The sequence below is a fragment of the Centroberyx gerrardi genome, chromosome 20 (assembly GCF_048128805.1).
Source record: "Centroberyx gerrardi isolate f3 chromosome 20, fCenGer3.hap1.cur.20231027, whole genome shotgun sequence".
Classification (NCBI taxonomy): Eukaryota; Metazoa; Chordata; class Actinopteri; order Beryciformes; family Berycidae; genus Centroberyx; species Centroberyx gerrardi.
The window spans coordinates 3007977-3129872 of record NC_136016.1 but is presented as its reverse complement, the minus strand read 5'-3'; the positions used below and the strand labels follow the sequence as shown (position 1 = coordinate 3129872).

The following is a 121896-nucleotide window of genomic DNA, read 5'->3' as shown; positions in this document are numbered from 1 at the left end:
TTGTAGGCGCCGGAGCACCAAGGAGTTCTAACTCCACATTAAAAACGTATTGGAACTTGGCCAAAAAGTCACAGGCATGGCAGATAATATCAGAAAGGATGGGGATACCAGGTTAGAAAAATTATATTGTGTTATTTACATATTCAAAAGAAGAATCATGATTATCAATCATGACAATAGTGATAGATTAATACACAATAAATTAAACAATATACCATCTGAATAAAGCCTGGATAAAATGAAGTAAATATAACAGCTCTTCATCTGCCAATGCTGTTTGACGTGTTTTTTCATGCATTTTTCATGCAACACCACTATGCAAAAACATTGTATTTAATCTTTAATCTTAAAGCAATATTCCACTTAGTTTTAACATGGGGGTTGTTCGGCCACCATGAAAACCAGAATATAAACTACTCACCAAGATCAGATGCAGCTGGACGAGTTTGTAGCATTAGGATTTTTACTTCCAATTCATTTGAATGGGCCATGAAAATAGCAGACCACCAAAATAACAGATCCTGCTGCTGTGATTTTCAGTCAGGCAAAATCGGTTGAGAAACGAGGAAGTGGAGGAACCTGATGTCGATGGACAATGACAATGATAACAACAGCTGAGTGTCCCTGGCCGCTCAGCTCTGTAAGAAGTGAATGGACTTGTGCTGATTGTGTTGCAATGTGAATGTAAGTCAGAAAGGTCACAACAGTCTGAGGCGAGGATGATCGTCTGCAGCCTGGATGCTCTTTTCTGCTCAGTCACAAGGGTTCAAATGGGCTGTAACTACACCTCCTGCTGCTGAGGAGTGAGCGTGTGTGTGTGTGTGTATATATGAGGGGGAGGACGGGGGCGGAGAGAGGTGCCGACGGGATAATAGCTTCACATTTATATTGACTCTGTAAACAACGCATTAACACTAGAAAGGCCAAGCCACTGTCAATTGGCTGCCGTTTTAAATTGCAGAACTGAAATAATCTCCGTTTTCAAAATAAAAATGTCCCTGCATGACTTTTTCTACACAAAGTTTCTGCAGCAACCAGCGTTGGTAGATTTTCAAAAGCATGCAAGGAAATAGTGGTTAGGAATATATTTATATGGAGGGACATGTACCTTCAACTCAATTTCAAACTCATGACAACTAGTTTTCCTTGGGGAGTGAAGTTTGTATTTTCAGTGAAGGTTTTTCTTATTTAGGCATGACCAAAACCTTAACCCTAACCTTAACCTTAACCTTAAAGGGGAATGCCACCCATCTGAAGAATTCACAGGACCGTTTCAGTCAGAATTTGTGATGTCACTATGATGTAAAATCTTTTCCATAGACAAGGAATGGGGCACAGACTGTGTTGACCCATAGGATTTTTGCATGAGTTCTTGCACCCAAATGAGGTTTAAATTTTGGTTCATACCTGTTAGCAATGCTAGAATACATAAATTTAATTTTGGTGTGACAACTCAACTTCTAGCTTTAGGAAAGAGCAGTGGAAAGTTCACAAACATTGACTGAACTGTCCTGGTGCACAGAAATAAAGTGTGAATTCTTAAAATGGGTGGCACCCCCCTTTAACCAAATTGTTTTACTTGCCTGAACTTAAGCGTTAGCTGACATTTTCATGTGACGAATAGGTGGAAATGGTGTGTCCAATTTGTAGTGGAGCGTAATTTTCACATTATTTGTGTCCACAATATCTAATATATAGTATGGATCTAGCTGTGTTAACCGGGTCCTACTTACTCTGATTATGACCTTATTCCAAGGGACTCAAGTCACATGACTTGGACTCAGGTCAGACTCGAGTCACAGTTGTAACTGCCTGAGACTTGACTTTGATGACTTGAAAAGGTTTCTAAAGTCTTGACTTGAGATCTTGTGTTTGTGTAAATGACTTAGATTGAAAGCGATGAGATTTGTTCCAGCAGACTGAATTTAAATTCTGTTTTCTGAATTTGTATGGAATGATTGAATTAATTGAAGTTGAAACTGATTATAGAAATCAAACTCATGATGCTCTTACCAAGTTTTTATCCTATTAAAACCATATTGCATTGAAAAGTCCTAGATATTTAGTTTTCTTTAAGATATTAAATTGATACTGGACTCTTGATTTGTTCTGACTTGACTTGCTGTTCTACATTTAGACTTGGGACTTGACTTGAGCCTTGTGCCTCAAGACTTGAGACTGACTTGGGACTCGAGCGAAGTTGACTTGGTCACAATCTGCCTTATTCTGATTTAAGTAATCAGATAAATGCATTTACATGACAATTGAAGTAGTCAGAGTTTTGCTTTGATCTGGTTAAGACTGAATTATTAGTGTTTATGTACTCCTACTCTGTGCTACTGTGAATGACCCTCACATATCTCTACCAGGCAGTTGGTCAGTCCCTCTCTCTCTCTCTCACACACACACACACACACACACACACAGACAGCCTGGTATGACAGCAGAGGCGAAGAGAGGAGCCTAACAGTGGGATACGAGGCTGCCGGACTCCTAATGCCTCTAACAGATTAAAGCAACATTTCAGCATGAACTCCCGGTCCTGACAGCTACAGACTGCCGGCCTACCGCGGGACACCGCTCTAATTTCATGCTTTGCCTCACAAAGACAGGATAAACGATACTGGGGCGGGGGGGGGAGAAAAAATGGGATTCACCAAAAAACAGAAAAGGGAAGAGAGAGCCAGTCCAGACCTGGCTCACCTATGATGGACACGTCTCCGTTGCTGTAATTCAAGTCTGTTAGAGGCTAATGACATTTAAATGCCAAGTATTATTGGGCACTGAGGGAAGATTACCATTAAAGCTCCTTAACAACGGGATATTGAATGGGGAAGACTCTGGGAGCTTGACTGACATTAAAAATTCATTGCATGATCTCTCGCTAGAAAAGACTCTCCGCTCTGCTGCCATTTATTCATCTTAAACATTGTGACATTACATTACAGTCAGAAAAATGAGTCAATGCATTTAAAGTAATAAGACACTGAGATGAGATAATGGTGTAACAACATGAGTCAGGTCATCATCTTTATTGTGAAGCTAGAATTAGACTTGTTGTAGGCTCAATTTCTATTGGGGTGGCATTTAGAGACTGCTTGACATAGTCTATTCAATTAGCTCAAGCACCTCAATTAACAGTAGCGCCATTATTAGAGACTCAATGGCATTTCATTGTACAGGGTGACACATTCACAAATGTGCCAAGGGTGAACACTGACACAACAAAACAGCAGAAAGGAGAGAATTAAAGCTTTCATTCCAGAATGAATGGAAGAAATAAATGCAACCTGAAATGTTTTTGTTAATATTTCAAAAAACGGTTATATCCTAACTATTATGAAATGGAACTAGTTGGTAATCAAGAGTTTGAAGATGACTCAACTTTAATTAGTGTTATTCCGGCAGCCTAATTATTTTGTCAAAGCCGCTGTTAATTTCATGGAATAGGGGATTTCTCATTTTTGAAATGAAACCCTCCAAGTTACTATTAAGAAAGAAGCAGCAAAGCAAAAGGAAAAAAGGGGGGAAAGTCATCACAGAGAAAAACATTTAATTGTGACATGAAATCAAATGCATTGTTATTATGTGGGTGTAGATTTATACATTTATTTATTGATTGATTTATTCTTAAAACTGAAAAAATCTGCCATTAAGGAGAGATAACTCCACTTATTCTGCCTTGTTTCTGACACCAGAACAAGTGAAACGTCATTGGAAATGAATGAAATTAGGCTCTATACCAGAATTTTCCACTGTAGAATATGACTTTAGGGCCCAATACTAGATCCAGTTGCTTCAGATGGGTATTTTTGCATGCTGATGTGTCTCTGGGTGCTGATCTGATTCACTGGTGACATTTCATTCCACAAGTTCCCTCCTCCCTCTTTTAATAAGCTACATTTGTGTCACTCTGCCAAACCCAGCTAAACTAAAAATGCTGAGTTTACCACCTTTTAGGCTGATAGAAATCTTTATTTCATAGTATACATCATAGGAAGAAGTGTTAAACTGGTGTGTGTTATTTGAAATTAGTGTCTTTTTATGAAAAATGAATGATGTGAAGTTTTAGTGAATATATAATAGATTTTTCTTTCTATTGGTGGTTGTTTATCTTCAGATCATGGTCAACCCACCTTTTTATTTACAGCTACATCACTGGTTTCATAAGGGAGTGCGTTCGGCAATGACTCCACCTTTTGCATGCCACTGTGTGTGTGTGTGTGTGTGTGTGTGTGTGTGTGTGTGTGTGTGTGTGTGTGTGTGTGTGAATCGGAGGAAGGACAGCTCGGATACAGCAGCGCCTTGAGGTGCGAGAAAGGGGAAAACCATTGACTGGGCGCGCTGAACTGTGCGCCACCCGCAACTCCGCTTGCGCGCAACACGCTGACAGCGACTTTACTAAAAAACAATCTCTGTAATATTCTGGACTACATTCGACATCCACATTTCACCCCGGACGCTGTCTAAATGTGGCTTGGATCCCCTCCGTCGCCGCGGAGCAGCCTGGTCGGAGCGCATCGCCGCGGTCCCACCTGCGCGCCTCCGGTTTGGCCACTTCTCACCGCACACGCGATGTGACGGGCAGCGGGAGATGAATCTGACACATTTTTACGCACAATTCGGACATTTATTCGCCTCGAATTACTCGCTTTGGGAGCCTCACCGCGATGACTACCGCAACTGGAGTTTGTTCAGCACCAACCCGTTTGCGGTGGACGTTCTGTTTTCGGGACACGAACCGGGCACCATCGTGCTCGTGGTGATGTACACCCTCTCCTTCATCGCGGGGCTCGGCGGCAACATCACGGCGCTGCTGGTGCTCACGCGCAAAAGGAACCGGCTGTCCGGGGCGTCCGCGACTCGCCGGCTGCTGGTCAACCTGGCGGTGTGCGACATGATGGTGGTGTGCGTGTGCATGCCCGTCAACCTGGGCCACCAGGTCTACAACGCCTGGGTGTTCGGGGACTTCCTGTGCCGCACCGTGCCGTTCGTCCAGGCGGTCTCGGTGTCCGCCAGCGTCCTGAGCCTGGCCGTGATCAGCCTGAACCGGTACTACAGCGTGCACAACCCGCTCCACGCGCGCTCCTTCTTCACCGGGCGGCGGATACTAGGCATGATCTGCCTGGTGTGGGCCGTCTCGTCGGGACTGTGCCTCCCGCTCTTGTTCATGAACACCACCCGCACTCTGTCGCTGCTGGACGGGGCGCACACCGTCACCGTGTGCGTGGAGGGCTGGAGCAAGGTCAAACTGCGGCAGGGCTACAACTTCTTGCTCTTCTGCTCGCTGTATTGCTTCCCCGTGTTGTTCAACCTGATCATCTGTCTGCTCACCGGGTGGAAATTGTGGGGGACGGATGACAAACTAAGGGAGTCGAACAAATTCGGCATTGCGCAGGTTGTGTCTCGGGTGCGAGTGCGCAAAAGGATAGCCAAGATGGTGCTGGCGCTGGTCCTGCTTTTCACCTTATCCTGGCTGCCTCTGTACGTCGTGGACATCTGGATAGACTTCAACATGCCGGACTCGCTGGACAGAGAGGACGAGAACGAGGCGGACCACGTCCAGCACGAGTGGATTCTCCAAGGCAGACCGTTCGCACAGTGGCTCGGTCTGACCAACTCCGCGCTCAACCCGCTGTGCTACTGCTTCGTGGGGAACCTCTACCGGTCCGCGAAGCGGTTCAGGAAAAGCTACCGGGAGAAGCTGTCGTCCGTGTTCAGCCTGTCCCTGCAGCAGCCTTCCGTGAGCGGCTCCGTGTCCAAGCGGGCGTCGTGCGGCCGCGCGCAATCGGAGAAGCAGGTCGCCGGCGGCACCAGGCTGACCAAGAGCAAGAGCCTGTCAGCCGTGACTGTGTGCGAGACTGTGTTCGACTGAGCGGGATGAATGAAGCCAGCAGAGACCAAAACGCACCGTGGCGCACAAAAATTCCGATATAGGCAACATGACATGTTTAGATAATCATGGTGGAACAAATCCCGTTTATTCTTCCTGAATGTAAGTAATCTATTTGTATCTCTTAAGTGCAAACCAAATGTAAAATATCGTGAGCATGTGGCCTATATTGAGTTGAATATTGTGCTACCATTTTTGTTACCAGTTTCATACCAGGCTGCTATTTGATGTTGAAATGTTATGGAAAAATGCACTGAGGGTGAGGGGTATTTTTGTGCATTAATTTGTAAGAATGAATCTGTCTGAACAATAATCTCATGGCATTAAAATTATTACTTCAATATAAAATGATTGAACACGCTCTAAAATTGTTTTATTTCATCTTAAATTCTTTTGAAGTCCTGGGGAAAATTCATTTAGTTGAAAACTTGAAAAACAGTCGATTTAAAAAAAAAAAAAAAAAAAAAAAAAAAAGAAATTCAAGGCTTTCGCTCATAAATAGGCTACGATCCTGGCATGTAATCCTGTTTGACAGCCAGTCTCCCAGGAGCGGCGGCGCGCGCTTGGCTGCGATATGGAGAGATTTAGCAGCGATGAATACTGTTCAGGAAAGGTGGATTGAAGGATGACAACACAGACAGAAGGATGGCAGGAGAGGCTGACACCGGGGTTAACAGCACTGCTGAGATGTACTTTATCCGCTTCCACTCCCCGCGCACCAATTTCATCCTGGCACTGAAACCGAGAAAACTTCGGCATCTGAATCAATCTCTGACCATCTGCAGTAGGGGAGATAATTTATGCGCGCGCACACACACACACACACACACATACACACACACACACACACACACACACACACACACACACACACACACACACACTGACTGGAGAGACAAGTTTACCTCCTCGGATGAGTTGGAGTGCGCGGCCACCTTGGACCTCCTCGCATGTGCAGAATCTGAAATAATTCTCACCCTTGGAGCAGTTAAGTGAGCCCGGACTCTGCACATCATTTATGGATGATGCTCCGCCATTGGCTGGAGTCTGGATTACAAACAGATTGCCTGCTTCAAACCCCCTCCCGCCTGAACCCCTTTACCATTCTCCACTTCTCTCCAGATAAACTCGAGAAGGGAAGCAGACTGGAAAACAAATAGTCCGCGTTGTGATAATGGGCGGCTGTGTCATTGTGTGTTTGGGTAAAAATGTGCTAGGGGCTCATCGGCGTCTTCTTCTTCTTCTCCTGCACAGCCTCAGTGTAGATAATTAAGGCGCTAATTGGTTTGGATGGCAACATGAGGGCAGAGGCCCAACTTAATGAGGCCTTCAAGGAGCCTCACACAGCGTCTAGTGCCGCACTCGCAGTGTGGTGCGTCTAATAGCTGGTGCGTCTTCAGATATGGCATAAAGTGGGGTTCGACTGATACGGGTAGTTTTTAGGCTGAATTCACTGATAGCTGCTTACCAAAAAAGTCACATGTGAAAACCCACGTGTGAATTCAAGCACATGTGCTTTTTGGACACATGTTCAAAACCATTTTCATATCTTTTTTTCCAAGTTGTATTCTCTGTCATCACATGACAGTTTTTACTTCACATGTGAACATTTCAATTCATAGGTGAAGTGTTTTTGTAAAGAGATAATTAACATGGGAAATGGGAAAATCCACATTAACATACGAAAACCAACATGTGTCCAAAACCCACATGTGCTTTGAATTCACATGTGGGTTTTCACGTGACTTTTTTGTGTGCCAGTATTCTTATTCATTCAATCTTTAAATCAGACCATTTTCATACCAAAAAACAAGGACACTAAAACTCTCCACTGAAACCCAGACTAATTAAATTCTTTTAGGGTTAGCAGCTCTTTAAGGCAGAGTGACCCACCACACCTATTCAATGGTAGGGAAACTCTGGAATACATTAGGCCTTTAAATAAAAAGTGAATTTCCAATAAAATGTGAAAAGAAAATGTTATCGCAGGTTTTACAGACTTTTTACAGACTCCATCACACGACCGGCCGATATCTGAGATCTAATAAAAGGCTAATATCAGCCTGATGTATTGATCCACCTACACAGTTCACAGTTAGCCTCTACTCAGCACAAACCTCTCCAAAGAAAGTGTCTCAGGGCGGAGTCAAGGTTAGAGATGTATGGATCTGTAATTTGTTAGACAGCAGCTGAGGTTGGTTTCTTGGAGTCATTAGGCCTCTGGTCTGTCCATGTCATTAAGCCTATTGCCCAGGAGAGAGCAGTTTGTCAATACGACTGCTGGATGAAAGAAAAGCCCCAGTCAGAGAGCTGCTGCACTGGTTTAGAGCCTCTGTGAGACTGGGAGCAGCTCACTGGTCTGTCAGAGGATCAGGACAGACAAGGACCATCTCTCCTGTTCTGACACATTAAACATGAATATCAGACAGAATGTACTGCTACTATTACTGTTACTACTACTACTACTGCTACTACTACTACTACTGTTACTATTGTTACTACTAATACTACTTCTGCTACTACTACTACTACTACTACTATGACCACTGCTACTACTACTGCTACTACTGTTACTACTGCTACTATGACTACTGATACTACTACTGCTACTACTTCTACTACTAGGTACTACTGCTATTACTACTGCTACTGTTACTTCTACTACTACTACTTTGACTACTGTTACTACTACTACAACTACCACTCCTGCTGTTATTCCTCCTCCTCCTCCTACTACTACTGTTCCTACTACTACTACTAAAAAGAAAAAGGAGGTGGAGGAGAATATGAGAAGAGCTATACGTACTCATTTTCATGGAGGTGGATGCACATCTCATCCCTCTGGCTGTACCATGAAAACGAAAAAAAAAATCCTTGACTCCTGTCTGCTGGTACATGAGAGAAGTCAAGGTCTCGACTTCATCTGCATTCCAGAAATCGGCCCCTCATGTCTGTGTAAAAGTGCCTTATGATTGCAGTTTACAAAATCGTATAATTGCAGTGCTACCAATACAACCAGACCACAGAATTATGCAACCTGAATGTGGTTTTCTGACATGGAAAACACTTAATGGGCCCGGCTTACCGTAGTACCATTTTAAGTGGATGAAAAAAAATGGAGCTAGATTAAAAAATACTCCAAAAGAGAGCCACATAATATGATCCCATCATCATCTACATTCCATTTTCTGTCAACGTTTACCTCTTTCGGTATGGAGCTCCATCTACTTTCACACAAAATCAGAACCAGATTTCTCGGAGATCGTCTTCATCCGCTGGCTTACGATTGAACAAAGACAACTCAGCACCAAGATACTTATCAAGAACTTCTCTTGCCTTGCGTGTAACAAGTGTCTGATACACCAGAGGCAGGAATAGCTCATTAGTACTTATGTCTGCCAGCTATCAGAGGCTTTCTAACACTTCTACACCCATTCATTTGACTTGTAGTGACAATCTAAAACATCCCTTCTATCTCCTTAACTTTTTTAGGCCAGGCAGCCTATAGGCCAGGCAGACCTACTTTTTCTTTCTTTCTTTGACTTGACTTTATTAATTCACGCTTGCAGTAAGGTGTACTGAAAACAGCGCAGAATTTTACATAAACACAAAAATCGTAAATCATAAACATAAAAAGAGCACATTTGTACATGTGAAGTACAAAAATATAAAGATTAAAAAGAAATTAAAAGGAAATTTTCTTTCTTTCGTTCTTTCTTCTGATGAACTTTGCAGGCAGCACTATAGTAACCGACCAAAGTTTAAAACTTCAAAAATTCATTCAACAGTCAGCCGTAAGTGCTACAGGTGTGCAATTTTCTAAGGATGTAGACCCATATTCTTTTGTTTGCTAGTGGAAATTATCAATGTGTTGTTTTCATAAACTGTAAAACTAATGAAGTTTTTTTGATCAAAGTGGCCCAAAACTGCAATACTTGACTGTCAGATATTGACAAGCAATGCTATTATACATTTTTTAATTTCATCAAAGATTGAGCGTTCATCGACTGTAAATGCTACTCTACACACTCACTATACATTGCCGTTTATAAGTGTATAAACACTTAAAAAGAGACATATCCTACAGGTTAACAAGATTTTTTGTGTCTTGTAAACAATTGTGATCAGTGGGAACTAGGGGATATTTCACCAGCATCTTGCTTGTATTGTAACCAAACATTCACGTTGTCCAGATGAACAACATTAATTATCAGAATTTTATTTTAAGATTAAGATATAAACAATCCATTTAAAAGTCTGCCCTTATTGGTGGTCAAAGTCCTCATGTTCTGCCCCTGGTGGTTAGTTTCCAAACTCTTGTTCATGATGCTAAACAACCTCAAGGGTAACCTACTTTTCAAATGGTTTATTCAGTTCATGGCCTGCTTACGGTCCTATATCCAGCTATATCCAGCTTATTTAATGCTCAATTTTAATGGACTTCTTCTTCCTCCTCCTCCGCATCTTCGTCTTCTTCCTCCTTTCATCTTCCTCCTTTTTAATTGTTTCCCTTTTTTTTCTGCTCCCAGCTGCCATTGCTGCTAGTTTCTGTTTATTTTCCTAGCACCTCTCTCTTACATGATCATTCTGTGGTCACAGTAATGCTGTAAAGGCCCTGACCCTTGACCTCCTTACTACTGGTTGCTTGGAATGTTGATGACCTAGGACATGAGGCTTACCACGTGTTCAGACTGCTAGCAACACGATCAATAAATCACCACAAGTCCATCCATTTGCTATGGAGCTGAGTGACCAGGGAAGCTGAGCTGATGTGTGAACACTCAACAAGCTTCCCAGCTGAGAAAACTTGTACTTAGATTCAGCCAATCAGATTTCCATGCTTGCTTGTTTTCCTATGATGTGTTTTTGTTTCATGAACAGTAGTTCCACCTAGCTAGTGCTAAATGGAGAAGTTGATTCCAGCCATTCAAAGCGTCCCAGTCCTCTACTTTTATTTGAAAGACTACAGGAATAAACATCTCAAACACACGATGCTTGGAGAACGGCTGCATCCATCGTTGGGGTCGATGGTGAGAGCTGAAGTCATATTATTGAGTTTTTTCTGTTTATGTTTTATTAATGCTACCTCATTAGTGCTTGCCAGGCAGCTACGTTAACTCATCAAAATGATTTAACAGTATAAAAGTCAATACCAGAGCAGTGAAAATACATGCATACATACATACATACATTTGCCTGTTCAAAACTATGTAGCTGCAGGACCACTACCAGAGACAGTATTATATACAGAGACAGTGCACTCTATCAGTTTTGAATGGGAAAATCCGTAACGCTAAAGATGGCAGCTTCGACAACGTAAAACGTGTCGTCAATGAATACTTTCAGGTTTACGCAGCGGCAGAACTTTGTTATTTACAACAACTCACCCAAGTTGGAGACAATATCAAACGTCTCTGCCAGCAACCGTTTTATTAATACATTTGAAATAATTTAATAAGATGATATTCTCAGATATATAACCGTCAGCTCCCTACTGTGGGCTACATGCATTACATCACTTGACAGGTGATGCAGTGACAAATGTATTTGACTGCTGTAAACCAGATTTGTCTTGAAAGTCGTAATCTCACTGTTCGTAAAGCACTGGATGGCGCTGTGTATAAGCATCAGTAAGCGGAAAAAAGACGTTTGAAACAAATTTTAACACCTTGTTGCCTTAGAAGAATATGCGGCATCTTCTGGACTGAAAAGATCACCAACCTAGAACTCTACAGGACGACCAAAAGCCAGAATATCACCAATGAAATAAAACAAAGGCTACTGCGATGGCTGGGCCGTGTCCTTCGACCGCAGCAAGAGCGCATCCCGAAAATTGCTTTGAGATGGACTCCACCTGGCAAAAGAAAACCTGGACGGCCTAAAATGACCTGCCGCTGAGCTGTGACGGACAAGCTTTCCAAAATTAACCTCTCTTGGGGCGAGGCACAACATGATGCCGAGGACAGGAATTTTAGATTTAGACGACTCCCCATTCAAAGAGATAGGAGTCTCGTCTCGTTGGTCACGAACGTACTGCCCAGGGGGGCGTTATCAAGACGGTGCCCGAGTGGAAACCACTTTCCTTAAAGGGACTTGGACTCGTTCCCATTCCACCCGACAGCTAAATGCCTACAATGTGACACGTTAATCACTTGGGGTCATTATCCAGCGGTAACGGTCCTGTAAACACCGAACAGGACCAGCGGTACATCAAGGGCCTAAATTCTAGAGGGGTGGTCATCCATCAACCAATGGCGATCAGTTCTCCATCTAGCTGCAAACAACAGGCAGGAGCACACGTCAGCCCAAACACATTTACAAGCAGCTTCTCTCATCAGGGTTATTACAGGGGTTGAAGCGATCGATGGCGGACCCGTGACAGGGACTTGTTACCTCGTGTTCGCTGTCGGTGCCAGTCATTGTGAGCACGAGAAGCTGGCACGCTGTTATTGGAAAGGCTCATTAGTATCCTCTATGGTCCTCTCCTCAAATAGACACACACACACACACACACACACACACACACACACGGAGGAAACGGTTCCTACAGTGTGTACACTTTGCTGAGGGACTCTCCTTAAGTACATTCTTGAGGTGCTTTAAGTGAATATTTCCATTTTGAGCGGCTTCGTACTCGAAAAATAATCTTTACTCCACTGCGTTTATGGAACACCTTATTACTTTGAGGACAATGGTTTTATATACAGAACATGAGTGAAGGGATGAAAAATGAGAATGTTTTGTACTTTCTTGTCTTTCTCACAGGCCTGAGTCATTGTCAACTAGTCTTACTATTACTATTCTCACCATTAAACTGTCCTGATACACATAAATTGTTTTATCCAGAGAACACCTACATCTTACTACTCTCTGGTGTTAGCCGATGAGTCAAATACCTGCTCCTACTCATATCTGTATCCTGATTTAGCGAATAACGGGCTGTACAAATGTAGAGCTGTTTACCTCTGCTGTTTATGACTCTAAGGCAGTCAGCATTAGTCAGACCCACTCTAAATTCCAGGCAGAACCACTGCAGATTGTCTTTCACTTGGGAGATGCACACAAATGTGGTAGGTTAATTAAACTCCCCAATAAACCCCCTGTCATTGACCTGCTGTCTGCCCCTCTGCCTTATGTTTGACTGCAGTCGGCTGTTTCTAGTCTGCTCAAGGCTTTCAGGGTCTGATTGAGTTCCAAACTTTGGAGCTAATTTATGCCTCTACAGTTCATGAGAATGTTTGCTAACATGCAGATTGGAGTTATATTGTGCTGGTAGGAATGTCTGACATCCGAGACTTCCAAGTCGGCTGCTAAACAGCGCTGCGTACACGTGCTATTTTGCCGGAAAATCAACTCAATGGTAGTCAGGCTATCTACAAACGCGCAATCAAGTTGCATGTGTAGATGTGTTTTCTTACCATTGACTGACACAAAACTTTTCTGCCATGTTGATAATGTTAAAGGTGATCATAGCGTCACAACTCGGAAACTCAGAGAGCAACATTTTCGACTTTGCAACTTCGTCATCCGACTATGTATGCCGTTCATGTGAATGATTTTTTCCGATATATCCAAGCATGTTAATGCATAATTCTCAAACATTTCTCAGAGACAGAGGCAGAAATCGTCTCATTGGTTGAGTTAAACGTCAGTGGGAGGAAAAGAACCAGAGTGCTAACTGGCAAACTTTAATGGCAAAGAAGGAACATGACAATGACAATAACTTCTTTTTTCATTCATAACCATGATATTCATGATCTTGGAAGGTCAGCAGGCTAGCTAACTAGCTTACCTATGTAAGTATAGGCTATGGCTAGGTTGAACTTGGAAGGTCAGCTAGGCTAACTAGCTAATCTAAATAGCTATACTATGGCTAGATTGCATTTTTTCTGTTAGAAACAAGAGCGCTAGGCTTCATAATATTAGCTTCCTCCTCTCTTACCTCTTCCCTTTTTCACTGGGCTTCAGTCTAATGTTCCTTAACCAGAAAACAGTGGTTCTTTGGCTGAAACTCCAATCTGTGTTTTCTATTTGACTTCCATCAAATGATAGCACAGGGCACATAATTGCCTCTGGCACCTATTCTCGCCTGCTTAATGCTTTTGTTTCTTTTGTTTTCCTTTCAGTTGACATTTCTAATACTCCAAGTACAAATAAAGAAATGAAACAAACAAGGTTGATTGATGCTCATTCAAAGTTTGAGCCAGTCAACATTAAGAGAAACCAATCAGAGTTAGTTTAAGTGGACCATCAGCCACCTTCTGAGGTTACTGCATCCAAGATTGAACACTGCTAAGCACTGTAGCACAAGAACAGAGATTGGGTTTGTTCTTGTTGAACTATTGATATGTCAGTTCATTAGAATATTCAAAGCAGGAATTTCACTTAATATGGGCAATTCTACTTTCATTTATGCAAAGCAGTGGTATACTTCAAACACTGCAAACACACACACTCACTGACAGAAGACGTGTGAGGATGAAATGCAACCATACAGCCTGAATCTGTTATTACACTGCTCTCACTGAGACTCGTCTTCTCTTTCCCTTCTTTCTATTCCACTCATTCCCTCTAGAAGCAAATAGCTGTCTGCTTCTGTCTTCTGGCATAAACACTGCCAGTTCCTTATTTCTCCTCTGGAATGTTTTATTGCCCATCCGTCGTTTCCCCCAGATCTCCCCTGTCCAGCCGCTCCACTGCTGTGTACTAGTGAAGCAGAACTTCACTAGTACACTTACACTATTTCTGAGTTTCTAAAGCTAACTCTAGTCGAAGTATGAACGGCTTCTCCCAGGGAGTATTTTGTGTTCCAAGTGGCTTAATTGTTCTTTGATAATAATCACCCACTGCTGATGAGTAAACAGACAAATCCCACATTCATATCGAGTGCGTTGGGAGAAGCCCGCCAGATTAAAAGCACAGAATGCAGCGCAGGGCTAGTTCTCATAACGCTTTATTATCAAGGCAATTTAAAACAGGTTCATTTGATGCTGTCATGAAATAAACAGATTCTCCTCTCCGATTCAGGCAACTCAGTGAAGTAGCCTTTCAAACCGCCTTCATATATCTTTTCCCTAAAGGGAAATCACTTGGTTGGAATGAAGATATATGACGATTGATTGGTGATGGATGTTTATTCAAATCACTCCAGTGTATTGTAGCGTAAACAGCGCTGCCAACAGAGTGTCAAACATCAAATTGAAAAGATTTTTTTTTTTAACCCCGTGAGCCCAAAATCTGTATTTAATATTCTGCATTCTGTAACTATAGCCTCCTTGAAAAACATGACATGCAAGACGTGAAACCCTTTATTAACTAAGAGAGGGCGCTATCTATGGCTGATTGCCTTGGAGTAGAAAATAATGGAGATTTACTGGAGGAAAATAAACAATACAGACTGTACATTTAAGCTGTCTACATGACAGCACGTCATCAGAGCGTCAATTCTGGAGGATGAGAAGGCCCGGGCCGTCCGCTGTAAGAAACAACAAATTATTCCTTCAAAATGAATCAACCACAAGATTAGCATCACTAAAGGAAAATTAAATCACTGAACACCATCGGAGCCTTTCATCTAGAGGATTCAATGCCCTTGACATTACCATAAACATCAAACCCTCTGAGGAAAAAACTACTGTGGTTGTTATTTAGGGATTGCAGGGTCGGCTCTTCCGGAAAAGTATTCGCAGAGAAATCAATGCATTTCACTCCTTGGAGATCGGAAATATAAAGCAGCGATTCAAAGTCGTCTGCAGGCAAGTGGTTTTGTGTCAAGGCCTATAATTGTCCCTTGGATGCCTAAATACTTCATTTTTGCTCCAGTCTGACGGCAAAAATGAAGGAATAGTCCAATGCAACCTCATTGATTGATGACATCCTTTTCAGTCTTTTGTACGGAGCCTCATTGAGCATAAATACAAATACATTACTTTGACCTTCACAACTGTCGTTAACCCTCACAAAACTAAATTTGTTTTATATTCAAGTCACTTTCACCATATCTATTAGAACGCACTAATCTTTGCATGTTGAGCAACGGTGACAGAATGAGATCGGACAAATGAAGTAAATATTAATTTCCCCTGTGACAAATATTAGAATCCCAAATTTCCCTTGCTGAACCATTAAAATGATTCTCATTCATGTCCTCACCAAAGACCAACACAAATTATCATAACAAGCAGACGGATCAGCAACCCAAAAACCATAAACATGAAATTTTCTTTTCCAACCATGGCAACTTGATAACAAAAACTTGGACTGCTCTCCTTTGAACATGGTGCTTTTGTTCACTGTTAAACCCAAATTGATATTCAAAGAGATATGAATGAATTGGTTGCTATCGCTGTCCTGGATAACAATAGGGGAGCATGCCGGCATTATGCACTTTGCTGATTGAAAAGTCCTGACTAGGGTTTTCATATTTTATTCTAAAATCAGACTCTCTGGACATCGCCTAAGAGAAAGGCTGTCGCCAAGAGAAGGACAGCATGATGGGAAGGGGGAGAGAGACAATAAGAGCTGGGAAAAGAGAGAGAGAAAGAAGGAATAGTGCATTTTTAATAAAACAGCACTGTGAAGTACCTGAGCGCTCCACACATAGACACGCAGAAACATGCAGTCTCCTCTACAGCTAAACACACTCAGGTCTTCAGTGAATCAAGTGACTGCACAGCTACCAATGTCAATACAACTCCTAACAGTGGTGACGCCTTGGGTTTCCTTTTTTTTTTTCCAGGGGCAGGTGTGTGTATGTGTGTGTGTGTGTGTGTGTGTGTGTGTGTGTGTGTGTGTGTGGGGGGGGGGGGTTTAGAGAATGACCCTCCACAACAAGTGGGGCAGTGGGTGGCGGCGAAGGGGGCGGTTTTGTCCTCTTTTCAACTGGCTGATGAACAGAAGTGGTCGCTTCTTGGATGGGAGCGTTCACATGTTGGTGCTCATTCTTGACTGGCTGTTGGCAGAGTTGAGATCCCCTTGACTGCCCTCCCTTGGGGGAGACTGGAAAGGAGAAGAGGGAGGGGGGGGGGGGGGGAGAAAAAAAAAAGGTTAAAGGAACAGTGCACCCCCAAAATGAAAATCCTGTCACCATCTACTAGGGATGGGACGATATATATCGAAATTCAATATATCGCGATACAAAAATGTGACGATACGTATTGTGGGGCAGAAAAATGAATTGTGATATTAGCTCCATTTTACTCTGCTGTAGTAATCACAAATGAGACGCTTGACCATCACAGTTTCACAAGCTCTCCATCCAAATTATATTGTTTGCACTTTGTAATGACATTTTAAAATTGTTGTTTACATTCTAGCAGCCAATAACATCGCTAGTAAGATTTGTGAATATTTAATTTGAAAATATTCCATGTACCATTGGCATAACTCGTACTATAAAAACTGCTTTATCTGTATTTACTGATGCTCAATAGCTGCAGTGAGGCAGCTCCCAATCAGTTTTGCATAAACACAAAGGGCCGCATTTAAATCTCACGGATGGGAGATCACAGTTGTGATGGAGATAGGAAATTAAACAAATGTACTAATGTACTACTTGTTTGTCTGACTCATAAAGCCTTGTTAATTTGACAACTGAAACTGGGTGTGTCATGTGTGTGTAAATGCGTCGCGCGCGTGTGTGTGTGGGCTCGGAGAACGGACAGACTGGTCAGAGTAGTCGAAAATCGAGTGAGAGCGAGCGAAAATAGGAACAGAAGGAAGGGGGGAGGGAGATAAGACGACCACACCGCTAGGGAGGCCAGGGACCGCAAAGGACTGAAGAAATAAAAGAGAGAGATGAGTTGTTGGAGATATGCCAAATACCATAGGGGGGGAAAATAAATAATAAAGAACTAGAGTTTGTAGATAGATGAAATGGGGGGGATGAGAGAGAAAAAATAAAAATCACATCACATAATTACAGTCTGGTATAGCGATATCCCCAGAGTCCCTTGTGGGTCCAGATTTGCAGCCCAAGCAGAGGGTGCCAACAGAGGAGAACACCCTAGATTTATCTTGTAATGATCTGGCTTAGACTAATTAGACTTCTACTAATCAGGGCTGGTTAAAAAAAAAAAAAACAATTAGCCCTGAGGTTATTATTTCCCCATTCTAAGTCATTAGATAAAGATGACATTAGGGTTCAATTTTAAAGGAAATGATGCCCAAAGACGGGCTCTAGGTCCTGTAATCCCTCCAGTGTTAATACCCGGGAGTCCCCAAACAGCAGCAAGAGCTTATGGGTTAAACATGCGGCATGTGCAGGTTTCAGAGAGCCACATTCAATACTTTAAGACCTTTTTAAATCCAAAATAAAGAAACAAATCTGCCAAAACCAGCCTATTTCTGATTGAATATAGCTAATGAAAGTTTGAAAGCATTTACCTATACACAGGATTTGATGTTGCAATCCTTTATGCCATAATCCAAAATGAGCATTTATACAGAAGCCCGATTCAGATGTCAAAAGAATGATGTACTAACCTACAAATGTGACTATAGAGGATATCAGGCTATGCTGTCATAAATATACAGGACCATCAGACAGGCAGCACCATTCACTAAGCACCTCATCTAAATATTCACCATTCACTAACCATGTAATCTAAATGTTACAGGGTTGAGTGTGTGATTGCGGATGTGTCACTGAAACTATCGCTGGTTCCCAGTATTCCTCATTAATTTCTAAACTTGCTATTGATCACTGAACAGGCTAATGGGACTGCGAGAGTCATTCCATCTGAAATCACACAGGAGTTTTACAAGCTTAGGTCTCAAACTGTCATACTGTTTTCAAAACCATTTTTATGTAGTTTTAGTTTTTAAGACATAGAGGTCCAAGTGGACTCCAAAATGGCCACTTGGCCTTGGTGTATTTGAGGCAATAAAGGAAGAAAAAAATCTGATTTTTATTGTGGTAATTACACATAACAAAAAAATAAATAAATAAATAAATACAAAATAATTGTTCTATCATAACTCAAATTTTAATGCATATTTTGATGCAATATGCATGTTGGATACCAGGTCCATTGCACTTTATAGGTGTTTCCACAGACCACAAGACTGGATAGTGCAAACACACTATTGGACAACAAGTCCAACTGTGTTTAGTAAATCAGATAGGATGCATATTCTACTACTATCCTGTTCTGGATTAATCTAAGAGTGGAAAAGCACCACAAAGAAACCATTACATTGTGAAAAAAGAAGACCTCTAATAACTGGATTGAAGACATTTTAATACTTTAGCAAGGCACTTAAAGTGGCAATCTGCAAGATCCTCAGTGGTTCAGTGTTTTTAGTCTCCATCTTTGGCACCAAGCGCTCACTGCTGTGGTGTTTCTGCACTGCACTTCCCAGAGATCACCTGTCAATCAAACAATGTGGGCGGAGCTTGGATTTTCTGTTGATGCAGTTTGAGTTTCTGTAGGTGGCGCTCTTTTCTTTGTCTGTTCAGCCATGGTGGCTATCACCGCTCATGCTAACTACCCAGTTCTTCTTCTATCTATTCCAAACAAACCAGAAACCACATCACTTCATGTGAGCCAAATGAAAGAGCTACCAGACACCGGGTGTTTACAACAGGAAATGTAAAAGCTTTCATTAACTTGGCTATAGGTTGAATTACTATTGTGTTGTATCAATCAGCAAAACAGACATTTATTTATATTCATATTTATTTATATGAAAAGTGGCTGTTCAATGGCCGGGAACTGTGATTGTAATGGTCAGCTCCCAGTGTGTGGAAGTGTATGAAAGTGTGTGTGCAGTCAAATTTCCCTGGATAAACAGCGGCTAAAACCTACACAGCGCAGAGTTTTTGGTACCTTGACGTGGATCTGGTTGCGCAGCACAGCGGCCCGGAGGATCATGGCTTTGGCTCGTCTCTGGAACTCCTTTCCCATGTGGAGAGACTTCTCGAACGTGGTGCTCCTCTGGTCTACGTCCCTCGCGTACAGAATCTGCGGAGGAACAAACCCGGTTTACCTACTGTAGGCGGACAAGGCAGACAAGGCAGACAAGCAGGCTTATGACTGGAAGATTGCTGGTTCAAAATCCTGGACTGGCTGGGAAAATCTGCGTGGGGTAATAAATCTCCAGGTGATTCTCCATGTTTATAGGGCGTCTTTCCACTCTGAGTTGAACTTTTTTCAACTTGGTACATCCAAGGCACACTTCCAAAAATGTGAGGCGCCTAGCGTGGAAAAATGCAAGGTGCCCAGCAGCGAAAAGCAGCAAAACGCTTCACTCAAATTGAAAAGAACTAGAAAAATCCACTGCTAAAAACATGTCCTATGTTATTGGGACATGTCCAGTGTGAATGTGTGAAACTGTATGAATGTGAAGTAGGGCAACACTTTAAAAAAAGAAAAAACATGGAGCTCTGACAACTTGCCCTGGGTAAATAAAAGTAAAAAAAAGAAAAGAAAAGAGGACCGAATAGAAGGGATGATTATTACAATTTGCTGGTGGAGCACAAAACCATGACAATACACATCGTGGAGCTGGAAAACGGTTTCTGAAATTAAGTGCACCCCATTTCCTTGATTGATGCCAGAAAGTGCTTCAGAATGGCCTACCATCCAAATGCACCGTCTTTGTTTTCATTTACAAAGACTGAATGTCAGAGGGTGAAATTGGCGTTCAAGCCTATCATTAGCCAGGTTTTACGCGACTGGCTCAAGAGGTCACTCTCCCCAGTTCGCCCGGCTTGAATGTGTGCGGCGAAGGAGAGAACGTCCTGCCGAGACAAAGACAACAGTGACGGTGTCGCCGATGACACAGAGAACTTTACGCGCTTTGCAAGTACACCATGTTCGACACCTCCGATATGATTCAGTCCGCGGTGCCGCCGACAAAGGAAAGTTCCAGTCATTGTCCCGTCTGTCGACAAATTAGCCACGGCAAATATCACATGACTCTTAAGTGCTCCTTTTGCAGCTCGGCTTCCAGACGGCGGGCCAGAGAGATCACAGAAATACATTAGCATATTAAACACACAAAGGATGTGAGGCCGTGTTCGGTCACTGACAACTTGTCAAGCTCGCCGGAGCCTCACTTAGTGGTTCAGAAAATTCCTTGTAAGAGACATGACAAGTGCATGAACACTCTTTGGCATTATCATAATTGGCTATTTTGGGAAGAAAATGCGTCGTTTTGTGCAAATCACAGAATCGGTTGTAATAACCTAAAATATGTGACAGTCGCAGCTCTAAAAGCAGATGTCCACTTTCAGAATACAGTGAAAGAACAAAACATTAGGGACACATGAAGTCCACTGATGAGGTGAATCCAGGTAAAAGCCATTATCCCTTATTGATTTCCCTTATTAAATATATAACAATCAGAAAGGAGGAGATGTAGATGAAGAGAAGCAGATGAGTTGGAGAAGGATTTTTAAGCTTGGAGACAAAAAAGGGCACAATATCAGGAAGATGTTACTTAATATTTTGTACATTCAGTGTAGGTTTATATTTTTATCATTCCACTAAATGCTTTTCAATGAAATGTGCAAAGACAAATGTCTAAATAAGATGCAAATATGCCAATATACCAATAAAACCCTTGTTAGAATACAGTGGAAATCTTAATAAGATTCTAAAGAGAAATTGTTGAAACACTTTTTGCACATTTTCTGCCTTAATAATGATTTTTTTTCTTTTCAAATGTTGTGACTATATCAAAGCCTTAACCCTGTAACCTGTCTCAAAACAAACTGTGGCCTTAATGTGTCATCCCACCCATGGTTTATTATTACTACAATAGAGGAGAGGGAACTGCAAAATGATGACATGTATGTGTGTGTGTGTGTGTGACTGCGAGTGAGTGTATCCACTATCTTGCTGCGTGAGTCAATATGTGTGCTGATCGGGGGCTCCAGCTGTGTGTGGGTGTGTAGGTATGAATGTGTGCACTACCTTGCTGTGAGGGTTGATTAAGTTAAGCTTCCAGTGCGCTCTGTGTGTGTGTGTGTGTGCATGTATGTGTGTGTGCATTACCTTGCTGTGTGAGTCGATGCGTGCATTGATGAGGCCTTCTAGTATGAGCTGTGTGAGCTCGTCCTCCAGCGCAGCCACTGTGGTGTTGAAGGCCTGGGCCATCTTAGTCATGTCTGCTGACACGTACGGGCTGAAATACTGCAAACACACACACACACACACACCACTGACACTTTACTACACACAGTAACAGTAATTCTGATGGCTAGGGATGGACGATATATCAAAATTCAATATATAGCGATACAAAAATGTGACAATACGTATCGTGAGGCAGAAAAATGAATCGTGATATTAGCTCCATTTTATTCTGCTGTAGTAATCACAAATGAGACGCTTGACCATCACAGTTTCACAAGCTCTCCATCCAAATTATATTATTGTCACTTTGTAATGACATTTTTTTTCTACATTCTAGCAGCCAATGCCATTGCTAGAAAGATTTGTGGCTCAGAAATAAACATAATTCTGCACATACTTTGTTGTCATTTAACATTTATTGTATCGAATCGTGAACTCCATATCATGTATCGAATCATATTGTGACATAAGCGTATCTTCCCATCCCTACTGCTGGCTTTAAGATGCAGCTTGTAAAGATCTAGGGCATTCAGGTAGCTCTAAAATGTTATATAAAGAAGAATCAATAAATAAAGCTTCTCTATGAAAAGCCCTTCATCGTAGAACACTAGTGCTTTAAAAATATGGATTCTAGGTTGGACACTAGAAAAAAAAAAAAAAAAACTCAGCATGAGGCTCTTAAAATCTCTCTCCCACAGGGATGTGACTGATTGGAGTTGGAAGCTCCACTGTTTCCAGGTTGTTTGGCTGGAAGATAATCAGTAGGTAGCGAGCAACAATGTGGGACACAAAATGACAAACAAGCCAACAAAATTGTCCACTGCAGACTGTACTTTCAGAAAAATGTACGCTGCGTCTGACCAGGGGAACTCGGCCGATGTGTGGACGGTCAACAAGCTGAACGTTTTGTGGTCAGGTCCCTGGCCTTCAACGGCCAATCAGATTTCCATGCTTCCTTGTTTCCCTACTGATGCGATTTCAGTTCATGAACAGTAGCTCCGTCTGGTACGTGTAAAATGGTTGAGAAGTTGATTCCTGCCATTCAAAAGCTTCCCGGTTCTCTACAAGTTTTTTTTGACAGACTACAGGAATAAACGTCTCAAACGCGATGCTTGGAGAACAGTTGCATCCATCGTTGGGGTTGATGGTAAGCTCTGATTTCATTTAATTGAGTTTTTCTGTTTATTTTTGATTACTGCTACCTCATTAGCTATGTGAACTCCTCAAAACAATGTGATTAAAGCCAATACCAATAAAGCATGACTTTGTAGCTGCACCAGACCACATAGTCAGCCAGCATAGAGCCACCCATCAACCAAGTTGATCGCAGTACCAATGATTACACCATAATATTGAACAGAGAGTATTTCTGGGCTTCAAGTAAATGTCAGTCAAGTTAAATTAAGGAAAGGTCAAAAGGGGGTCGACGGGACAGGCATCTGGCTCCTTGAGACCTTCGGATTGAATAACAGCCTCAGAATGGCTCTTTAACGCGCCAATACATCACCTCCCCGTTCGGTTCAGCCCATCAGCGCGCTCGACCGTAGCGCTCTACATCGTTCGGATGGCATCTCGTCTCTAATATCATCTATTGATCTGGCGGGGAGAAGCGGTAAGTCTACAGCGCTGCTAACGACTCTAGTATTGATTGAGTTTAACATCAGCTCAGGTAAAGAGAGACAGTGCGGAAGGACGCTGCCTGTATCAACACAACAGTGTGACAGCGGTGGGACTGAAAGCTCGTGTTTGATCCAAAACAGGTTAATGACGCCGCATCTGTGTTTGTTTACTATGATTCGCCTCTGGCTGTGTTAATTCTACATACAGGACATCAGGGTTCCACTAATAAGGGTTTTTGAAGGCTGATACCGATATTTTGGGATTGAATCTGCCAGTAGTCAATACATTTAAATTTGAACATTTTCATACCAAAACTTTTTACAAGTATTCAGTGTTTTCCCCAGAATTGTAGTCATACATGTGTCTGAAACAGCATTTAGACCATCATGGGACACTAAAACTCTCCACTGAAACCCAGGACAAATATCATGCATACTTGGGTGGAATCTAATCAAAATGTCTCATTAGAATCAGTTCAGGTTAAGGGCTTCCCATAGACAACCAGTGTGGTATTGATTCAATTCTGCACTAAATATGTAATTAATCAAACTGCATCATATCCATCACATCAGAGGCACCGACTGGACAGTATCTGATTTTTAACAATATCACGAGTCCAAGGGAAGCTAAAAGTCTCTCAGAAACTGTGATTGTGTGTGTGTGTGTGTGAGCTGTGTTTTACCTGTATGAGGGCTCTATTTCTGATCTGGGTGTAAAGGGTCCGTACATGAGGAGCCAGGTACATGTCTAGCAACAGGTTATCCTGGGGAGGGGAACAGGGAGGGGGGGGTAATGTGATATGAAATTATATATCTACTTAAAAATGGCATGCACATTTTCCACATCATCCATATAAGCTCTCAATTCACGTACTTGTTTTCTTCATTTTCCTTCTCATTTGTTACATATTGCATATATCTTGATATTTTTATTTTTTTCCACTGGCTGTATTTTCATATCATACAATTTTTCATTCATTTGCCTTTGTTGCAGTTTGGCTTACCGCAGTTATTTTGCACACAATCATAATACTGGAATTCATATTTTGTTACACTTCTCATTCATACATTACATATTTAATATGTTCTTGCTGTGTGTGAAATTGTTGTGTTATGTTTAATACCCCCCATTTGCACTATTGTTATTAATATTCTATTTAATTACTATCTTGCTGCAGTGATGACCCAATTTCCCCGCAGGGATCATCTTTTAAAGTTTCATCTATTCTTATCTCTTATCTAAAATGATTGTTTTCTAGTCTGGCTCAAATGTCTCTAAAGCTGTATGTGAAATCTCGGTGCCTGTTGCAACATGTAATATTGCTGGAATCATCTTAATATTTAATGTACAGATTTGCGAATATAAGCCTTACCTTGATTTCATCCAGCATTTTGAGGCAAGAGGCGTACTTTGACTCGTAGAACTTGAAGATGATGTCACGGACCTGCGGCTCCAGCTCCAGGAACAATTTGAAGGAGCTGGGAGAGGAGGTTTAAAGAGGAAATGTAGTCAGTATGGTGGGGAAATTGTGGGGGAGCAACTCCGCAATAAACACCGCAAACACACACACACCGACCTGCTGGAGATGACGTTTCTTTGGAGCTCCTGTCTGTCAAAGGTGGCGAGGGCGCACATGCCGCCGTAAACAGCTACGTTACTGGGAGACAAGAGCTGCAAGAAAACACATCCATCAAACAACATGGACTACAAAACAAACAACACACTGCCACTATAAAAAATTAAATCAACCCAAATTTCTCCTTCTGGGAACTGCAAAAAAACTGTCATGCTCAGTGTGTGTGAAAGAAAGTAGGCTTGTATGCAAGGTGCTCTTTGAAAATATAAAGTTATGAAAGGTATGTCACTGTTTTCCTGTTACAAGCGTTTATTGTTCACATAAAGGAGATTCAGATTGTGACAGAGCGTTTATTAAACCACAACTTTTGTGTCAATTCTATACTCCATTCATTGCCCCATTGGATAGTGACAGTATACAGTGATGACTCTGCCACCCAGTGGTTCTGCTGCTCGCTCTCAATGAACTTGCAAGCATGAGTGGGCAGCAGTGTCTCTTCTATTATGTTCTATTACCTTCGCATTTTCTAAAATGGCCGGTATTTCCATTCAAGTATTATTTTTAAACCGTCTCCTGCTGGCGGACTGCAGCATGTGGCTATTAATTTCATAACCACAAAACGGTCAGAGGTGGCAACAAGAGGTAAGTTATTCCGCTCGGTACATTCTTGTCTTGTCACATGCATCTGAATCACCTCCGTCTGATTATTCGACCTTTTAAAATTTTTATTCAATTTAATTTTAATTTCCAGCCCCGGCGCATCCCAAAAACTTCTGCCACGTTTTTTTGAGAAGACCATTTATTATGTAAGAGCCGCGCTGCTTTTTCTGACACCGGAGGACAAACCTGAGTGGATGGAAGAGTTGGAACGATTCCGAAATATTCTCGGCTTTGAAAAATTAAACAGCCTTGCACCGCGTCGGAGTAAAGGTTAGAGCTGTGTGTGTGTGTGTGTGCGCGCGCGTCTATCTATATATCCACATTCGATAACATCAAACCTCGAGCCTTGAGCTGAACACCTGGCAATCAGCGATTTAGATTACAGTGCATTTCGCTTTCGCGTTTCGAGGTTGCCAAGCTGTGAAAGCTTTTTGTCGAGCAGACCTTCGGATCCCCAGATTCACTCTACCCAGCCTCACCTTAAACCTAATGGAGTTTAGTTGCAGCGTTCAACTGGAGCCGTTAGCAGGGGTCAAACTGCAGTCTGCACTCAAAACAAAAGTGGGTTCTTTGACTGCCGGAGCCAGCCTCTGTGGAACTGCTACACCGCACTTATATGTACAGTAGTGACACCGAATAACAGTGTACATCTCAAAATGACTGTTATGCTATTACGTGAACAGTTGTGCATTTCGAAGATAGATTCAATCATTTGTATAATCTTTGTTTATTTAGAGGCTCTGACAGCACTGTCTTGTTTCTCTTCGGCTCATTCAGGCTGACTGAAGAGAGCCTCTGCTGCTTCACTAAGACAGGGAAAAGTGAGATGGTATGTCACATGGCCAAAGCCAAACATGGGGGTTTCAATGGAGAGTTTTAGTGTCCCATGATGGTCTAAATGCTGTTTTTCCACCCTTTACAACAATAAAATTCTGATAGAAACAATGAATTTTTTCTTTTTTTTTGCATGAAAATGGTCAAATTTGAAGATACCAAATATTGGCACAACATATTGGCTATTGGCACCTTCAATACAAACATATTGGCATCGGCTTTCAAAAATCCATTGTTGCTGTCGGATAAAAACTTTGTAAATTTTGGAGATTTTCATGTTTCAAACTTAAATTAAATGATTCAATGCTCCTCTATGGGTTGAGAAAGTTCTACAACCCTTGGGCTCATTAATCCCTGAAAAATACACGGTCAAGCTAAAAACAAGGCTTAGTCCCTGAAAGGTTGACAGTTTGGAGATAGAAGGTTTTCACCCAACAACAATGCCGCATCGGTTGAACCTACCTACCTACAATACAAATTAGCAAATAATTAGTATGCTAGCTATGAAAGCATCAGTTGGCTGCTAAATTTGCATGTAGCTGCGAATCACAATAACCAATCAAATGGTTTCTTTAAATATTATTCTGCTGCTCATGTCGAAGTTTTGAGGAAATGTCTGCCTGTCCTTCCTGAGGGTCCCGACGCTTAAGAACAGCTGCACCCTCATAAACCCATATAGCCACCGAAATAAGCACCGAAATAAACAACTACCCAACATACTATTGTACCGCCTCGGACTGTACCACTGGTTTCAAAGCAAAGGCATGCAGGTTCAAGTCTGATATTTCCCTTTAGGCGCTGTGAATTGTGGTCCTGCAGTGAGGAGGACCATCTGTAACATCATCTCTGGAGGAGAGAGCCCCAGCCGAGGTACCAGCATGATGACCTTCGTTAAAATTCAAAGACGCTGATGTGAATAGACTGTTTCTATGAAGATAATGAAGATGATGATGGTAAGATTCTGTGGTCAGACAGTTGGGTTTAGGCAGGATAAACTAGGCAACTTTGCATGTTGGCAGCTCCAAATGGTAGTGAGAGAGAAGAAATTTCATTTAAATTTCAACAAATTTGTTTACGCTTTGATAGAAAAGTGCTGCTTTAAATTTGACCACTTTTATACCAAAACTTTAAAAAATAATCGAAGCATTCAGTATTTCTTTCCACCACAGTTTTCTTCTTGGCAGGGTAGAAATGCTTCTGAAACTGCATTTAGACCATGGGACACTAAAATTCTGAATCCCTGGATAGTAATGCTAAGAATAGGAATAAGAATATTCATGCATACTCAATTATACAATAAATACGTAATGTAACAAATTGCATATCCTCATTGACTGCCCGATATCCAATTTTAACATTTTAAAATAAAGTTACCGCTTTTCATGATGCCACGTAGGTCTGCTAAGGAGTATACATCTGTGTCATTAATAGGCTGGGGCCGATATTCAATAATATTGAATACTGCAATATTTCATAGTCGTAATAATCATAGTTGTAGTGTAAAATTTGTCATTTTATTTCAAGTGGGTTCCCTTTTCCACAATCAGCCCACAATCAGCCCCATTTTCCTGGAAATTTTAGCAGGAAAGCATTGCGATATTAAATTTTGCATATCGCCCAAGCCTAGCCATTACGCCATTGTTTCAGGTATGAGGAGACATAGGCCTTGTCCGAATTGTCTTGAATTCTAACTCTTCCTCGTCCTCACTAGCTGAAGGCTGTGGGAGAGGGAGAAGCTAAGGGGAAGAGAAAGCAAAGAATGCCTTTCCTGACAGTGTTGCTGCAGCCAGGCTCTCACCTCAGGGAAGTCACAGTGGTCAAAGGAGGCCAGCAGGAAGCACTTTGCAGCTTGTTTGTATTTCCTAGAGGCCAGCTCCGCTAGGCCTGCAAGGACAGGAGAAAAATAGAAACACAATTAATTCATTCAACCCTTTAATCAGCTTCCGCTGGGAAGACAAACATCAAAGGTTTTTTTTTTCAATGAAACACTGCGTTTGCCTAACAGTGTGAGGTTCCATGTTTGACACCGGAGCACAAAAGACTGTCAGAGGTGTTGATTAGTGAGCGAGTGAAAACAAAACACACTACTGTTATTTATTAACTATTTTTAGTCTTCGTTTTCAGTGTGATATCTACTCCACCATATTGGAGCTTTCATTTAACTTTTTTGTTCCTACGGCTTAATTCATGTTTGTATTCAACTTTTTGGTGCATATTTTACCTTTTGAGTTATGGAACTTTAATAAACAAGAGGCACAGCTTGTGCCTCTTGTTTATTATATACTAATGTCCCGCCATAATCACCATGATATAACCAGTTATGCTAATAAGGTTATTAACTAGGCTAAGTAATACATTCATTAGCAAATATTTCTATGTCAACATACTTGACATAACATATGGGTGGAATTAATATGATCTCTGTTATCTTAAAGCGTTAAGGAGTTATAGTAGTTTCAAGAAAACATTTTTTCCTCATGAATATGCAAATTTATGCCACAGATCATCTACTCTATCGAGGGTAGCTGTGGTGTAAGTATGAAGTTTCTATCATGTATTGTTAACATACAGATGCCACCATGATAACATAATGTCCCACATACCATGTACCATGATGGCGGGACATAAGAAGAATGGGGGTAATATGGAGGCCTTTTCAAATTCTATGTTACAAATTCAAATTTTATTATATCATTAGCTGGGGGATAAAAATAATTGATCATCCCCCAGTTACAATTATGCTTCCCATGTTATAGAACTTTTAGCAGTCCAACCAAAAGCTTCCACTGTATTTTTAACTGTAATCGTTACACTAGAAACACCATTCAAACTGTAAAACACCTACTGTTGTAAGTTAATCAAAGAGTTTATGATGACACTTTTTTCACTCAACTACACAGGGAACACAAGTGATGGGCATCATGCTACCATTTTCACTCTCTCAGCTACTAATGCAGTGCTGCCTTAGGCGTACACGCTGAAGTGATTGCTACTCTAAATACCTCATACTGTCTGGATTGCTATCTCAGATATACTTCAAATACATAACAGTTCCTTTTAGTCCGCCAACACATTTCCATCCAGAAAAAACATACTTTTTCTAGTGTGACTAAATGCCTTGTAATGAATTCCCTCTCACCAAACCATTACAGGTTTACAGGCTTTGTTCAGCTTGTCATTCATATTGTTCGTGTTTAGCCATTTAAAGAGAAAATAGCCATCTGGAAATTACCTGCAGCACATTTTAATTTGGTGAGAACAGCTTGGCTCTGGCAATCCCTCTCTCCTCGTTGCTGAAAACCAACAGCACATCAAACAAATTGTGTAAGCAAAATTAGGCACATTTCAGCTTTAAAAAATATGTTCAGGGACAGATTAGTATGCGCTTGAGGACTAAATAGATTAATACGAGATGCTCCACTGAGATTCAGGCCCAGATTCAGATTCAGATTCACGAGAGATGGCCAACGTACCTCTGCTATTTCTGGAGTCGACTCTGCTTTGCTGACATAACTTAGGACATGGGACCAGTTCTGGAGGTAAACACTAACCTAATCAACAGGAACACACACACACACACACACACACACACACAGTGAGAGTCAAAGGGAAACAAATCTCCATCAAGACTGCCCTCTAGTGTATGCCATCAACGACAATTACATTCAAGGTCAATGCCGGCAGGAAATGTTGGCCTATAACCCTCTGGGCTATTCTGAAGAGTCGACATTAACACCCAGCCTATATGTTTCCATTACAAAGTGATGGGTGTCTTGCCTTGATGACGTTAAGACACATGTTGATGACATGCTTGGCGCTGGTGCAGTAGTCTCTGGCACGTGAGTAGCACTTGAGGGCGTTGCTGAGGTCACCGCAGTCCAGGTAATGGTCGCCCAGGTCGTCGTGACCGCGTCTGAGAGGAAAACAACCAGCGGATAACGACAGACTTGCATGTGGAGTTGTGAAGCTCTCGTTCCCAATACTTGAACATATATACAAGAATATATCCCAGCTCCATAAATGAGCTACTGTCTGCCAATGTAAAGCCTGCAGCAAGAAACTTCGGTGTTTTCAATACAAATCTGAGCTTTGACTTTGAGCTTCTTTCAAAAATGAAGCAGTTTTTATCCTTCAGTGATCTGGAAAAAAACCCACTGTGGATCGACTTGCCTGAGGAGCTTTGGCTGGCTAAATCAGTAAATCATCTTTTAAATCGCTGTCTTTTATACACTTGCTTTTGTATAATAATCTATTATTGTCTTTGACCTTGTTTTTGTGTTTCTCGCCTCACTATCACAGTTTTTACCTCGCTTTCATTGCTTTTGCTGTCAATTTTATCTGCTCTTTGTGGTTTTTGCTCCTTTGTAAAGTGATTTGAAAGTGTGTTTTGAAAAGTGCTACATGAATAAAGATGATGATTATTATTATTATAAGCATGAGAATAGATTTGTGTACTGAGTTAGAGTTTTCTCAGTGGCCCTGTAATTTTTACCGCGTAAACATAAGGAGGGATGACTGGTTAAACCAACTGTACGCCCCCACACACACACACACACACACAAACGCACCTGATGCTCTCTTTGATGGAGTTGCCTTTGTAGTTCTTGAGGTCGGTGTCCAGTTTCTCCAGTTTGAGCAGGGCCTTTTTCCTGGTTGACTCGGCCCAGGCCTTGTCCAGGGGAGGGGGGTCGGCGGCCCCCGCCTCCGCCGCGGCCTCCGGGGCCCCTTGGACCTCTCTGGACACGGGAACATAGACACAGAAAGCCATGGTTTTAGTTTGGTTTAGTTTTGATTTGAAGGAGTGGAGCCACAGAGCAGCAGAAGCTCTTTTATCTCAAAGTCAGATGTAGGAACTGTTTTCTGTACAAAATAGGCTTGGGTTGATATTTGATAATATTGAATATCACGATATTTCATGAATATCGCGATATTTTCTGTTATATTTTGTCGGGACAGCAACATGATATTACATTTTGGACATTGCCCAAGCCTAGCACAAAACTATACATCGACACAAAACTGTATTTCTTTAATTAATGGTATTTCTTTGAATTTACTCACACACTGTATGACAACCAAAGAATAACATAAGATCGAACTTGTTTTTCAATAAGCAAGATTTTTACTGTCCCATGGAAAATGACCATAATATATCTGTGCATTATAGCATTTATTAAGCAATGTTCAAAACATGTGCATTATTGTCTATTCACAGTATCACTACCATTATCAGAAAATGCATGCATTATCAGAACAAATGAAAAAATACGTTGATTGCTGAAGTGAAAAAGTGACTTGTGCCAAAAACCCTGATGATTGTGGACATCAAGATGCATCTGTCTCTGCATGTTTTTGTCAATGGATCATTTTATTTTTGGCACATGTATTAAAGTCACTTTTTCAAAAATATTGGCTTTTTTCTTCTCTCATCTATCCCTGTGTTGGTTGTCATATGGTGTATTTTCCTTTCTGTGCAGCCCTTTCTAGACCTGGATATTTGTTTGAGTTTACCTATATTGGTATCCAAGTAATATAACTAAATGCAAATGCACAATTAAATTCAAATATATTTCAACAGCAACTTACATGAAATTTGGGGGTCTGTGCACTTCCAGATTTGCCATTTTTAATTTATGAAATTGTGTATTATGGATCAGTATTTCAATGTATTTCAACAATTACAGGGTTCATATTATCTTCCATTTCCCCATCTAAGACTAAACATTTTCATATATTGAATGCCAGAAGTATTTATTTAAGAAAAGGTTCTTAGAGAAAATATCTGCTATAAAACCTATCTAGGACTAATCAATAAAGGACCAAGTTGCTCAACAGGACAGAATTAATTGCAACATCATGTTTCAACTTCACAACTACACTGGGGATAGAAATTTTAGTCGACCCTGAGCGTAGGGCTGCTTTCTGCCTGCCCATCCCACAGGACATAGTGTGGCCCTATAGCCCTTGCTTGCTGCCTCTCCCATACTGGAAACATCAAATGCCTTCCTACACAACTTACTAAATACCTTATCTGTTTTAGCATCCCTCGACAACCAACTTCCATATTTCGGGTCACTAAGCCAGCTCTCCACAGGTTTCCAGCTTCCAGTGGTGTCAATGTCAGGTTAATTTTCTCACCATTTTCACAGAATTTCAGACCTGGAAATGATCAAAATCATTTTTCATACTTGCCCACACCTTCCAGACCTGCGCAGGAACCCTGTAATTTATAATTAGCCAACTCCAGTACAGTTATCTGGGATTACCAAGGTTTGACTAAATAAACTGAGGCACCCAGGTACTAAACATTAGTTTGAATTAGACTTCACTCATTTTTTCAAACTGAATAAGTCATGGCTGGCATAACATGATAAAGAGCCATTTGCTGCTCTCCTCGTACCGCGTGGCCTCGGTGAGTTTGCAGTGGATCTCCTCGTACATGTCGACGTTGAAAGTCCTCTGAACGAAGGACAGCGCCATCTTGAGGGCCTCGGCCCTGAGCTGTGGACAATGCTCTGCGATGAACTGGAGCCTCTCGATACGCATCAGACCGCTGTAGCTTGACGCATACTGCTCCAGGTCCTACACACACACACACATATTTGTATTACTATACTTGTCAGGACTTAACCCCTTACCTTAACTGTAACCCTGACCTTTACATGCCCAACCTTAACCCCTACCCTAACCTAAACCTATAAAAGAGTAACTAAACCCAAACCTAAATCTGTGTAAAGCCTGACATATATTGGTAAAAAGCATGCTACTGAAATTGACATCTGCTATTGGTTGATCTTTGGTGCCAGGTGATGTCACCACCTCATGCTTTTTACCAATAGATGTCACGCTTTACAGTTTAGTTACTCTTTAATTCTAATCTTAAACTAACTTTAACTAAATATAATCCTAATCTTATCCCTTAATCCAAGTCCTAATTCTAAACTAGCTGTCATAGAGGTGTGGCGTGGCAAAATGTCCTCACTTTGGAGGATTTTCCTCATCTTTTTATCTTCGGGAGGACATCTGGTCCTCATAAGTATAGAAATACAAGAACGCACACACAAAAAAGGTTTCAATTTAACAGCAAAGCCAACATTTATATCGACTCCATAGGGAACCAAGTGCATTGGGAAATATAGCAGAGCAGAATGGGTGCGATTCATACCAGCGTTGGATTCTCCACCACGTAGCTGACATCTGGGGAGTTCTGCTGGTCCTCCTGTGGGTCGGCATCAATCTGCATGGGTTCGACTGCCCCCTATGAAACAGATCACAACACTATTGTATTGGGAGTATGTGCCACAACATTAACAATGGGACCTGGAGCCCATAATTTTATTAAAATAGCCTAAGTGCTGCTTGGTGGATTGGATGTAGGTTCTGCCAAAATGAGTGCAGTTGACCTATGTGATATGTATGTTCATTAACATTTGAATGCCTCAGTTATATACAGTCTCTGGTCTAAGGTGCTTGTTTTCAATCTTTGTCTGTACACTCTCTCTGACTGTGAGCCAATTAAATCAAATAGCTCTGTAACAAACAGGCTCCTGATTGGCTGCCTGTTACGCTGCTCAAAGTAATAGTGTCTCTGCTGTCTGAATGGTTAACTGGTCGAACGTCAGTTGAAACTTAATGTTATTACCATGTGGCGACACATAGTAGGTGTGAGGCCACCATACAGAAAAAGGGTCCAAGACAAAAAATACAAAAAAACTGTGTAAGTGAGCAAGTTTTAAATGAAAAATCTAAATCTGCTCGTCTTTTTATTGACTGCTACAAGGAAAATAAGGAAGAAAAGACCAGAGGAGACCACATTATAAACACATACAGATATGAAAATAGGAAAAAATGATTTTACAGACAAAAAGATGAATAACAAACATGTTATGACTGCACAGAGGGAATAAGTACAAAGAGAAGAAACTGATAGATGCAAAAGAGGTTTTCCCCATGAATTCAGATTTGTGAATGATTTTTTCCCCCCGAATAGACATAAACAAATGTACTACATATTGAGGAATTGGCCGAAAGTCGGCAGAGTAACAGATAATGTCAAAATGTTAAATATCAATATGTGTCCCCATTTTGTCATTCAGAAATCACATTTAACGCTAGCATCGAAGTTACCACCAGCATGACCTACCAGTCGAGCTAGCTAGATAACAGCAGCATGGGGGTTATCGGTAACAATAAATATACGTTTTAAATTGTTATATGCTTGAGCACGTGACAGTTCTGTACATTCCTAATTAGAATAGAGGAGTGTATTATTAAGCTGTCACCGATATTCAAAGTTAAATCATGTTACTGCACGAGCTAACATGGAACTTACTAACGTTACTAGCTGGGTTGTCAAACTGAGCGGGCAGGACGAGCTCGACTCTGAAAGCACACACCTGTAAGCACGCTAATTTCCCTTACGCTACATGCTACACCTTATAAACCTGGCGAATATGTAAATATTTTAACCAAATCTTACTTGAAAGTTGAATACTTGAACAGGCAAAGGCATCTTCATCTGTTTCCAAAGCGCCGCAGCAGCAACAACAGTGGGTTTAGTTTCACTTCCGGGGCAGAGTTGCCTACGTAATGGTGTACAGTTGTGATGCCTTCAGGTGCTGTCGGAAATCCACAGGTTTTCGTCCTGAAAGAACGCAGCGGAACACTACACAATAATCTAGATGAGAATGCAGGCTCGAGACTGGGGAGGAAATATTGCGCTACCGGTACTCTTAACAAAGTCAGTCAAGCATGTTTAAAATTATTCATTTAATATATCCAGTTAACTGGGTGATAGCAAGATTTAAAACAATGCTAATGAAACGTGTGTTTTTCCATATCGAAAACAAAAACGTTATTCACCGGTTCTCATTAGGACTTTGAATATTTCAGTTTTAGATCTACTGGTACAGCAATTCATTTTGATAGTAAAGACATTGTAGTTTCAGGTACTTGATAAATTTAAATAAATTTATTACAAACAATGACATGCCTGTTGTGCAATTTTATATCTTCATTCTGCTGCTGCAGCATATAAAATAGCTCTAAAAACAGCAGCCACCCAACATTATTTTGTTCCATTTTGCTATTAGTTCAGACCAAATGTTTGAATGCACAAGTCGTAAGTAAATAAGCTCAATGTTGATGTTGATGTTGTAAATGTTTAGTGAATGCCATGATGAAATATTGTATCAAAATCAAAAACATTGCACTGTTCATTGGACAGCTATAAAATATATGTACTTCTTTTGCACAAATTTGTCATTGAGGTAGAAGACCATTTTTATTTTTATTATTATAATTAGTAGGCCTAGTTTTATTTAAACAGCTTGTTCATAGAGTAGATTGTATTGACATATCAAATAGCAAATCCACACGGTAAAAAGCATGGTATTGGTGAGGTATTATCACATCAGGCAGAGGGCGCTCAGCTGAATTGTAAAAGGTCGGTTTTGGGAAACAAACCATAATCACAGAGGGAGAGATACGTCAAGCTAACAAGAGTTAGCCAGCGTAGGACCGGAAAGTAGGAAATTTGGCCTTCAGAATAACAGCGTCAAATTTGTCACCTGAAAAAAATAATAAATTTGGGGGTGCACAGGACAACAAAAATCATATCAAAATACTGAATAGAAAAAGATTAAATATGGGTTCTCTGTCTGACCTGACAAAAGGTACTGGAGGAACAAACGTCACTAAGCCTACTATCAGTTAAAATTGACTTTTTATCCCTCCAGGTTGTCTGGTGTATGTTTGTTATTATGTCTTTTATTCTATATTTTTGTCGGTTGTAGATATAGAGAATTTTTGGTTATATGGGGCCTCCAAATAGATTTCTGGCAATGTTTCTTGATCTTTTCTCTCCATTGTAATGCAAAAAACTTGGACTCACCAAGGCCACACCTGTATAGGCTACCCTAGGCAACATATTCGCTTCAATAAGGCTTTTATTTTGAAAGATATGTCCAGGAGTGCTATTTTATTATTCTGGCTAGCTTGACACTGCTGGCTGAGTTAAAGTGTTTTGTAGACTATTTGGATAACGTTACAAGCGGACGGGCTACAATGGAAATAAAGTCGTGTTTGTATTATTTCTCTCTTAACGACTTTCTTAACGTCAGATGAGACTGATAATCTGATCCAAGAGGAAGAGAAGAGGAACTGTGAACACCGCTGGAGGTTTAAAGTCACGAAGGAACAAAAAAAGAAAGACAACGAGCTGTTTGCGAACTGTTTGCTTTCAGCAAAATTTGAAGGCTTCCTTGCCGTTTCCCGACGGAGTTAAAAGCATGATACTGGAAAAAAGACGGCAAATTTGTGCTCTGATGTTTCATGGTAAGTTCAAGCTGCAGTGTAGCCCCGATACGAGCAGGTCTCTCTTCGTAGTTGCAACGCCACGCCAGAGTTCATTTAAAGCTCTGACAATTTAACGTGGCCTTGGTTATCGGCCAAGGTTCGCGTCTGGTAGAACATCACTTAAAACATTTTACGAATTGTTAGGAGCCACTGTTAAATTCGGCATACACGTAAGTCACCACGCAGCACGCATTTCAATAAAATGTCAACCTTTGCTCACAATCTTCTTCCACCAACATAGCCGAGGAGAACGGTAGCGAGCTGTGCGAGCCAATTATAAAAGTTGAAATTTTATTGAAATAAGAGCTGCTTGGTGAATTATGTGTATGCCGAATTTAACCGTATTTCCCAATGATTCGTATACGGTCTTGAGTCGTATTTTATACCGTTGCCGATAACCATGGCCAGTTGGCCACATTAAACTACCAGATTGGTTAATGGAGTTCTGTGCATGTATACGACACGTATCGGTGCTAGCTATAATATCGTTAGAATTTCAGGCATTGCAACCAACAACTAACGAGGGAATTTTCTAGAAAGGTTACTCTCTCATGTCAACATAGGATTAAAGAAATTCTCTCAGTAGAAGCTGGTTGAACAGGCCAATGCACTCTTTCGAGTGACATTTAAATAATTATTTAACTGTGATAGAGATTGCACAGATTGCACCTGTTGATTTTACTGTAAATGAATGCCTGTCTACGTAGAATTCGTGATATGCAATTTTTACTGGGAAACCCTCAACTTTTCTTCTCCTCTTAGTCTTGGTTGAGATTATGCCCTGCAGTCTCTCCAATACATTAACTTGGGTCAACTCAACAATGGGATTTTTCTCTAGAAAATCACAAACAAGTCTAATGTAGCTATTCTAAATATGTGATATAGATGAATCTATTATAGCTTAAAATATGTCTGAACCTAAATATAAGGATTCCGTTTCATCCTCATTTGCTTCTTATTAGCACAGATTAATAATGATGATGATACTTTATTGCTCCTTATATGAAAATCCTCTTTTCTCTTGCCCCCCACCCTCCACAGGGAGGTCAGAGGTCAGCTACAGAATAGCATCCCTGGAAGCTGGTAGGGGTTCAGTGCCTTGCTCATGGACACTTCAGCAGGGCGAATGCTCGTCTTGAACCCAGGTCGTCTCTTGATCTGTTAGCTGAAGTGTCGCTGCTCTCCTGAAAATAGCAGCAAACAGGAAATTGGCTCCACTCTGGGTGGAAGTTCGGTTCTCAGATGTGACTTATATAAACTCTCTGGCAAATTGCGGGCTATGACTGATGACCTGCCAAGAGCAGACAAGTTTAAAGCGGATACGTTAGCAGAAGTAGGCGTTGGTTATTAGAGGTCTAGTATCTGCCCGTTACATGGTGACGATGGGGCTGAGTGGGACTGCTGCCTGCCTTTTTGGAAATAAAGAGGGCGCTTGTGTGGGGGACAGAAACCTCTATCACAACCAGATGTTTGAGAGGCTTTATTTTTTGTGGGCCATAGGCAAGTGGGTCCCAGAGGGGGGTCCACAAGGGGGTTTGAGGGGGTCCTCAGAAAAAGCAAGAGCAGTAATTTGACTGCTATTTTGTTCGCTAGAAGTTGGCACAGTATGAACATGTATGAGTTTGTATTCTGATTAAAGGTTTCACTCTCTCCACAGCAGGGGCAGTTATGCGGTTCTAAATTAAAGGGGCATGACACATTCTGTGACTTTATCGACCTTTATTGGCTCTATGGTCTGGGTTCAAACCCGGCCTGGGACCTTTGCCGCATGTCGTCCCCCTCTCTTTCCCAGTCTTTCCTGTCTGTCTCTACTTTATGCTACCTAATAAAAGGCGAAAATGCCCCAAAAATATAACTTAAATGTAAAAAGGGTGCTATGAAAAGTTGGAAAAAAGCGGCATCGTGAGAACATGCTCTAACTATGCTGTTGAATCTCACTATTTTCTGTAGGTTCTCAAGTGATGTCATAAGGATGGGACACGGCGGCGTGGGAAGTGAAGCCAGCCCTGGAGGCTGACGAGACCCGTCTACCGGCCAATCAGGATGCACATAGCCTCGGTGGGCATCAGCAAGCTCTGCTTCCTGTGTTCCCTTGCATTCTGCGGCCTCCTGCTGCTGCTCATCCCTGCCTTCCAGCCCCCGTCCCGCCAGGGGGACCTGCCTCAGCCCCGACCCCATGCCAGGCCTGCGCGGGCGGGCGGGGGCTCAGCCAACACCCTGCGCCACCCTGGGGCTCCGGTGGTGTCCGTCCATGCTGGGGAAACGGCATTGGCCACATGGCTAAATGGGAGCACCACAGAGACTAAAGTTACTAGGAGCGGTGACCAGGGTCCCGGGAGGGGGACAGACTCCCGCAAAAGCCCAGAAGGAGGCGCTCTCCCTGGGGGAAAGGGCGGTGGACTTGCAGGGTCCAGGTCCCGGGACCCTTTGGAGCTGAAGGACATTTTTATTGCGGTGAAGACTACCAGGAAGTACCACAAGTCCAGGCTGGAGCTGTTGTTTCAGACCTGGGTATCCCGAGCCAAAGAACAGGTAAGGAGAGATCGAGTGATACGGATGCAGCCTTAACTGCACATTGTTCACAAGTTGCAGTAGGTTCCCGTGTCCATAATCAGCCACTTATTGCTGTAAACCACAATATTTAAGTATGGATCAGATTGGAAGATTCCGCTGCCAAATCAGACCACTTATTTCTTCTGTGGCTTTTAGCATGTCGAGATTTTCCATATCTGTAGGCCTTCAAAGTAGCCGTAACAAGCTGAAAGAAAGGGAAACATCAGCCTCAGACATAACACTTTGGCCAAGGATGCTACACCCTTGACCAACGTAATTTCATAGTTTTTACCTTGCAGAATAGGGCACTGCAATGCATTTGAATTTCATCTATGTAAGTTTGAGTTCAGTGGTCTTGGTCCATGTTCACTCACCAACCTATGATCTATATATATGATATAGAGCCTTTGCAGTTGCATCAGAAATCTCCTATCAGCCACGTCTGGTGCCATGATGGAGGTCCGTTTGAGAATTGGCTGTACACAAATAGTGTCTTGATGTATAACAGCAAAGCTAGAAAAGGATAAAGACTGTGAAAAAGATTGGTATGGGTGTAGGTCAATTCAATATTGCTTTAAGTAAAAGTGAATAGTGTGATATGGTGGATTTGTTTCCAAATGTAGGTTACTGTGACACAGTAAACTGTCTTGTCTTTAGCTCTAGTCTCCACTCCAAAACACAAAACACTCTGAGTTGTACCTTGAGAAGAGTCAGCTCAGTCAACATGGCTGCCTGAGGGTATGGTACATCACCTGAAAGCCCTCTATAGTTTATATGCTGGGATCAGTGAACATCTCAGCTCCACACTTACGGCAGGACATAACATTCGGACCACATCTTTAAAAAAAAAAAATACATAACCAGCTTTCATATAAACACATTCCTCCACCATGTACTGGCTCCTGTGGTGACAGTGTGAGGAGAAATGCAGCAACAACAGGGCTTCAAGACCATCATGTTTGGTTTGGACTCAACGGTTCATACAGCTATGTTAATGCCAACAAAGTTAGCTCATGTCTGCCTAAGTTCTGTTGGTGTCTTTGGTTGTTTGTATAATTTTTTAGGGTGTTGCCTTATCTACGTCAGAGATTCCTCACTAATGCGGAACAGGGTTTGTCCTTGTTGACATTCAGTGAAGCCACCAAGACGTTTATAGGAGAATAAATCTTGATTTCACAGCTCATATCGCATCTAGCCATCCTCTAGATGACTGGTGTGTGTTTTTGTGTGTATATATCTGTGTTACACTGTTCAAAATCCGTTCTATGTCTCTCCTTAACTCTTCTACTACTGCTATTCTACTACTATTTTTCCTTGCATTGTAAGGGCACTTAAGGCCGTGACCTTTGACCTCCTGACTATTAGTTGTCTGTAATGTTGGTGATCTAGGTGAGAAGTGAAGCTTATGCTTCTGTTGCACTCGTCAGAAGTTGTTCTGGGTAAGATCAGCTAAATGGTGAAATTCACCTAAAAAAAGTGTGTGTGTGTGTTACCCTGTTCTGTCGAGGAACCCCTGGCCTGGGCCTCTGGGGAGGAAGTTCCACAGCAACCCGAGACTGGGAGACACATGTGCTAAAACACTCTACTGTGTTTGCTCTCTCACTGCAGGAATCTCTGCCCCCACCCCACCAACCACCATACACACACACACACACACACACACACTCACACCATCCCTCAGTACAGCTACCCTCCGACTGCCACCACAGATGTCAGGGTGCAGAGAGCTGCGGTGAATGCAGAATGGAAGGGGTTCAGGGTGTTAGCGATGGGAGCAATGGGTGGGGGCTGGATAGGGTGGTGGTGGGTGCTGGTCGGAGGGAAGTGGGTGGGGAGGGAGCACAGCAGCCAAACACATAGACTCGCCAGAAGTCTATAGTGGGGTTTCCATCTGGGTATTTTTCTGTGGATTATGAAGTGTCAAATTAGAAAGGCTGAATAGAAAGTGAAAATTTTGCTATAATTTCATCCAATATTACAAATTTCTTCCAATATTACAAAAAGTTATTTGTCTGTAAGTAGCGATGGAAATTCTTTGGTCATATGGTGCAGTGACATTTGCAGCCAATGATGGAAACATAGCTATTTGATTTTTAATTAAATTTTAAAGGTACCCTTAACAGTTGGATGAAAAACGTAGCTTATGAATGTTAAAATCAGCGCAATTAAGTTTAAAATCTATGATATCTTTAATATCTTTGTTGTGTATAAAAACACAGAACTTTCCTGCACATAACTACTAAAAACTAATAACTAGAGTTTGGAATTCAGAAGCAAATGCTAATTTAGGCTTGGACTAACTCATTGTTACACAGCTATATTTTCCATGCCAAGACATTCAACCATGCAACATTACGTGGCCTGTTTTCGTGCCTGTTGATTTTCAACACGCCTGATGCCTTCACACCACTCAGGAGTCAAGTCCACGCCAAGGGAGGCCGTAGTAAACCCCCGTCCCAAATACCACGTGTGAAGTTTAAAGTAGCCAAGATGGAAAGCACTATGACTAGTTCTGTTTTGGGAGCCATTAAAAGCTATTAGAAGTAAGTCCCCCTGTCAGACAAAGAGCTGCAGTGTTCAGGGAAGGAGATTTAACACTCCAGTCCCGCTTTGGCCCAGCAACTTCGTAGCCGGAGAGTATGAAGAAGCCCAACCAGTTCCGTTTGTGGATCCAGTACCAAGAGCCTGTCTGTACTGGTTCTAACAAGAGGCCTGTTGAGAAAGTGTTTGGTTGCTCTGTGTTAAGTGTCGACATTAAGAAACCATTTACTCCTAAACGTCGAGAAGCCATTACTGGCCTGTTGGCCAGGTTATTTTAGTGCTCTCAGGTCAATAAAGTCTAGCCACTCAAGTTTATGAGTGCCTGTAAAAATAAAAGCGCCTCTTACCAATTTGTATGTAATATAGACGTGTCAGTCTGACAGTTCGGTAGTGCAGGTGGCACATGCAGTAGTTATCTTCACAAAGAGAGACGGACGGTAGTTATTTACTAGAAGTCCAAGGTCAGGTGAAATGGGGCCTTTGAGCGTCTGGCTCATTTGATGGTCTGTGAAGTTTAAAGCATGCCTGCTGGGTTTATTCGGCCTTGGTAAAACTTTGAAGAGTCTGGGGATGCGTGTCTTTGCCTGGTACAGTCTGAATGCTGATTCTGTGCAGGGCTAACCTTAAGTCATGAAGGAGCTCGGATGAAGAAAACCATGTCGGAAGCCTCTGAGTCACAATGTAGTTCTTAATGTGGAAACTATTCCTAGAATCCCTCTCTGTCCATATGCAGGCTTGTGGAAAATGACCTCAGTAACCTCAGAGGCCCTATACTAAATAAACTGAAAGGGAGATGATGTGGGCAAAAGGCCCGCGTTTAAGGCTACACTTCCTTTGTTTATAAAACTGATATGATGATATATATCTGTGACTAATGCATTTAGATATGACCGTCCAAGTGTTGCACTGCCTGTCGAAATTGGTCAGAGCCAGGTTGATGTAATGTGGTTGGAATGAAATTGCTGTAAACCCCTGAGTTCCAGATTGAGGGCAGTTGGCGCTGCTCCGCTGGCAAGGACGGTGATTTATGGCAAAGACGGACGTTTGGACATTTTGGCTGCTCTGTTTGGACAGCGGCCCAGCTGACACGACTCGACTCCGTTTGTGAGCGCGCATACATGTTTTTGTTGGCATTCTTATGTTTAATCCAGCCTCGGTCCTATTTGCCTCTGTCAGCTTGGCAGGCAGTGTGTGTACAAGATGTGCAGAGGCTAGGGTTGAACTGATATGTTCTTTTGAAGGCCGATAGCCGATATTTTACATTTTACCATATATGACAAAGAAAAAGGATTCAGTGTTTCCTCCATATTTTATTCATCTCAGGGTGGAAAAGCCTCTGAAACAGCATTTAGACCATCATGGGACTCTGAAACAGCATTTAGACCATCATGGGACACTAAAACTCTCCACTGAAACTGGGTCAGCAGCTCCTTAAGGCAGAGTGAGGCAGGTTTCACTGCAAGTTTTACAGACTGAAGCTGTTGAGTAAAAGGGAGGAACCTCCAGGACCTTTGTCACATGTCATCCCCCTCTCTCTGCCAAAAAATAATCAGTAAAACATTGGCCCAATATATTGGAAAACTGATATATTGATCTAACCCTAGTCGTGCCTGCGGTGCCTGGCAAAGAAGACTGCAGAGAGACGTCTGCCAGCACACATGCAGAGGAAAGAGATGGCATGCCATCAACCACGAGTGTGTCGGCCAAACAGGAAGAGAGGCAGGAAGACAAAGAAAGAAAGAAGGAGCGGACGAGAGAAATTGAGAGTTGGGGATGAAGCAGATGAAGAGAGACAGGGAAAACCACTGGGGCAGACAAGTATGGAGAGATTTTGAAAGGAGAGATGAATGAGTGGCATGAGATTGGCAACAATTATGGTACTCGATCACAAGGCTGGTTTTAAATACTTTGAACTTAAATTTTAAACTTGGTAAGTTTCTAGTTGCTATTTTCTGGTACTATGCAGTGTTATATAAATGGAACAGACTGCAAACCCAACCACCCATCCGTCTATTTTCTGGCAGCTTGTCCAGGTCAGGGTCGCAGTGGCAACAGGTCAAGCAGAGCAACCCACATGTCCTTTTCCCCAGCAACTTTCTTTAGCTCTTCCTCCCAGGCATGTTGGGAGATGTAGTCTCTCCAGAGTGTCCTGGGTATGCCCTGGTTGGTTGTGCCCGGTTATAGATGGCTTTGAGGTGATATAATACACCCTTTGGCAGCCATATTGGAGGTCCTCAGCTCTTTGGCAACAGTGGCAATGAAGAGTTGGTTGGAAGAGAACTGAATAGGCATGGGTCATTTTTGTATGTGCTGTTTTGATTGGGAACTGGTCATTTTGCCACTGACAGAGCATGACAATGTTAGCGTGTTAGCTAGCTAACCATGGTATCTGGTCGGTTAACCATCACTGTCTTTCTTGTAATCACGCGATTTGCGCACTAGCTAACGTATCTAGTATAAGCTAGACTTAGTAGTTGCATGTTAACATTAACAGTTGCTTTGTTAAATTAGCCTGCTGGCTAGTTAGCTAGCTAACAAAGTCAAAAACCAACTGTTTGTTCAGGTTAACTTTCTCAAGCTACAACTCAGTGGGCCCTACTTTCATAACCGCCACAGATCAAGAACAGTGACCTTGCGCCAGTGAAGTGGTAATTTCGTTGGGTGCAAGTGGATTTTTTCTCAGTATCTGTTTACCCTCAGTAGTGAATAAGACCCTGACTCCACTTGGGGCAGCGGAATGGGACACCTTTTTCCAGGAGAGAAACATGGTCTCAGATGGTCGAGCTTGAGATGCTTTTTTTCTTTCTTTCTTTCTTTTCAAGAGAGACCTGAGGACAAGAGCATTCATAAAATTAAAATCCAATATACAGTTCAGTCACACATTCCAGCAGTCAAGGGACATAAATAATAAAAATAAATTGTACATCTCATTGTGCTCTCACTCTATTTCTCTCTTCCATATCTGTTTCTCATTCTCTGCCTCTAGTTGTGTGTGTGTGTTTGTGCCTCATTTTCATTGTTTCCCCCCTCTCTCCCTCTTGCTCTTACAAATTCTGCACACATCTACTCACATCGTCTTGGAAAACAATGGAACAATTCATTTTGCCTTTGTCGGGGGGGGGGGGGGGGTGAGTGTGTGTGTGTGTATGCGTGTGTGTGTGCTTGCACACTAGCAGTGTTAACAGTGTGTCTTTGTCTGTTCTAGACTTACATATTCACTGATGGTGAGGACAAGGAGCTGCGGAGGAAAGCAGGTAAGAAGAAGTCGGAAAAGTGAATACATGCAGGCCTGGAAAGTTCTCGTAGGGAAAATTAATAAAAGTCAAAATGTGGCCTCATTCTTTCGCGTTGCCACATACTAGATTAGATGAAACATTAATAATCCTTGTGGGGAAATTGGTTTGTTGCGGCTGCAAAGAATGGGATACAGATAAGACAAATAGAGAGTAGAGGATAATACAAGAAGTAATTACACCAAGCATATTCAGAATAATGCAGCAAGTAAATACATAAAGATACACCGTCTTCACTGAGAGATTTATAGGTTGAAGTGGATGCCAGTATGCATTGTAACTATTTACAGATGAAGATAACAGAAATAGTTGCAGAACAAGCAGATGTACATTATAAACTATAAGGCAGATGGAAGTAGCATATGTTTAGAAAAATGGTATCAATATGGTGTACAGAAAAACAGTATGTCCAGAGCTTGCATATGTGCACTGTCAGCTATCACCTTATAAAATATATAGATAGAGGTTATATACACACATAGACATGAGTCTGGATGTGTAAATGAAGTGATGTACTGCCCTGTCTCGTTCCCAGGCGCCAACATCATCAACACTAACTGCTCAGCGGCTCACACGCGCCAGGCTCTCTGCTGCAAGATGTCGGTGGAGTACGACAAGTTCATCGAATCTCAGAAAAAGTGAGTATCTCTCTCTCTCTCTTCCCCACACCCATAGGCTCTCATGTGGTAAACGCAAAAATGACGCTGACCTGTCTGTCCGTGCTGCAGGTGGTTCTGCCATGTGGACGACGATAACTACGTGATCCTGCCCAGCCTGCTGCGGCTGCTGGCCTCCTACCACCACAGCCAGGACGTGTACCTGGGCCGGCCCAGTCTGGACCACCCCATAGAGGCCGCCGAGAGGGTCAAGAGCGACGGATCGGTCGGTCACCTTACGCCTTATTCATCTGTCTGTCTCTCTGCAGTTCCCCTCCTTCATTTTTTCCTTTCTGTTCTTCATAGATGATCAATTTTACAGATAGTCATCGGCTGATCTGCATGTTTTTGTTTCTCCTCTCAGGTATCTGTGAAGTTCTGGTTCGCCACGGGCGGAGCTGGTTTCTGTATCAGCCGAGGTCTGGCGCTGAAAATGAGTCCGTGGGCCAGGTCAGTCTTGGTCTCTCCCCGTCTTGGTCCCACAATGCTTCAAAACAAAACCGAGCCAGAGTTAGAAAGAACTGCTGTAAACTCCAACTAGGAGTGAAAACACCCTTAGACGAGCTTGATAGTTGAGACTGTTCCTCTCTTCCCGCTTCAGTTTGGGGAACTTCATCAGTACGGCAGAGAAGATCCGTCTACCTGATGACTGCACCATTGGCTACATCATCGAGGCGCTGCTGGAGGTCGCCCTGACACACACACACCTCTTCCATTCCCACCTGGAGAGCCTGCAGAAGCTGCCGACTGACACAGTGCTGGAGCAGGTGTGTGTGTGTGTCATTCTGTGTTTGTCTATGTGCAGTAGTGACATACAAGCGTATTGGGGTAGTATTGGTTGAAAATGGTGTCGCAGTTAGCAGTATTGGCCTCCAAAAACCTGTTGGTCAAACCCTATTTGACCAATTGTGTGTGTTCTTTCCTGGCTTCACTTTTGTTCATCAGTTGCTTTCTACACTGGAATTGAAATGTGTGTGTGTGTGTGTGTTTTGCAACAGGTGACTCTGAGCTACGGAGGTTTTGAGAACAGAAGAAACGTGGTCAGTATCGGAGGAGGCTTTTCTCTGGCTGAGGACCCCTCAAGGTAAACACACATGAATAAGATGCAGAAACATTAACCCTACGTTGACTTAATATTGACCCACTGTTCATCCACGCACAGCCGAACCACATGGCTCTGTTAAGCATTTAGTATCACATGTTTGTAAAGTTAATCTGTCAGTGACTCTCTCTCTTCCCCCGCCTTCCCTATCGTCCCCCTTCCCTATCGTCCAGGTTCAAGACAGTCCACTGCCTTCTGTACCCTGATACTGACTGGTGTCCGAGGGTGAATCCTCGCCAGAAAAACTAAAACCCACTACAAAGAAACCCACTACTCCTTTGTCCTTCAGCACTGATGCCCACTATGCCCTTATCTCACTGCTTCACTCTGCCCTGCCCAGATCAAGCTACCCTCTGGTCTGTCAGCAAGCACCCTTAGCCAAAGTTACTGAACACATCAATGTAGCATGAATGCATAGTGACAGTGTTAGTGGCAGGTTGGAGTTTTAGTGTACAAACATTTCTAGGTGGCGCAGCTGCTGTGGAGGCAGAAATGATCTCATTGGTTGAGTTGAAGCTCAATGGGCGGAGCCAAACAAGCAGTTATTCTGGCTAAGCAACACTGGACTGAAGCCCAGTGAAAAAGGCAAGGGGTAAGAGAGGAGGTAGCTAATATTATTAAGCCTAGCGCTCTTGCTAGTAACTGAAAAAAAATGCAATCTTACCATACTAAGTTAGCTAGTTAGCCTAGCTGACCTTCCAACTTTAAACTAGCCATACTAGCCTATAGCTATCTAGGTAAGCTAGTTAGCTAGCTGCTGACCTTCCACGATCATGAATGCCATGGTCATGAGTGAATGAAATGAAATGAATTTATTTATATTTTGTCCAGAGTTCCTTCTTTGCCTTTCACGTTTGCCAGTTAGCCAACTTGCACTCTGGAAAACTGTTTCTCTGGCTCCACCCATTGAGGTTTAACTCAACCAATGAGATTATTTTTGCCTCCAGAGCAGCCCTGCCTCTTAGCGGTGTTTGTACAACTAACCCTCCAGTCTGCGTGTTAGTGCCATGCTCTTCCCACTGAGCTACATAGAACCACTTGTAGGAAATGATGTGTGAATGCTTCATTTGTGGCCCATACAGGAACTTGCTCAGCTTTGCTTTATCATCCACTGCTAAAGCTGCTTCCACAGGCTGAATAGAAGCTCATCCTGAATACAGGCACCCCATAGCATTACCACTGTCACTGAGAGAGTCACTCTTAATGTTTTTGAGGTTATGAACTTGCTGAGTCTTGAATGAAAACTATTTCCCCTGTCACTCGCAACCTGCCCTCTCTCCTTGTTTGCAGTTTGTTTCACCACTTTTTGTTCTTTTACTGTTGTCGTGTTATCCCAAAGTGTAAACTTTAACATTGAAAAGTGCATCAGTCATGGTTATGGTACGTTTAAAGAGGCTGAGCTGGATGAAATTAGATTTATTTTGCTTTGGTCTCAGACATTTATTGAATTGATGGTTGATATGATGACTGTCTAGAATTGAGTGTCTGTGTGATTGACAGAAATTTGCAAAGTATTGGCGTGAGGACAGCGTGTGACTGTTGCTTTCTCACGGAAATCTCTTAACTAGTGTTTGTGTGTATGCATGCGTGTGCACACATTCGTTTCGCAGTCTCCGTCATAATTGTTCTGACAGCTTCATATTCTTCGCCAAATTCCACTGCCGTTTATAACTATGTCAAACAGGTCTATGTTGATGGTTTTGCACTACTTGTTTTGATCTTGTCAATTCCTATACGTTACTTTCTGTGTGTGACATGTTACAGTGTTGGTGTAAATATGAGGGCAAACTTCATTTTTGTGTGTGTGTTACTGCCGTTGCACACTCTCCTCCTCCTTGCGCGGATTGTAGTTTTAGTTCTACAAATATTTCCCGGAGGCAGAGCTTGCCAGATTAGCTAACTCGCTCTCTGAAAAACTGTGGTTCTTTTGCCCCGCCCACTGAGGTGTAACTCAACCAATGAGCTTCCTTCTGTCTCTGGGAAATGTTCGTATAAAACTCCAATCTGCCCTTTTTGCACAGAAGACTAGAATCCAAAATCCAGAGCATGTATCCCACTGCAGGTCAGTGGATGAAATGGAGCGAGAGGTATTCTCCTGTGTTTTTTTTTTTGTATACCTTTTTACCACTGATGTATTATTTTGTTGTTTATTTTGTTGTTTCAATAAGAATAAAACCTTCCTGCGTTATCACGTTTTTTTTTTATGCTGGATTGAATATCTGAACATAACTGAACATTCCAAATGATGATACAAACCCAACACAACTAAGTTGCATAGAACAGAAGTTACATTGAAGTTGCACCATCTAAAGCCAATACTTTGCCTCTCGATTTACTGCAGTGAAGGCATAGTAAATGACATCAGCTCTAATTGGAACAAAATGCCTGTCAGATTTATAGGATCCCGTCTGGCACATCCTCCTGGAGAGTGTCTGTAATCAATTTAAGATCGATTAGACGGGCGGATAAACTCTCTCGAGGTAAAAGCTTGGATGCATGAGTGATATAACGCTGCAGAGGGGAGTGACTGTGGATTTAGTGCCGAGGGACTGTCATGGTTCAGCACCTCCTGGGTGGATGTGGATGATGAAGAGGGTTCGGCAAGGGTGCGTGTGTGTGTGTGTGTGTGTGTGAGGGGTGGGGGTGGGGGGCAGACAGCAGAATAACAGGTTTTCACAGTTACTATGAATCCTAGTCTTTAAGTAGAATCCTAAAATCAAAGGGTTTGCTGTTCACACCAATTGAGTAGAATCTTATGAGATGAATTTGAGTTTATAAATTAAGATGGTACCTGATAAGCTATATAAAAATAGTTCATATTTGGGCCCATATGCAACATATGTTATATATGTTATGTATTGACATAAACTTAAACCAGATGTATAAAAATCTTGTATCTTAACCATATATGTACAATAAATGGAGGAAAATGTCAATATTAGCCAACAAAAATGGCCTTTTTCATATACATGGCACTGAAATTTGACATTGGGTTTCCTGTATTGCTAAATGTATTTTCCCCCAGGCATATTACGCAAGACTGTTTTGAATTTGAACCCATTAGTCATAAATACATGTATTTACATGTTGAAACGGCTTGCCAGGATCTAAATATATTTGCTTGTATTTTGGAATATATGTCAGACTATGTGGTGTATATGACCTTATATGTCCATATATATTTTATGAAATAGATGCATAAATCTCTAAGGTGAATTTGCCTTGTTCACAGGCTGGAGGTCAACCTGGAAGATATGCATCTTTTGCCCATTAACTTTTGGTGGAACTTTAAACTTTGAGCCCTGCAAAAAAAACAAAAAAACACGTTAGCTTCCTGCAGCCTCCAAGACTGAACTGTCAGCGCTGCAGAACTGCACACAACCGGGTAAGGCAACAATCCCGTAATGCGCTGTAAACTGTAATCTATAACCATAATTTAGTATCCATGAAGCAATTATTTATTTGGATGCGGGCGAGCTATCGGCGACTTGATAGGAAGGAAGGGAAGGGAGTAGGAAGTTGTTAGCTGGGTGTTAGTAGCTGTTTGCTCCGATCTATCAGTCATGCCGGTAGAATACTTGGACTATTCACTTTAACATTCATCTGCAACCAAATATACTGCATGTGAATCTACAGTTTATCTTGGTGGATCCGACGAGCCATGGAGATTTCATTTGCAGGCAAACGAGCCCTGGTCACTGGAGCAGGAAAAGGTAAAGGAAACAAACACACACACACACACTCTCCATATGTTTTCAATGGGTACAGTGACACCAGCAGGTTGCTTCGAAAAGCACAATAAAAACTCCTGTCTCCCAATTTATTTAATAGGGATTAGCAAGTTTTCACTGAGTCTGCCTGTTGCAGTGCGGTGAGAAAATGGAAGAAGCTCTCGGTCGTGTCATGCAGTGTCGTAAATCCTAAAACATGCCAGGAATGTGTGCGTGTGTGTGAGTGTCAGCCGCGGTGTCACACAGGCAGCTCGAGCCGCATAATAAGCCTTTGTGTTTATGGATGTTTTCCGTCGCAGGGATCGGCAGGGCCACGGCGCTCGCTCTGGCGCGCGGCGGGTCAACGGTCACGGCGGTCACGCGCACGCGGGCCGACCTGGACAGTCTGGTGCTGGAGGTACACCCCCCAAACACCCCCACCCCCCCAATCTGAGGGGCCCCTCTCCCCGACCTGTGACCCCCCCCTCCACCCTCCTCTGTTATATCTCCTCCATTGTGCCCCCATTCCATCTCTCCGCTCATTATCATCGGGGGCGCACGCTCTCTACTTTACTCCGCTCTCTACCCCCGCTGCTCTTTTCATCTCTTCCGCCTATTGTCTCTCCTCCTCTTCCTCCTCCTCCTCTTCATCACGGGGACAGGGAGGGATGAGCGGTTCCCCTCTGGGCGATTCGTTCTGGCGTCTGGTATAGCTTTGCCTACGGTACACACTCAATAAGACGTAGAAACATGAACCCTACATTCACTTAAAGTTGCACGAGGCAGCTTCACAAGTTGGCGGCCCCTAGTGGCAGTGTGAGGTCACTGCCTTTAAATGCCTTTTATTAATAATTGGATATTGGCCAGTCAGTATGGACCAACTCTCATATGATGGATATGATGCAGTTTGATTGATTACATATTTATTGTAGAATTGATCAACACTACGCTGGTTGTCTATGGGAAGTTCTTAACCTAAACTCATTCTAATGCTATTCGAATTTCTAATTTTGATTAGATTCTACACAAGTATGCATTAATATGTACTATCATTTTTATTATTGGGTTATTCCCATTGGTTTCAGTGGAGAGTTTTAGTGTCCCATGATGGTCTAAATGCTGCTTCAGAGGCTTTTCCACCCTGACAAGAATACAATTCTGGGGGAAAACACTGAATACCAATTTAAAGACATTGAATATCAGCACTAATTATCAACTATTGGCTGATCCCTGGTCTTGTGTGGCTGGTTCCTGCAGTGTCCCTCCATCACCCCGGTGTGTGTGGACCTGGCGGACTGGGGAGCCACGGCGGCGGCCCTGCAGGACATCGGCCCCGTTGACCTGCTGGTGAACAATGCCGCCTGCGCCACGCTGCAGCCCTTTCTGGAGGTCACGCCCGACCAGTTCGACCAGTAAGATAAGATGAGATGAAATTTAAATGTAACACAACCCACAATTTCACACACATATTCCAGGAATATACAGAAATATGTCCAGATCAGACTGTTTAAACCTGTTTAAAGATTCTATTTTAAAGGTCTGTTTCATCTCCAGGTCTTTCAACGTCAATGTGAAAGCCGTGCTCCATGTTTCTCAGGTAAAACGATGGGTCTTTAAAGGAATAATCCACCCAAAAACACTTTTGGGTGGATTACAAACAACAGCTATTGGTGATGTACCTTCTATACGTGGGTCCATTTTGTTGTGTGGTGTATTTTTCTTCTTAAGTCTAACAGCATTAGTTTAAATGCAGATGTCTGGTTAATCAACCCATGTCAGTTTAATCAAACACACACATCTCTCTCTGTCTAGATAGTGGCTCGGGGTATGAAGGCCAGAGGAACAGGAGGCTCCATAGTCAACATCTCCAGCCAGGCGTCTCAGTGCGCCCTCAGAGACCATACCGTCTACTGTGAGTAACAGGGCTGGTGTTGTCCCAAAATGTGTTTCCCCCCCAAAAAATTGTTTCCCCTGGCGGTGTGTCTTTGCCTCGATTTCACGCCAGGGAAGAAAATAAAATGATTTCAATATTTCAACATTAGTCTACTTGTCATATATTAAGCGCATTTCCCCCACTATAATTTTCATTGCGCAGTGGGAAAACAACACACACTGAGGACAAGACAAGGACACACCAAGACTATTCTCACCCTCTGTTCATTTTTGTTCCATCCCTCTCTTCTCTACGTTTCTCTCTGTGTCACTCTGAAGGTGCCACTAAAGGAGCCCTGGACATGTTGACCAAAGTGATGGCTCTGGAGCTGGGACCCCATCAGGTACCAGACCCACACTGCCAGCCAGCGTGGAACCTAGCTTCCCTGGCTAATGTGGGCCATATTTAGGCTAAATTACACTGAGTGTACATATAGGAGAGGCAACACAGACAGACAAATAGTGTTATAACTACTATTATTACTATTAATACTAACTACCACTACTAGTACTACCTCTACTACCACTACTACTACTGCTATTATTACTACTGCTGCTACTACTACTACTACTGCTATTACTACTACTGCTACTGCTACTACTACCATTATTATTACAACCATTACTAGCCCTGCAATTACTACTACTACTGCTACTAGTGCTACTACTACTACTGCTACTTTGAATAATAATAAATATAATGATAATAATAATGATACAGCCATGTTAAGTTACCTGCAGAATATTAATACACGGGAGTAAGCAATGAATGCTTACTCCCGTGTATTAATTGCTGCTCTACATTAAAAATATGAAAGTTCTGGAATAGGTCTGAAGCCCTCCAATATATTGTGCTTTCACTGATAGAATATTTGCATTGTTTTTACTGACTGTCACTGATGTACCAGTGTTGTGTGCCGGTCAGATCCGTGTGAACAGCGTGAACCCCACAGTGGTGATGACCGATATGGGCCGAGTGGGCTGGAGCGACCCTGACAAGGCCAAGACCATGACCTCCCGCATCCCCCTGGGCCGCTTCGCAGGTCACACACAGCACATTTTATATATATACATATATATATGTATATATATATATATATATATATGTACACAATGCATTTTCTATTTTTTTTTACCCCAGCAAGGGGGAGGGGGGTAATTTTCCGAGAAAAAAGTCTGATTAAAGTCAGAAATGAGGTTTTTTTTTCTCACAAATTTCTGACTTTAATCTCAGAATTTCAGAGTTTTTTCTCAGAATATTACCCCCCCTGCCCCTGGCTATGGTTAAAAAAGAAAAATTAATCTACGATGGCCCTAATACTCTTCCGTAGCACTGTCACATCTCTATTGCTGCAAGAAAGCACGTCTCTGTACAATGCAGTGACAGCGAGATATACACTTACTTTGTGAATTTGTCAACATTGCCTTCACTGAGATTGTGTGTATGTGTGTGTGTGTGTGTGTGTGTGTATGTGTGTGTGTGTCTGTGCAGAGGTGGAGGACGTGGTGAACAGTATTTTATTCCTGCTGAGTGATAAGAGCAACATGACTAACGGAGTCACTCTGCCTGTGGATGGAGGCTTCCTGGCCTGTTGACCCCAACCTATCTTTCTCCTCATTGGCTGACCAAGAAAAGAAACACTTCCTGCTTCATAGCCTCACTGTAGCATTATACACATACAGGTTCATTTTATTCATTGATTAAACTCATCAAGTGCACAACTGACTTCCCTGTGTTGTTTGTGGCTGAACGTCAGTAGAATAAAGGCAGTCACGACAGAAAGCAAAGTGCCTTACATATACATTTGTATTTAGTATACAAAAATTGAAATATTTCACCACACAGACGTGAAGTCATAAAAAATAAGACAAACAATTGGAACAAGTATACAAGTCATCTTACATTACATACGTACATGGCCAATGCATTTCATCATACAACCTCTCCTAAGAATTACAGTGGGTCAAATAACCAGATAATTTCCATGCAATAGTAGATTTGTATTTTTTGCTGCGTTTCTCAGCTACATTTTCGACACCCTAGGCAGGACCAGACACGACATTATTCAACCACACAGTTTGCTATGCCAACCAAAGACAGCATGACAGGTGGGACCGCAGTGCTGCGTCTCGCCGGGCGAGGGAGACAGACACACTGGAGTCCCGCAACCATACAGAAATGCATTTCATAAAGGTGCAATCCGCACTGTTTGCCACGACTGACAAACTACACAAAGATTGGCCCCTTTATTGTACATTGTTTTGCAACACTTCTAACTTCAATGTGAGCGACTAGAATCCTTTTTAGTTTGAATTGTTTTAGAGTTTCAAGAGCTAAATATTCAGGTACATGTAGATAGATATTCATAACGCATTCCTTCTCTAAGGGTTATTCTGTACATCACTAGACTTGTCATCGATATCCCTTTTTACTTTTTTCTTTCTTTATGCCGACAGTTTGTTGAAAAGTCTTGTGTATTACTACAATACAATATGAAATAGTACCAAAAAACTTGACACTAAAAAATTTGCTCAAAACAATACTGTCTTTTACACACTAACCCAAGCTCGCTCTCTCACCAATACCAACATGTGCTCATCCACACGCGCGCGCACACACACACAAGCTTGCACGTTCGCATGCACGCTTGCGACACACTCACACACACACACACACTGAACATATTTAAGATCTAAACAATGGGATAAATTAAGACAGAGAATATTATTAAGACCCATGCAAGCTCCTCCGCCCCAGAGGCAGAACTCAGGCAGCAAGGTTGTACAGCCCCCATGTTTGGCATGCTTGTCTGTCACATGTTCACAGAGTTAGATGAAGTTACCCATAGACACTTGACTAGGATCGGACGTTTGCTTCAATCTCTACAAAAAACACAACCAATACGGTCTCGCAAAATTTGTGGAACGAGCATTAACTCTAAAATGCAGATTAAGCGTTGTGGACAGGAATAATGTAAAGATTACATTCCTCCACCATGAAAGGATTATGTGACAATAACACAAATTGGACATTAAATTTCCACGTTTGTCATGTGAAAAGGTTGGCGAACAGTTACGTTTAGGCAAGTGAAACAATTTGGTAAAGGCTCGGGTAAAGTTTTGGGCATACTAAAATAAGAAAAGCTTAAAATAGTTAGGAATTGAACCCAGGTTGCCAGTTTCTAGTCGTGCCTCCTTCACGTAATCCCTTCATGGTGGGGAAATGTATTTCTCTCACTTTTCGTGCATGGAACACATTATCTGCATTTCAATCATGCTCATTTCACAAAATTTCGTGAGACCAGGCTGCCAAAATGACAGTATTTTGTCCCATTTTGCGGATTTTAGCATGCCAGAAGTATGAATTTTGTTTCCATGGCACCACGCACTGATCCTAGATCAGACGCTAAGGGTAACTTCAAACCTGAAGGCGTATTCACAGTTCACTTTCTATTTAGTCAACACTGCATCAACTCAAGCAAGCATGGCTGAGAAAGAAGGGATGGTGCAGTATGAATAACAGTAATAGAAACCTCTGTCGGTCCTCTGCATATAAAACAATGGCAACTTGATGTGGTTCTATGCTGTATAAAGTAGATGGACAGTCAACGTCTTTCACAGAGAAACGAACTTATTCAGTAATGTAAAAAAAACGGTTTTATGTATTGGCCTTGTTACCAATATCACTTTGAAAAAACATCAATATAAAGAAACAAAATCTCAGCAGTGCACACTCACTCTCGCTAGGTTTCTCTCTCTCTCATCCTCTCAGAGAAGTAGTGGTTGTTGTTCATGGTCATGTACTGTGTTTTAGCGTCGCTTCCTCCTCAGAACATGGTGCACCTCTTCCCCCGCTTCTTGACCGGCGGAGGGCAGAGCACGGCTCGGATGGCCTCGTCGAATACCGTCTTCAGCCCCCGCTGGGTCAGCGCAGAGCACTCCAGGTACTTCACAGCCCCTGAGGACCGGGGAGAAGACACGGTGGGACACATAGCGGACATAGTTTAGTTCTCAGTGCCACTGCTTCTACCTGTAAAGCACAGCAATGGCTTGGGAAGGCCAGGTGAAAGCAGTAAAGAAGTATGGATACATGGACACGTGCAGGGAATGGAGAAAATAATAGAAACGCCTCACAATATATGAATATCAAATATCTAATGATGAGTAGGACCACCCTTTGCCTCCAGAATGGCTACAGTCCTGCTTGTACTGCTGACATCAAGTCCTGAACTGTACATAGTGGGACATTGGACCTTTCTTCAAGAAAGAAAACCTCCAGTTCTTGGAGGCATGAAGCTTTGCACTCTGCACTCAAGAACTCCCAAAGGTTCAATGATGTTTAGATCCTGGAGAGGCCATGGAACTTCATCTTGGTTGAATTTGTTTAGCAGTGTGTATGCGGGAATTATCATCTTGGAATATGGGAACATAATGAGAGAACAGTGTTTGCACCCCAGGGTTCTCCTGGTCCTGTAATATGGCCTCATATTCCTTGACTGTTATGTGGCCATGCAGACCAATCATTGGACCTAATGAGTCCCATGAGATGGCTGCCCATACCATTACAGATCCACCATCAAGATAAAGTCCTTTATCATATGATGTTTCCATTATGTTCCCCATCCACTGTATACAATTATTTTCCATAGTGCATACATTAGCATACATGCTTCCTTCAACAGTTGAAGAAAATGCTTTAATGCACTTTCAAAGAGGTGTGATTGAACGTCTTCCAGGTAGGTAAATTATTCCTGGTAAATTCCAGGTATGTACATTTTTTTTGTCCAATGATGGGTTGATTTTGTCTGTTTGCAAACAGACAAAATCAACCCATCATTGGACAAAAAAAATTTAAACATACACCAATATTATCCTTTGATAAGAGAGATGAGCAGAGCTGGAGGTCAAATCACCCAAGAAGGTCCAAAGCAAAGACTGCAACAACTGGATTGAAAGTGACATCTATAATGTTAGCTAATATTAGTAGTCAGCTACGTATTTATCTCTAAGCCAACTACTGTAGGTCGAATGAAAGTTGTAGCCAACAGCCAGTTTGAACAGTAGAAGTTTTAACCTGCTAAAGTCACCTAAAGCTAGTGTTACCTAGCAGACACAGCTAGCATAAACAATTTGACTGTCAAAGAAATGCCACTGCGGAAAGCATAATTGTAGCATATTACTAATACTAAAGATAATGGCTGTGAATAACGACATTTTCTAGCCAGTTGGTTTGGCGATAAATATAATGTTAACAACATGTAGTAGCTGAATGCTAACATTAGCTAACGTTATGGATCAACATCACGGATGTACCCTTCAATCCACTTGCTGTAACCTTTCATTTAGACCTTCTACATCTATGCTCATCTCTTTTGGTGTATATTTAAACTTTTTTGTTTACCTTTCTATCTGCTTTGCTGTTTACCGTGTAGGGTTTCCCACCCTGACTTAATTAAATATGGCTGCCATGTGAATAAAGCAAATTCCTAGCAACCTTGTGTTCTTCACTACGTGTCTTGTTCTTGATTCACCCTTTTAGGGATTATTTTGCAAAAAATGACCGGCACCCTATACATTATCCCACTTATTACACGGCTACCTACCTATGACATTCATCATTTGACGTGAAATACTGATTTAAAATGATTTAATTACAAACTAGAGTAATTGTCAACCTTCTGCCAAAAAAATAGTCCATCAGGAGCAACCAAGTTACTGCAGGAAGTAAGGAGTAACGTCTTTTTGGCACAAGGTGTCGTCAGTTAATTTGATTAGAAATTAACAAGACAAACAGATGTCAGAATGCCGTCATTGGCCAATCAGAATTGAGTAGGCTACTGAACAAAGCCGTGTAACAAATGGTAATAATCTATTGAATCTTGATCTTACATAACCTATGCAGTTGCACATAAGGCAAACACAGCCTCACCAATCTCTCTGGCCATGGCCAGGCCCTGCGGGTAGGTGATGGGGGACAGCTTCTTGTCCCTCAGCCTCTCAATGGTGTCCTTGTCGTCTCGCAGATCCAGCTTGGTGCCCACCAGGATGATGGGCGTGTTGGGGCAATGGTGTCTCACCTCAGGGTACCACTGGGGCACCACACACACACACATATAAAGGAAAAAGTCAGTGAGAGGAGAGAGAGTAGAGTTAGCTGGACAGAGTGGCAGAGCGATGAGCGCCTTTCCACGCTGACATGCAATAGATTCTACGAATTGTGGAAATAGGAGTTTTTAATAGATCTGTGTGAATGGAACCATAGTTCTAACTGAGCGCAAAACATCCTTGGGCAAAGCAACCTCAGCTAATCTACTTCACATGATGAGAGAATCCCGTTGGACCGGTGCAAGACAAACTGTAGAGGGAGATCTGACCTTAAGGGAAGAGTGTGATTTCACATGAGAGCATCTCATGATACTCAGCAGCTGAAACCACAGTAAGGCTGTTCCTCTCCCTCTATAGAGCGCCTGGCCTCGTTCAGACCTTGCCTTGCAACATTGCTCTGTACCACGTCCCGTAGGGGAATGCGAGCACTCAAATCCAGAACATTGTAAGACAAGGTCCGGACAGGGGTGCCTTTTTTTTTCCAACAGCGTTGTGATAAGCCAGGAGGAGCCATAGATGTGCCTCGTTGTGGTCAGACTCGAAGGGTCAGTCAGCGTACTGACCTTAGCTCGGACGTTCTCAAAGGAGGCCGGGCTGACCAGGGAGAAGCATATCAAGAACACATCCTGGGAGAGAACCAGAGAGATGGCTAGTTGAGAGCAAGATCTGTGTGTGTGGCTGCAAAAAATGTCCATCGTAATCTAGTATTGATGCTTAAAATCGTATTTTTCTTAAAACGTGTAAAGAGAAATCTGCCAATGGGTTGAGGTTGTTTCACTTTCCGATGCAAATCAACAGATTTTCTTTGATGACGTATCATTTTCCTGATACTAGTGCAGTGATCAGGCCTCTGCCTTGTTTCAAGATACTGACACCATTTTTTTGTTTGTTTTTTTTATCCTGAAATAAGCGAAACTGCATTGGAACAAGTGGAATTATCTCATCCCATTGGCAGCATTTTTCACTTGTTTAAGAAAAATACGATTTTAAGACTGAATATGACTTGTTACGATGGACATTTGTTGCAGTGTGGCATTGAAGGCTGTATGCAGATAGCTTTAGAGGCCTCAGATAGTGTTTGAGAGCTGGGCGCGCATGTGTGTGTGTGTGTGTAGATACCGTCTGTGGGTAAGACAGTGGTCTGAGCCTATCGTAGTCTTCCTGTCCGGCTGTATCCCAGAGGCCCAGGTTCACTGGTTTCCCATCCACCATCACATTGGCGGAGTAGTTGTCAAAGCTGCAGGAAGGCGGATATTTCACTGAGTAAAATGCAACTGTGTTATGTAGGTCTACATCCAGGGAGGTAGAGGAGGGTAAACACAGCTACACTCAAGTTTACCCACCTTTGCACTTGAGGAACAGTTTATCCACCTTTTTAGGCTGACATAAATTCATGGTACACATCTTGGTAAGTATCAAACAGAAATATAATCTTTTAAAAGTGCAGTAATTCAGGTTTTTACCACCCCATAGTACTAAATTCTGCAGGTGGTTGATAGGGTTGTTGCTCAATACCAATGACTCAACGGTTACTTGGCCAGGTGCTAAGATTTCTGGCTTTCAGAACTCACTTTCTGGCCTGTATACAAAACTAACAAAAACTCCCGTGCCTTTGGGGGTTTCAAGACACTCTCAGTTCCCCCCTTGCAACACATTTCAGCAACAAAGGCTAAAAAGCATTGTTCTCAAGCAAAAAAGCAAATGGCAAAGCAGTAATGTTATTGCAGTATTTAGCATGGTGATATATTGTCTTTTCACTAGATGTTTCCGTGGAATCTCTGCTCTAATTAGCTAGCTTTCTCCTCTCTATTGTATAAACGTGACTTTATTATATATGTCAATTACAGGCCACCTTAAAGCAATATTCCACTTAGTTTTAACTTTATTCTGCTCTTGACCATGAAAACCAGAATATAAACTAATCACCAAGATCAGATGCAGCTGGACGAGTTTGTAGGGTTTGGATTTTCACTTCCCATTCATTTGAATGAGGCCACGAAAATAGACTGAAAACTGACATTTAACACGTTGGTGAACAGATTCAACAACAGATCCTGCTGCTGTGATTTTCACTGGATTACTGGATTGTTGGTCCAACATTTTAGAACATAATTTCGCCAAATAGCATTTTTATTAATAGAAGAGAACATAGCGGAGGGATACCATTTAGGACAGATAGTTCCTGTTTGGGAGACCGGATCCACTTTTATTTTTAAATACTAATTTTAGTGTAAAGCAAGAATAGAAATGCAAAATGATGAAGGACCAGGACCAACGTGTTAAATGTCAGTTTTCAGGTTATTTTTGTGCCTCATTCAAATGAATGGGAAGTAAAAATCAGAACACTACAAACTCGTCCAGCTGCATCTGATCTTGGTGAGTAGTTTATATTCTGGTTTCCATGGTGGTCAAGTGCTGAATAACCCCCAACTAAGTGGAATATCACTTTAAGATGCGCCAAAGAGCTGCCGATGTTGTTGCAATTCCTACTGGTTGCCTGTAGAGGTCGATAAAATCCCAAATTACTTAATGCCCCTTTAAGGAAACCGCATGAATAAATGCTTTTCTGAACGTATTACTGATTTTCTTTCATATTTGTGGTTACCCAACCTTTTTATTTAACACATCACCACTGCCTACATCAAGTAATACTGAACATAATGTGGTTTACTCACACAGTGGGTATGTATTCCCCGGGGAAGGCATTGGTAGTGTAGCTAATCAGCAGACAGGTCTTACCTACAGCCCTGTGGGGGGGAGAGGATAGAGGATACAAGATTATAAATAGATAGGAATTTTCCAAGATCTGTTGGTCCAGCTCCAACATGTGTGTCTCTCTTCTGGCTGGGACTGAAATCCTATTATCCACCACGAATGTCAAGCTTGAGAGATAGATTTAAGTGAGATGACGGAATGGCATCTGTCCCGCGCTACAGGGGGAAAAACATGCAATACTAAAAATAAGATATTTGTTGGGTCTGTGTTGTCTAGATGTTTGTAACATAGGTCTATACTCATATGTAAGGGTAAAACAAAACATGACTGTATGTGTGTGTGTGTGTGTGTGTGTGTGTGTGTGTAAAGACATGCAGCCTCTCCCTTTCACAGAGTGCCACAGAGACACTGGCCTACATTCATGTTGCCTGAGGGGCATAGTAGCCCCTCTGATACCAAGCCCCCTTTCACTTACACACACACACACACACGCACAACATGACTATACCTCTCTCTCTGCAACACACAACACACCACAACCCCTCCCCATTCTACACTGACACAAGCTCAGTATTTGGCAGCCTGTCTGTCCGAGGGATGCCGCACAGATCGGTAGTGGCATGGACGAGTATTGGAGTGAGCGGTGTACTCATGCATGCAATAATGAGAGTGATTTTGTGAGTGTGTGTGTCTCTCTCTCTCCCACTCTCTCTCCCTACACACACACTCCCAATGTGTGTGAGGGCACCGTGAGATTTGGGGTCAGCGAGTTTGCCTGGCTGGGAAGGAGAGCGGGGCAGAGAGAGAGGGGTGGAGGATGAAAAACAAGAGGGAGGGGAGCTAAAAAAGAAGTATGGGCCTTTCGTCCTGACACCTACATCTCCTACCATCTCCTATGAGGAATGAGAAGATGCAGATACACACATGATGTTAATGCCTTCATGTTAAAGTGGTTGATGACCTTAGCCATCAGTGCTGTAGCCCAGCATCCCCTATTCCTGCAGATATCTACTATAATAGATTAGGCTGGTCCACAGACATGATATTAGGATTTAAGTGCAGCAATGAGGAAAATGGATCCTGGCGGGATTTCTGCACACGATGCGGTGAGAAACGCATGGAGAGGGCAGAATTAAGGGAATGAGGCCTGTTTTGCCACAGATTCCTTAGCGTGCATCAGCACTTCAGCCTGCCTCCAGTGGCCTATGAGGCGTGTAGGTGTTCCCCGCATAGCATCCCCTAGGCGCTCTCTTCCTACCCGCACAATAAGCTGGAGGACACAACCCGAATGCAATTGGAAGTGGAAGATATAAAGATTTTTTTTTCACTCGCCGGAGCATCGCATAGACCACATAAAAGCAGACCACCCGTCAAAAATCGGGAGAGCCCCAGCCCCTTTTCCTACATAGCATCCTCCCATCCATCAATCCATCCGTGGACGCATCGCCGAATCGCACGCGAGGAAAATACGCGGCGGTTCCTCTGATCGAAAGGTGCGCTTACCCGTCGCCGACCACCACGCATTTGATAGCTTGCATTTCTGCAGCGGCTGACGGTGTCCAACGAGCCGGCGGTGGTTGTTGAATAGATCCGACAATCTGCGCTGTGGTCTCGGATGAGAGCAGCGGGCCAGTCCGCTCAGCGATGGAGCCGCAGTGAAAGGGGTCGATGACGAGCAGCGCGCGAGCGGCTCCGGAGAAGACCGAGCGGATTTAAAGGGCCAGCGTCGCAAGGAGGGAACAAAAGAATGAGGCAGGCGACGAGAGGGTTCGCTCCCGACACTTCCGACTTCGCTTTTTTTTTTTGGACTGGGAGTAAAAGCAGAATTTGACACACGTCTTCGCCTTATTCAGTCCAATATGAAATTTAATAAAGGTGTAAAATGATTTCCTTTAACTAGGTCCAACACTAATATTGCTGCTTTGAGGGTTCCTCTATTATGCATTTCTTTATTAGTTGAGGTGGATTCTGGTGGGTTTTGCAATAAAAATAAAGATTGCCATCCATACTTACATCATTTCACAGCTGTGTGACAATAAGTTAACACAACACCCACACTATGGTTGTTAGCAAAATATTTTAAAATTCAATAACACGTTTAAATATATAATAACTTCTTATGTCATTTCAATTTGCATTATTTCACCCATTTTAAAAACAGAGCGATTGGCAAACGGGATCCAAAAATCCCATTCATTTTCACCATAGAGGGAAAAAAAGGTATTTTGATAGAATCTGAAAAACCAGAAATGACATCATCACTTAAGAGGACTGCTATCAGTAAGCAGCCTTCAAAACCCCATATAAACTGAACCTCAACATGTGCGCATGTGCAAGATCTAGTGGACAAAGGATTTCATAGGCTGGAACAGCAAGTGAACTATCTTGACAGTTAGACCTCTTCGGCTGTAATTCCAAGATGCCTCAGTGACCTCATCCATCCCCACCCCATCTACACAACACACCACAGATATTGTAAGGTTATCTGTATATAGGCAAATCTAACTCTACATTAGCCTCTACCAGCTACATGAATCACACATAAGTGAAATAATGAGGAGAAACCATTCAGAAATTATTGCATTTTACTGATAGAAAAAAAACAAATATAATCAAAAACATAGTGCAAAATGGTAAAAACACACCTGAAAAATTTTTATTACAACATATCAAGCGCATACTGAAATCTCTGATTTTCTGAAACGATATCAAGATATAAAACAGCAATTCATATTTTTAAAAAACTGCATCAGCTGTTGAAAATAGGAGGTTCTTCACCAAATATCACTGCAAAAAACAGCAAATGACATTTTGTGAACCGGTTTATTGCTCTCTGCATGAGCCGCAGAGGAGAAACGGTCTTATTTTTGGTTTGATAGATACGAAATAAAGGCTTAAGTGGATCAAATCTCTGTTCTGATGTCTATCAAACATTGTCACTGTTGTACGTAAACACATGAGCAATGGAAGACTACACTGCATTCGATTCGGACGGACAGGAGGATGGGTCCAGTAGAATGGGTCCAGTAGAATGGGACTGGATATGTACTGGTCCCTGTAGGGCAAACAGGGGGAAGAATAATGCGTTGTAGATGATTTTAAGCACAATTCATCTCAGTTAATGGAAGAGGTAAAGTCCTGGGACTGGAAATTCCTTGGCAATGATATAATAAAAAATTGGTTATCATGTAATAATGAATAATGTCAAGTTTCAGAACATAAAATGTCAATTTTTACATGTGACTTAGTCTCATATTAAGCATTAAAATCATATTTTTCTGAAAACAAGTGAGACCCTGATGAATATGCAGTAGCAAAATGCCGGTATTGAGACATTTTTGGGAGCCGAGCATGGATTAATAAATGCCATAATTTTTGATTTTTTTCTTTTTGATGTTTAGTGGTGTGTTCAGTAGGGTTTGGGTTCTCCTTGGTTTCTCTTTTTCTCTCAAAGGAAGTGAAAGATCCAGGTAATGGAGTGAGACACTTCCACTCGTTTCCCATTCAGTTTCACTTGTTTCGGGTATTTTAAAAAAAACAAGCATCAGTATCTTTAAACAAGGCAGATCTAATATGTGACTAAGAAAATTCCTGAAACGTGAAATCATCTCACCCTGCTGGCAGACTTTTTTCCCAGTTGTTTGAAGAAAAATACGATTTTAATACCAGTGTCTTAGAGTTAAGAATACTTCTTAGGACTGAACCGGTGGTGAGGCTTGTGTGTAGGTGAAGGGATGATATATTAGCATATTTGCAATAGAATATGGAATGTAGAATGTCGAGTCCCAGCAGTGAACCTGAACACAGTTACAGCAGTAAACATGTACTGATGAGCTGCAATAACTAGGAGGGGGGGACAGGATTCCTACACAGTTCGTATTTCAAAATTCCAGACTTTTTCCAAGACCTTCATTTCTTGACTGGATTTGAAGATTTTGGTTGGCGTTCAATATTATTTATGCCAATAGTCAACAGATATAGTATGCAAGATGACAGGGAACCTAAAACTAGAAAGAAAAAGACAATTTTTCATAATTTTCCAAGTTTTCAAGACCGGGAAACCACCAAATTCTCTATTCCACACATTTCCAGACTTTCCCCGACCTGTGCAGGAACCCTGTGAGGGGAGGGGGGGTCAGAGGATTGTGGGTCATTTCTTGGGGCTGCTGTAGTGGCCCAGCGGCGAGCCCTGGACGTAGGTGAGGATGGCGCTCTGCAGGTAGCTGGCTCTCTGGGCCTCGTCCTCCCTCATCCTCTGGATCTCCGCCTCCCGCAGCCGGAGCTTCTCCAGCAGGGAGGAGATCTCGCTTTCTTTGTCGAGGATCGCCTCCCGGTGGCTGCTGGTCAGTACTGCAGGGCAGGGCAGGACGGGACGGGGTTAGAAATGCTCAAAAGACTGGCAGAGAAAACATTTGAGAGTCTAATGTGTTAGTATCGAGTCTTAAAATTTATTTTTTCTTAAAATAAGTGAAACAAATCTGCCAATGGGGTAAAATCATTTCACTTGTTTCCAATGCAACTTATTTGAAATTTTTTCTTGAATCAAGTCATTTTCTTGACATTAGTGGAGTGAACTGGCTTATTCTGCCTTGTTTCAAGATATTTGTTCTAAGATGTTTGTATAACTTTCTTTTTGTAGAAAATCACCAGAACTCCCACTGCACTACTATCAAGAAAATGAAACATGATTCTAAAAAATTCTACAATTTGCATTGGAAACAGGTCAAATGATGTAACCCCATGGGCAGATTATTTCACTTTTTTTTAAGAAAATGATGATTTTAGGACTCAATGATAGACTAAATGACTTGTTAAGATGGAGATTTTTTGCAGTGAGGAAAGTGGAAGTGGAATTATCTGAGCTTTTTTGGCAGAATCTTTCACATGGTTTTGAAGACTGGATATGAGACTAAATGACTTGTCAAGATGGACATTTTTCACAGTGCCGTCTTCTATCCAGTCTCTCCTCATGCCTCCTACTCTTTCTTCCTCTCCGTTCTCTCTCTAGTATTGAGTCTTAAAATCTTGTTTTGTGACAATCTCTTGAAATAAGGCAGATCATGCTACTGGTATCAAGAAAATGATCCGGATAAATTGATTTACACTGGCATAAAGTGAAATTATTTTTGACTTGCTTTAAGAAAAATAAGATTTGAAGCCTGAATATGAAACTAAATGACTTGAAGAAGGACACTTTTGCAGCGTAATATGGCAACAAAAAAAGATGTACAGTGAGAAGGAGAGCAAAGGGTTTGGGAAAGCTGAGAAAGAGAGTGATGATGGGGGGAAGGAAATAAAGAGCAAGTGAGCAAGAGTGCACCTTTCATCTCTCTTTCCAGAGCGCTGATTTTCTCTTTGAGTCCCCCCTGTGCCGTCCGCTCTGCTTGCAAATGTCCAATTTGCTCCTGCAGCTCCACCCTCACCCGGCTGACCTCGGCCACCTTCTCCTGGTCCTTACCCGACAACTCCTGCCAAGAGAACACCGACTGTTCAACACCCAAACATCGTCATCGCGCACTGAGACATTTACAGTGGAAGAGAAATGTCCATCAGCAAGTATTGAGTCTTAATATTTTAGAAACAATTATCTCACCCCATTGGCAGAATGTTAATGGCCACTGATCTGAATTCTCCATAAGAACGTCCTTTTCTCGGCTAAATTCCACTATTGCTTTCCCCTCTACATCCTAAGGGAAAGAAGCCTGCAGACCTAATCCCATGCTTGTTCCCTTTTAATCCTAATTCCTAACCTTTGAAATAACCTTTGAATTACTGACCTACTCAGTCTGCCTGCCATAGTCCACTATTCCAAGTCAAGGCCTTCATTTTTACTGAGTCTAATCCCAACCCCCAAAAACCTGTTTTCTTGATGACGAACATGCGTGCAGACGGAAGTTTTTAAACTTGAAAGGTTGATGGAGTGTGAAGTTTGAACTATGAAAATGACATTATAAGACTGAACATGAGACTTAATGACTCATTAAGATGGACATGTTTTTTGCAATGTATCTGGAAAAATTCACATCAAAGGAACATTCAGGACCAATGCTCTCTCTGAGCTGATAGTTTGCTGACCTACGTCTATTTCTTACATTGACCAAATATCTTAACAGTTATCAGTCATTGCCATAATTTGTCCACAGACATTTTTGGATATGAACGGGTTTGGAAGTTGGTATCAGACGCATGGACTTTGCCATAGCTTAGAGTTCAGTGAGCCATAGCGCCCTGTACATCAGGAATAACATTTCAGATAACTTATTGTTTTTTAATGTGACGTGTGTGCGATCCATTTTGTGTCAGTTGCCTCAGGGTAATAGGCATTATTAGTGCAACAGGTGGGCGCTGACCTGCTGGAGCTCGTCTATCCTGCGTCGGAAGCCGTCGATCTCGATGCTCTGCTGGCCGTTCTTGGCCTGCAGATCAGCGATGGTCTGCTTCTGCTGGGAGCAGTGGGTCTGGACCTCCTGGCGGGACTGACGGACAGAGCGCAGCTTCTCCTCCAAGGACGCCACGTGCTCCTGCTGCTCAGGGGAAACAAGGTGGGAGCGAGGAGGGGCGTGGGGGATGGAGGGAGCCATACCAATGAAAGGGGTTAGCAACTCTCTAAAGCAGGGTGACTCACCACATCTTTTCAATGGTCAACAATTAAATGCTTAAATAAAATGTGCAAAGAAAAGGAACCTCCATCATCACTGCCGGATATCTGAGATTTCATTACAGGCAAATATCTAACCCTAATGGAAACCACCTAAATAGCATTTTTTTGCAACATTTAAAAAGTTTCATTCATCTTGTTTAATCCGACATTAACACCCACCTCCTCCAGGCGGACTTGAGCGCGCACTTTGCCCAGCTCCTCCTCTGCCTGGGCCCGCTCCGTCACACACGCCGCCTTAGCCTTGCTCAGTTCCTACAAGACACATACACATTTCATATTTACATACTTTATTTCGTTCTCTAGAAATTATCCCAATTAGAGATTAGTTCATATATAAAGCTAATAAATAACTATAATCTGTTACAACAAGGTACTTTGTTCACTAGTTTTGTTTTTTGTGTTAGGTCTACTGTAGGTTTTTTTTTTTTTTTTTTTTACATGGATATTCTTTCCAAGATCTGACCTCCTCCAACTGTATCCGCTGTCCCTCCAGTTTGAAGATGCGTTCTTGCAGCGCTCTCTCGCTCTCTTCTAGATGGCGATTCACATGGTCCACCTGCACAAAGAAAATGTAGAATTTTTAAACATATTTTTTAATACTGTTTATTAGGATTACTAAATCATACTACATCATTAGTACAGCATACTACAATTGAAGGAAAAAAAGGAAAAAATAGCCTGATAAATAAATAATTAAGTAAGCAAGAGGTAGGCAAGCAATTTTTACTTCCCATTCATTTGAATGAGGCCACGAAAATAGCGTGAAAACTGACATTTAACACGTTGGTGAACAGATTCAACAACAGATCCTGCTGCTGTGATTTTCAACTGACTGTGGGTCCAACGTTTTATAACTTAATTTTGGCAAATAGCATTTTAATTGATAGAAGAGAACATAGCGGAGGAATACCATTTAGGAGAGATAGCTCCTGTTTGGGAGACCGGATCTACTTTTATTTTTAAATACTAATTTTAGTGTAAACCAAGAATAAAAATGCAAAATGACAACAGACCCAGGATGCTTTATTGTCTTAAAAGCAGGATCTGCTGTTGAATCTGTTCACCAATGTGTTAAAAGTCGGTTTTCAGTCTATTTTCTCATTCAAATGAATGGGAAGTAAAAATCCTAACACTACAAACTCGTCCAGCTGCATCTGATCTTGGTGATTAGTTTATATTCTGGTTTTCATGGCGGTCAAGAGCCGAATAACCCCCATGTTAAAACTAAGTGGAGTACTGCTTTAAGTGTTTACATGGCTATTAGCCGCTAATATTCTCCTATTGAACGGATTATCAAAGGCTAACACCATCCCCTTCGCATCGAACAACACTTCATTCAGCATGGGCTAGGAGTCTATTCTTTTTGACGTAGCCACATGAGGTGTTTCTATTCTGACTGGGCTGTTATTCTGATTACCAATGGAATATTAGGCTACATGTGAAGGGACAAAGATGCAGGACAGTACCTCTTTCTGGCGTAGACTGTCCATGTCCTCCAGGGCTTGTTTGGACCGCCTCTTCTCCATTTCCAAACGGTCTATTAGAGAGCGACACAGAAGACACACTTCCTCGTTTTCATGCGATAAAGCTGGTCTTTACTTGTGTGCGTTTGGGAATAAAATGAGGGTGTGCGTCTGTGTGTGTGTGTGTGTGTGTTACCTTCTGCCTGCGCTAGTCGTAGCTTGAGCTCCGCTGTGCTATTGGTCAGCTCCTGCTTCAGCTCAAAGATATGCTGCTGCTGAGACTTACACCTGCGCTCCGTCTCCTCCACCTAACACACACACACACACACACACACACACACAAAGAAATGAGGCTCACATTGACCAAGTCAACCACAGACTTTAACTCACAAAAAACACAATGCTCATACCTTATTTCGGAGTTGCACGTTGGTTTCTGTCATGTTCTGCATCTCCCTGAGGAGCTTGCCCTCTCTCAGCACACTTTCCTACAGGATGGAGAGCAATTACGATATCATATGACCAACCATCGCACCTCAGTTAATAACATGTGTTTCACTGCAAAAAAACATCCATCTTAACAAGTTATGTAATCTCGTAACCCAAGTGATAATCCATGATTCTTGTTTTCTTTATTTAGTCTCCATCTTTTGCACTAAGCACTCATTGCTGTGATGTTTCTGCTCTGCACTTCCCAGAGATCACCTGTCAATCAAACAGTGTGTCCAGTACTGTGACGTCTTTTTGCTTGGATTTTCTGTTGATGCAGTTTGAGTTTCTGTAGGTGGCTACAGCTCTTTTCTTTGTCTGTTCAGCCATGGTGGAACCCAGTTCTTCATCTATTTATTCCAAACAAGCCATAAAAGTAAAACACATACCTTCCTGTATTCCTTTGTATCACCTAAGGAAATTATAGTGGGGGAAATGCGCTTAATAAATGACAAGTAGACTAATGTATAGCCTGACAACTGGAATGAATGGATGCTTGTAGTTTAATAGATAATAAGATCACAAACAAGCGGGACCTCCGTTGATTATGAGCCAATTAACTTGGCTACTTTCACTCTTTGCAATCCCGTGAAATGTTTTTAAAATGTTGTTTTACCAAAAGCCAGCGATAGAAAATAATGTTATTTTCTTTAATGGCGTGAAATCGAGGCAAAGAGACACCGCCTGGGAAAAGATATTTTCACACACCATGTGTTTAAAACAGCAAATGTAAAAGCTGTCATGAACTGGATAAAGGTTGAGTCACTACTGTGTTATAATAATCGCTATACAGAATAGCAAAGCTGACATTATTTATATGAATATGTCATGTCATTTTTATTGTAAATCAAGTGGAAAAAAAAGAGAGAAGAGATCAGATAATTTCACTCGTTTCCCATGCAAATGAGACTGAATATGAGACTAAAAAGGCTTTTTTTGCAGCGCCGTCCGTCTCATCTCTCTTCATACCTCCTGCTCTTTCTTCCTCTCTCTGCTCTGTCGTTCCCTCTGTTCATCCTTCTCTGTCTTCACTCGGGCCAGCAGCTCTCCCAGGTTGTGGTTTTTCTGCTCAGAGAGGGCGAGGGCGGCCTCCGTCATCTGCAGTCTGCACACAAAACATTGTTTTATATTGATTTTGTATGGTATTGTATTGATATATGGTCCCACCCCTAGTATTGAGTTATGTGCTTCTTACCGGACTTCAAGGGATATTGCATACCAATAGTATATATACCCATTAAGCTTCAGAGCATGAAACTCAGGTGCTATCCCATTTGAAAGTGGTGGCCAGTAGTGTATTGTGTGTATGTAGCATCTAGTATTGAGTCTTAAAATCCTATATTGATTAAAACAAGTGAAAAATCTGCCAAACAGGAGATTATTTCATTTGTTTCCAATGCAAATCAGCTTGTTTTAAGAATTTTCTTGATACTAGTGCAGTGGTTTACCTTACTTCAAGATATTGACATTGATTTGTATATAGAAAATCCCAGATACAAGTGCAACTGCATGCAAAACACACAGACTTATCTCATCCCATCAGCAGAATTTTTCACTTGTTTGAAGAAAAAGACGATTTTAAGACTTGAATACGAGACTAAATTACTTGTTAAGACGGACATATTTTGCGGTGTAGCACCTGACTGGTGTACATATACAGAACACTTCTCTAGGGGAAAGAGCGGACAACAGTATGTGGGTCAGCGTGAATAAATATAAGAGCCAGGGTCGTCTGTGTACCTGAGAACCTTTAGTAGCTAATAATAGTCGTCCCTCCAAGCACCTGATTAAAAATTCATCATGTGGGCTGAGTCAGTGGAGGAGCATGAGGGAACGTATGTAGTTATGAGTCTTTAATGCATCACTGTGCCTATATCCAGCAACAGTTAGGAGACTGGTAAATGAAGAAAGTGACAATATCTAATAGATTTTGCTCTTGATGGGCTGAATATTGAATAAAGGAAGAAGGGACGATTACTTGGCAGTGAGAGAGTTGACAGCGGACTTCCTCTCGTTCAGTGCTTCCTGGAGTTGGCCTACGTGAATAGTGGTTGACCTGATGGGGAAAAACAAAACAAAACATAAACTCCATGCCTTTTAAATATCATGGTGTATTACAAATGTGGTACCATTTCTTTTGGATAAACAATTTGATTTGTCTCCAAAGGTTCACCTTTTGTATTATAATCCTAATATTATTTTTGAGGAATATGCACAATGACTATTTGCTCATTTACTTTATGAAAAATGCATATTATTGCCATGGTACACACCACATGTCCCGACTGTAAGAACATTTCTACCACTGGAGAAATTAACCTATGACTTGCATCATAAATCTGGAAAATACACCGGTTTGGTCGTGTCTAGAGAACAAGGGAGCACTGTAATAAGGGTGCACTGCAGTATAAAATGACAATTTTTTGTTGTTGTTTTTCAATATATTTATGTGTGACTTCTACTTTAATGTATTTTACCTGCTGCATATGAAATCCCCATGTGTAACTTGCCTATGTTCTACAGTGTTTTAAAATATATTATTAAATACTATTTAAAAAAAATCATGGTAGTTTATGTTGCGCTGGACATGGATCTCAAACCAGAGATCAATTCCTTTCCTTTTCTGTACAAATACATAAAACAAATAAAACATTGATGTGGAGGTTGTGTCTGTCACTGATCTCAGTCTAATAATCTTGGTAAAACGATTCTTATGCCTTTATCAAGTCCCACTTCCACTGACCTGCTGGAGCGTCCCATCTCCTCCCTCTGCCTGTCTATGGTCTCCATCAGGTTTAGGAACTGACAATAGGAGGAATAACAAGAAAAACATAACATATTGACAGTGATTGCATATCATAATTATTTCATGTAGTATATGTGTGCCTGTCCAAGCTAGAGGTGGCCAGGGGGGTTATCACAGTCATCAACACGCCTTTATATGGTAGAGAGAAAAAAATAAATAAATAACATACACATACATATATATATATATATATATATATATATATATATATTTATATATATAATATATATATATATATATATATATATATATTTTTTTTTTTAGAGATTTATTTATATATATATATATATATATATATATATATATATATATATATATATATAAATAAATCTCTAAAAAGCAGGGGGAATTACAGAGGGGGAACAAGAGGAGACAGAGGTGACATGATTCCTGTGATATTTCTTATTGCATTTCAGCCTCCCATCAGCGCTGATCACGTGACGAGACGAGAAACGCATGGAAGCGCTGAGTAACTTGCGTGATGATTAGGCTGAGTACGTAGCTGCTAGATTCCATTATGGAGTCTCACTGTCATCTACTGGACAAACTGTAGAACGGCACAACTTGGCAAGTCTTTCTGTTATTTTGATCTCCTTTTATTAGGCTACTATATGTTGTATCCGACATGATAAACGTTTTTAGCAGTAGAACGGCATTTTTAGTAGCAATTTTAATTACCGGGTTTGTCGGGTCCATAAAATAGACCCGAGACCCGTCTCTCTCCTCTCGGACATGCACCGGGTCAGGTCTGTAATATCTCGGGCAAAAACGGGTCAGTATATATATATTTTTAAAAATTATTGGGTCCAATCGGATCTCGGAACGAATTTCCCGGGTCCATTAGGGTTCGGGTCTGTCATTTTGGACCCGTGAAGACCTCTAAGTGGGACTACTGAGTTCTGCCATCTAGTGGCTAATGGCTAGAAAAATATCTGATAAAAAAAGACAGACACTGACCATCACCTTAACCTCAAAGTCAATTCCAGTCTTTTAATTGAAATGCTTAGAATGTACAGACTGCCACATCATAAAATACAGACTCATGGGTCAAGCTTATGGATCACTTAGCAAGGTCAATTTTTTCAGGTAAAGAAGCCAATAGAAACCACTTTCTTGAAAACCATTTGAAACCTTTCAGGTGTTAGCATTACATTTGAAGCTTCTTGTATCAACTATAACTGACAGCACCTTTTTTTTTCAGCACCTTCTAAGTTAATCGTTTCAAAGTAAAAACAAACATTAATATCCCTCATCAAGGCATTAATAACTATGAGAGGTGTGAGAGGTGAGAGCTTCTATATATAATATGTTTCAGCTGTAATTGCCTTCATCAGGGTTCTTTTTCCGCAATTATTTCATGCTTTGGTTTCTGGGTTACCTGCCGGCCCTTCTCATCCTTAAGTATCTGAATCTCCTTGCTGAGGACCTGGGTCCTGCTGCGGCTCTCTCTCATGGTGGACTGTCTGTCAGAGTTATGCTCTATGGTCTGCTCTGAAAGGGTTAAACGACAGGGGAAAGGGTCAGGGTGAGAGAGGAATGTAGGAGGAGGACAGTATTGGGACAGCCAGCATTGGGTAGTAATGTGTAAATCAGTACCACCTTACTACAGTTACCATTCAAAAATAAGTCCATATTTTTGTTATCACCCCCTCTAAATATAAGACTGAAGTTGAAGCATCCAAAAGCTAGACCCCACCACTATCCCCGGATTCCATTTCGTCCACATTAGTCATCGTCCTATCACACTAAATCAGCTTAGATGAAAAATGGAAGAAAAATTGACTTTCTCTGGATGGAAGTATTCCCACTACTTTGATGAGATATGGTAGAAACATTGACTTTCTCTGGGTGGAAGAATTCCCACTAATTTGATTTTATCCGGTAAAAGGACGACAAGAACATTGGACATCAACTCTGTTTGGTTTCCTGATCATTCGCAGGAGAGGAATCTGACTTCTCCTGAATTTAGAAGGGAAGAGAGGATGCAATCCGATCGATCGCTAGTTTTGGGGTTGTAACAGAAAAGTAATATAACAGATAGTTTAAGGAATTACTAGTCTCAGGGAGTAACAATTAAACATTCAAATTACTTCTGAAATAAGTAGCAAGTACTTTTTTGAGTAACAAGCCCAACACTGGTGACAGGAATATGGGGTAAGGCGAGTAACACATGCAGTATAAGGAAAGACTAGGAAATCATAATGCTACAGCATGTACACACACACACACACACACACACCTTACCAAGTGCTTTGAGTGTGTCACTGGGTATGTTGTTCCCTGCCATCTCTAGCTGTACCAGGGTCTTGTTGTGCTGTACAGCCTCCAGAAGAGACCTGCCGCCCAGCAGACCGATGTTGTTCCACCTCAGATCTACGACAAAAATCGGAAGGGAGGCCAGAGTAAAACAGCTACGAATAAAGCTATTTGAACAAAATCAAATTAAATCAAGAAATCGGGGTGGGGGGGATATGTCACCTAGAACTTCCAGGGTGCTGTTCCGCTTGAGTGACAAAGCGAGCTCCGAGGCCCCGTTGTGGTTGATCTGGTTATTGCGCAGGTCCAGCTGGGTCAGGGCGCCGTTGGAGGCCAGGCCCTCGCAAAAGACCGAGAAGGCCTCGTCCCACATCCCCAGCGCGTTCCACTCCAGCACCAGCCTGCAGAGCGGCATATGAGCACCGCGCAGTGACACAGCAATACGCAAAGCCTTCGAGATTAAAGCTACACTAGGCAACTTTGCAACGTTGGCTACCCCCAAATGGCAGTGAGAGGTAACGGTTTGAAATTTTACAATGTCTCAATTAGTGGGGATGGGACGCTCTTCTCTGTTGCAGCCCCACTTGAGGGGGCAGGGTTGTTTTACATACAAATCTTGCCTAGAGCAGCTTTAAAACCAATGATACATTTGTCACAGATTTTGAGTTAGTCTCATGGTCAACTGAGGTGCATAATCCTCACCTTCGCAGAGTCTTGTTTCGTGCCAACAACTTCCCCAACACCTCAGCCCCTGTCGATCTCAGGTTATTTCCCTGTAAACATTATTTTGCATTGAGTGACTATCTATGCACATACTTCATGGGGGGGAAAAAAAACGGTAACACTTTATTTTCTGGGTCTACAATTTCCTCATAATTTCCTAGAAAGGAACTTTTAATTTCTTCGGCAGTTTCCTGGAAAGAAGCATGAAATGATGTAGTAGTTATATAGAAAATGTAAGGTGGAGTCGATAAGATACTGTCGATTTCTAGAAGAATTTCCTGGAAAGAACTACAAAACTATAAACTATTTATTGGAAAAATAATATGCAGTCAAGTCAATTTGGTAACCCAAGTCATTTTTCATATAATTTATAATATAGTTATTTGTTGAATTCCTTCCTTTAATTTCTAATTTTATATATAACTACTACATCATTTCATGGTTCTGTCATGGAAACAACAGAAGAAATTGGAGGTACTTAATTAGTACATAATGTAATGGTTCATTCTAGGAAACTTCCTAAGAAATGAACAGTTCCTTTCTAGGAAATCATTAGGAAATTGTGGACCCAGAAAATAAAATGTTACCAAAATAAAACCTTTGGGTGACAGTGTGCAGCCTAATTTGCCTGGTCTTACCTTCAGATCCAGGACTTTAACAGTTGTGTTGCCACACAGTCCAGTCAGGAGTACCTTGGCACCTGAGAGTGACACACATGCATGGCAAGAGACGTTGTTATAAAGTGTTAGAATAAATGACTTGTCACATGGACTGGGTCTTTAATTTGTGCATACTGTGAAATGCCATTTAGTACAATTAAACCAGTCAAATTGACAAAGAAGACAAACAAAAAGGGCCAAAAATGTCTTCACAATATATTAGTCTAATACATTGTACATGTACAGTATATGAAGTGTAGATAAGGCTCACACTTCAATGTTTTCTATGCGTGACAGAAATAACATCACTCTTTCACTTGGTTTTTGAAGGGGGTTCTGATACCGGTATTTTTTGGATTGAACATATCGATAGTTAATATTTTCTGCTGATATTCAATATCTTTAGGTTTGACCATTTTCATGCCCAAACAATAAAAAAAACACAAGGCTTTTATTCTCATCAGAGTGAAAAAGCCTCTGAAACGGCATTTAGACCATCATGGAACACTAAAACTCTCCATTTCGACCTGGACTAATGAAATTCTTTTAGGTGATTTCTCTGGCCAGACATCTAATAGAAAAATATTAAGAATATACTGATTAGTTGTGTTCAGGGAGGAACCTCCATCTTATCAGAGGTGGACACTGATTGGCCGATTTTTCAATAAGGCCAATATTGGCTGCGATATCAGCAAACCAGAACACCAGTCTAACTCTAATCCACATAGAAAAACAAAAAGGCTACATATCTATTCCACAGTGTGGGAAACTCACACACCTTCCTCGCTGAGCATGCAGTCACTAAGCGACACCTCAGTAAAGACAGCGTCTTTGTGGAAGACCCTGGCCAGCACAGAGCAGGTATCCGCAGACAGGCTCTGTCCGCTCAGGTCCAGTCTGGAGCCCTGAAGCCCCCTGGTCTCCTGGAGCTGAGCCACGACAGACTCCTGGGGCTCCACGCCTCCCTCTTTACACAGGCGCAGGTATGTCCGCCTGAAGTCCTCCATTCTGGATCACATTGGGGTTTTTTCGTCTTGTCAGATTCGTTCTCCCGTTGCTCTTCTAACTTTCAGCCTTCCCTGAGGTGCACAACCTTTTGTTCGCTCCTTCGTTCCTTCTTAGGCACTGCCTCCCTGTGTGGCTCACTGAAGAAGGGAAGATACAATTTACAAAAACATAATGTTTAGAAAAATGGTGGAAATTTTATTACTTTATATACCACAGAAGTCCTAGAATTCTAATGTTGCTATCTGTCTTGCATGTGTTCATTCAGTCACACCCAAACCACACTACAAAAGTGTCTCTATCTTGTATTAATCATTTCAAGAGGTCCACTAGCAGCTCATTACCATCAGTAAGTAAGTGGAAGTGGATGTAGGAGGAGTGCAGAAAAGACCACAGTCAGACTGTGGTAATCAACAGCCTTACCAAGACTGAATTGTAGGAAATCTGTGCATAACAGCTGCTGATAGACAGTCAGCACTGCTTCCTGATTGGCCGTTGAGGCACTGTGGTTGACTTGAAAACCCATATACACTAGAATCGAACTGCAAGTAACTTACTCGGACAGCCAGCCCCGATATGTGCCGTTCTCTTTATATGGAGAGACAGTTACGTGAACCTCCATTCAAAAATCTGGCAGTTTGGTGTGCCCTTGGTTGTCGGCAAAAGTAGGCTACATAGCCCAGAGCATAAGACTGATGACCTGTTCTAAATCACTACTGGTCAACTCTTCAATTCGGCATATCCAATCCACCAAACCGCACCATGTTTAGAACTGGTTTGTCAGTGTTTCACCGAATCATCAGCCACTAAAATACACCGCGGTAGGCGACAGCAAGCGAGCCCAGCAGTATACTCCAAACAGTATGAATTGAAATTTTATTGAAATAAACGCTGCTTGGTGGATTACATATACACCGAAATGAAAAGTGGCTACTAGTTATTCAGAAAACGTATTAACTCAGATTTTGTAAGGTGTACAATTTTGCCAAGAAACAAGATCACGATACACTGCCACATTTTGAATGGAGTGTGGCAACACGTTGTATCTCTATAAACACGAGAGGACGGCTCGCGTCGGGACTATCGGATAACCAACTTGCTAACCATTGAACTACCCGCTTCAAAGTCTTTGGTGCAATTTAAGGCAAAAAATGATGGAAGGCTCAAAATAAAAGGAAAGCACAAACCTCGCCGCAGCGACCACAGCCCAAAAATCGCTGGCTGTTGTTGTTTCTGTTGCAGACAGCTGACAGTTGGGCTAAAGGAAGCCACGAAGTAACCAGGAAATGGATTTGGGCGCAAAGCATCTCGGTCAGTGTAGTCTCTAAATTGTACCATCACCTGACAACACTGCTTGCTGAGCATGTAAGTGCTGCTGGTGATGGATAACTTGAAAAAAATCAAGTGAGGCAGTGCCACTAACAATACCTGTGTACACTGGGCGTTGAGATTTCAAAATAAAACGATTTCCCTATTGTAAATGCAATGTTGTTGTCCTCCCATGACTTAATATACAGCCTATTTTGACATGAAATGCCTGTGTCGGTGAAGATGTGAAAATTGGACTTGGAAAGTTGAACTTGGACTGTTTTTCTGCATTTTCTTTTGTTTTTGTTTTTTGATATTTTTGATTTTTGATTTCACATGCTTGGGGCAGTTTTGTGAAGAACGCCATTACATTTTGATGCCTGTGTGTCTGCCTTGTAGTGGTGATAGGTATTGATGATGACTGATATCAATCAGAGCCATATAGAGAGAATCTCTCTATATGGCTCTGATATCAATATAATTTAGAGTTAGCTTCAATGAGAATTAAGGACGGGGCACCAGATAACAGACTACGGCAGCGTATTGATGTCACAGTGGGAGAAAAATATAGGCTCAGTATCTCGTTATAACGAGAAACTTTTCTCGTTATAACGAGATCTTTTTCTCGTTATAACAAGATATTTTCACGTTATAATGACATCTTTTCTCGTTATTACGACATACCAACTTATCTCATTATAACAAGAAACGTTTCTCGTTATGACATACCAACATATCTTGTTATAACGAGAAACTTTTCTCGTTATAACAAGATATCAAATTTTCTCGTTACAACGAGATATTGATTGTGTCTGAGTCAGGATGAGTTGTTGGCTGTATTAGCCAGCTGGCTGCAGTGCTGAGCATTGTGAAATGTTTGTGCAGTTTATTGTTGATGCAGTGTGGGGCTTGTAGCATCCAGCATCCCATTATATGTTGTAGACTTAACACCATACTGATTTCTTGTGTGACTGTGTGTGTAAGAGATTACTGTGTGTGTGTGTGTGTGTGTGTGTGTGTGTGTGTGTGTGTGTGCGTGTGTGTGCGTGTACGTGTGCGTGCGTGCTCATATGTGTTTATGGTATGGATCCATGTAACATGAAGCCCCCCTGTCTGATTGTTGCTGAGTTGTCTCATGCTTTGCCAGTTGTTCCGGTCAATGTGCTGCCTGCCGACTGCTGTTCAGTCGTACTGAAGAGAGAGAATAGTAAACAATTATAGCACGCCAAACAAAAGAGTTTGGCCTGACAAAAGAGTCTCTCTCTCCCACTCACTTCTCGTGAATCTTGAAATTATCATAACATATATTCAACATAAACTCAAAATGAATAGCCTAACTTAATATTCCAAGCAGCATTCTAATTCAGAAGCATTTTTTTTTAAACGAGAACACCTATATTCTGAAACTGCTATTTATGCGAAACAAATGATCACTGTACAATTGATTGCTGTCCCCTATTAATTGGTTACTATTTTAACACCAGTTTATGTTGAATATATCTCCTCTGATATTTTCAAGATTCACGATAGAATTATAGGAGTTTGTGTGTGTGTGTGTGTGTGTGTGTGTGTGTGTGTGTGAGGATAGACGTGCGAGAAGATGGGACGAACAGTTGTTATCGGATTGCACTTTATGCATTTAAAATCCATTCCAATAAATGAATTCCAAAGAATTAAACGTAGCATGTGTTTACCTCTTGTCCACTCATTGATGTGCTGTGATATCTCATCCACACTTTTCTTCTTCAGCTGATAAAAACAACAGATGTCCGACAGATAAAACACATCATGTCAGACCACTAGAAATTGCAAAACGTAACTTAAAATGTAAATAGATTACTTTACAATTCATGATTCACTCATAGAAGACACTGCCATCTTCCCTCAGTAAAAGGACTTAGTGGCCTTCAACTTGACAAAACTACATAGTTCTTCTCAGCTCCGATTACCGATGTATTAGTTCGTTAACTTTGCATCAAATCAGAATCAATAACGTTATGTAAGATAATCCGTTAGTGCAATTATGAAGTTGTACGGCCAAATATATCAGTATAACATGCACTGCAGCGTGAATGCAGCTATACTAACGTTGGCTAGCTCCCTAGATAACCTAGCTAACTGTGACCAAATATCTTGAGTAATCCGAAATAAGCTTGTCTCGGCTGATTTTCCACTACTTAACAGTACTTGGTGTTCCACTGACGAATTGGAAATGTCCAATGCAAGTAATTAACACTGATTTAGTGGGTTATAGTCACTTTATTAAGTTACAGCAACAGTATTACACTCTCTTCAGTACGACTGAACGGCAGTCGGCAGGCAGTGCATTGAACAACTGGAACAACTGGTAAAGCAAAGCATTATGGGAAGGGCTAAAATCCTCTATAGTAATAAAGGGGCAGCAATATAACTATCTGGTAAACTGACTTAGATGAATCTCTTCCATGAAACGGAATAGTTACTATATAACTACAGGGAGCCGTAATAAAGTGTGTGATATGTGTGTGAAGTGTGAATGTAAGTGGAATAACTAACGCTATGTGTGATGTATGATATGATGCCCAGCGGACAATGACCATACATACGACAACAGCGGAGGTCCGGAGGGAGATGAAGCACACTGAGGCTGGGAGTCTGTGAGGAGTCTCGGTTGGACGAGGTGCTGGAGGTTGAAGATCCGACGTCTGTTCAGTTGATCTCAGCAGGCCGCAGCAGGGTGAAGCACGCAGGCTGCTGGACAGAGTTGTGGGTCTCTCAAGGCGAACGCCAACCCACTCTGGAGGTTCTGATGATTCTTCAGAATTACACTCAGCGGGATAGCTGATAGCGGTTGCAGCAGGCAGGACACACAGTCACACGTGCTGGAGTGTGTGTGTGTTTGTCAGGCAGATAGGCAAGGCAGCAAGGCTCTCTTCACTGTTTCGGATGAAACAGGCTTTCTACTTGGCTTGTGATGATGATGCAGTTGAGTCCGTCTTTAGAGACAAACTTTGGAACAAAGTTTTGTCAGACTCCGTTAGCACATGTGTCGCGACCACGTAAAGTGCATGAAATTTCCAAAAACATTGGAAATGTGTGTATTTGGTTTTGTTGTGATCAGTTGACGGGTGTGTGGGTGGGCTGGCATGTCTAAGGTTACGGCTCATTACATATGCATAAAACATTGATTTTGGCTCTCAGATCTGAGTGACCGTTGTAACATTGACATGATTAAACTCAGCACAAATTCCTGAACACATTAATATCAAACATGGCTATATAAGTCCCATGTAAAGATAAAGAAATTTAATAATGCAAATAACTATATATAAAACATCACATTTACAGATAAAATTAAACATATACATTAGAGTCCACCACAATGTGATACCCAAGGTTTCATGAGTCTGCATCAAAGATTTCTCCTGATTTTGGATACATTCCAATGCGTCTCATCTCAGACTTTCTGTGTTACGGGAGGCGGAGCTGGTGAACCCAAGCGCAGGACACAGAGGCGAGGAGACAGGACTATGGTTCAAGATGTGTATTTATTGCAGGGTAGGGGGAGAACTGGGATGGAGAGCCAGGGAGTGAGCGGAGCTGGGGCAAATGGCTGGGTGAGTGGAGAGCCGGGCTGGCAGCTGGCAGTGGAAGCAGGGGTCAGAAGCAGAGGGAGAGCTGGGGGCTGAGCCGACCAGATCCGGAGCGGAATCCCAGGAGTAGCTGAGCAGAGCGGGGGTCAATGGCTGGGAAGCAGGGCTGAGGAGTAGTGGAGCTGGGAAGCAGGGCAGACGAGACGAGACGAGGGACGGGAGACAGGACAGATGGGATGAGCAGAGGCTACGATCTGGCAGCGTGGATGTGGCAGGGCTGAGTATTTGTAGCAGTCTTGATTATGGGATGAGATGCAACTGGTGGGGCTCTGCTCCGACACCTGTCTCCACTCAGTCAATCACACACTCAGACACACAGGGAGAGAGAGGGAGACAGCCACTGGGGGAGTGGCAAGAGGCTAGGGAGACACAGAATGGGAAGTGGAGGGCATGTCCGGGGAAGTAGCAGGGGCAGATGTAACATTCTGGCTCTTTGGGGATTCACAAAGACAGGGCTGAGTGTTGGAGTTTTATGGTTATTTACCAGGTCTGTTCCTTGATACCAGCTTTTAGGGGTGGAAATGAGGTAGGCTAATTTACGTTGAGGTCAGTGCCCTTGCCTTTCGATCTCACAGTCTTCCCCCATCATACTGATCTGTTATCAGGGAAGAGGCTCACACAGGATGCACAGGGCCTTTCCAGATGTGAGATGACAATGATGATGTGGGTTCAGTTACTACATTCCCCCACTTGTCTGGTAATGGTGCGTTTCCTGGAAAGAACTGGAGCATCATTGCAGGACACAAACAAACAGCACTGGCATGCAGTATGATCATTGTCAGACACATGGACAGTGAGGTGTGTATATGTAACAGTGGATTTAACAGAAGTGTGTTTGTCTGAAGTGGATTCAGTGTGATAGGGCGCTCTAAGGGTCTCTCCTATAATAAATCACCACTAAACTTGACAAACAGCATGCACTAAGTCTAAGCGTAAACTAATTGTCATATTTATATCCTAACCATAACTTGTGGTAGCTAAATGAGCATATATATCATTGCTAAACAAAGGTCATCATTGAAGGCATACTTCATGAATCATTGACAAGCTGGGGCAGTACTGGAGTGGACGGCATGCAGGCTCTGGAGCTCTCTAGAGTCAGTGCCAAGGCCATCAAAATTATCACTGTTATAGGCTTGTTTCGGCAGAGGATAAAGACTAGGACATTGAATCCACATAGTGTGGTTGGGTAGAGTAATTGTGTTAGCTGTGTCATGTCTGCCATGCGTGAGATTGGCAACGGACGCATAAGAATTAACCAGCCAACGTTTCCCAACAATGTCTTTGATATCAATGATGTCAGAGCGGGAGGTAACCTCGGCTCTGCAATGTGAGCAGTTGCTGAAGGGGTGAATACCACACGATTGGATGGTGTCATTTCTCCCAAAGGTTCTGCTTGGACACAAAAATTGATTGTCTTTCATTAATGTGCACATTATTAGGTTAGGTATTACGTACAATTTGGAATTACTGTCATGGTTTGCCATAATGGAAGAAGCGTTCATTTTCACCTGGGTGTCACCTTTCCACATGCCTTCCACATGACATTCATCACATCGTTTAACTGGTAGATATTCTTATGGTCTACACTTAGGAGGCTGAGCAGGAAGGCCACTTTTCGAGCCTCTGGGCTTAGGCACAAATGAGGAGCATTCCTTAAGTTGGAGGTTAGATGCATTTGCAAGGTGTGTGTGACATTACCAGCTACGGCTCTTGAAAGGATGTCATTCACCAGGCTAAAAGCCATCAAATATGGAAGGATGTGGCTCATGGTCAGGCTGTCGATGGAGGAACTGACTTTTCTGAGCATGTTTATCATTAGCATGTTGAGCTTTTGAGTATGGGCCAAATCATACTGTACTACTTCTAATAAGCAACTTACAGTGTGAAAAGTTTTGCTGATAACAGTGCTGTGAGTGTTGAGAACTACAACAGCTGAGAACTGCCTTGGAGCTTTCTACCAATTGTTTGGGGTTGTGTAGTTTGATTGGTTGTCTGTTGGTGGACTTCGGGCAGTTCTGCTGGTAAATCATGAACCTGTCGTTTAACAGAGGACAACCCAACTGTATTCACTGTGGAGGTCCCAATGGAAAACAGGGAGCCATAAGCAGAGGCAGCTGTTACAACTACAGCCAGAAAACATTTGGAGCGCTGTGAGCCATGCAGTTTAGCTTGTGTGAACTTGAACTTCTCAAACTGGGGTAACCTGTGAGTCATGTCAATCTCAGCATCACTAAACTGATCTTTGGTCCAGCTCTGATCAGCCACATAAGTGCTGAACAGGATCAGAAGCACCCAGAAAATCTTCATCATGAGGATGAGACAGAGGGACATGCACAATGGTTAGAAGAGGCACAGTAGTTAGATAGCACAACACACAATAAGGCTTTGATCAAGTGGAATTAGTGCAGTTGAAGATAGTAGGCTGTGGATCACAGCAGTTACTATTGAGGGCTGCAATTAGAATATGCCATAATAAGGTATATGGTATGCTCTGGCACACAGAGTATCAACTTACTCTACCAGTCAGTTATATCTGTCAGGGAAGAATATTCTTACTAAAATGATCATGAGTAAACTGGACAGTTAAATGTATCAGGCACTAATAGTTACAACTATTTAATGCAACAATGAATTAAAGAGAGTTAGAAGAGGGGATGAGCACACCATGGGGTGCTTTTAAAAGGAAGTTCTATGTGTTGTTTATTTAACAGGAGAATCCCCTATGTGTCCCATGGGGGTTTTGTGCAGTTCATTCTGGTTCTCTTGAACCAATTTAAAGGTGAGGTCCTTGTGACCCCCACTAATGGGGCAGGAATGTCTTGGAGACCCCCACTGGCTGACTGAAGACTTGGCATTCAAGACTGATGGAAGACTTTTCTGTCCAGAGGATCAATATCACATCTTCAACATGGGTGTTTTGCAAGTCAATATCGTTCACCACAAGGGGGCATTGTCCTTCAGAATGTGAAGGGCCCAAAGAGCACAAGAGTGCATCTTGGTTGTGGAAGAACTCAGCAGGTGGCCATGGCTCTCGAGCTTGGCTGGTTTCATCTGGAGCTGAGTCAAGAAGAGCATCATCAAGGACAGACTTCTTAGCTGGAATATCCATGAACAGAGCATCGTACTAAGACTAAGTCACCGTAGTCTTGCGCTGACAGACGGTCACGTGCGGGCTGGCATTCGTGTTGGCCAGTCAGATGGTTTCCAGCTCTAGACTTACCTGACTGAAAGTCAGTTTGCTTGGAGTGAAACCTAGAATTCTTACTGTATGATGGGCATGATGGCTTAATGACCATGGGCGGAGTGTGCGAGGTTGGCACACCTTCAAGTCCTAGGCCTGCGGTCTTTGAGTTGTCACTGTTGACAATACAGTGCTCAGCAGATTTACCTTGAGTCACTTTCAATTTATTGAACGCCCTAGTGGCAAGTTTGCGCAATTGTAGGCTAGTCATTATGCTTTTGTCTGCAGTGCCTAGGTGGAGGCTGGTTGCTGGATGCAGATTGCGAATGAAGAGCTGCTTAAATTACTTTTCTTCCTCCATTCCTGGTTCATTCATATTACCGAAGAATGCCTTTTGCAAGCGGTAGTAATAGGCATGAGGTGATTCATTCTTGGGCTGTTTAACAGTCAGGTTCATTAACACTGACATTTGAAAATTCCCCCGTCAAGGCATGAACCAACAAGTCGTAGTTAGCTTGGACTTCAGGGGCTTGACGTTCAATGAAGCTGTTGACCTCTCGACTGGAGGTGACTTTCAAGAAGTACACCTTGTCATCCATTAGTGCTTCTGGATGTCTCCGAAGGTGGTACTCCAACTGTCTGAGGTACATCGCTGTGTCGTTTGAGCCACCCAGGACAGGGTTAAATTTCAAGATATCCCTAGTGATTTTGTCTAGGTCTCTTGTATACATGCCCAGTGGGGCTGGAGGCTGATGACACTGATATGCATCTTCAAGATCCGCTTGAGGAGTCTGAGGAGGAGACAAGGCTCCTCCCACAGCTGGGATGGACGTGACTCTGTCCACTGTCATTTCAACTGTACTCAAGCCATGGGGAGGCGCTCTGTTCTCATGGCCTTCGTTCATCAAGATTACAGCAGGGAGGGCATCTTTCAAGATCTCCTGCCGTTTCGTCTTCTCAGATAAGATTAACTCATTCTCCTTTTTAGTGGTGGCAAGCTCCAGTTGAGTTGCCTCATGCTTCTTTAGGAGGTCTTCATACTTAACTTGTGTGGTGGCACACTCCAGTTGAGTTGCCTCATGCTCCTTTAGGAGGTCTTTCATTTCACTTTTGCTTATTCATGTATTTATTGCATGAATCTTTGTCCGCAGTATATTTGCATTTCACATCTCTCAGTTCCGTCTCGGTCTTCCAGGTTCGCTGGTGAAACTGATCGAGATGTCGAGTGAGTTGAATGGGCCTCATTTATAAATGTTGCGTACGCACAAAAGAAGGTGTACGCCACTTTCTAAGCAAACTTTGGGATTTATAAAAAACAAACTTGACGGGAGAATGTGCGCACCGCCACGGAAACTTTGACCCATGTGTGCGCACATTTTGGAGACAGTGGGAAATGGCGACTAACATAGCAAAGCAGTAAAATAAAGCAAAAAGTGGCATTTTACACTCAGTTAACTTCCAGGCCGACTCCACATCAACTTAGAAACCCCTCTAATAATAATATTCCTTGTCGGAAGAACGTCTAGGCTACAACTAAATAGTGTATTTGTTGCTTTAGTTTGAAAGCCGATCATTTGTCCAAAAAGCATCTACATGTCATTATAGGCTGACATGGTGTGAATTAGTCTCAAGTAAGTGCATTACAGTCTTTTAGCAGAGACCCAGTTTGTCACAATTAAATCTGACAAATTCAAGGTGTTAGGCAATTGGACTGGATGTCTCAAGGTAATAAATAATTATGCGTTATGACGCACAGGGCACATTGGAGACGCCGGTGCCAGGCACAGCGTCCTCTACAGCCAGCTGTTCACCCCGGTCGCACACTGTCTGATCCCCGAGTCAGAAAACGAGAATACAGAACTTGTCTATGCGTTTTTTATTAAAATTAAATGAATGTGAAATGCTGAGTGCGTGGTTACGTTCACTCTTTCCAAAAACAAAAGGCACATTTACGATACCTGGGTATCGTAGCAGCATCTCATCTTCCTCTCTAACGTTAAGTCAGTGTCACGCTGTTTTTCTGGCACAATGCCACTAAATAGGGTTTCCCCCGTCATCGAGGTGTAACGTTCAAGAGGAGAGAGCTCCGTATCTCCTCGCCCCGTCGGTGGTGCTGACACAACAGTCAAATGCGCTTCTTGGCGTCAACCTTTATATCGGACAATTTATTTTTTATTTTTTATAAAGGGTTCTCCTCTCTGAGCCGCAGCATTAAATACTGCTGTGACATGTTGCTACTCAACAAACTGTTTCTGGTTGGTGACGCCCAAACTGAGGCCACCGGGGACATTTCTCTTTTCCGTCTGGTCCGGCTTTGCCAATGTCTCACACAGAGAATGGAATGACAAGTACATTTACATACACATCAGTATTCATTCAGGGCGTTTCATTGACCATCTATGGTTAATTGTGGGAGTTAAGGGGCGGAGTATGAGGCTCGTGCACGTGCGCAACATTTTGAGTTGATTGTGATTTATAAAGGGAAACCGGCGTAGGACGTGCGTGCGCACTGTGTTATAAATCAGAATATTTTTGTGCGTAAGCACTTTCTGTGTTTCGTCCGTACACAACCTTTTGGCGTGAATCCTACGCACAGTTTTATAAATGAGGCCCCTGGTCTTTAAGCATTGCGATTTTGTTACTATGGTGGTTCAACTCTGCTATTTGTTTGTCTTGTCTTTTGTCTCAACCTGGGCTTAGAGATCAGTCATGGCTATGCTGGCCTTCAGTAGAGCTTCTTTCTGCTTCTCTAATACTTCTGACTCCAGGTCATTGTCATTTTTAATTTTTTCCATGTTCGTAGAGTTGAGTGTGTCAGTGGGAACACTCACAAGTTGTTCTATAATAGTGTAACCCTAGGTTTTATGTGAAGACTCCAGTCTCCTGGGCGGTGGGCAATAATCGGGCTACAGTGGTTGTTTGATCCTCTCTTTAATCCCGGGCCAAAACGGCAATGTCAGTAGCAGGTAACAACTCAGCATTAGCTTCTCACATGTGCACACAGAATCTTGTGTCTCTTCAACAACGTCCCCGACACACACATTACAGGTAGGAACTAAAATTACTCTGGGGGACTGACTAAATAAAATCTTATAATTAAACAATAATAATAATATGAATAATATTAGTAGTGATATAATAATAATAATCTAACAATAATTATTATTTATATAATGATCCAAATAATTAAGTTGAAATGTATTAATAATGAAATATATAATAGACTGTACAAAATAAATGCAATACAATAATTAAGATTACAGTCTTCCCCTGCTACATAAAGAAATGTCCACATTTCAAACAGAATCAGAACCCTGACAAAGCAGTCAGAGGGGCTGGTGTCTATTGTGGTGAACTATCCATTTCCTTGAATGGTCATTCCTTGGATCTGTGATCTCATAGGTCACACCACGGCTGCCATCCCTGCTCATTCTCTTCAGAGCCACAAACGGTCCCTTCCATCTGGGGGCAAGCTTGTGCATCTGTTGAGCTGGATCATCCAAGAGCACAAGATCACCTGCCTTATGAGGGTGAAACACCACCTTTTTGTCATACTGGTGCTTCTGGTGTAGTTTGGATGTAGCAGACTTCTGAGCTGCGTCCCTGAAAGCATGTGACAGACGCATTGTGAGATCCCTGACACGTGCTGGTGTACCTGGCGTAGAAGATGTCAAAGCAGGACCACAGTTCAACATGATATCCACTGGTAGGTTTGGCTCTCTCCCATGTGCTAGGAAGAAAGGTGAAAATCCAGTACTTGAGTGTATGCTGGAATTATAGACAAGTTCCACCTGTGGCTAGTACTGGTCCCATTCACCACCACTCTGATACATGTACTTAGCAAGTTGGTCTTTGAGTGTCCTATTCAGTCTCTCCACCATACTGTCTGATTGGGCATGGTAGGGAGATGTCCGAGTTTTCTCAATGCCCAGTGAGCTGCAGAGATGTTTGATCAGGTCTGACTCAAACTGTCTGCCTTGGTCCGTGTGGACTGACTCTGGAATGCCATGCTGTCGGATATAGTCCTCAAAAATACATTTGGCTACTGTTGTGACACGTTGATCCCTCAGAGGAAAGAGGTTAACATATCGTGTGAAATAGTCCATTATCACTAACACGTACCTATTTACTTGTGCAGTGATGGGTAGCTCTGTGAGATCCGCTGCAATTTTTTGGAATGGTTGGGCCGCTTGAATTGACTGCAGTGGGGCTCTTTCATGTGGGGTTAGGGAACCACGTGATTGACATGGTAAGCACTCCGCACAAAACTTGTGAATGTCACGGGACATGTATGGCCAGTAACAGATGCGTCTAGCTCTTTGCAAAGTGCGCTCTGCACTTAAATGTCCACTGAACTGGTTTCCATGCATACCCTTCAAAGCTGTGGGAATGAGGATCTCGGGCAGGACAACTTGAAAGCTTGGTGACGTCTGCGGCCCTGGTTTGACTTTTCGGCAGAGTATTCCATTTTGTAATGTCAGTTTGGGGCACTCAGAGTTTTCTCAGTGTAGGGGGAGAGAGTTTGAAGCGTCCATGGTGCTGAACCAACATGCACCGGACAGGCTATCCAGGGCATCTGCAGGACATGGCAACGGGTACGAATCTTTGACGGTGACTGCATTTAATTTCCGAAAATCAATGCAGAACCTGTAGCTGCTGTCTTTTTTCTTTACTAGAACGACAGGGGAAGCCCAAGGGCTACAACTTTCTTCAATAATGTTTTGAGAAAGGAGCTGTTGAACTTGCATGTCTATCTCAGCTCGGGTATGGGGTGAAGTCCTGTATGCTCACTGTCTGCTGGGAGAAGCATCTCCTGTTTTGATACTGTGTTGGACTACATTAGTGTGCCCATAATCCTGATCATGTGCACTGAAAACATCAGAGTAACTCAGAAGTAAGGCCTCCAACTGCTGGCGCTGTTCATCATTAACTGCAGACTGACTAAGATCAACTTTGGGCAGTGACTGAGATTGGGATTGGCTTTTTACTCCAGCTACTGTGACCTCTTCTATGGAGAATTCCCCACCCTCCTGACTGCCTAGTGAGTGAAAATGTCCTAGTCTTGTGTCACATGGCACATGGCAATCACTATTGGTGGGGTTCATTACTCTAACATAAGTGATGCCTGTTTTTACAGGAGCCAGTGTGCGTGCTACCAACAAACCTGGTAAGCTAGGGGGTCCTGGCTCTAAGATGCCAGTGAAGTTGAACATGTCATCAGGCTAACCAGTAGTGGGCTGGACTTTAGCTATAATGTTTATCTGTGACATAGCAGGGACTACTATGGGAGCTAAAGTGACAGCACTGCAACTGAGGGGAGCAGTTTGGGTGGCACGTAGGAGAGGGACAATGGCACGATTCCCCACTTTCAACTAGCCTGCCCTCAAGTCAAGAATGGCATGATGTTTGTGAAGAAAGTCCCATCCTAAGATTACTGACTGTGTAGTGTTTCTGACTACTTGGACATTGTGAATGAAAATCTCAAAACCTAACCTAAAGGTAATGGAAAGTGTGCCCAATGTGTCTAAATAGTCACCAGTCACTGCCGTTGCTGACAGGTAAGACTTTTGAATAGGCTTTGTTCTCAGGGAAGGAATGGACATTCTCAGGGCTTCACTGATCAAAGATATTTTTGAACCTGAGTCTAGCAAAAGTGTGGTGACAATGTTCTCAATGACTGCAAATACATAAGATGTGGGCGTGTCATGTTGAGATGTTGGTGTCTTTATTTATTTATTTGTTTATTTGATAGGGACAGAGCACGTTAATAAACATCAGTATAAAAATACAAGATGTAAACATGCCGGAGTTAGCAAAAATGCTAATTTACATCCGTAGTCCCTAGGCAGATAACAAAAACAGGAACACTACAAGTGACAATATACAAATACAAATATACAAATACACAAGTAGAAGAAGACAAAATACATTGTACAACATGTCAGGTTAAAAGTGATCACAGTTCTGGTCTGCCTTGAGCCATTGTTTGAGATGGGTCTTAAAAGTGGGATATGTAGGGCACTCCCTTATTGCAAGTGGTAGGCCATTCCAATATTTACTTCCCTTTACTGACAGCACAGTTTGTCCAAATGTGGTGCGCCTATGTGGCACCTCACAGTCCCCTCTAGTGGTGGCCCTGGTGCCAATGCCACTGTCAGCCCTTTGTTTAATGAATTCATTTAAAGGAGGTGGGGCAAGCCCATGCAAAGCCTTACACATAACACAAGCATATTTGAAATTTTTGAAATTCTCAAAGCTCAATAAATTATATTTTTCCAGAATGTTACAATGATGAAATGAGAGTGTTTTTTTTAATCAAAAACTTGTATGGCTTTCTTGAAGAGTAATTCTATTGTTTTAAGTGTCGTTACACCTGTAAGTGACCAGTTAGTGAAACAGTACTCAATGTGTGAAAAAATCATTGAGTGTAAAAACATCCTGGCAGCATTAACTGTCAGAAATGGCCTGATTTGCTTAAAATTTTGTAAATTAAATTTTACGGTGTTTTTTACACCTTTTTCACATGACTTTTAAAGGTTAATGTAGAGTCCAACATGACCCCAAGATACTTGAACTAATTTACAATGTCAAGCTCCTCCCCTCTCAGGAACACATTAGAATGTGTCACCTCTACTGGTTGTTTTGTAAACATCATACACACTGTTTTTTTGGTATTCAATAAGAGACATGATTTAGTAAGCCAGTCCTGAACATGGGTAATTGCAGATGTAAGAATTAAGGAGGCTTCTTGGGTGTCTTTTGCACATGTGAAAATTACTGCATCATCTGCATACATTTGAATATTGATGTTTTGACATGCATTAGGTAGGTCATTAATATACAGTGTGAATAAAATTGGTCCAAGAATAGAGCCTAGGGGACCCCTACAGGACAGTCAAGGTAAGGAGATTTGGTGCCGTCAACACAAACACATTGCTTTCTATTGGATAGATATGATTTCATCCACAGGATAGCTTCTTCAGAAAAAATTAAATTTGTTAATTTAGATAAAAGAACCTGGTGGTCGACGGTATCAAATGCCTTCTTTAAGTCCAGAAAGACAGCACCGACATAGGAACTCTTATCCAGTAAGCATCTGACTTTTTCTAAAAAGACAGTTTGCTGATTCTGTGGAATGGTGGGCACGGAACCCAAATTGCATGGGATGCAGAGGGGTGTAGCCTTTATTTAGATGTCCAGTCAGTCAGCTTTGCTACCCACTTCTCAGCGACCTTAGATATAACCGGGAGGATGCTGATTGGCCGATAGTTAGCCATGTCTGTTTTTTCCCCACATTTAAAGATTGGAGTAACCGTGGCCACCTTCCAAGCTGATGGAACAACTGTTTGCATGAATGACAGATTAATCAAATGTGTAATCGGGCATACCAAAGAGTCTTTATGTAATTTCAGAAAGTTGGTGTCAAGCCCGTAGGCATCCTTAGCTTTAGAGCTTTTCAGTGCACCGATAATGTTGGCCACTTCAGGTTCTGTTATTTCCTCTATTTTAAAAATAGGCTGTGCATGATTAATAGGACTATAGGTAACATCAGATGGAGTAAAAAGCTGGGTTATCTCATGGACAGAATTTAAGAAAAAAATATTGAAATTGGTAGCTAGGGTGATCGGATTTTTCACTAATACATTATTAATTTGGAGTTCTAATTCTTTATTGTCCTGTTTGTTTTGTCTATCGATTAGTTTGTTAATATTTTGCCAAATTTCTGTGCTGCATGGACATCATGTGTATCTGTATATGTTGTAGGGCCTCATCTTCAGGAGTAGCAGACACTTGGCCCGTAGTACCTGCTGCCATGTGTTTCCCCGACGAGAGATGTCCTCATCAAAGCAAACATGATGATCACGTCCTCTGGACAAGGGTCGCCTCTCCCGTGAAGGGTAGGTGCTGTGTGAGCCATACCTGGTCCTGGCTGGCTCTGATGTGGAATAGCTGGAGTGTCTGTGCGAGCCAAGGTGTTCTGGATAGTTGGAGCCAGGGCTGCTGGAGTATCGCCGCCGATCTGGGCTGGATTGTGAGAAGCGATCATAGCTGCCAGTAGGATGATACTCACGACGAAGAGGTGGAGAAGATGGAGGTGTAGGCGAGCAGTGTCTCACACGGTAGCCAGGCGAGTAGCTGCAGTGAGGATAGTCCCCACTTGGCCTGGTAGATCCATGATGGCTGGAAGCAGAAGAGTGGGAATAACAGGCAGGTGATGCATGTGGAGAGTAGCAATGTCTGTCTCTGCCCCGCTCACACCTAGACCAGTCAGATAAGTCAGGCCTGCCTCTGTAAGAGTCTGTATAGTGAGAACTGCGAGTGGCAGAATGGTCATGGTGCTGTCACAGACGAGTAACTTCCAGTCTGAGTGCACGGACATCATCTGATAGCTGTTCGACTGCATTCTTAAGGTCAGGAGATTGGTCTGAGTGAGATACACCATGCTTTGTGGACACCATAGCAGAGAGTGGCTCACCTTGTGGGACAGAGGAAGTTGCACCCTGTGTGCAGGCTGGCATGAGAGCAGGTGAGGGAAGAAGCCACAAAGCTTCCTGAGTCCGTTTCCATTTGCATGCAATAGCTAAGGCTTCCTCCAATATAGTAGCTCATGACATTTTGCTTGAAGAACTGGATCCATACCAGCTATCAACCGTCTGAAACGTTCCATGGTGATGGCCGGTCCACCGTAGTTGGGGAATGCCTCCAGTACAAGCCTTGTGATTTCAGCTGCATATATGATACTCACAAAAAGGGTTTTGAGATATATATATATTTTTGTTTTCATAAAGGTTTTATTGTTTATTTTTGAAGATGTATTTTCTTTATTTTTGTCAAACTTTATTTATAGACTTACTTATTTACTATTACAGACTTATGGGTAAATAATACCATGCTATTTTATTTCACAACAGTAGGGGGCAGTACCTCTCTAAAGGGTCACTGGGACTGGGAAAGTGCATGTGGGCACTGATCGCGTCCATTATCCAGTAGTTGGAGAAAGGGACAGTCGTGTGCCGTCTCAATAACTTTCCCTACTGTGTACAGGTTGGTTGGAACCTAAAAATCACTCAAAATTGATGTAGAAAATGTATAAGTGTTGTGTGTATGTAATGTAAGTTCATCGTTACACTACACAGTTGATAACTAGGTTAAAATACTGGAATAGTAGCTTCCATTGTGTACCCTGTAATGGCGGTTTTGCCACGTACTGCTTTCTTTGTCCTTTTATATCAGTTGGCAGCTCCTGGGCATTTACGTTACCATTTTTCAAGGTAGCATAATTTGTAGAAACAATTGAGCGTATTTAGATATAATTTACATTGTCAGGTTAGTTAAGAGTTACCGGTGGCTAATTTAATGTAGTCCGGTTAGCTTAAATTTAGCTGTTAGCCTCTATTCACATTAGCATTTTTCCGCCTCGTTGTAATGGTCGGCGATGTTCAGACCCTTACCAGTTTACATGGGCACTTGACTACTTTATGTGTTGAGCTTTATGTATTTTGACAATTATCTCAGGTGCAAGCATCTTAATTCTGTTTTTAGTATACACTAGTATGTATGAGTATGGTAAACTATTTACATTAATGTCTTCTTCTATAAGAAGTTTATTTGATTGAAGAGTATGCTACATCTGGTGTATGGTGAAGATGATATGTGAAACTATAGAGAAATAGAGACTGTGTGTTGGACTGAGATGTTTATTTTTGTTATACAAAGCTGAATTAATTTGTGATAAATACAATAGGGTACTATTAAGACATATAGGGAACTATATTCTGTTGGTTTTCTTTAAGAGAAGAATGTCTGGTTATGCCTAACCTGAATTTATGCGAATGCATACCGAGAAAAACAGAAGAAAATAATATGATGATGTATGTGAGAAATAAACATTATCCAGTAGTTGGAGAAAGGGACAGTCGTGTGCCGTCTCAATAACTTTCCCTACTGTGTACAGGATTTCTTTAATCTGTTAACGGCACCAAACCTGGGACCCGTTACACATACACTTCCAAAGGCTCCTTAGGTAGGCATTGCCTTGCATTCACAAAAGTCTGGAAATGTAGCAGAAATTCTTTTCTCCCAAAAACGTCATTCAACTTGGCTGCACATTCCTCATAGTTCTGCTGCACTGTTGGTGGTAATGATAGCCAGTATGCCAAAGCATCCCACTAAGTCTAGTAGGAAGAATAGTGGCTATATTTTGCTGTTGTCCATCTGCACAGGCTTTAACTGCAAGCTCCAATCTAGCTTTCCACAGAGAAAAACTTTCCTTGTCCTTACTATCTCCATCAAAACACAGAGGCAGCTCCACTCTGTAGTGAATGACTCTTTTGGTGTTGTTACCCTGTGCCGAGCCATGGAAATGGCCAGGTTCATCAATTTCGTCCTCCTCGACATCATCCACTAACGATGCCAACGACATGGTCGATTATTCTACTGTCCAACTTAGAAACAGGTAGTAGGAAGGCTTTTGTGTTTGTTCTCCGTCTGTGTTACTTAATTCACAAACTGTCTGTGTATTTCTCCAACAGTTCATACAACACAAACTTGAAAGTCAAAACCCACGTTCACGTGCGCAAACACAGCTTACGTACGTGGTTGCTTGCCCTGGCTTCAGCGTTAATATGAAGAAAGCAAAACCGCTGCCACCAGTCTGTAACCCTAAGTTTTATGTGAAGACTCCAGTCTCCCGGGCGGTGGGCAATAATCGGGCTACAGTGGTTGTTTGATCCTCTCTTTAATACCGGGCCAAAACGGCAATGTCAGTAGCAGGTAACAACTCAGCATTAGCTTCTCACATGTGCACACAGAATCTCGTGTCTCTTCAACAACGTCCCGACACACACATTACAGGTAGGAATTAAAATTACTCTGGGGGACTGACTAAATAAAATCTTATAATTAAACAATAATAGAAGTAGATTTCAAAATTAAATTGGATGTACCAATTGAATGAATGCAATTAGTAGAAGAGGGCATGCATTCAGATTACACATATCAGTGCTAACCAGGATGTTAGTGAGCACAATTAATTCAAGCATGTAGGCTAATGTAATACCACTGCTGAGTCAAGCAGGCCTTGAGCTCTGCTAATGAGTGGGTTAGCATATCAGTTTGCATACAGGGCCAAACGGGGGACAGAGGATGCTGTGGCATGTCTCCTCCACTCCCTCCTCCAACATCTGGAATCACCTGGCAACTTCGCTTCAATCCTCTTCATCGACTCAACACGATTCAACGCCACCAGATGATCAAGAAACTCCACCACCTCAACATCCCTCCTCTCCTCATCCACTGGGTCCACAACTTCCTGAGCAACAGACCACAGGCTGTAAGAATAGGTACAGTAACATCATCGACCATCATCACCAACACCGGAGCCCCTCAAGGCTGTGTCCTCAGCCCCATTCTCTACACTCTCTACTCAAACGACTGCATCAGCCCTTCACCCATCACCACTTACTACAAATACTCTGATGATACTGCCATACTGGGACTACTTAATGACAATAACTCCATCACAGCCTATCAATACTCCATTTCTCATTTCACACAATGGTGCACGGACAACTACCTCCAACTGAACGTGGAAAAGACAAAAGAACTGGTCATTAACACAACACACCCCTCACTGGACTGAACCCCATCTCCATCCACGGCAAGACAGTAGAACAGGTAAACAACTTCAAATATCTTGGACTCACTTTAGACAATAAACGCAGCTTTGATCAACACATCACTGACATCCATAAACGATCCCAGCAGAGACTCCACGTCATCCGCAAGCTCAGAGCACTTTCTGTTGCCCCCCACCTCTTGTTGTTGTTACTTTACAAAAGCATAATCCAACCCATCCTGCTGTACTGTTCCCCCTGTTTCTACACCATGCTGACCATCTCCAACAAAAACAAATTTACCAGGATCACACATGTTGCCTCCAAAATCATCCACTCCCCTACACCCAATCTCTCAGACATGAATGACAGAGCCGTCACACGCATTGCACTCACAATAGTGAATGACACCGATCACCCCCTCAATCCATATTTCACACTACTGCCGTCAGGCCGTAGATACAGGACTCTGAAATGGAGAAGAGCACGCTTTGGCAGAAGTTTTGTCCCTTCCACCATAGCTATACTAAACAAACTGCCTCGCTGACCTTGTACAGAGCCAGATTTATCTGTGAATGTGATATGCTGGAATACAGACGGAGGATGAATGGTATGTGTTTATGTATCTGTATGTATATCGGTATGGTGTGGTTATCTATGTTTCTGTGCAGGTACTGGCTGTAAAAACAAATGTCCTGCGGGACAATAAAGACTATCTATCTAGCAAGCTAGTATGTTCAAGCGCATGCAGCTAGCATTAGGCTGAGGCAGTTAGCTTTGGCTAGGCTAATGAGGCTATTGGCGACACTAGTTCAGTGAACTAGAGCTATGCTAAAGGCTAGTAGCTTAGCTTATGTGAGCATGCATAAAGGCTAGGAGGGTGCTAGAAATCCCTATTTGTAGGAGAGCATGGCCTATGCTATGCTAAGGCTATTAGCTTAGCTGAGATAAGCATAAGCTAGGTTAATTGCCCTATTGCAAATGTAATGTTGTTGTCCTTCCATGACTTTTCCTACAGTATTTGGACATGAAACGCTGCTGTTGATGGAGATGTGACAGAAAATGGACTTGGAACAAACACCAAGCGGCGCGAGCGGCACAGGGCGCTCTTTGGCGCGCTGTGCCCACAGCGCACAGCGCCGAGCGCTCTGCGAGCAGGTGTTTAAAGCAGTGGCGCATGGAACGCAGGGACGCTGCTTGGCGGGCTTATGTGCTGGCTGACGCGCATTGTGACCTCTGCAGGTACGGCGAGGCTTCCAAGCCATAGAGATATAACACTAGAGGGGACATTATGTCATAGACTGTGGGATAACTGTCCGCCATCTTACCTGGGTACAGTTTATGTTAGTTGGCTGGGTCTCTGCTGCCATACAAACACGTTGTTTCTGAGAACAATCAGCACACCTCATTCAGCATTATGTCCAACCAGTGTTTATATTCTACTGTGGCAGGTCGCCACCGTAAAGTTGCGACCCGCCATGCTAAAAATACGTTCTATAGTGTTTTCTATAGTATTTGTATAGTACTCAGTAGCGGCACCGCTGCTGAAATTTTTTTTTAAATTAATTGCAGGCTATTTCTGCCAAGACGCACCTTAATGATGGAAGTGACACATAGTGGCGTGTGGTGGCAGACAGAGAGGACATTCATTTGCATATCTGTGTAGGCTACTGTGGATTTTAAGTTGATTCAAGTGTAGAGATGTTTGTTTTTACTGTAGTAGTTGTTTACATGATGGCATCTATATAAATTATTTCTTTATGGATTGTAATCTTAATTGTAGGCTAAGATGTGAGGGCCTATGTCCATTATTACCTGCTTAAATTGGCTTAAAGCTGTCACACTAACCACTTAATGGCATTACATTTGCCTTTTATTGTATATTTTATCTGGGTGTATTGTTTGGTTAGGTGTGTTTCAGTGTTGGTGATATTTAATTGCTGCCAACATCTGTCTATTGCTACAACAGATCATTTGGGTGTTTTACATTAAAAATAAGCAGATACTCTTAATACAACTACTCAGTACCAAAGAGTACCAAAGAAATCTGAGAATTATAAAGTCTTCTTGAAAAAAGGATTCATAGTTTCTGTAAAGTAAATGCACCATTAAAATACTTCCAGAAGATAATCTTTATGATTGAAAACATAATTACTTAACATAGTTTAGCTATTTTTATCTACAAAATGCTCATGTTTGGTTCCATTTTAGACAGTCACAGTTGTCTTGCATACAGTGAGCTAAATAAAAAGTAGTAGTGATGTCTCAATAAAAAAAATATTAGCATTATAATGGCAGCATAAGCCACTTTCACCATTGATTCCAATGACAGTCAGCTGAGAAGTGTACCCAGGTAAGATGGCTGCCATGTGGTCCCATTCCAGAATGGGAATTCTCTATGACATGTCCCCTCTAGTGTTCCAAGCAGCCTGCTGACAGCCTAGAAAATCCACACAGCACCTGAATTTTCAATGGCTGCTGAGGCCACTGGGTGTTGACGTTTCCAAAGAAAATTATTCTTCCCCTACTGCAAATGCAGGCGAATGCTGTTGTCCTTCCATGACTTTTGCTACAGTATTTGGACATGAATTGCCGCTATTGATGAAGATGTGACAGGGAAAAAAACAAAACAAAACAAAAAAAAACTGGACCTGGAAAGTTCAACTCCTGTCTGTTGTCGCAATAATTTTTAGTGATTTACTGATTTAATGTTGTATTTATTTAGTCATTTATTTTGTAATTTATTGAATTTGTGTTGGAGAGTATTGTATGATATGACAGGCAGTGTGAAAAGGAGAAGCTGGGGAGCGGAGTCTCGCTCACACACAGCGGACCGCGTTGGCGTTCACTGCGGCCGGGGATGGGGGCGCCCAGAAGCAGCTGCCTTCGCTCACCGCTACACTGCGGTGTACGTGACCTCCGGCGGAGCTTATCTACCTACTTAAAGTGCATATACCGCATCGCGGTTGATGGCGCTTTTGTAGGGAAACCGAGTGTTTGTGCTGTTACATGGCGCTCTCTCACACTGTTTCATTGTCTTCAGTTATTTTTAAAGACACTGGGCGGTATTGAAAAGTGGATCGGGAAAGGGCCAAATAAGGCCTTAAACGTCTCCTTCTTTACTGATAAGGATTCTGCCATCAGTAATCAGTTCTCTGAGCCTGACCAGCTCAGTCTGCCGCCGCCAGCTAACAGGGCCTCACTCCTCTCATTTTCCCATCTTACCGAGGAGCAAGTCTCCAAGCTTCTGCTTGACTCTCATCCCACTACCTGTCCGTTGGACCCCATACTCTCCAACCTCCTGCAAGCCATTTCGCCCACACTTATCCCTGCAGTCACGCACATCATCAACTCCTCACAACAGGTGTGTTCCCCACTGCTTTTAAGCAAGCTCGGGTTACCCCGCTGCTAAAGAAACCTACACTCAACCCATCTCAAGTTGACAGTTACAGGCCAGTTTCACTCCTCCCCTTCCTTTCCAAGATACTTGAGCGCACAGTCTTTAATCAAGTCTCGGAATTCCTTTCTGAGAACAACCTGTATGATCCTAACCAGTCTGGCTTCAAACGCAGACACTCTACCGAGACTGCGCTCTTGTCTGTAGTGGAAACACTGCGATCAGCTAGAGCTGCTGGTCAGTCTTCTGTTCTAATGTTGCTAGACCTATCGGCTGCCTTTGACACAGTTAACCACCAAATCCTCCTCTCCACACTCGCTGAGCTTGGCTTCTAAGGATCTGCTCTCCGCTGGTTTGAGTCCTACCTCTCAGGGAGATCTTTTAGAGTGTCTTGGAGAGGGGAAGTGTCTAAATCGCACTGCTTGTCCACAGGGGTACCTCAAGGGTCAGTGCTTGGACCCCTTCTCTTTTCAATATACACCACCTCACTTGGTGCAGTCATCCGCTCACATGGCTTCTCATATCATTCATATGCTGACGACAACCAGCTCTTCTTATCGTTCCCGCCAGAAGACCCCACAGTCTCGGTACGGATATTGGCATGCCTCACCGATATCTCGGCATGGATGAAGGAACGCCACCTTCAGCTTTACCTATCAAAGACTGTGCTCCTTGTCATCCCAGCCAGTCCCTCTATACAACAACAAATCAGTATCCAGCTCGATTCAGCTCAGCTCATTCCCGCAAAGTCTGCCTGAAACTTGGGTGTCATGATTGATGACCTTTAACCTTTAAGGAGCATGTGGCTTCTGTTGCTCGGTCATGTCAATTTGCCCTGTACAACATCAGGAAGATTAGACCCTACCTGTCTGAACATGCAGCACAACTCCTAGTAGAGGCTCTCTTAATATCACGCCTTGACTACTGCAACTGCTTACTGGCAGGGCTCCCGGCATGTACGCTCAAACCTCTGCAGATGATCCAGAACGCGGCGGCGCGTCTGGTCTTCAACCAGCCCAAAACAGCCATGTCACTCTGCTGTTCATATCTCTCCACTGGCTCCCAGTTGCTGCCCGCATCAAGTTCAAGTCCTTGATGCTCACCTACAAAGCAGCAACCAAAACGGCTCCCACCTACCTGAACTCCCTCATTCAGATCTACGCTCCCTCCTGCTCACTACGCTCTGCCAAGGAGCGGCGCCTGGTGCTGCCACCACAACAAGGCCCTAAGTCTCTATCCAGACTCTTCTCTTCTGTGGTTCCTCGGTGGTGGAATGAGTTACCAAACTCCATTTGATCCGCAGATCGCTCTCAATCTTTAAGAAAAAGCTAAAGACCCAGCTATTTAGCAAACACCTTTTCACCTGATGGACTGTGTACGTCGCTTTGGATAAAAGCGTCTGCCAAATGGGAAATTGTAATTGTAGATAAATCTTCCTGCATGTAAGGCTGAAATGATGTACTCATGATTTATGTAGGTAAAGTGCAAGTATATGAAATGTTGCTAGCAATGTTGTTTGCCACTGTATATCATATGTAGGTAAGCTTTTGAAAAGCAGGTATTGATTCTACAGCATAATACATACCCTTTCATCAATTGGCAAGGAAAATGTCCAGAGATGTTGCTAGGTTTGACAGAATTCACCCTATTTTTAATCATCATCCTGAAGCTCACAGCCCTACATCATTGTGTAATGCATGTTTGCTTTCAATGTGACATTTGTGTTTAGATCGTCAGACAACTAGAAGAGCAGTACCCCAAATTGAGGCAATTGTCAGGAGGCTGGCTTTGTTACAAAGTGACAGGTAAAGTTGGTGTAGGCTAAGAAAATGTTACATTGATGTTTTTACCATGTTAAAAGTTGGACAAACCAAAACCTTGTTTAGATGTGAAGCACATTATGGATACATGGTTTCAATCTCTCATTTACTTACTGTTAGCCAATTTGGCCATGTGATCCTGAAGTGCCAAATTGAGCTTGGCTATTCCCAATACTAAATGTATTGCACCCTCTAAAAATATAACTATAGACAGTCTAGGAAGTCGGAAAGACATTGAAGTCCAACTGTTAATGTCACTGTGAATGCTTCACATCTATGACACATTTTGTCCTTGTTCTGTTTATAGGGGACAGTAGGAATTATGATAGGAAGAAAGTAGGCCTATTTGCTGAAATTAACTTCTAATTGTTACAAGTAATTATATTGTATTTAAAAGGGGTTGTCACACAACTGTCACAAAATACTAATAGTATTCATGTATTTTATCTATATTAAGGAGGTCAGGGACAAAGAAAGTTGAGCGTCGTCCCAATGGAGTCTGAAGGCTACACTGCATGACAAAACTGTTACCAGCAGTGGCAAACGTGCTATATATTGCTCCTCTTCAAGAGGAGATAGACGCAAGCCCACTAGCCCATGATGCTCCTGAATTCTCTAAGATGCCTAAATCAACATGCAAGAAATGTGGGGTGGTTATGCCATTGCAATTTCTGGCACTTCATATAAACACCTGCGATGATGCAGATGTAAGTATTTTAGTATTTATCAAGTGCTCCTTCAGTCAGTATGTGACAGGTACAAAATCTACAATGACAGTTTCCACAAGACAAAACCTATGGATTAAGGGTTTGTCTTACACAGTGTGTTTGGTAAAATTCCAGTGCAGTGGCGAGTCGGACCTTGTATAAAGCACAGCTAATCATAACTCTATACTATGTTAATTAATTGCTGTTGTTAGGTTTATGTAGCAAGTTAAGTTTTATGACCAGTAGATGTCAGTAAACGTTCATGATAGATGATACAGCTAGTATGCACATGTGGTAAGATGAGGTTCAATAATACCATGACACCATAGATCATGTTAGCTAGCCTAGCCAGATCTGAAAACAAAATCCGTGTTAGGGTTAGCAAGCTAGCATGAAGAAGATGTCGGTGTCCGGGGTCCTCACTACTGCCGACTTGAAGCCCAGCTTGACGGCATGATGCAGGTAGAGCACAACCCGGCTGTCTGTCTCCTCCTGGTCTGACTGGAGGGCATGGATCTCGGTGACCTTAACCTGAAATGGCACAAAACACCCCAATGCATGGTAGCTTATATTCTTGGCAAACAATCTGCTAACACAAGACCTCATTGAAGTTTCCTAGGTATGGATCAATCAACTTACTTCTCCATCTGATGACATTAGCTGATGAGCTGTTCCCTCCACGATGAGAGCAGCTGTCTCGCACTTCGCCAGCTGGGATGCTGCCTCCTTACTCCCCCAGACCTTGAGCATCAACTGGCAGAGCTGCCGCTTGTTCTCCTCATTGCCCAGATCTTGATGAGCTGATGTGCTACTCCCTCTCACCTGTCCCTCACTCCGTGGGCACTCCTGATGGGTTCTTTGCCAAGACCAACAAAGCCACCATGCTGGACAAAAGCCACCATGCTGCACTTCCTCTTGGATGACAAGACAGATGAAGTACCCTACCCCAAGGATGCCATCTTCATCTAAGATGAGAACGCCTTCTTTCATGCCCTCACAAACCTGCCTCATACATTTGGAACAATCTGCCTGCAGGTCCTGGACCAGATGGTGGCCAAGAAGCACTTCATCTTCTCCACTGACTCCTACCAGCCTGACTCCATCAAGGCGCAGGAGAGGCTGAGGCGCGGCTTCTCTGAGAAGTTCATAGTGCAGGGTACGGCCACCAGGAAACCCCAGGACTCTTTCTGGGCAATGAGGAGAACAAGCAGCAGCTCTGCCAGTTGATGCTCAAGGTCTGGGGGAGTAAGGAGGCAGCATCCCGGCTGGCGAAGTGCGAGACAGCTGCTCTCATTGTGGAGGGAACAGCTCATCAGCTAATGTCATCAGATGGAGAAGTAAGTTGATTGATCCATACCTAGGAAACTTCAATGAGGTCTTGTGTTAGCAGATTGTTTGCCAAGAATATAAGCTACCATGCATTGGGGTGTTTTGTGCCATTTCAGGTTGAGGTCACCGAGATCCATGCCCTCCAGTCAGACCAGGAGGAGACAGACAGCCGGGTTGTGCTCTACCTGCATCATGCCGTCAAGCTGGGCTTCAAGTCGGCAGTAGTGAGGACCCCGGACACCGACATCTTCTTCATCAATTCAAGATGGCCACCAAACGAACCCCATTGGCCATTAGTTGACCTTGGCAACATGAAAAATTCTTAACTAGACACCATTAGGGTCCTAAAAAAACAGGTTACAAAAAAATGCCATGCAGGTACATGGGAACCTAATTCTCCTGCTAGACTAGAAAGAAAAGGCATGAGACTGGAGGCATCATTCCATTAGTTTTTTTTATTGGGTAAAAACTATGGGGCCATTATTGTAGCAGAAATATTTGCAAATGTGTGTGGAGAGTTGTGTAACTATCTCAATCCGTGTGTGCATAATCAGATATGTAAATGTGTAAAATAATCTCTAAATGTGTACTCAGATTTGTGAATGTGTACAGGAATCTGCAAATGCGTACATAAATCTGTAAATGTGTAGACAAATCTGTATACATAGATATTAATGGCTGAAAAGTCTAAGTATTTTGCTCCAAGAGCTGGAAATACAGACAAGTCATCAGTTACAACTCAGGCAGGCCTCTCAATTGGCTGTCTTTTTATACGTGATTTTTGCTACACTTCTTTTTTTTTTTTTTTTACAATATTTTTATTGGGGTTTTTCCAATTATAACAAACAGTACATATTAAAAAAAGAAAAAATGGTCTTTTGCTACATTTCTGCCGTGGCAGAGATCTGCAAATGTGTGTGGCGATTTGCAAATGTGTGTGGAGATTTGTCTGTACCGCTCTGCCCGCACTGTGCCTCAGTAGCTATACAGCCTACATACCACCAGTCGGCAGTAGCACCCAGTGATTTTAAGCGTGACATTGCTGGGCTGGGTAGTTTATAGCTGCAGTTGTGCCGACAAAATGTACCATTACTAATATGAAGCCTGCATCCTGTTCTCTTGATATCCTTCCCACCCGCTTCCTTAAAGAAGTCCTGCAGCTAGTTTGTCCTTTTATTTCAATCATAATCAATTCCTCTCTCACATCTAGCACTGTCCCCGATCATTTTAAGTCTGCAATAGTCCAACCGCTTCTCAAAAACCCCTCACTAGACCCCACTATCCTGAACAACTTTCGTCCCATCTCCAAACTTCCATTCCTGGCCAAGGTTCTAGAAAAAATAGTTGCAGAACAGGTAATTTCATTTATGACCGGAAATGGTCTCTTTGAAAAATTTCAGTCAGGCTTTAGAGTGGGCCATAGCACAGAGACTGCACTCCTCAAAGTGCTCAATGATCTTCTTTTAGCAGCTGACTCTGGCCACTCATCTATTTTAATCCTTTTAGATCTCACCGCTGCCCTTTTATACCATAGATCATTCAATTTTAATTGAGCATCTTAAAAAATGGTTTGGCATCTCTGGCTCTGTGTTAGACTGGTTTTATTCGTATCTCTGAAATAGGACTTTTGGTGTTGCTATTGGTGATTGCAGATCTTCCACAGAATATTTGTCTTGTGGAGTACCTCAGGGGTCAGTCCTTGGACCCCTGCTTTTCTCCATTTACACGTTACCACTAGGACACATAATCCGCAGACACAATATTAGTTTCCATTTTTACGCAGATTACACACAGCTTTATTTCTCTTTCGACCCCACCAGCAACAACCAATTAATCACTCTCAGGGCATGCCTAAATGAAGTTCAGATGTGGCTGTCGAATAATTTCCTTCAACTGAATACAGACAAATCCGAAGTCATTATCATAGGCCCAGACACCACACGTAATCACATTTCACCACAACTTGGTTCATTCACCACCAGTATCACCACTAGCTGCAGAAATCTTGGTGTCACTTTTGATAATAATCTTAATTTCAATCACCATGTTAAAAATAATTGTTCAGTCTTGTTTTACCCAGTTACGCAGAATCTCTAAGATCCGGTCCTTTCTGTCTCCCAAGAACCTGGAAATTGTCATTCATGCATTCATCACATCCCGTCTAGACTACTGTAACTCACTCTCATGCTTAAGCAAACACAACCTTTCCAGACTTCAGTTAATTCAAAATGCCGCTGCCAGACTCCTCACTAATTCTAACAAAAGAGTACATATAACCCCAATTTTAGCTTCATTACACTGGCTACCTGTGCGTTTTAGAATAAATTTTAAGATTTGAATTATCACTTTTAAGGCCCGGATGGGACTGGCCCCTGAGTATATCAATGAATGTTTAATCCCATATGAGCCTAAGTGTAGCCTGAGATCCTCCGGTGGTTCCCTTTTAGAGATTCCAAGATCTAGATTGAAAACCAGGGGCGACCGGGCCTTTGCTATTAGTCTGGAATGATTTGCCGGAGGAGATCAGGCAAGCCACATCTTTGTCCTCTTTTAAATCTCTTTTAAAAACGCACTTTTTTAGATGTGCTTTTACTTAATTGCTGTGTATGTCTAATAATTAATTCTATTGTTTTATTATTTTAATATCTTATTGTATACTTTATTTTAGTTTATTGTTACTTTTATGTTCTTTTTATATGCTTTTATTTTATTGTCATTTTGTTGGATTCTGTTTTTATTTTTGCTGTTGTGAAGCACTTTGTAATTATGTTTTGAAAGGTGCTATACAAATAAAATGTATTTTTATTATTATTATAATTATTATTATTATTATTATTAGTTACAGATTTGTCTACACATTTACAAATCTCAATACACTTGCAAATCTGAATACAGAATTGGAGATTTTTATTTACACATTTACAAATCTGATTACGCACACACAGATTCTGAATACACATTTGCAGATTCCTGTACACATTCACAAATCTCAGTACGCATTCAGAGATTCTTTTACACATTTACAAATCTGATTACGCACACACGGATTGAGATACAGTTACACAACTCTCCACACACATTTGCAAATAGTTCTGCTACAATAATGGCCCCATAAAAAACCTGTACAAAATCAAAGGCTGTGTCACACTGTACAACACTGTAGTTTCACCTGAGAAAATTCAGACAAATCTAACATTTGGACTGAAGTGTCTTACATAGGCCGTAGCAACTGTTTTCAGTAACTGCCTCATTAAAAGAAGTATAAAGGACAAAGGATGGGTCACCTTTGCAGCTATGTGTAACTACAATACATTGGTTACCGGCTAAATGATGGACAAACTTGTATTGAAACATGTTTATAAAGACAGTTGTAAATGCTGAGTGTTTGTTGCAGAGGAGTGCTGAAGGAATGTCCTGAGTTGAGATAAGAGGATCTGCAGGGAGCAGCTGCACAGCCAGGGAGCAGGATGACCACAGCATCACTACAGGAGACATGTGATTTTAATTCAACAGCTCAGATCATACATCAGCTGCTGGAGCATCTACACAGAAACATTTACACATGCATACCACCAATTCCTCCTGACTCACAGTATGCATTTACCTGGACCGGGGAGGGGACTTCTCAGCTAATCAACTTTACAGTGATAGTCTAACTTCTACAATCTGACTTTGCAGGTGAAATGTGTCTAATAAGATGTGGCCACAGGGTGTAGAGTTGAAAATGAGGCAGAGAAAAAGTGTAATAGCCCTTTATAAACAAGGCCAGCTAAGTGTTTTAGTTGAAATGGGAAGCATAGAGAACATAGAAAGCAAAAAGGACAGCAAAGCAGGTAGCGTTAGTGCACAACACCATTTCTGGAACTGTATCTCACTACCTCAAAGCTCATTCTGTGCTCACCGCTATTTATGTTTATGTTATGCTGAAGACAGACTGACTCATGGTGTCCAATTTGATTTTAGCTAGTAGAAGCTTTATCTGGCTTCGTTGACACATTTTCCCGTTTTATATGGCTTTATTTTTCCCAAAATCGATGTTTTTTTTAGAGAAAAATGCTGCCCATTTGCATCGTGGGTAATGGAATGGCTGTTCCAGCCAGTCAAGTCTTTTGGATCGTCACGATGTTGATAAAGTGCAGTTTTGTGTTAAGCGAGTGGTCGGCTGCTTGTTTATGTTGAGGAAACGTGGCGTGTTGAGGTCAACTTGACTCTAGAATCGAGACTTGTCGGGTAAATAATATTTGTTTGTATGTATGTTGTCTTACTTTGAACACATTTGATTCTCTTACTAAATGAAGCTAAGCTAAACTAACGGTGCTCCTGTCATTGTAAAAGCCATTTGTCTGCCGTCACCTAAGCTAGCTCCAACTGAACACCTCCAAGACCAAGGAGATGGTGGTGGACTTTGGGAAGCACGGGACTCCCGTGCGGCCGGTCTCCATTGAGGGGGTGGATGTAGAGGTGGTTTGGACTTACAAGTACCTGGGGGTGCATCTGGATGACAAACTGGACTGGTCGCCCTCTACAGGAAGGGGCAGAGCCGGCTCTACTTCCTACGGAGGCTCAGGTCCTTCAATGTCTGCAGTAAAATGCTGTGGATGTTCTAGCAGTCTGTGGTGACCAGCGTCGTCTTCTACGCTGTAGTGTGATGGGGAGGCAGCATAAAGGAGAAGGACGCAAGGCGGCTGGACAAACTGGTGAGGAGAGCCGGTTCCGTGCTTGGCATGGAGCTGGACTCCCTAGCGACGGTAGCAGAGAGAAGAACCTTAAACAAGCTGCTATCCATCATGGATAACCCCAACCACCCCCTCCACAGTACTCTGGTCAGCCAGAGAAGCACATTCAGTGGCAGGCTGATTTCTCTTGGCTGTAAGAAGGATCGCTCCAAGAACTCGTTTGTTCCCTGGGCCATCAGGCTTTACAACGCCTCTCCACTATGCAGGGGGCTGATCCTCCGGGATCCGGGCCACTGAGATGGGCTGCAACCGGGCCTGTGTGTGTGTGTATGTATGTATATATACAGTATATATGGTGATGATGTATTTGTGTATATATGTATTTATGTATGTATATATGTATGTGTGTGTATATATGTATGTGTATATATATATGTATGTATGTATGTATGTATGTGTAGATATATTGATATATTATTATTACTATTATTATTATTATTGTTGTATCGTTGTTGTGTGTATATATATATATGGCCCATGTATATGTGTGTATATATATGTGTATGTGTATATGTAAGTATATGTATGTATGTATGTGTGTATATGTATGTATGTATCTTGTAACCCGGCGCAAAGACAGCATCTCATGTTGATAGTATATATATATATATATATTTAGATCTCGTTTACTCAGTTTTGTATATGCATAGTTGTCTACATACTGCAGATTGCACAGGCACTTTCTTTCTTTCCCAGTCTCTGCCAGGACTGGTTTTTATCTGTTTATTCCTATTTGTTTAGTCTCTTACTGTGCTTTTTAAGAATTTTTCATTGTACCTTCCTATCTTGTAATGTACATGTTGGAAGCTACTGTACACCAGAATTTCCTTCGGGATCAATAAAGTATTTATCTATCTCTATCTATCTATCTATCTATCTATCTAGCTGTCTTCCATGAATTAGGCTAGCACCAGCTTCATTTTTGCAGACGCACGCCGTCTTGTATTGAAACTACAGCTTTGGCAGCTTTGTGACTTGCAGTTCCATGTGCTAAATGAGACTAATGTTAGCTAGACAAGATAGACTGGGTTAGAGACGGATTGGCCATCTGGAATTTCTGGAGAAGTCCAGAACGGCCACCTGATCCAGGACAGCCGCCGGCTGCCGCCGGCCCAGATGGGCCGGCAGCAACAATTTGGTTCCTGAGCCTCATAACACCCGAAGAAGTGACGGGAAGTCAGATCACGAGCAGTCAGACAGACCACAGAAAAAGGTTTGCATGCATACATAAAAAAGTCCAGTTTACTTCACGTCATTTTCATGGTTTTGGATGTTACGGGTTTACAGGACAGTTGCAACCTGTTATCCTTGCCTCTCGTCAAATTTGACACGGCAAAACAGCCGCGCGAGCAGGGCGTCTATCGGTTGCCATGGTGACAACTGCTTCCAATTCTTCCGGTAGAGTGGCGAAGGCGTCCCGTGGTGAAGTGGTAGTGGGTAGCGGCTGGTTTGGGATTGGGCCAAAGCCAACATGGAGAGCGAAAAACGCAAAGAAAAGGGTGGTGCTGAAAAAATATGCGAGTCATTGGAGAGTGGCCTCATTGTGTCCTCCATATTCTAGTTAAACTATACTGAACAAAAATATGAATGCAACATGTAAAGTTTTGGTCCCATGTTTCCTGAGTTAAATCCCAATCATTTTCCATAAAAAGCTTATTTTTCTCTAATCTTCTGTCCAAATTTCTTTACATCCCTGTTACTGAGCATTTCTCCTTTACCCAGAATTTATCTCAAATGATTTTCTCATATGAACTGTAACCAAATAAAAGACCGACATTTACACCATTATTTAGCTGAAATCGCCACTGTAGCCGTTGAATTCAAAACTGCGTTCACCGAGTATCCGGCCTTCGAAACTAGGTTAGACTATGTCGAATTTTGCCGATTAGCCTTCAAAATAAAAACGCAAGATGTTAAATCGGAATAAAATAGAAATATGTTAAATAGAAATACTGTTTTAAACCAATTACTTTGTATTTAATCATCATATTCAATAAGTGAGCACCCATATTAATGTTGATGTCATTATAATAATGAAAAATGCCATAATATGTGCCATTTTAACTATAAATGCTGCATGTATTACACTGTGCAGAATACATACAGAACAGAGACTTAAGTGGACATGAAACATTAATATGGCGAGTAAATTCGTGAAGCACAAGTTGCATGATTATTTATTTTTAGAGCATAATTTTCCACAGGGTTTGCATCACGATATTCTTTTCTCCGATCAATTGTTTCTGGCTTGATTTCGTTGTTCAGCAGCTAGCTTAAATAACGTGGTGCTAAAGATCAGCTGGGGGCAACACAGCTGAGAGTCTGGGGGTGTTGCACCAGTTAACTTTATTCCATGGCTGCGTGCCATGAGTTCACTCTTTAAAGACGAGATGAAATGAAAAATGCCTTTTTAACCCTTTTAGATCACATCCCCGGTCATACTGTGCACCTATTTAACAATATATGCCAAAAAAAATACCAAAAATCAATTTCATTGTATTCTTATATCAAAATTCAATCATGTTTTCTTCCTGTAAAACAAAATATGCCGTGTGCTTACGTAAGCATGCCCGTAACTAATTTCAACCAATAATATCATGACATCCACCCATCAATCAATCTTCAACTTTTAGCGCACAGAGCTAAGAGGCTAAGATTCATTAGTTAGCTAGCTAGCAACAGCATGGTACTTCGGTGTGTCTTCGGGCGTTATGACACACCCACTTTTCAACGTTCAAATCAAATTCCTCCCAACATTATGTCCCGCCTGTCTTTCCTGTTTCACTCGGAAATACGTCACGATACGGAAGTTAGATACTCTCGAAATGCCATTTCATCTCGACTTTAACTCTACGTAAGCTGGTTCTATGTAAGCTAATGCAAATGAGGGATGAAATGAGGGATAAAAGGAATGTTGCCTTGTGTATTAGGGGCAATAGCTAGTGTTACTGTATCCTACATGGTCATCCAATCCCACATTTGTTATAAGCAGAATGTTTACACCCTTTATTTCCAGATGAGTATTTTAAAATACAATGTGACTGTATCCCAACGTTCATTCAATTCAACCATTGTTTTTAGCTGCATGCTTACACCCTGATTTTTGCTGTATGTTTACACACTTTGCTTAAAACAGGAGATGATGAGAAACAACCAACATCAGAGGTAGCATGGCAATAATAGAGCAAGAACTCATTTTTATGAAAAATATAACTCCAAAACAAATATATGCTTTAATCAATAATATAGGCTTGTTTGTATTCATAATATGTATTTATGACTGCATTGCTTACAAAACCACAAAATTCATAATGGATCTACCCTCCTAATTAACCACAGTTTGACAAAATTCTGTGGGAAACACTGGGCTCTGTGCTTGTTTTGCCCCAGTCCGTCCCTGTCGATACTTTTATGCACACACTCATCTCCTCATTTATACAACTATGGAACAAGATATTGGTTGATTTTAGGAAAATTATAATCACATATTAAGTAAAAAACAATTTTGACAATAAAAAGTATAAAATAAAATGTTTGAAACTGTGCTTGTTTGAAACCAATACGATCAAACAATGTTAGTTAATTTTAACTTAAATTGTTGGAAACATGATAGATGTTTAGCTTGGTGTGACATTAATAAAATACCAAATAAAACAAAGGTCCAAAGGAACGATATTTTAACCTGTCAATCATCACAACAGACTCTCAGGTGAACAACAATAACTATTCTGTCTGGTTAAATATCTCGTTCATTTCATTTTCCAAATAAAATATCTGGTTTCTTGTATATGTGATGTGATTACAAACATTACTATTCTCATTTTAAGGCGTGTGTGTGTGTGGGTGTGTGTGATCCTGTCAGGGGTGGGTAGTAACGCATTACAAGTAAAGCACATGAGTAAAAAAGTAGTTTTTTTTAAGGAACGAGTACTTTTAGTTCACTTTTTTAAACTGTACTTCTACTCTCGAGTATATTTTTGAGCCAGTAATCTACTTTTTACTTCACTACATTTGCCATTTATACCTTTGTTACAACTAGTCTGCTCTAAATGCGGGGATTGAGTGTAGGGGGGGAGAGCACGCGAGGAGCACCTGTACTGCAGATGCCAAGTTGCCAGCTGCCTGGAAGAAAAATAAGCACCACCTGTCTTTTGACCACGATGCGATGATGACGGAGCAAAACCCAGAACCAGAGGCAGCTTCCAACAAATGGGTATCCCCAAATGAAAAATGTGAATGGAAATAATTTTTCATTCTCTGGTTGATTAACTGAGGTCTTGGTACAGGGAGTAATACTACAGAACAGAAAATCTGAGTTTTAATTAATTGCATTGTATTCGATATCTACTGCATTTTGGGGCTGTAATAGGTTTGGTTACTTTGATAATGTCTGTAAATGCTAGAGTCAAACAGACTTATATTCTGTTTTATAAAGGGCTAAGAAAGTTTTGTCAACAAGTGCTGTTTTTTCATTATTTTGCACTGGCCCGCACACCCTAAAAAATATTAAAATGGAAAGTAACTTGTACTTTGAGTAATTTATTAACCAGGTACTTTTTTACTTTTACTTGAGTAGGTTTCTCAAATGGTAATTTTCACTTTTACTTGAGTCATTTTTTATGGGAGTAATTGTACTTTTACTTGAGTATAGATTTTCAGTACTCTACCCACCACTGGCTCCTGTACAGAGTGAATATCATTTCAGCAGCTGTCTTTGGTCAGCAGTGTGAGTGTTTCTCTCTCCCTCCTCTATCTGACAAGAGACACTGAGGAGTCAAATGACCCAAACCCAAACCCAGGATAGAGTGGTTCAGTGAATGTGGAGTGGAAGGTGTGGATGTGGATCAGTGTGTCAGAGGAAACTCTGTAGAACAGGGGTCTCAAACTCAATTTACCTGGGGGCCGCTGGAGGCAGAGTCTGGGTGAGGCTGGGCCGCATCAGGTATTCCACAAGAAAAGCTTTGTTAAAAAAATTCCAATCTTCTCAAATGTCTTTATTTTTATTTTTTAACACAAAATAAGATTTAAACGTCTTTATTAACAGTTCTTTAACCTCAATGGGTTCTTCTGAATATGAATTGTCCTGAACATGAATGGAACATTGAAGAACATGAACTGTTCTTCTGAACATGGCTTCTCTTGCCTACTCCTTGCTGCTAGAGACCTGGCAGTAGTCATAGAAACAAAAAAAACAAATGACATCATATAGAAATATATGTAGTGTTCATCGTGTGAGGCAATGCAAATAAAAAATGCAAATAAAAAATAATGACCCACAAATAACGGTGCGACCCTATAATTGGTCCGGGTTACCGGGGACTGTTATCGCCGACGGACAGGTGTCGCTATGTGACTGCAGACTACATTAGGCTACATTGAGTTCCTTACTTTTCTTTTATCCCGCCGCGTACGCATCACTTTGATTTATTTTGTCAGAGAGAGACATATATACGTATAATGTCCCGCTGGGCAGCAACTTTAAAAACTTTTTTTTTGGAAGTGTTGTGAACGCAGCGCGCTGGGACGAATGTCCGCGTGTGCCCAATAGAAACGAGGCAGCCAGCCAGGCACGGAAGAAAACTCTCCATGGCAACGCTGCTGTAACTTTCACTCATTGAGAAATGTTTCTCTGCTTGCATCAAGCCCGGTCGATGTCCCACCCCCGAGAGCCATATACCCCACCGTGATTGGTAGGTTCGTTCAGCTCCGCACACAATACTGTAAAGTGCCATCCATATAAAACTCGCGGGCCGCGCTAACATTAAACTTTCATATTAAGGTGGGGACCACAAAATATCGTCTCGCGGGCCGCAATTGGCCCGCGGGCCGCGAGCTTGAGACCCATGCTGTAGAAGGACAGAGAGCCAGCAGGCCAGTCCAGATACACTGCTACTCTGTCAGAGTCAGAGGAGGAGATTCCTGTGGATACTGATGTGTTATTGTGCCAGGCAGAGTAACGATCATCAGAGCATTCCAGACTCCAGGACTTTTCATTCCCTCCAAGCCTGCAGTCATCACCCTCTCCTCTCCTTCTGATTCCTCTGTAAGTCACTCCTATATGAACCCTTCCTTTCCTCTCGACCTCCCAGTAACAGCGACCAGTCAGACCATTTCTACACAGCAGCTGATCACAGTAGTCAAATCTCTCTGGGTGATCAGGGTAAGGCTCCTTCTCTCTCACCAGTGTCACCTTTCTGTTGTCTTCAGACCAGAAGAGGTTTCTGTGTGCTGTGTTTGGGTCCAGTGTGAGTTCACAGGCATCTGATGGAGAGAACAAGACAGAATACAGAAACTATTTTTTTTCTAATATAGCTGTTTATTATTTGTTGATTTATTAACACTTTGACCTTTAATTTCTGAACAGTTTCATGCTGACACATTATATCAGCCATCATCTTCATTCACAGTAGGACTTGAATGAATAGATGTGACAAACTGCTGTATAGAGGGACTTTCCATGTAAGCAGTTGAATGTTTGCTGCTTTGTTTTCCTGAATCAAACTAAATGCACACTTACACTTCCTCAGACCTGGTTTCAACCACTGGACTCCACCATGGTCCACACTGTGGGGGAAACAAAGTCAGACTAGAATATTCTATTTGATGATAGAAACATAACCTTCCCTATGGAGGATTTTCCATACATCACTCATATCCACCATTAAACATTAATCAATACTCCTCAGCTTCTCAGTGTGACAGAGAAAATGTCTGTGACTCTCAGCCTTCTAGCAGATGTTGCCTCTCCAGACCTGAGAGTGTCCAGTCTCCAGTGTGGATCCCCAGTCCAGCAGAGAGCAGCTTCACTCCTGAGGCTCCTGGATGATTGTAGCTCAGGTCCAGCTCTCTCAGATGGGAGGGGTTGGAGCTCAGAGCTGAGGCCAGAGAAGCACAGCCTTCCTCTGTGAGCAGACAGCCTGACAGCCTGCAAACACACACACACACACACACACACACACACACACACACACACACACACACACACACACACACACACAAATCAAGCCACATGTCAGATTTTATTAGTAACCTACTGTGAAATTAGTTGTGATAATGCCGTCAAATTCTAGCAAAACTGTAACTGCCTCAAATACAAACAGTTGGCTGATCAGCTTTGTGGTTTCATTTGCTCCAGTTTGAGAGTCACTTTGTGACAGAATATTAGAAGTCCTTTCTGGTATTTTAGGTTTCAACACCTGAGGCAGCAAGGAGAGGAAAGAATGAAATGTCCTCATGGAAAGTAATTCACAGAGGCTAGGAAGTGCTAAATGTTGGTATCACAATTGGTTTTAAAATTACATGCGCAGAGAAAATCCTCCACAGGTGTCCCCTGTATGTAAAGCAGGATGTAAATGGTTGTCTGTTGAACAGGTTGAGGGATACTGACCTGAGAGTTTCCAGTCTACAGTGTGGACTCTCCAGTCCAGCAGAGAGCAGCTTCACTCCTGAATCCTGCAGGTCGTTGTTACTCAGGTCCAGCTCTCTCAGACTAGACGACTGGGAGCTGAGACCTGATGACAACTCCTTACAGCATTTCTCTGTGAGCTTGTTTTGATTCAACCTGACAAAACAGATAGAAATGTTTTACTTCTTCGCCTTGTTTGACAAATGCAGAACAATTATGACTACAAAAAAAAACAAAAAACACAAATCCATCATAAAACAGCATGCAATGTTATAGTTACAACATATTGTTACACAAAAGCATCATAACCTGATCTTACCTGAGAGTTTCCAGTCTACAGTGTGGACTCTCCAGTCCAGCAGAGAGCAGCTTCACTCCTGAATCCTGCAGGTGGTTGTTACCGTATTTCCTAGTAGTCAATTAAAAGCCGGGTCTCCGATAATGGCTGGGGCCGTGGTCGACACGAACAAATAAAGGCCGGCCTCAAATACAGGCTCGGCCGGCGGAAGTCTCTGGAGCATGCCGTCGTCAATTACCGTAATTATCGAAATGCATTGCAGTAACAAAAAAACGTCTACCTAACGTACCGTAACAGAAGCAGATCAGAAAACAAGGAGGCTTCGTACTAAAATAGGAGCAAATATACTTATCAAACAGAGGGAATTAGAAATAAAGGCCTGTCTCTAATATAAGCCTGCTTCCAATAAAGGCCTGGTACCCTCTGCAGTTGAGGTAAATAAAGGCCCGGGCCAATATTAGAGGAAATACGGTACTCAGGTCCAGCTCTCTCAGACTAGAGGACTGGGAGCTGAGAACTGAGGCCAGAGCTTCACAGCTTCTCTCTGACAGCTCACAGCCACTCAGCCTGAGGAAGAATTAGTGATGAACAACAAGTTTGAAAATATTTATTTTTTCTCTTCTGTGTGAATATTATATTTAATATATTGAATATATCCAGTTATGCATGCACCTACAGAGCTATACTGGAGGCTTTGACCACTGGCAGCAGCCTCAGAAGAGCCTCCTCTGAAGCAGAGTATTTCTTCAGGTCAAACACGTCCAGCTCTTCTTCTGATGACAGTAAGATGAAGACCAGAGCCGACCACTGAGCAGGGGAGAGTTTGACTGTGGAGAGACTTCCTGATCTCATGTACTGTTGGATCTCCTCCACTAGAGAACGGTCATTCATCTCATTCAGACAGTGGAACAGATTGATGCAGGGATTCTCCCTGATCTTCTGCTTGATGTACTGGACTGTTTTCTGATTGGTCTGTGAGCTACTTCCTGTCTGTGTCAGCAGGCCTCGTAGGAGAGTCTGATTGGTCTGCAGTGAAAGACCCAGGAGGAAGCGGAGGAACAAGTCCAGGTGTCCATTTGGACTCTGTAAGGCCTTGTCCACAGCACTCTGGTTGAGGTGTGTTAGTTTAGATTTGTCACTTAATAGTGTCGACCACCAGGATGTTGATTGAGTTTCTGACAGTTCATTAACACCAGTGTTGATGAATGACAGAAAGACATAAACAGCAGCCAGAAACTCCTGAATGCTCAGATGGACAAAGCAGAACACCTTGTCCTGGTTCAGCCCATGTTTCTCTTTAAAGATCTGTGTGAACACTCCTGAGTACACTGAGGCTGCTCTGATATCAATGCCACACTCTGTCAGGTCGGCTTCATAGAAGATCAGGTTGTCTTTCTCCAGCTGCTCAAAAGCCAGTTTTCCCAGAGAGAGAATCATCTTCCTACTCTCTGTATTCCAGTGTGGATCTGTCTCAGCTCTCCCATGATACTTGATGTTCCCCTGTTTGGACTGAACCACCAGGAAGTGGATGTACATCTCAGTCAGGGTTTTGGGCAGGTCTCCTCTCTCACTGGTTTTCAGCACATGCTCCAGAACTATAGCAGTGATCCAGCAGAAGACTGGTATGTGGCACATGATGTGGAGGCTTCGTGAAGTCTTGATGTGGGAGATGATTCTGCTGGCCTGCTCCTCATCTGTGAATCTCTTCCTGAAGTACTCCTCCTTCTGTGGGTCAGTGAAGCCTCTCACTTCTGTCACCATGTCAACGCACTCAGGAGGGATCTGATTGGCTGCTGCAGGTCGTGTGGTTATCCAGAGGCGAGCAGAGGGAAGCAGTTTCCCCTTGATGAGGTTTGTCAGCAGCACATCCACTGAGTTTGACTCTGTAACATCGATCCAGATCTCGTTGTTCTGGAAGTCTAGAGGAAGTCGACACTCATCCAGACCGTCAAAGATGAACACAACCTGGAACTTGTCAAAGCTGCAGATTCCTGCTTCTTTGGTCTCAATAAAGAAGTGATGAAGAAGTTCCACCAAGCTGTACTTTTTCGCTTTCAACAGATTCAGCTCTCGGAAAGTGAATGGAAATGTGAACTGTATATCCTGGTTGGCTTTGTCTTCAGCCCAGTCCAGAGTGAACTTCTGTGTTAAGACTGTTTTCCCAATGCCAGCCACTCCCTTTGTCATCAATGTTCTGATTGGTTCATCTCTTCCAGGTAAGGGTTTAAAGATGTCTTCACATTTGATTGGTGTTTCTGGTCTCGCTGGTTTCCTGGATGCTGCTTCAATCTGTCTGACCTCATGTTCATCATTGACCTCTCCACTCCCTCCCTCTGTGATGTAGAGCTCTGTGTAGATCTGATTCAGAAGTGTTGGGTTTCCTGCTTTAGCAATCCCCTCAAACACACACTGAAACTTCTCCTTCACATTGGATTTGAGTTTACGTTGGCACCAAGGAGCAAGAGTTTCTGAATGAACAAATTACATCAATCAGTGGATGTTGCTGTAAATATGAGAAGTGTAAACATTTCTCAGTGAATGCATACTTTTATATTTACAGCAGAGTTGTAGATGTAAACATCTCCCATTTTCCCACCATTTCCCCTCTCCATCATGTTAAACCTGTTAAAAGCCTCTTACTGCTCTGCAGAGAGTCAGCCAGCTCCTCCTGCTTCATTCTCCTCAGGAAGAGCAGTGTGATCTGCAGAAAAGCCTCTCTGCTGCTCCTCCTCTGCTCTTCCTCCTCACCGTCCACCACCTCCTCATCCTCCCTCTGCCTCTCTAAGCATTCTGGGTAATCTGGACTCAAGACCCTCTGGAATCTCTTCAGCTCGTTCCTCACAAAAGTGACGATGTTCTCCTCAAGCAGCTGGAACATAATAATATTTGAATTAAACTTTCTTACTAAAATTGAAAAAACAGAAACACAAACTGAAAGCCCACTGGTCTAAAGAGTGCAGCTTGAAAACTGTTACGACCAGAGTGGTTGTTTTGTATTTCATTTGTAGCAGAAGTAAAATGTAAAGTAAAATGTGTTGTTGTACATTTACACACCATAAATATGGAGTTCAGGTCTGTTTGAAGCTCCTGGACAGACTGACCACTGGGAACCTCTGACCTCTCCTGGTGGACTCTGGAGAAAACATGATGTATTAGGTCATATAATGTCACACACACACACACACACACACACACAGACACACACACACACACACACACACACACACACACACGTGGTTAAAGGTGACTATGTTCTGTCATGATGGATCCTAGTAGAAATGCAATGTGAACTCCACTGTAAATGCTGCTCTGATTATTTTGTGATGTTTTGAGAGAAGAAACTAAATCAACAGAGTATCATGACTTCTTTCCTCTGTTCATTAGAATCGAATAATAACAAACTCATCTGTTTTCAATTCTTACCTTTGCTCAGTAGAGTGCTGTCCATCTTTGAACTCAATAGGAAGACTCATAGACCGGTCACTCTTCATGGACACACAGCTGGGTACAGGGGAGTCTGCTCTCCCCTGCTGGATCCTGCTAAGGATTGATAAAACGGGTGGCAGCAGTAAAAATGTTAGAGAAGCAGGGTTTTGACCAGCAGGTTGCCAGTTTGAATCCCAGTACCAACTTTGAAAGTCAGAGTGAATATGTAACTCTTTCCCCACCCTCTGCAACTACCACCAATTAGACCTTGAGCAAGGATCTCAACCCCCAGACTGTTCTGGTGGAGCTGCTCAGTGACCAACAGCAGAAGACTGTGGTTGTACTGAGCAGCTCTGGTATGAATATCTGTAACTGTATGGATGTGAAGCAGAGCAATGCTGCAAAAGAGCATGTATGCAAAATAAAACCCTTCTGGATAAATACCGTAATTGTTAAAAATAAGAATATAATGTCGCATGTTTTAATGCAAATAACAACTTACTTTTTCTCTGATAAATGCTGTTCTTTAAAACGAATAAAGAACTCCTTGGACTGGTCACTCTTCATGGACACACAGCTGGGTACAGGGGAGTCTGGTCTCTCCTGCTGGACTGGGCTTTAACACAACAGAGACAGACCTTTTACTCTGAATAATGATGGGTTAATGATTTCACTGCTGAGCTCCGAGATAGAGAACAGTCATGGACAGTTAGAGATCCTCATCTTACCTCTCAGCTTTGGTCTGGCTGTCATGTTCCCCAGACAGAGTGGTTTTAGAGGGAGGGAGCCCCTCCTCTCTCTCCTCAGACAGACTCATAGTAGAGTGAACACCTTTACACAAACACACCCAACATGCTGTGATAGATGGACTGATTCATTAGAATAAAGTTTCCTTTACAGGATATATTACTTAAAGGGCTGTGATCACTCCTGTCAGTAACATGTCACATATACACTGAGTGTACAAACCTCAAGCCTGCAGGTGTCCTGATTAAACACGTTCAGAAAGCAACGCATCAAATTACTGCTTCTACTTCTGCTCTTATTAGATGACGTCACTAACACTCAAACACTAATATGTTGGAAAATCATTGGAAGTGTTGAGTTATGTTTTGAACCTAAACTGCGGGTTTTCAAACAGACACACTTTCCTCTTTTTATAGGCTAAATAAGCTAATCGCATGCAATAATAGTATGATAAAATATATGCTGAGTCTTTAAAGTATAATACACTATAAACTGTAAAATGTTGCTTAGCCTACAATACCTTTTGTCGTTAAATAATCTGCGTCACGCCGATAAGTGAAAGCGAAAGTAGCAGTTTCAACAAGGAAATCAATGAGAGAGAG

The 121896-nt window shown here is 42.2% G+C and overlaps 6 protein-coding genes and 1 pseudogene across 9 annotated transcripts; 3 read left to right on the top strand and 4 right to left on the bottom strand.

Moving 5' to 3' along the window:
* The first annotated feature begins 4594 nt into the window (after positions 1-4594).
* On the top strand, positions 4595-5875 carry LOC139931477 (galanin receptor 2a). The gene has a single exon (XM_071924989.2). It carries the CDS (start codon positions 4595-4597, stop codon positions 5873-5875), a length of 1281 nt encoding a protein of 426 aa, XP_071781090.1.
* An 8955-nt stretch (positions 5876-14830) lies between these two features.
* On the bottom strand, positions 14831-35193 carry LOC139931480 (COP9 signalosome complex subunit 1). The gene is made up of 14 exons (XM_071924996.2): positions 35145-35193; positions 33831-33923; positions 33066-33247; positions 31234-31401; positions 30443-30578; positions 30139-30216; positions 29898-29958; positions 28464-28549; positions 25172-25266; positions 24968-25073; positions 24278-24358; positions 21895-22032; positions 19723-19857; positions 14831-16891 (listed from the first exon to the last, which is right to left on the bottom strand). The coding sequence occupies exons 1-14, from the start codon at positions 35181-35183 to the stop codon at positions 16817-16819; spliced, it is 1473 nt and encodes a 490-aa protein (XP_071781097.1). The 5' UTR covers positions 35184-35193; the 3' UTR covers positions 14831-16816.
* A 1715-nt stretch (positions 35194-36908) lies between these two features.
* On the top strand, positions 36909-47873 carry rfng (RFNG O-fucosylpeptide 3-beta-N-acetylglucosaminyltransferase). The gene is made up of 9 exons (XM_071925010.2): positions 36909-37000; positions 38972-39553; positions 45321-45369; positions 45944-46046; positions 46137-46290; positions 46429-46514; positions 46666-46831; positions 47063-47148; positions 47340-47873. Exons 2-9 carry the CDS (start codon positions 39065-39067, stop codon positions 47413-47415), a joined length of 1209 nt encoding a protein of 402 aa, XP_071781111.1. The 5' UTR covers positions 36909-37000; positions 38972-39064; the 3' UTR covers positions 47416-47873.
* Positions 47874-50451: 2578 nt separating this feature from the next.
* On the top strand, positions 50452-54528 carry dcxr (dicarbonyl/L-xylulose reductase). Of its 2 annotated transcripts, XM_071925015.2 has the most exons (9): positions 50452-50551; positions 50803-50879; positions 51197-51294; positions 52134-52288; positions 52431-52473; positions 52689-52788; positions 53088-53152; positions 53734-53851; positions 54301-54528. In XM_071925015.2, the coding sequence occupies exons 2-9, from the start codon at positions 50828-50830 to the stop codon at positions 54402-54404; spliced, it is 735 nt and encodes a 244-aa protein (XP_071781116.1). In that variant the 5' UTR covers positions 50452-50551; positions 50803-50827; the 3' UTR covers positions 54405-54528. The 2 variants fall into 2 exon arrangements, with proteins under 2 accessions (XP_071781116.1, XP_078147002.1); XM_078290876.1 differs by lacking the exon at positions 50452-50551 and having other exon boundaries at positions 50703-50879.
* A 2107-nt stretch (positions 54529-56635) lies between these two features.
* On the bottom strand, positions 56636-65661 carry rac3b (Rac family small GTPase 3b). 2 transcript variants are annotated; one of them, XM_071924986.2, is made up of 7 exons: positions 65652-65661; positions 63132-63159; positions 61589-61660; positions 60033-60150; positions 59477-59539; positions 58738-58897; positions 56636-56766 (listed from the first exon to the last, which is right to left on the bottom strand). In XM_071924986.2, exons 1-7 carry the CDS (start codon positions 65659-65661, stop codon positions 56636-56638), a joined length of 582 nt encoding a protein of 193 aa, XP_071781087.1. The 2 variants fall into 2 exon arrangements, with proteins under 2 accessions (XP_071781087.1, XP_071781086.1); XM_071924985.2 differs by lacking the exon at positions 65652-65661 and having other exon boundaries at positions 63132-63166.
* Positions 65607-78939, bottom strand: lrrc45 (leucine rich repeat containing 45). Its single transcript, XM_071924984.2, has 18 exons — positions 78878-78939; positions 77464-77830; positions 76665-76726; positions 76006-76076; positions 75526-75704; positions 75292-75420; positions 74426-74538; positions 72985-73043; positions 72220-72297; positions 71211-71346; positions 70163-70240; positions 69949-70060; positions 69756-69826; positions 68753-68845; positions 68449-68541; positions 67979-68152; positions 66949-67096; positions 65607-65978 (listed from the first exon to the last, which is right to left on the bottom strand). Exons 2-18 carry the CDS (start codon positions 77690-77692, stop codon positions 65779-65781), a joined length of 2025 nt encoding a protein of 674 aa, XP_071781085.1. The 5' UTR covers positions 77693-77830; positions 78878-78939; the 3' UTR covers positions 65607-65778.
* Positions 78940-114110: 35171 nt separating this feature from the next.
* On the bottom strand, positions 114111-121870 carry LOC139931493 (protein NLRC3-like; annotated as a pseudogene). Its single transcript, XR_013507567.1, has 12 exons — positions 121815-121870; positions 121276-121378; positions 121050-121163; positions 120176-120254; positions 119762-119990; positions 117798-119589; positions 117626-117688; positions 116806-116922; positions 116171-116343; positions 115936-115982; positions 115273-115679; positions 114111-114290 (listed from the first exon to the last, which is right to left on the bottom strand). The product of XR_013507567.1 is annotated as a protein NLRC3-like (transcript).
* Between the last annotated feature and the right edge of the window lie 26 nt (positions 121871-121896).

Coding starts and splice junctions, on each gene's coding strand:
- rfng (XM_071925010.2), top strand. CDS start 39,065: ATGCACATAGCCTCGGTGGGCATCAGCAAGCTCTGCTTCCTGTGTTCC. Junction 39,554..45,320: donor TATCCCGAGCCAAAGAACAG/GTAAGGAGAGAT, acceptor TGTCTGTTCTAG/ACTTACATATTCACTGATGG. Junction 46,832..47,062: donor CTGACACAGTGCTGGAGCAG/GTGTGTGTGTGT, acceptor GTTTTGCAACAG/GTGACTCTGAGCTACGGAGG.
- dcxr (XM_071925015.2), top strand. CDS start 50,828: ATGGAGATTTCATTTGCAGGCAAACGAGCCCTGGTCACTGGAGCAGGA. Junction 52,474..52,688: donor CCGTGCTCCATGTTTCTCAG/GTAAAACGATGG, acceptor CTCTCTGTCTAG/ATAGTGGCTCGGGGTATGAA. Junction 52,789..53,087: donor CAGAGACCATACCGTCTACT/GTGAGTAACAGG, acceptor GTCACTCTGAAG/GTGCCACTAAAGGAGCCCTG.
- rac3b (XM_071924986.2), bottom strand. Junction 59,540..60,032: donor CACTGTCTTACCCACAGACG/GTATCTACACAC, acceptor GTTCTCTCCCAG/GATGTGTTCTTGATATGCTT. Junction 58,898..59,476: donor TTGAGAACGTCCGAGCTAAG/GTCAGTACGCTG, acceptor GTGGTGCCCCAG/TGGTACCCTGAGGTGAGACA.
- LOC139931477 (XM_071924989.2), top strand. CDS start 4,595: ATGAATCTGACACATTTTTACGCACAATTCGGACATTTATTCGCCTCG.
- LOC139931480 (XM_071924996.2), bottom strand. CDS start 35,183: ATGAAGATGCCTTTGCCTGTTCAAGTATTCAACTTTCAA. Junction 19,858..21,894: donor GCATCGACTCACACAGCAAG/GTAATGCACACA, acceptor GTTCCTCCGCAG/ATTCTGTACGCGAGGGACGT. Junction 16,892..19,722: donor GCAACCAGATCCACGTCAAG/GTACCAAAAACT, acceptor TCTCCTTTCCAG/TCTCCCCCAAGGGAGGGCAG.
- lrrc45 (XM_071924984.2), bottom strand. CDS start 77,692: ATGGAGGACTTCAGGCGGACATACCTGCGCCTGTGTAAAGAGGGAGGC. Junction 75,421..75,525: donor CAGCACCCTGGAAGTTCTAG/GTGACATATCCC, acceptor TTTTTGTCGTAG/ATCTGAGGTGGAACAACATC. Junction 68,846..69,755: donor ACAGTCTACGCCAGAAAGAG/GTACTGTCCTGC, acceptor TTCTTTGTGCAG/GTGGACCATGTGAATCGCCA.